This window comes from Ochotona curzoniae, unplaced genomic scaffold (genome assembly GCF_017591425.1).
Source record: "Ochotona curzoniae isolate NIBS_2020 unplaced genomic scaffold, NIBS_Ocur_1.0 scaffold_4505, whole genome shotgun sequence".
NCBI lineage: Eukaryota > Metazoa > Chordata > Mammalia > Lagomorpha > Ochotonidae > Ochotona > Ochotona curzoniae.
The window spans coordinates 27,593,923-27,738,101 of record NW_024467118.1 but is presented as its reverse complement, the minus strand read 5'-3'; the positions used below and the strand labels follow the sequence as shown (position 1 = coordinate 27,738,101).

The window sequence follows — 144,179 nt, the reverse complement described above, 5'->3', positions numbered from 1 at the left end:
TGTCGCATGTGTGACCACCATTTAGATGAATTCTAGTTTTATTATTGGAATCTTTCAAGAATTACATGGTAAATTCATATGTAATACATTGAACTCAATTGAAAGGCACGTTACTAATCATATGATAGAGCTAATATTCATTTCATGTCCAGGATTGTTTAGAGTATGCCAAAAATTTAGAAGCTTAATTAATGTATACTCTACCTTATGAAAAATTCTGATGATCAAAGAAATAGCTTTACTTACTCGGAATTAAATCATATGTCACAAATGCAGACTAAACGCATTGCTTAAGAGACACTATACTTCTGGTGTACTAGAATATACCCTGATCATATGTTTTTTTTTTTAATTTAAAATGAAAACATAAATTGAAAGTATTGTTAGTCAGCCACAGGAACGAACAAAAATGATAGCGTTCATCCAAAAATCACCCAGAATGAACCATCAGAAGACCCAACTCCTCAGTATTAACAAGTCTGCTCTCGTTGCCAAATGGATGCACCTAGCCAAGTAAACACCATTTCAACTAATGTACAATTGGCCATATTCCTTTGTCCTTGTTATTGACGTGCTGAGAAAACTTCCCACTGGGATTCGACTTGCACTTTGTTCAGCTTACAGAGATTGTGCATGCTGGGACTGAGCATGAGGAGTGCTCTGGTTCTTTGTAGTAGAGATGATTTTTTAACTCATTTTCATATTTTGACTAACAGGAGTCTGTCACCAATAGAAGGAATTGACACTGGTGCGTTTTGGTGTGCATCTGAGTGAGGCATTGAGTAGGAGCCAACTCACAGAAGCCACAGAGAGACTTCTTGGTTTCTGTGTTGATTGATCAATTGATATTAATTGATTTTTGTTGATACTTTATCTCCTTTGATTTTTATAAAAGAAATGACTATCAATTCATCATACTGCTCCTAAACATAAGCACATATTCACCTGTCAAAGCAGAGTACAGCAATGGTACAGGTTTAACAGAAGGAAAACTTGGGGCCCGGCGTGGTGGCGCAGTGGTTAAGGTCCTCACCTTGCACGCCCGGGATCCCATATGGGTGTCGGTTCTAATCCCGGCAGCCCCGCTTCCCTTCCAGCTCCCTGCCTGTGGCCCAGGAAAGCAGTCGAGGATGGCCCAAAGCTTTGGGACCCTGCACCCGCGTGGGAGACCCGGAAGAGGCTCCTGGCTTCGGATCGGCATAGCATTGGCCGTTGCGCTCACTTGGGGAGTGAATCATCAGACAGAACATTTTCCTCTGTGTCTCTCCTCTCTGCATATCTGCCTTTCCAATAAAAAAAATAATAAAAAAAAAGAAGGAAAACTTGGAATGTTACTTAAAGGAAAAGATACTTCTACATTTTATTTATTTAATTAATTTTGCTGCTTGGTTTATTTATATCCACAAATGTAGTACAGCAGCCTTATGAAGCCTCTCAAGTGCAGAACTTATTTAACTGTAACTTAGGCCCTGCTGCTTTGAAGAGAACAGTGAGCTTTACTGAGTAGGCTGCTAGACAAAGAGTGCTCACATCCACCTAGAGAATGAAATCTGGGGACCAAAAGAGAAGGCAGGTGTCTTCATGCAAATCCACCGATCTGAAATATAGAATCTCTGAAACCCAAGGGCAGGAGAAGACAGAAATCCCAGCTCAGGAAGAGAGAGATGACAAATCAGCCTTTATCTATGTGTTGTTCAACTGAAGTTCTCAAACTATCAGTATATGTCCTGACACAACCTTGGTGAAATAAATCTTTCCTCAGTCTCCTGATTCAAATTCTAGTCTCTTTGGCAACAACCTTACAGAAACATTGAGTAATAATGCTTTACAAGCTGTCTGAACATCTTTTTCCAGGTAAGATGATGCATAAAACTGACCCTTACCAATCTACCCTTTGAAAAATTATCATCCATAGATGTTTTCTTGACTCATACTTTATCTTTGAATAAAGATAATCCATCTACCTAACATTGGAAATCATCCTGAAGGTCACCAAGATATTGTTTTTTTAAGTGTCTCACAGTTTTCAGATGCAAGTCTTCTTGGATAATATGTTTTATTCTTATTTTATTTTACATGCTGTTACAGTTAGGGGTGTTTTCTTAATTCCCTTATCTCATTTGCAGGCAGTACATTATCAAATTAAAAATTAGCTTGCTATAGACTTAATTATTGTCAAGTCCCACCTGCAGGTACCTTTGCAGAGCTGGATCAAATGGTTTTGCAGATCTTCTCTGACCTGTGACCTGAGGATCACAACCCCTGCATAGAATTAAGAATTGTTAAGAGTTACTAACTTTTCTTTCACATCCTGTAAAGGGCATTTTCTTTTTCTTAATATTTATTTATTTTTACTGGAAAAATCAGAGTTCAAGAGAAAAGGAGAGATGGAGAGAAAGGTCTTGCGTCCAGTGGTTCTCTCCCCAAGTGACTGCAATGGCCGGAGATGAGCTGATCTAAAGCCAGAAGTGAGGAGTTTCTTCCAGGTCTCCCACATGGGTGCAGGGTTCCAAGGCATTGGACCATCCTCTACTGCTGTCCCAGGCCACAAGCAGGGCGCTGGATGGGAAGTGGAGCAGCCAGAACACCAATCGGTGCCAATATGGGATCCTGGACATGCAAGGCAAGGACTTTGGCCACTAGGATACTACTGTGCTGGGCCAGTTAGGCCATTTTCAAACCATTTTTTTTTACTAAGTACTAATGGTGATCTTTATAGCTCCAGCAAAGTTGTTTTTTGTTTTGTTATGTTTGTTTTTCTCCTTCAGCTACTTAACATTGTCAAGTAAACTTACATAATTCCAGTGGGTTCCAATATACAGATACACATATTCTGAATTCATATCCAATTACATTTTGGTCTTCTTCGCTGCACAAGTATATAGCTAATAGATTTTACCTTCTAAATCTTTCAATAAATGTTTATATACTTTGGCCTTAATATACGGCAGTGACATAGAGTTAAAATGTCAACTCATCACAGACACTCAAAACAAAACATACTGGGGCCCGGCGCGGTGGCGCAAGTGGTTAAGTCCTCGCCTTGCAACCCCGGGATCCCATATGGGCGCCGGTTCTAATCCCGGCAGCCCCGCTTCCCTTCCAGCTCCCTGCTTGTGGCCTGGGAAAGCAGTCGAGGACGGCCCAAAGCTTTGGGAACCTGCACCCGCGTGGGAGACCCGGAAGAGGCTCCTGGCTTCGGATCGGCATAGTATCGGCCCGTTGCGCTCACTTGGGGAGTGAATCATCGGACGGAAGATCTTCCTCTCTCTCTCTCCTCTCTCTCTGTACATCTGCCTTTCCAATGAAAAAATAAAAAAAAAAAAATACTGTTATGAGTCCTGTGATTTTTTTTTACTAAAGATTTATTATTTTTTTAAGTTGTAAAGTCAGATATAGAAAGAGGAAGAGAGACAGAGAAGATTTTCTGCCTGCTAATTCACTCCTAAGTGACCTATGGCCAGAGCTGTGCCGATCAGAGAAGCCAGAAGCCAGGAACTTCTTCAGGGTCTCCTGCACGGGTACACGATCCCATGGCTTTGGGCCGTCCTTGATTAGTTTCTTAAGTCACAAGCAGGGAGCTGGATCGGAAGCAGAGCTGCCAGGATTAGAACCAGTGCCCATCTGGGATCCTGGCATGTTTAAGGTAGGGACTTTAGCTGCTAGGCTCCTGCACAGGGCCCAGAGTCACGTGATTTTGAGTAACTGATATAACCTGTGTGGTTCTACTTTTGTCATCATTAACAAAAGAGTGCCTTGCTATATCCAAATCAGTATCTAATTCACAGAACTGGGAGGTAACTAAATGTGTGACATGTAGTACCTGGTATATTCAGTAAGGGCTGAATCACTGCTTGAAATCATTGATTTTCTTGTAGTTGTTACTATTATTTCCCATTAAATCTAGTCATCAGTGTCTATTGTTACTACAGGCGTCGTCTATTCAAAGCACTTACTTTTGAGGAATTAATCTTTTAAAAGTGCAATGTGCAAACAAGCATCATTTCCATTTCTCAGGTCTCATTCAACTTTCTGGGGGAGTTGCTGCTAAGAAATAAAAAAAATAATGGTATAAACTTTCCAATTACATTTCGCAGGAAATATTAGAGGCAGAAAAAATGCCTTCTAGATGTGCAGACTTACTTTGAAAGGTTCCTGTTTGTAAATAGGGACCCATTTTTCTTGAAATTAACGAAACTACAAAACTAGCAACAAACTGTTACACATTTAACGGTGGTAGTTTGATTTTTGACTGTTTATAATTGTGTTGATAGTTAAATATAAGAATAGAAAGTTGTTCCAAAGTGTTAAAATCAGGGCCAAATATGTAGTGATAATCTTGCATTAGACTTTTAGCGATCTTTAATGAAGTATTATAAACTTGATGTCTTATAAAAGCCAGAGATTTATGTCTCAGTTTTTGCATGTCAGCATTGTTAAATATTGCTGAGGAGTATGATAATCTTCTTGGAGTATGATAATCCTCTCTCTGTTTCCACATAGAGAAAATGGGAGGAGACCTCTCTGCAGCCTCTTGTATAAAGCAATGATCACATTCACAAAGGCTCTTCCCTCTCTTAATCATTCCTTAGAAGTCTTACTTGAAGGAGCCCGTTGTAATGTCCTACTGGCTAAATCCTTGCATTACAGTTGCTGGGATCCTGTATGGATGCCAATTTGTGTCCCACCTGCTCCACTTCTCATCTAGCTTCCTGCTTGTGTGCTGGCCAAACAGTAGAGAACAGCTCAAGGCCTTGGGACCCTGTATCCATGTGGGAGTTGCAGAAGAGGCTCTGGGCTCCTGGCTTTGGATTGACTTAGCTCCTGCTGTTGTGACCACTTAGGGAGAGAATCCGCAGATGGATCTCCTTCTCTTTCTAAATCTGAGTTTCCAATAAAAAATAAACAAATCTAAACAAAAATCTCACTTGCAAAGCTCATTGCATCGATTGTTCGAATTCAGCACAGTAATTTTGGAGGAGCATTAAAAGGTTTCCTATGAGGAACTCTTTCTCTGATCATCTCCATCTCATTTTGATTATTAGGGGAAGCTCATCCAGTGCGTTTGAATCACCTACTGGCTTTTCACATGTTCATGTTGATGGTGTTTGGGAATCTAGGCTTTGGCTTCTGTGTTAAAGTTTGTGAATGAAGTTCCTTGAACAACTATGCCCTGACTCAGCCTACCGCATTGTCTTTTCGAGTGCCCTAATGAACACCTCCATCACCTCCCTCTTCAGTCTGCATCCTCTTGGTTTCTTTTAAAGGTTTTCCATTTTCATTTCTTTGCTCCATAGTTTCTTCTCTAAAATAGCTAACATTTATAGAACTAGCTCTATTTTGGCAGTCATGGCAGCAAAAAAAATTTACACGAATCTACACATTTAATTATCACACATAAGACATTCATTAGTATTATTATGAGAAAATGGAGGCAAAATGTATTGAAGTAACTTTCTCTGAGTCACTAATCAGGAATGAAGAAGAATATGCAACAGAAATTATCTTTTAAAAAAAGATTATGTGTTTGAAAATAGTGTTTGAAAGTAGTGTTCCAGAGTGAGAGACATGCAAGGGAGAATGATCTTCCACGTCTTTGCTCACTCCCCAGATGGCTGGAAGAGTCATGGTTGAGTCATTTCAAAGGCAGAAGCCAGAAGCTTCATCTCGGTCTCCCACACTGGCGCAGGGGCTCCAGGTGTGTTAATGCAGAACTGGATCAGAAGTGGAGTAGCCAGGATTCACACTGTTGCCCAAAGGGAATGCTGGATTCTCAGAAACTTAACATGCTGTGCCATGATGCCAGCCCCATCAATGACCTTCTAAAGGTGTAAAATTCTGTTTGTGTACATCTATGATATTTTTGCTTATTTATATCTTTGAAGTTTCTTCTGAAGTCTCTATAGTAATATGTACTAGCAGGGAAAATATCTGGAACAGGTATACAAAAATAGCTAGATGAATGCTTCTGGGTGAGACGTAAAGCCACTTATCAGCATTCCTACAGACGGCACTAGGTTCTTCATAAAGCCTTCATGATCTGAAAATAGCTCAAGTTTTACTATTTGTGATGAAGATGTACTCTTTGCTACATCTTTGACTTTAACAAAAGTCTGATATTGCCCTATTTCAGTACCGCCAAATGCATTTAGCTGAATGATTGGAAATAGTTTTAAGTACAGCGGTATTGTTTAAATGTTTCATTCTTACAAATAGCATTGTATAGACTTTCATGATTTAATTATGTAGATATACACAGATCACAGAAAGCTGAGAACAAATACTCATGTGATGATCTAATGTTGTGTTTTAGAATCATTCCTATCATCTTGGAGTATAATGAACAAACAATTTATGGTGAACAACAGTAAGAATCGCTTTTTCCAAGATGAAGTTGCTTATAAAGCAATGACTGATAAGAGAGGAGCATCTGTGCTGCCCTTGAGGAATGTGATTCACCCAAAAACATCTTCTCAGGGGAAATTTGCAGAATTCTATAGCATCATCATTCCCAGAGCCAGTGTGATGGATGAAGTTTATGACATAATGAACTGATCAGTGCTTCTTCTTTTTTTTAATGAAAACAGTGTCCATAATTGGTCTATTATTCTTACTTCAGATCAGTAAATGGAGAGGGGTTACTTGAGGCTGCTGGTTCACAAAGCAACACCAAAATGTTCATCCTCAAGGTAAACGGCACTAAACGCCAGTCAACATGGCCAGATTCACATGGAGAAATGTGCAAGGAGGTGGTTTGGTCCTTTCATAACGTCTTACACATTTTGGCCTCTCGAAGATATGGTCTTTGAAAATTGAGTGGTCAATATCCAGAATCTGTTATCAGATAAGTGCAAAAGAAATATTTTATTTTTAAAATAACATCAGCAATTTATGCAAAGTTTTTTCTTTCTCTCTGTGTCTCTCCCTTTCTTTCTCCTACCCCTCCACAAAAATAGAGGTATATTTGTAAATATATTCATATATCCATATTTATGATGGATTCCTCATTTTAGCAAAAATGAATTTGTCTTTCAGATGTCTTTCCGAATTGTCAGAATCCCTCAATATGGGTGAAACCTTTTGTGCTCATTTCATCTGCCAAATTATCATGATTGGTTTCTTCGGTTTCGTTGTTTCCTGGGAGGAATCCCTTTTCAAAGGAATGACATCTGGAAGTTTCTGTGAGATATGCACTATAACATCTTCACGTTCATGAAAATTCTCAGATCACCACCATAAAAATGTGTGAGCAGCAAAACCACCCCCTCAGAAAGGTATCTTAAGCACTGACCACCTGGAATCCCACGCCCACTCTCACGGAAGCTTGAAGTCCCTGTTGTTCTTTGCTTTTTTTTCAATTTCACATTTAGTCCCCCATCAATTCCTGTTAAAAAGCAAACTCTATGTGCAGCTAGGAAAATAGGCTTCTTTTTCTGAAGTGTTCCTTGGAAGTGTCCACTTTTACTTGCCCCATGATTCTGTAGTAGTCAAGCTTAGGTCCCTGTCTCATTTCATTTGTCTGTTGAGTGAACCCCTGTCCTTCACTCTCCTGTCCTATTAATGCTTCATTTTCAGCTCAGCATTCTTTCTGAAACTTTTTTCTTTATTTGAATGGCAGAGTTACATAATAGAGGAGAGACAGAAAAAGATCTCCCATCCACTGACATGCTCCCCAAATGGCTGCAACAGGTGGGTTTGGGAAGATCTGAAGCTGGGAGCCAGAAGCCTCTTCCAGATCTCCCACGTGAGTACAGAGACCCAAGTGTTTGGACCATTCTGTACTGCTTTTCTAGGACAGAAGCAGGGACCTGGATTTGAAGTAGAGACTCCAGGGTACAAATTAATATCCATGTGGGAATCTGACACCACAGCTGGAGGCTTAGCATACTTCACCATGGTGCCCGCTCTAATAACTAATCATTTTCCAAGGACGAACTTCAAACTGAACATAGATGTCTTGCATTTGACCATGTAAACTATAGGTCCTCCTTAATTGCCATTTTAGTTTTGCTCTTTCTTTTGAAGCTTCATTTACTGTCTTCAGGAATCCTTTTTTTTTTCCCCTCCAAAAGGTTTTATGTACTCCTTTCTTGTAGGCTTCTGACTTTCCTTTGGCTGGCTTTTCCCTTCCATTTCATATATCCCTGCTCCAAGTCCTTTCATCTTTCAGTGTATAATTAAAACTATATCCTCTTCTGAGAACTCACTGTAGTTTCTCCTAGAGTTAGTGTTTGTCTCCCAGACTACATAGAAATTTAAGTTAAATAAATTATGTTTAAAGTATATAGAGCGATGCCTCCTAAAGTAGAATATATTCAGTTTGGATCTGACTACAGTGTCGTTTTTAGCTTTGTGCAATATTTCTGAGGCTAATAGCCCATGAATGCCTGTGAATTCTGAAACTACTTTTAAATGAGTCTTCTAATTCTTAAAGTCCAGAATTCTTCAAGGCTTGTAGATGATACTTATGAGGTAATTTTTCTACTTCTCTCTTGGTTGATTAGAATAAGGAAACTAAAACTTATGTTTGTTCCAAGCATCTCAATTTCTCTTGAAATGAAATTAACTCCCACGATCATATTGCAATTTATGGATTTCCTTTGTCTGCAGACTTTCAAGCATATGAAATTGTGGTTGAATTTAAATCAGTTGGCAGTGCTAATGAAGCCCACCTGGAAAACACAGAAAGAGACACAGACACCCACTAATACTCACAATAGCAGCCGAGGCTGGCCACTCTGCACGTTAAGTACTATTCTGAAAATGATTTCTGACAGATGTGACTATTTGAGATCCGGGAGGCCGTTTTGCATGAGAAAAAAATTCTGAAAGTTAGATTTTCTATGGTTTTGTCAAGATTGCCTTTAAAAAAATAGCCAGACAAAGAATCAAAGTGCAATGCTATAAAATGCTTGAAAATTCAGAAACTTGTGTAACTGAAGCTTGTAGGATACCACTGAAGAGATCAAATATATTGAAGAGAGAATTGGAGAAACATAAATGCAACATATAATGGGGGGATTTCCTTCTTATATAGCTGTATTGTTTATTTCTGATATCAAAGAGAATTCAGAATTTAGATAGTAAAGTCCAAAATTATCTCTAAATATCCATGAATAATTATGTTTATTATTAAACATATAAACAAAAGTTGAATGTACATATCAAGAATTTGGATAATGAGGAATGCCTATATTTTATTAGCATGTGCATGTTTATACAAATTACTAGAGTAAACGTTTGGGCAATACATTCCAAATTAGCTCAAGAAGAATTTATGTATAATAATTCAGAACATTCTTTCTGAACACATGTTTATTTGGAATGCTTACACATGTTGTATGATATGGGTTTTATTTATAACCACCTGAGGTCTTTTGTACCAACTTTTTGCGCAGTCTGGTTCTTACCAAAGACAGAGAGTACAGTGACAATCTTCAGGCTCAACACCAAGTTCTTGAGAAAAAGGTGGCAAACCTTGGAATTCAGTCTACCACAGTCAGACACTAATCTTCAGATTTTCCAAATTTGTTCCCAGTTACTTCCATCCAACTTTTGAATTTCCTTAAGTTCCACAGTATACTGAGCTTATCATTCCTCACGTACCACGTATCTTACTCTTTACATTAATCTGCTCTAATTTTTGTATAATAAACCTCTGGCATGTGTTGCTATTATTATTACCATTATTTTGTTACACCACCTACATTGCTACTCTCCTGAAAGAACCCACATCTGATGGTGCTTTGCTCCCTTCCGTCTTCGTGGACCAAACGTCTGAGAAAAGTTACAGCACCTGGGAAAGTACTGCAACTTTAAATCACTGTCACCATGAACAGGATTCAGCTCAAATTCTCTGTCGGTGACAGCTTGTTCCTTACCAAGCTTATTTTCTTTTTTTTGAAGTGGCTATTTAATTTCTTTTCTCTGATCAAAGACTCATGAGCATCTTTCCCCCAGTTCTCAAGTGATGACTCACCTTGTTTGTAACTGAAAAAAAACATAGAATTTATATCTTGGTGCATTGTCTTCCCCACAAAATACCTCTGTTAGAAGTTAGCTTTGTCTGTTGTAAGGTAACAGAAACTGAAGGTTGACAAAGGCTTAAATGAGCCAGCAATATATCGATATACTTGTGTTCACTTTGGAAGATAGGCAGTCCAGAGCTGCTACAAGAGCTTTGCTTCTTCACAGATACACGGAGATTCATGCTGCCGTAACTTACTGATACGCTTTTCAAAAATTCAATCATGTAGTTCAGTTGTTTTGAACAAGATGTATTTCCTAAATATATGCTAGCCACAGTTATAGAGAGGATGAGAGAAAGTTATTTTGTTTTTTGGTAAAGCTTATCACTTAAAGCATTTAAAAAATATTTTTATTATTATTTTTTATTGCAAAGTCAGATATACAGAGAGGAAGATCTTCCGTCCGATCATTCACTCCTCAAAGGGCTGCAATAGCTGTTGCTGAGCCAATCCGAAGCCAGAAGCTTCTTTCAGGTCTCCCAAGCCAGGAGCTTCTTCTTCCAGGGTCGCAAGGCTTTGGGCCATGCTTGACTGCTTTTCCGAGCCACAAACAGGGAGCTGGATGAAAGCGGTGCTGCCGGGGTTAGAACGGGCATCCATATGGGATCCTGGTGCATGCAAGGCAAGAACTTCAGCCACTAGCCTCTGTACCGGGTCCCACTTAACATTTCTAAATATTTAACATGATATGTAATGTGCAGTATGAGAAAATTTTCAATTTTTTAATTAAATTAAGCAGAATATGGAAATTCTGAATGTCAGTATCAATTGTTCTTTAATGTTCACTGATATGAAAATGATGTTTGAATATCCACAGGTGAAAAGGAGCTTCCTCCTCACTTTTGAAACTTAAGTTAAAACTCAGTCCTTCCCTGAGAAGGTAGCCTTGCAGGCTCAGTTTGTCTTAGTTCATCTGGTAGATGACATGATCAATATTGAATTAGTTAATGATGTGAGGCGATTATATAATGAATGTGCTTGTGTAAAACTATGCCATATGCATTATGCCATTTAATTTTCACACGAAGTGTATAGCTATAGATTAATGTTGCCATATTAGAAATGCTCGAAGAGCTTAAATTATTTTCTTAAATACAAACTGAGTCTAAATTTGCACTGACATCTTCAGTTGACTGGCATTCTCACTGAATCATCACAAAGTGGATTCATTTTTCAGTTCGTAAATATTAACTTTGTCTTAGCCACACCAAGTAAAATGGATCATCAATATTTTGGAATTGTTTATACTGCCTGTACTTGTTCAGCTGTTTGTAATTTGGCAGACAAGATTACATAAAAATAAAAAAATTACTTAAAGTCAGTTTTGATTTCTTTCTGAGTCAATAACCTGACAAATGAGAGAAGGCATGGCCGTTCTATTGCTGATAGAAATTGAATCATCCATTCTCGTATTTGTCCATATTGGTGTCAGCTGGAACTTTGCAAAATAATTTAAACAGGTCATGATTTTGGTAAATGACTCAAGTGTTATTCAATATTAATTATCAAGACTAGATGCACACAGTTCTGTACTGTATTGTAATTTTGATGCAAATCAAATTATCTCACAAGCTATTTCCATTTAAATGTCTCAGCTTATAAAAAATCATCTACTTTCTGCCTCTCCCTAAAGATCAAATGGGAATGTGGTATCTAATGAATGTAAGAAAATTTAATGATCTTTATTTTTTAATTTACTTTGATTTATTGTATGAAGAGAAACATTATTGATATATATTAGCTGAAATTAAATAACAAACAATGTGAAGAGTAAAAATAAAATTGTAGTTACATAAAAAGAATTAGTTTAAAGAAAAAAATATGTCAATGTAGAATTGAGACACACATATATGAGCTATTTAACCAAATGTGAAAATATTATCTCACTCTTTTATTTTCTGCATTTCCAGGGGATAAAAAAGTGGTGCAAGCTTTATTTCTGTTCAAACTGAAGTTACAGGGAGGAGGTTTGGCCCCACTGACGAAAGGGCCCTCTTATTCACTCAAATCCGAGAAAATGCATGAACATGCCTTTTATTGAGAGAGTAGATGTCGTACAATAGAGAAATAACTGAAAAAAAAAACAAAAAACAAATGCAGTACCATTTTGAGAGATTCTCCAGGATGTAGTGTAGGGAGAAACAACCGAGTCAGAGGCTAAGGAATTCTAAAGCTTTTCAAAGCCAACTGTGGCCCTTGGGAAAACAAGAGCTGCAGCCCATGACAAGCATTGAAGTCTTCAGGCTCTCTCAAGAGTTCCAAAAGCAATAAGAAGTGCAAATGTGTGAGATGAAAGCATTCAAGTATGGAGGAGGTAGGTCCTAAGTAGATGGTGGAAATACTAGCCAATCTGAATGCATAGCCTTCCCCTGGCAGGCTATGCCAATAAGGTACAAAATGTTGGGTATAGAATTCAAGGAGCTTTTGCTTCAATAATGGAAAATGGTTAGGCATTTAGTTCTGCTCAAGATAAAAATGAAAAATTGAAGAAATAAGTCCTGCAATAACTTTCCCCCCAAGTAACCTACCTATGTCCCAGGAAAGAAACTGGAGAAGCCATTTAGAAACACAAGTGTATCTAGTACTGAACATGGTAAAATTTGCAATTACTGCCAATCAATCCAAAAAGATTGGCAGAATAAGAAGATATTTTATGGACATTCACATTCCACATGAAATAGCAAGTAAAAAGTGGGGAAAAAGTTCTGGGTGTAAAACTGGTGGGTGGACAGGGGAGAACCACAGTACTTGAACAGGAGTGGTTTGGCAGAAGTTATAATAAGGGAAGCAAGTCCTAGACAGAATTGTAGAAGTGATTACAATTATAGGCTCTGACAAATACTTACACAAAAAGGCAGCTATACTATTGAGCACTTGAAATTTGTATTTTATAATCAAATTGGCTTTTGTGAATTGTTGTTAAAGCTTGACTGGCTTTTTGAAAATCATTTTTATATTAAACAAAATGGTATTTTGATTTCATAACTAGTCCATTTGAAGCTAATGTTTCCCAGAAGTCATAGTGGTAGAAAGCATCTTTAAAATCTAATGTCATACATTCTGTAGAATAAAATCAAGGTGGATTTTGGACATTGTATATGATTCTGTCCCAAATGTAGGCTGAATGGATTATGCATATTTTTTAAGGAATTCGCTATAAGAAATAAAAGCTCAGAACAATGCAAATCGGTTTCCTGTTTAGCATTAAAAGGTTATTTGAAGATTACTTCACATTTTTTCATCTTACTTCAAAAAAATACTTATACAAAGATGTTGTGTTTTTTAAATGATTTATAAAAGAAATTAGGCAAAGCTAGTGCTGCAGTGTAGTCGGTAAAACTGCCTGTGATGGTGGCTCTGTAGCGTTGAATTCTGACTGCTCCAGTGCAACCCAAATCCCTGGCTAACACTTGGGAAAGCAGCAGAAAATGCCACAAGTGCCTGGGACCCTGCACTCACATGGGAGGCTGGGAAGAAGCTCTTAGCCCTTCACCTTTTTGACAGTTGCAGCATTTATGTAGTAAACCAGCAAGTGGAAGATCTCTTTCTCTCTCTCTCTCTCCCTTTCCATGTTAAACTCATAAAATGAATCTTAAAAAAAAAAGACACTAGGGAATGATGGAATGACATCAGAGCACATAGGATTAAGCTGCCACTTGTGTCACAAACATCCCATCTCAGATTGCAGATTAGAGTCCTGACTACTATGCATCCAACACAGCCTTCTGCGAATGCACCTGTAAAGGCAATGGGAAATGGTCCAAGAGCTTGGGCATCTGCCGCCCAGGGGAAAAACTCAGATAATTTTTGGCTCCTGGATTTGGATTGGTCAGACTTGATTGCTGTAACTATTTGAGGAATATATAGGCTGATGGAAGATCTCTCTCTTTTTGTCTTTCTCACTCGTTTGTGCACATGTGCATACTTGCTCTGCATTTCAAATAAATAAATTAATCTTTTAGACACTAGAACTTCCAACACAGTCTTATTTTCAATGATTTACTTACCAACCCTACTATCAAACAGTAAGATTTTTTGGAAGAGTAGTAAATATACTGGGCAATGTTACAAGAACTTGAGTGTGTTTACTTATCATAAAATTCCTACCAAATAGGTATTATTTTTTATCATTTTTTCCAAATAGGGATGTTGAAATACAGCCAAATTATATCCAGGCCTTCCTAAAGCTGGTAAATACTGAAGTTGGTATTTAAATCTATTCAAATAACTTGTCATCTCTGTTATAATCCATTTTTATGTAATTTTTCATTTCTTTTAACGCAACCTTGATGATACTTTATTCACTTTACTTGTATGAAAGCATTGTTATCAAATTGAAACAAAAGGCGACTGTTACTTATTAGAATATTAGAATATTTCCTTATGATAAATCAAATTAATTTGCAGAAAGTTGAAAAAACTCTCTTCATGTACATCAATAGTCACTTTGGGAAGTCATTTAATCACTTTTAAGGGAGAGCGTAACTAGACCTTTCTACCTGCCCTTCTCACACTGGCCTTAAAGGCATCGGAGGGAATGATGTTCAGAAAAGGACTTCCCAAGCCACAAATGTCTTGATAAAGAGAGGGATCATAAACAGAAATCCATCAGGAGAAAAATACGCTACAGAAACATAATGTGCAATGCAAATGTGGTAAAAGCCACAACCATGTTGCTAGAGCACAATCTGTAAAATGATAGGATGTTTACATTTAAGAGAGAAGGAAGGACCTTACAGAATCTTGTAAATTAAAGAGTGTGAGCTTTCCCGCTAAGTACTTTGGGAGACAGTGAAGACCTACGCATATTACCATATATCCCTGTTTCATGGAAGAACTACAAAATTTTCATTTTGACTACAGTATAAGATGGGAATAGCCGGAGAATGTCCCAGATGTCTGGCAAGCCATGGTACCTCAACTTTGTTGCATAAAATGTGGGTGGGTATACACAGATTTGAGATCCTTGAAAAAACCTAAGTGGGGAAAACTCAACAGCCAATTAGATCTTGATCATAAGTGGACACACAAGATTCTAATAACTGTCATGTTTCTCACTTTATGAATGGGATGGGTAATAAATGGCATCACATGAATTTGAGTGCAATGAGGAGGGGAAGAAATGATTGAACCTATTAAGTTTAAAGCAGGTTTCTTAGGACTTGAAAAATTTCACAAAAATGTGAGTTAGTCTAAAGATTTTAGAAGAGTCCATTAGTGGTGTTTCATAAAGCAAGGCGGGAGGACGCTTTTGAGAATGCAAAAAATGAAAGATTTGATTTATACATGAAGGGACTTTATGGCTTATTAAATATATTAATGTCCCCAAATAATACCAAGAAGGATCATGAGGCATCACTGTATTTATTACAAATTAGCTGCTCTGGCCTGGTGCTGTAGCCTAGTGGCTAAAGTCCTCACCTTAAATGTGCCAGGACACCAATTGGCCCTGGTTCTAATCCCAGCAGCCCCACTTCCCATCCAACTCCCTTCTTGTGGCCTGGGAAAGCAATGGAGGATGGCCCAAATTCATGGGACCCTGCAAAAAGCGTGGGAGACCCGGAAGAGGCTCTGACTCCTGGCTTTGAATTGGCTCAGTTCCTGCCATTACAGCTCTTTGGTGAGTGAATCATCAGATAGACGTTCTTCCTCTGTTTCTCTCCTCCTCTCCGGTTATCTGACTTTCCAATTAAAAAAGAAAACAACAAAAAACAAAATTAGCTGTTCTCAGGAAACCAAAATCTGAGTTTATCCATAGCTGTTTGGAATGCCACCAAGGATTATAATATTCAAACATGTTAATTTTCATGGTCTCAAAAAGGTGGAGAGAAGTGGAACAAAAACATGCTTCATTCAAGCACAAGGACCCTAGATACTGGACAAGTTAAAGCTCCATCAGTCTAAAATTGAAGTTTGGTTTATGTCATTGTTACCGAAGTATCAAGAAATTGAAATTCCTACATTTTGTTCTCAATTGAATGTCAACCTTCAGATTGCTGAATAGCTGTGATATTCGACAGAACATATTTTTTTTAAAGATTTATTTTTATTATTTATTTATTGGAAAGGCGGATATACAGAGAGGAGAGACAGAGAGGAAGATCTTCCGTCCGATGATTCACTCCCCAAGTGAGCCGCAACGGGCCGATACTATGCCAATCCGAAGCCAGGAGCCTCTTCAGGGTCTCCCACGTGGGTGCAGGGTCCCAAAGCTTTGGGCCGTCCTCAACTGCTTTCCCGGGCCACAGGCAGGGAGCGACAGAACATATTTGAAGGAAAATTATTTATTATACAAATGGAAAGACTGCTACTATACAAAAACTTTGGAAACTTGAGAGCTCAAAAAATTTTCCTATTCTCTTTTCACTGCAGCAACAATTCAACCCATAGTCTTGTGAGAGACAAAAAAAAAAAATTCTGTTCCAAATTTTTTGTACTTTTGTACTCACTCATTTATTACCTTTTTTTCGTACTAAAACATTCTGATTTTCACTTGTTATTTCACTGACACATGAGCAATATACATAGGACAGATGGAACTGTGTGCATTCAGGGTGGAACAGCCATAGACAACAATGTGTACACGTAATATGTGGTTATCTTCTTCATTCTCTGCTAAACAACAAATTAGAGGTTGTTGTCTTTATATATAATTCACCAGTATCATTATCTGTACTTCTCTTCCATTGTTGCAGCTAACATACAAATAACTATAGGTATGGATTTTGTAGCAATGTATTGTTTTTTTTTTTTTTTTAAAGATTTATTTTTTTTTTTTTTTATTGGAAAGGTGGATATACAGAGAGGAGAGACAGAGAGGAAGATCTTCCGTCCGATGATTCACTCCCCAAGTGAGCACAACGGGCCGATACTATGCCGATCCGAAGCCAGGAGCCTCTTCCGGGTCTCCCACGCGGGTGCAGGTTCCCAAAGCTTTGGGCCGTCCTCGACTGCTTTCCCAGGCCACAAGCAGGGAGCTGGAAGGGAAGCGGGGCTGCCGGGATTAGAACCGGCGCCCATATGGGATCCCGGGCGTGCAAGGCGAGGACCTTTAACCACTTGCGCCACCGCGCCGGGCCCGCAATGTATTGTTTTTAATCAGCAGCCCATTGTACAAAAATTAAATACTGTGCTTCTCAGAATTTTGAACATTTTTTGATTCTCCCCAAACCATCGATTCTACAACAATGGCAAAAATCAACAAAGAAAATAATTGGAAGATTCCCCGATATCTATAACTATGTTTTTAAATAGAAATTTAAATCTATAATGATATATGGCTGTTTGAATTGTATTTTGATTCAGTTTCCTATTGTAAATTTTTCCAGCCTGAGACACATTCATCCTTTTGGCTGACATGAAGGAACTTGCATCGATTTCACACCTATCAGGAACAAAAGGTGTTATGCTGTATTTGTACACTCATTTCTTTCTTTTAACAGCCTCGCAGTGTATGTGACTGTATTAGTCGGTGAGGCAGGAATGCAGAATGAAGCATGACGTGGTTAGGTGTGATGATTCATTTTGTCTTTCCAGCTCTAATCTACTAACAGCTTGAAGACTGAATATTTTACCCCTGCTGAGTCATTATTGGCTACAGAAAAAAAAAAATCTCATTCAGGAATTAAATGAATGGAACAAAGAAAAGATCCCTATTTATGGATATTTAATATGCACTTGCTACAATGTATCCTCTTTTATGTAACTGAATTTCTGAAATAACTTTTTATATAGGAACAACTGTGACTCTTCGCAAATTAGGATATTGCTCATAAAAGAGTTACAGAATCACTTAATGTCTCTTAGCAATATAATTCCTTCAAGGCCCATAGCTGTAGGAGGCTGGAGCAAATTATCAAGCCATTGTATTTAAGTAGCACACTGTGTTGATGTTTTCAGATTAGCATGTGACAGATAATGTTCATAGGCATGCTTCAGAAGCATTTAATAATAACGTTAACAGCAACAACCAACACATACATGGTCCAGACTGCGAGCCAGACACTTAGGACTTGACAAATCAACTTATAGCTCCTGTGTTTTTATTTTATTATTGCTGTTATTATATAGCATTATTATTTTCCTATTTAATTTTATGAGTGAGAATGAGAGTCTAAATGATTTCTCAAGTCCCATTAGCTGCAAGTGGTACAATTGAGATCCATTGTTTGTGAGTTATTCCATCTCTTGGCCACCATCAAGGAAACATTCGCTGTAGTTGATGTGTGGTACCCATTGGGTTGTCTACAACCCATATCAGAGTGCATGGCTATTGTGAGAATTTGAGGAGTGAACCAGAAGATGGAGGACTCTATTTCCAACTCATTCTGTGTGTGTGTGTGTGTGTGTCTTTCCCTGACTCTGAAAGAAAATAAAAAGATGTGTTTATTTTTACAAAGGAGGACATATGTTTGTAGAATACATACGCATTTTGCTTATGATGATATGACATGAATTTTTGACTCCATGAAGATGAGAAACAATTCCATTAACAGAAACTACACAAAATTTTCCATTTCTGTATTTCCCTGGGTTAGAGACACATTGTACAATATTCTCCTTGGGAAGCACGGGAGCCACAACTCCCACTCAGTCACATGACCATGTCCGGGGCAAACCACAGACTACATGATGCTGTGTTGTTCAGCTGAGATGTTCAATAGGTACCATCTATTAGGCAAAAACGTTCACCTTATATTTTCTGAAAATTACGGATTCACCGATATACATAATGCCTTTGTAAGTTAAGAAGCATTTGCATGTGAATAAAATTCTAGCAGTTGTTGGACCCTTCAAATTTCTTATTGCCTAACTTATTTACTTTCTTCATTTAAAAGGCGGACTAACAGAAACAGAATTGCCATCCGATGGTTTGCTCCCTAAATGTTGACAGGAGCCATCACCCAAGGAAAACACTCAAGGAAAACTGGAAGCAGAAATGGAGCTGCACCTCAAACCACGTGCTCTGACAGGTCACAGCCATCTCAAGTGACAAGTTAACCACTGCACCGCTCACACACTGACCAATGATGTTTGTCCAGTGCTGTATCCCCACATAAGATGGAAAAATGGATCTTAAAACTGCGGGGAAACCAACAGTACATCCAAGCAGAATATAAACTTGACTAGAATGTTTTTTCAGCATAGAGGATTACGAAGAAGAAATGTAATGGTGAAAAGAAGCAGGATTTTAAAAGTGTAAATCTGTAACTGATGCAATTGGTTTGCAGTGCTAATGGGATGTGTCAGTTTGAAAAGAAAAGTAAAATGTACTTTCATTTAAACAACGTGCTTTTATAGACCCAATTTAGCCTAAGAGCAGAAATAAGTGAGACCAGAAGTGATTAAAAAAAAAGTCCTCACCTCTGCTACATATCAGGCAATCAACTCTGCAAAACAAACAAACAAAAAACCAGAAAGTTTTGGATGTCTAACTGAGTGGATGAAGAGATAACAGCTTTGTCTGTATTATAGAGAAAATGTAATCACATCAGGCTGAAAGAGTCAGACTATCTCACCTGGCATCTGTGTTTTCATCAGGAGTTATAATGTGGACATTCTAATTCAAGAACAGCACATCTTGTCAGAAGTCTCTATCTGACTGAACATCATTGGCAGCCGGCCAAAGAGCCCAGATAATGTAGCAGAACAGTTTTATTCCTTGTCACATGTACTTAAGAATTTAACTGTTCAATTTCTCTTTAATCATGACGCACGGTCTTGGATTCTTTACAACTCCTTAAGGCAAAGAAAACTAATTCAACACATATCATGAATAATCTAACAACTCTGAATAGAATGTCAGAACAAGCCCTTTAACAGTCAAGCAATTTCTAATTTGAATACCTTAGGGAGAGAAGTTTTACAATTATTTGTTAAGATCTTGAAGCACTCTAAAGTGGTAATTTTTACATGGCAAAGTACTGATTCTTCAAATTTCATCCCACTGTTTAGAATAGACTTGATTGTATTACATGCAGTTATAACCATACAAGAAACTGTCTATAGTTTCTTTATAATTCTCAGAAATTCTAAAGGAAATATTTATTTATTTTTATTAGAGAAGTGGAGATAAGAGAGAGAGAGACCCCTAATTGCTTATTCACTGCTCAAATGTCCACAACAGCACAGGGCAAAGTCAGAAACTGGCTACTCCTACATGAGTAAACATGATCCAATGACTTGAGTTATCATCCTCTGCCTTCCAAAGCTCACATTAGCAGGAATCTGGAGTTAGAAGCCTGAAGAAGCCAAGATTCAAACTTAGGTAATTCAATAAGGGATGCAAGCTTAACTAAATACACTAACTTTTACTTTTAATTCCTCTTGAAATTTATCTCATTACCTTAATCAATTCATTTTACCTTTTTGAGTATCCATTATATTTTTGATGAAAAATGGATATTAAGTGAAACAGAACTTCAAGGAGTTCATGAAAATAGAAGTAAAAGGCAAATGGTGCACAATAGTTTGAAATTCAGGAATACTTTTTTTTTTTCATTATACGTATATTTCATGAGCTTGTTGAAAAACCATGCATTTTTACAACATAACTTTTAAAGAGCAAGTGAGTTAAATGTGAGAAATTATATAGAAAAGTTCTGGTAAGCTGTTAAAGATGCCAATTTTCATGCCCACATCTCATAATGGAGTAACTGGGTTGTGTCCTGGCTCCTCTCTTGCTAATGCAAACCCTGAGAAGCAGCAAGGAATGATGTCAATACTTCCATCCCTGCCATCCATATACGAGACTCAGACTGAGTTTCGACCTCCTGCCTTTGCCTGGTCCAGACGGAACTGTCATGCAGCTTGCAAAACAGACCAGTGGATGGAATTTGTTTTTACCCCTCAAATAAAATAAATAAATAAAAGGTCTAGGAATTTGAAAGCACTCAACAAGAAATTATTACTCTTGCTTTATTGTGTTTTCTCTAGACTTCTGTCTTTAAGGAAGTATCATGTATCATCCTTACAAGAAGAAGAAAAAAAGAATGATACCGAACATTTAGGAAATATACATAATGTTAGTAAGGGCTTGTCTTGTCTAAAACACCTGATAAGTATCATGCATTAATGATCTCATTTTAATGTCACATGTTCATTACATTTGAGAATTGTGAGGTTCAATGATAGGAAATAAATTCTTCAGATAGTAGCAACTAATGAAGGGCAGAAAAGGTTTAGGCATTTAAATACTGAATTTAACAAAAATACTGTAAATCAATATTATATATCACCTCTGGTATCCCTTCATCAATTCCTCCATATCACTATGTAATAAAATCTGAGTCATGGGATTGTATTCATGTGTAAGGAATGTCAATGTTCTGAAAATATATTTGAATGGTTTGTTAGACTTTTGTTTGAACTTTTATTTTGAGTTTTTGAATTTTATGACATAATTCCGGAGAGTCTCACCCCCCACCAAATTCCCACCCCTGACTCCTTCACAAGGAGTCCTGATTCCATCAGTCTGTTATTTAAGTGTGTCCTGATGTTGCCGGTACAGACAATGTTAGACTATCCAGCATCCCATTGTCTACACATGTCCAACAGTTTCACTGGGAGTCCATCTTTGATTTGGAAGCAGGGATGCATATTGCATTGTATCTCCAAATTATTTTTCTTGGATAGGCAGATAAGATTTATGCAGAGAGGACTAATACAGAGAAAGATCTTCCATCTGCTGGTTTACTCCATAAATGGCCTTAATGACCAGGGCTGAGCCAATCCAAAGCCATGACCCAGGAGCTTCTTCTGGGTCTCCCCCACAGTGCAGAGTCCCAAGGCTTTAGGTCATCCTCAACTGCTTTCCCAGGCTACAAGCATGGAGCTGGATGGGAAGTGAAGCAACCAGGATGCAAACAGGTGCTCTCATGGGATCCCAGGGCTTACACTAAAACAACCATGTTGGGTCCAGTTTATTGTTCTTTAAAACTGTGAAAATCAAGTTAGAAAGGAAAAACTATGTAATTTCTACTTGTTCATGAGAAATTTTAATTTGGAGTTCAGTGTTTGAAACTCGTATATTAATTTCTTATATCATTTCAATGCCTTTGTAAGCTACTACCCTCAACATAGGATTGTATATTGGTCAAAATTCAGCTAAATTTATATTTAAAACCCAATTTAGAAAAGCATATTACTTCCCCCATTAAATACCAACACCATTACAATACCTAATTTCAAAATTGCATACATTGTTTTTATTGCATATAAGATAACTTTAATCTGCCTTATTGTCTGATATGCTCTTTTGAAAATTTTTCTAATTCTTGCCTCGTATTGAACACCGGAGAAGGAAATCGTGTTCACTATTAATGTATTTGATGATCCTTGGAATCTTGTTCAGTATTGATGCATTTCCAGATTCAAGAAAAAGGTTCGACTTAAAATGTGGACATATTTACCATTTCTTCAGTTGAGAGGTCAGTAGTGTAATTCAAAGCAGAGAAACTGAATCTGGTCCCTCTTACTATTTGGTATGAGTTTATGATTGACAGAAACATTGAAAATTTCCACTGAAATATGCTTTGGGTGGAAATACTCTCTTTCTATGTTGGGCAATGAAATGACCTTTTCTCTCATGTTTGACCCAGCTGATTCTGGCAGAATTATGTTAATATCTGAGACACTGCTGAATTATATTTTAATGCTTGTATTCATGTTAAGAGAGTCAGTTGATTAGTATAATATACAAAATATTTAATTGTAAATGCCATTGTGTCACATAGAATAGCACAATAAGAGCAAAAGAACTAATCATTCATAATAATCAAAAAGCTAATTTATTATAAATTATAACATCATTGAATCAAAAAATTTTGTAAACCAAGTGTCACATTTATCTTTTACCCATAAGAATAGAGGCCACTGAACTTATCTGGACAATAAGACGCTGAACTTTATGCTAGGCATGTGTTTGCAAGCAATGAATCTCAACTGAACTTGAACTATGGTTATGCAACAAGGTGGAGGAATCCACCATGGGGGGAGGGGTATGGGAGGGGTGGGGGGAATCCCCAGCGCCTATAAAACTGTACTACATAACACAATGTAAGCAACAATAAAAAAAAAAAGAATACAAAAATGCATACATAGAGATAAAGGACTTCACAAAAGATCTTTTTTTAAAAAAATACATATTTTTTGATACTGTTTGGTTAGCACTGGGGTCTCCCTTCTGCCTCCCTTAAGTTCCTTCCCCTGCCATCTGTTCTCCCCTCCAATCACGAAAGGTATTACGTATTCATTTAACAATGGCAAAGCCAGTTTTCTACAAGCTTTCCTGCTGTGTATATCTGTGTTCAATTTCTGCTATCAGAGTGCAGACAGCAAGTGTTGGTTGCCTCTGTTGGATCACACAGTTCTGGAATATGAACTCAGAACTCTAGTTACACGATCCATGTTCAAAATCTCTACTGTAAGCTACTTTCCATCTTGTTTTGAGTGTTTACTCAAGTCCTCAGGAGATACACATCATTCTTTAAAACAGATATTTATCTTTAATTCTATGAGTTGAAGGGAAGGTTTGTCAGGAAGTCTTTGGAAACACATTCAGAATTTGTTTTAAATATGTATAAGGCCCCACATTGTGGTCTAGTGGCTAAAGTCCTCACTTTGCATGTGCCGGGATCCCATATGGGCACCAGTTGTAATCCCAACAGCCCCACTTCCCATCCAGCCCCCTACTTGTGGCCTGGGAAAGCAGTTGAGGACGGTCCAAAGCCCCGGGATCCTGTACATCCGGGGGGAGACTCAGAAGAAGTTCCTGGCTCTTGGCTTTGGATTCGCTCAGCTCTGGCTGTTGTAGCCAATTGGGGAGTGAATCAACAGATGGAACATCTTCCTCTCTGTCACTCCTCTCTGTATATCTGACTTTCCAATAAAAATAAATAAATCTTTAAAAAATGTATAACAGTTACAGACTGGATATTGAAACCCTAATATGTACTAGTTTTGGTAAAGGGAAAAGAGGAAAGTAAAAAATCACCATCAACCCTTCCTTTCAGAAATAACCAGTCAAGGAAGCTTTAGATCAGAAAACCAAAGTACAATTCAAAGTAAGAGAAATAAATTTTAGAGTCTAAAATGTTTTCAGCTCTCAGAAACAATTGAGTTTTAATAACCACAAAAACAACGAACCCCCCTGATTTCTCATGGTGTTTCAGAAAGAAATCTCTGAATTAGGTGTAGAAATCATCGTATCACTACAACATGCGAGCTTCTTGCTCCTAACACACTCCTTTGAGATACAGAAATATGAATCCCTAATGATCTATCTCAGAGGGCAAGTATGACAGCTCTGTGAAAGCTCTTCTCTCTGAGTGTGTCTTACAACTCTGCTCTGTTTTTTCTGATATCTGACCTTTGAACTCACTCGAGAATCACCATGTCAAAGTTACAGACCTGTTGGCCTTCAGCTTAGTGTGGAAACATCCGTGGATAATGTTCTCTCTAAAATATTTGACGGTTCAGTGCTCTGATCCTTGGAAAGAAATGACAAAGCATTCAAAGAAGTGTTGGAAAGTAATTTTAAAGTGTCATTTTTCCAATGGATCAATATGTGCTTCTAAAATTGTAATTTTTGTTATAAAGGCAACAAACTTCATAAATTTCATAGATCTAACTCTGAAATCACCATATCCCCTGCTTCCCTGCTGTATTTGACCTCCCTCTTTTCTTTATTTTCATCTTTTTTTGCAATAACATGCTTTCTTCTTTCTTACGTTTTGGTTATTTGAGAAAATTATGTAGAGCAGAAGAGACAAAAAGAGGAGAGCGAGAACGCTTGAACCAGAGTTGAAGAAAGGGTAACCAATGATGAGGGAAAAAAAAAAAGGTGACACAAGAAGTTTTTTAGAGCGAGCAGCCAAGGTGGGGTGGGGGGTTGGGGGGAGGGCTCCTCTTCAAGAGAGACGAGCAGCGTAGTGCCTGTCCTGGCAGTTTTTATTCCCTTGGGGAATAAACTTACATGTGGACTTCACCAGTGGGACTTCCTAACAGATACTGGCTGCGGGAGAGGAGCAGAACACGTGATCCATTATTTTAGGGGACTGCCTGAGACTCTGGGCTTGCCAACCACTGGCCTTGTCAATGCCGTAACTTGCCCACAGCTTTGATTCCCAGACAGCTGACACTGTCCCTGTACTTTTTTGGCTGCAGATGTCTCTGACATCTGAACTTGTTATCTTAAAAACAACATCTGTGGGCCCAGCATCCAGCCTACACTGAAATTTGTCTTGCATCCACGGGGATCCCATGGGGGCACTGGTGTGTGTTTGCCGGCTGCTCTACTTCCATCCAGCTCCCAGCTTGTGGCCTAGGGAGACAGCAGAGGATGATCCAAAGCTGTGGGACCCTGCCCCCGTGTGGGAGCCCAAGAGGAAGCTCCAGGCTCCTGGCATCAGTGCAGCTCAGCTTCTGACACTGAGTCTAGTTGGGGAGTGAACCAGCAAAGGGAAGATCTGTTTCTCCTTCTCTCTGTAAATCAGTCTTTTCCAAGAAAAATAAATAAATCTTTAAAAAAACTGCAATTGAGGGCTTCCATCTTATGTACTTTTCTTCTTTTTTTTTTTAAGATTTATTTATTTTATTGGAAAGTCAGATGTACAGAGAGGAGGAGAGACAGAGAGGAAGATCTGGCTGATGGTCCACTCCCCAAGCAGCCGCAACAGCTGGAGCTGAGTCAATCTGAAGCCAGAAGCCAGGAACTTCTTTCTGGGTTTCCTACGCGGGTGCAGAGTCCCAAGGCTTTGGGCTGTCCTGGACCGCTTTCCCAGGTCACAAGCAGAGAGCTGGATGGGAAGTGGAGCTGTCAGGATTAGAACCAGCACCCATATGGGATCCTGGTGCATTGAAGGCGAGGACCTTCACCATTACACTATCGCACTGGACCCTCCATCTTATGTACTTCTCTTGTTTACATTAAATCTTTCACATTATTATTATTTTTTTAATATGTTTATTTAAAAGGAAGAGTTACTGGAAAACATGGAGAGAACTTCCACTTGCTGTTTACCCTCCAAATGACCTCAAAAGCCACCTGACATTCTTCCCTTTAACCGAGAGCTCCATTAGCTGGAATTTTCCATAAGTTTGACTTCTATTGCGCCATAGTGGATTCCTTACATGTTTGTTTTTCTTTGATCTGAAAAATATGCTGATGAATTTGTAACAAGAAAAAAATAAATACGTAAGTTCTTTTGTCTACATAGGGAGTTTTCCAAAAAAAAAAAAAAATGTAGACACAGAATTGACATTGTGGTAGAGCAAGTTAAGGTGCTATTGCATGCCAGCATCCCAATGGGGCGCCAGTCCAAGTTACAGCAGCTGCACATCAAATCCATTTTCCTGTTAGTTTGCCTGGGAAAGCAGCAGATGTGCCAAGGATGGGGCCCCTGCCACATACATGTCAGACATGTAACAAGTTTCAGGATCTTGATTTCAGCCTAGCCCAGCCCAGGTGATTGTGCACATTTGAGGAGAGAACCAGTGAACAAACGATACCTCTTCCTCTCTAAAATTCTGCTTTTCAAATAAATAAGTACATCTATTTTTAAAATGCAGAATTGATAAATATTGGAGTCCTGTTGTCAGGACCACGGGAGATGAACACATCATTCATTCCATCATCTGTTTAGGAATTTTATGAGATGGTATAAAATGCAAACTGCAACTTCGAATGAGGTTGAGATTAAAATTTATTAGAAAATCTTTAGTGGGAAATAATACAGTAGATATTTTTACGAGAAGAAAAATAAAAATAAGATAAAATCTAAATCTCTTGAGTAATCCTCAGACTTTTTTGTTTCTCTAATCACAGACTATATTACTTCATCCAGGATATAGATACTTGAAAATATCAAAGGCATAAGGGCTTTGAACTGAGGCAGAGGAAATCAGTCATCAGTTTAGGAATTGGCACTGGGCTCTATTGTAACTTAAGGCTTCAGACTGCTGTTCTTGAATTAGAGGCCTCTGGTTCATTATTTGATAAGCTTGTATTTCAAAGATGCGGTTTGTTTTTCTAGAGTGTTTGAAAATGCAATTTATTTTTAAACATAGCAATAAATTTTGCTTTCCTACTTGACTCCTAGGCATAAGGCTGAATTTATGTTTTAAAAAGAGCCAAAAAATCAGACATTGTGCCTGTTGGACACCATTAGTAATGAAATCCGAACTAGCTATAATGAACTATAGTAAAACAAATTGGACAAAAGCAGATAATTTCCTCTGCTGTACTTTCTATAAGAGTTTCTCAAATGGTTAGGAATTATTTAATACTAAAGTAAAGTTGTAAATGTCAAATTATGCAAGATAAAAAGGAACTTACATCATTGAAACATGCATCCTTTATTTATGTATTTTCTTCAAAGAAGTACGTGTCAAAAGTGTGAGGTTAAAATATATGGAATCTAAACTTTCACAATATTCTTTTGAAGATTTTTTTTGTGGAGTCACAACATTTTCTAAGCTCCAGATTGGTGTTTATTTTGTATATGCTATTACACAAGGAATTCCCAGGGCCTTAATTTTATATGTACTAAAAAAAAAATCTATTGACTAAAGAAAGTATGATGAAATGGGACTTCTTGGATCTCTGTTATGGCACAGCAGGTAAAGCCAACGCCTGCGATACCTCCAACTCTAAAGCACCGGGTTAAGTTGAAACTGTTGTCCTTCTCCGACTCCCCGCTACTAACCTGGAAAAGCAGTTGAGCGTGATCCGACAGCTTGGGCTGCAAATGCACATGGCAGACCTGGAAGAAGCTCCTGACTTACAGCATTGGCTTGATGCAGCCTGGCCATTGTGGCAATCCGCAAAGTGAACCAATAAATGAAAGACTTTCTCTCTCTCTTCTTTACCTTACAAATAAATAAAATATATTTAAAATGAAGTGAAATGGGACTTTTGATAAGCAAAAATACATATTTAAATCCATAGCAAATTAGGAAGGGAGGTTGATATTGTTACTTTGGTTTAGCAGATGAGAATGTTGAAGTAGAAGTAAGACATATATCAATAATACATGCATCTGTTGGTGTATATGGTAAATCTCCCTCTGTCTCTCTGTTTCTTTCTCTCTCTCTCCATCCAACCAATTATCTATCTGTCTTACTATCTTCTGCCTGTCTAATCTGCCTGTACTATGACTCAATCTCTTCTTTTTTCTTTTTTTTTAAGATTTATTTTTGTTGCAAAGTCAGATATACAGAGATGAGTAGAGACAGAGAGGAAGATCTTCCATCTGACGAATCACTCCCCAAGTGACCACAATGGCTGGTGCTGTACCAATCCGAAACCAGGAGCCAGGAGCTATTCCAGGTCTCCCACGCAGGTGCAGGGTCCCGAGGCTTTGGGCCGTCCTCGACTGCTTTCACAGGCCACAAGCAGGGAGCTGGAAGGGAAGCAGAGCTGCTGGGATTAGAACCAGCGCTCATATGGGATTCCAACGTGTTCAAGGCAAAAACTTTAGCCACTAGTCCACGGCACAAGGCCCTCCTTTCTTCTTTCATTGAGTTCCATATTTATTGTACATAACAAATAAAATATTTTGAAAGGATTTATTTAAAATGTGAAATGATATGGGGAAGAGAGGAAAGACAAAGAGCTCTTCCCATTCATTGCTTCACTCTCCAGTGGGCAAAGCACCCGTGGTTAGCCCTGTTAGAAGCCAACAGATAGAAATGCCAATTAGTTTCATCATATGGGAGACAAGAACCCAACTACTTGGTCTATAATCGAATGCCTCTTGAGAACATTAGCTGAAGGCTGGATTGGGAATGTGGAGTAGCTGGGATTTAAGTAAGGAATTCTAATGGGGGAGGTGGGGCATCCCAAACAGCAATTTTAAACTGCTGTGTCCCAGAGCACTTTCATAGGACAGAGTGAGATGCTGCAGGCCATGGGCTCACGGTGCCATCAATGCTCCTACCACCTAGCCGCGGACCGGCCTTCCACCTCCTTGCCCTCCGTGCGGCTGTCAATCTGAGTGCAGTCTGCTCCTGCAGCATGAGATTTGGGAAGCTCTTTCCATGGCCGCCACCCCGGGAAAGAACTGCCAGCTCTTAGTCCTCAGATACCAGGGTACAGTCAAGTAGCCATGTGGCAGGCATCCCCACTTCCCGGTGGTGGCCAGTCCCACAGCGGCAGGCCCTGAGGTGCGGAGCTCCGCTCAGTGCAGCCATGCACGGAGCCTCTAAACCCTGCTGAGCCACAGGGTGCTGCTGCCCGCTGGCCATGGGCTGGAGCAGGCCTGGGCCCACGTTGGTACCTTTTCCACAGTTAGGTGCCACCCTAGAGATCTGTTCATGGCACCCACTGCCGGCTACCCAGGGCTCTGGGGATGTTCAGCTTCTGCACTCCTGTTGTCTGCATCGCTCAGACTCTGTTAGCTGGGAGAACAAAGCTGTCGGGGAGGGCCGCACAGACAGATCATGGAGCGCACCCGCAATAGCAGATCTCAGCATTCTGGGAACACACCGGTGGGATGGGGGTTTCTCGGCCACCTGGGGTGCAGGCATAAAGCCTGGACTGTCTCCATGAGCCCAAGGCCGTCAGCCAATCCTCTGAGTTGCTGCTGTCCAGGGTTTGCCCTTAGTGCCACAAACAAACAAGAATCAAATCAGAAAAAAAAAAAATCTTCTTGTGGTGAATAAACATTTAACATTCTAGAACCAACTATTCCCATAAGGTGACTAAAAAGGTAAATTTCTCCCCACCTTCCACCTCCATCTCACACAATTTGATTTTAGTGGCTTTGTTTCCTAATGACTTTGAGAAAGATTTGTTTTCATCGCAAAGATTATAGCCACCTGACTCGTTAAAACATATTCATTTCCATTAAAGAAGAAGCACTTGACATATCTCTGTATTTCGTACCAATTACACTGTAATTTATTTTTCACATTATTTGAATTTGTGTCTGGGGATGTCTAAAATCTAAGAGTTTAAAAGATGCATGCAGTGACGCAGGGAGCTAAGGATATACAGAATTATAGTAACCCAGTGGCTTAGACTGCGTCCGCCTTTCCCCACAGATTCGAAGGGAAATTGCTGCTGGGGAGCAGTGAGTATTCGGAGGCATTAGGCGTTGTTGAGAAAATGAAGTCAATTCATAAACCGTGGTTAAATATCTCCAGAAAAATGATGACTTCCAATTCAAGTGTACTCAGAAGAAACATTTGTCAAGATTATAGAACCTTGTAGCATGTAGGCATCTCAATATTATTCAGGTGGGGATTATTTAGTTAGGCCTATTGAAATATCTTGTCATGCCATTTTCAGAATTTATCCTTACTTAATTATTCAATGACTGCACTCTGAGTTGTGGCTAGTTTAAAACTATTTCAGGTCGTTTTTGCTAAATTATCAGTCAAAAAATTGGGACACGGATTCTGATTCTTCTTTATTTTCCCGGCAGTCAAAATATTCTCGGGTGAGTCTTTGTTTCATCACAACACGTTACATTTCTGCCCTTTCAGCTTCTCTTTCTGCTCACCCCTCTTGGACTCCCAGCAACCCACTAGACTCCTAAACTTAGCTTGCTTTGTCTTCCGGTTCAACTATAAATGCTCTCCACGACATGTCACCAATCAGCTTTCTAGTCGAGTATCAAATCATGTCATAAGACTAATGAAACACTCAGTGTGCTGATTGCTCAAGTAACACTTTGCAGTGAGCTTGCTAACAACAGTCTTTTGCTTCTTTTAATGGAAAGAACATTGTGTCATTATGAAAGATGTCCACATTTCCCGCATTCACAATTTATTTTTGATTTCACAAAAATTAGAATTTAATGGTAGCAGTGGCAGGATTATTATGATAAGGTGTAAACATTAGTGAGAAAATGTGTCTTTAAATAGTTTCCAATCATGTTAAAAACAGAGATAATGGTTACTAAGTCTCTGTGAACAATGGCTGGAAAAAGTTTATTGCACTTTCTGTGATGGCGAGTGGCTTGTCAGTTGTTGAGAATGGATATTAAACACCAGGAAGAGTACAGAACTGACTACTGTCACTTTGATATACACGATTGTGGCTCTTGTAACACTAATATTTGTATTTTTGTTTGAATCTTATTCCTTGAAAATCTCTCTTGTTAATTTTATAAATTAGATCTTTGATGGTAAAATTTTCATGTTATGAAGTAAGTTTATGGAGATGAGAGACATATATCTGTTTTACAACATAAAACATTACTACTTTTATATATCGTCATATAGTTCCTAGTTTCCAGGCTAAGCATTGTATAATTTCTATATATTTTCTTTGGAGATGAGTCTCAGGCTTTGGTCTAAGTAGTTCTCGATCCTTAGATTGCTTCTATTCGCCCATGTAAACTACACACCTGGTGCTTTTTGTCTGTGCTTACCCTTAGATTCTCCCATTCGGTTCTAGTTCATTTCCACCAATGTTATATGTATGAATTCTGTTTTCTATGGTATATTATCTTTTTTTTTTTCTTCAAACTGTGTTAGCTACACAAAAAGTTTCCTTGAAATATACCAGGTATTCTCAGGACAAAGACAGAGTGAGAGCAAGAAAGAGTAAGTTGAGAGACGAGTATACACTTGAGCTTCATGAGTCAAACCATCCTTGGATGTGGACATTGCCTGAGAGCACGTGTTGGTCTTGCTTCCTGCTCCCACACCTGGGAGGCATCAGGTAACTGCGCAAGTACCTTAACTCCTGCCACCTAGGAGAGAGACCCAGATGAATTTTTTTGCCAGATGTTTCTGCCTGCTCCATCCTAGCATACCAAGGGCATTTGAACAGTGAACTAGCAGGTGGAAATCTTTCTTTTTCTCTCTCTCTTTCTCTCAATTTTTGGCTCACTCAATTTATCTTTCTTTCCACCTGCTGCACCACAACATCGACTCCAACAAGTGTGTTTTACTCTATGGAGATGAGTTCAGTTCTTTTAAGACTAAGGCTTAATTTTTGTTTACACAAATAATGCTTCATTTCCAGTGTTCATCTGTTGTTATCTTTACTGTGTCTATTGGTACACCTGATAAGCTCTTCATTCTAAACCTGCAATAATTATTCAAACTTGTCTTTAGGTAATTCTATGATCTCTTTAATGAGAAGCTATGATAAAGACACTTGAGCTTATATTTGTAAAATTAAACTCTTCACTAATAAGATCTGATACCTTGAGTTCAATCTATAATCATAAACTCTCACTAATGAATCTGTGAACCTAATAAATTACTCAGAAAGAAGAGAGAAAAAAAGTTGAGAGCTACCTTGGAATTCAGGTGAGAAACATAGTATTCGTTATTTAAGTCTGCTAGTCTCAAGTTTCCTTTATGATTAAAGAAATCAATGTCCTTTTGCCATTGCTATCCAATTTTCAATTTCCTTCTTTGATGTTTTGCTGCCATCATGTTAGCTAAATGAAGCAAATGTGCTCTTAGCTTTAAGCGGCTACTTATATGCTTTTGAAGTACAGCAGAAAGCAGGGCATTCAAGTCAGGATGGCCTGAGATTTAAATATCTGTTCTGCCATTTAGTAATTGTGTAACCTTGGGCAAGTTAACTTCTCTGAGTGTCCATTACTCTATATGTAACATAGACATAATAATATTAATCTGGAAGATTTCTTCTAGGGATTAGAGAAATGGATGCAAAAAGACAGCATAAATCCTGCTAAAGAGTGTTTTTGATGTGATGACAGCTAACATTAGTTATAATTATATGTACTGATATACCTGAGTCTTAACTTTATATATGCAAACATGATAAATATGATTTGATACGGATTATTTTTGATTTGGAATACTCCAGGAATATCAGTTTTGTGGTTGATTGATAACCTTTATCCTGTGTCTCAGTCCTAGGTTAATTGTGAAGGCTATTTCTTCATCTCCACAAGGAAATATATTCAACTAGAAAGTCAAACCATGAATTTGTTCATGTCTTTCTTGTTTACCAACTTTGAATTCGCATAGAATATAGCAACAAAAGAGAGAGCAGCAATGTAGATTATAAAGACATTGAAACCATGACCTTCTACCATGCTTGTCAGCAGAAAGTTCTAGCCGTGTGGCCAATTAAGCTACAAACAGCACTAACCTGATTATTCTCAAGACAACAATCTCTATCCTGAATTTCATTATTTATGTGGAAAATTAATGTGGAAAAATGACAATGACTTTGTTCCTAGATCACACAGCATCCTTTTAATCTAAGGATACATAATTTCATAGTATTTGCACTGAGATTTCAAATATAAATGATGGTAGCAAGTGTCAAGCAAAGATTAGGATTCAATGATTACATGAAAACAGAATATTATTTCTTAAAAAAGACTTTCTGGGCCCGGCGAGATGGCGCAGTGGTTAAGGTTCTCGCCTTGCACACCCCGGATCCCATATGGGCTCCAGTTCTGGTCCCAGTGGCCCCACTTCCCATCCAGCTCCCTGCCTGTGGCTCGGGAAAGCAGTCAAGGACGGCCCAAAGCTTTGGGACCCTGAACCCGTGTGGGAGACCCGGAAGAGGCTCCTGGCTTCGGATCTGCATAGTATCGCCCGTTGCGCTCACTCAGGGAGTGAATCATCGGACAGAAGATCTTCCTCTCTGTCTCTCCTCTCTGTATATCCGCCTTTCCAATAAAAATAAAATAAATCTTAAAAAAAAAAAGACTTTTTAAATTGTATGTAAAAGTTAGAGGTATACAGAGAGAGAGAGACAGGGAGAGAGAGAGAGAGAGAGAGATTTTCCACCTGTTGATTTATTTTACAGGCTGGGCCAGGCCAAGCCTCTGGGAGAATCATCTGGGTCTCTATCTGAATGTCAGGTCACCTAAACACTTGGGCTACCGTTTACTCCTTTCCGAGGCTATTGGCAAGAAGTTGTTTTGGAAATGGAGCAACTGGAATATAAACAGGTTCCCATATGGGCTGTCCAATGTCACAGGCAGTGGCTTTATCCCCTACACCGGATCACTACCTGAGGATTTAGCTCTTAATCTTCAAGAGAACTCTTCATAGTTAATCAAATATTTGCTGAATAAATAAATACGAGATGGAAACTCTTGTAAAAATAAAATTCATGCATTTTATTTGTATAAACATCAATTTGAATATTATTAATTTAATCTGTTTTTACTGAGCGTCAATAAATCCTGTAATAAAGGTAACTAAATATGAATGATTATGTTGGCTTTTAAATATGTATATTTGTTAAGTTGAAGAAAAGGTTGTAGCATTCATGGAAGTGGTAACCTTGTCAGTAATTGGCTCCCGTATATTACCTGATACAGTGTAGACTGAGCGCTAACACTGCTTGGTGTCAGCAGTTTCAGTGTAGGCTCTACATAACCTAAGCAAAGGAATTCTTAGGAAGTTCAACATGTGGATATGGTCATTTTGTATCTGAAACTCTAAATTTGATTGCAGAGGTTGGTGGTATTTGTATTTTCTCAGGCTTTACTTTTAAATATCCGAGCTTGTAAATATAAATAAAAAAATAATAATAGGTACATTTTCAATGTAAAGATAGGCATGAAATTACGCATTACGTTCCTTTGAGATATTATCAGTGAAAACATACGCATGATAACTTGTTTCCTAAAGAACAAGCCAGCTGATTTATTTCCTTTGTAAACATTTTAAGCAATTGTTTTGAGAAACATACGAGTATTTTTAGCAATGATGAAGGAACTATCACTAAATGAGCTACTGACTTCAAAGAAAGAATACTGGCTTGCTAAAATCAAATTCAGTTCTCAGAGAAGGACACGCTCATCTAAACATTGCTTATAATAAGGGGGAAGCATGACTGAAACTGACTAGTTATAAGGATCTCTAAATATCAGCACTCTTGATAAAATATATATTGTCTTGGATAAATCCTTTAGTATGCACTGTGTTCTATGAGCCTGCAGATAATTTCTCCTCTAAGTATTTAAACTTACTTAACATGCATTTCACTTTATTTGATTCTGTACTCCTATTTGTGTGCATCATGCTGTCCTCAGGATTAATTGCCAATACTCCTCTCCTTTTTTACTATGGTAAATAATAATAAAAAAACATATTCCTCTGTTATACCTGAGCTATAGCACAATTTAACTGATTAACTTTCAAGCCTATTATGACCCAAAGTACTGCAGCTTACCACAGTTCTGAAGGGCTCAACCTACAAAAACTCTTGAATCATCTAAATTTCAAATGAATACTTCCTACTGCACTTTAGTTTTTTTGTAGCCCATCATGTGCAGTTAAATCTTTCTTCAAGTTTCTAGTTTTTTACATGCTTTCATGACCTAAGTTTTTTTTTTTAAATCATTCTCAAAGGTAAAGTATATATTTAGATGAATAAAAGTATTACTAGTTCATTTTTTCTATTCAACAATTGCAATGTACTCAATGTTGCTAGGTGTTATGGGGAAAAAGACAATGAGAGCCTGTGCCTCTTAGAGAGTTTACCATTTAGTGGCAAATGCTATACCAGGTGCTTGTAAGTGGATGACATATGCAATGTGGTAGACTACAGAAAAGTGGAAACAGGTATTTGTGGTGACTACTTCACATAAGTGGGATATACACACAAAGCCTTAATGTAAAAATAGTTCCTACACTGTGAATTATCACATGGACGTTTGGTCTCAGATATTTAAACAATATTTACTGAAACATGGCAATTTGAATTTTTCTTTAAGTTGTCTTCTTTCAGATTCTTACCTCTGGAACTCTGTAGCTGGTGGTGGGTCCACCTTTATCGTAAGTCATCCCAGATCATTACCTGGGGGAGAAACGTGGATCTTGAAAGTTATAGTGAATGAAGAAACACTTAAACTTTCAATATTTCTCATAATGTCCCACCTTAACAACTTTGACAGCCTGCAGAAAAATACAGAGTTGTTATAAGTTTTTACCCCATGGATTTTGCTGTCAAGTGGTTAATTAATCAAAGCATTACACTTGGGGAATAAAGTAATAGTCTCTGCCAAGAACAGATTGTGAGTACTCACCATGTTCAATTGCACCTTTTGAGTAGAACCCGTGTGCCTGAACCACACATACAATTTATCCCTGCTCCAGTGACATTACAGCAGGATGGGTTGGCTGGAGAAAGAGGTTGACCAATACGCAAGGAAAGTATCATTTTATTTACCTCATTGTGAATATCTAACTCTGATGAGAATACTCCTTGGTGAAAATTCATGCATAGAGCAACATCTATCCTGACACTTTGTGTCTGCATTTATGGAAATCTCTCTAAATTCTATCTTTGTCACTGATTTTCTAATTGAATCTTTCCAAATGCCTGATCTTAGCCATCGCATGTAGCAATATAGAGACTGTTTCTATTTCTCAATTGTGAAAAAGATGAAAGAGAGAGAGAGAGAAAGAGAGAGAGAGAGAGAGAGAGAGAGAGAGAGAGAGAGAGAGAGAGAATTTTATTAGAAAAATAAGGCAGGTGTAGAAAAGGCCACATGCAACTGGAACACTTGCGCATGTTACTTGCTCATATCTTTGGGCATCACTCAAGGCTGATGCTACATGTATCACTTTAAGTTGATGATGGACTTCTATTCAGGCATGTGTGAGTCAAACAACCTCATTTCATATCAGGAAATTCACCTTGTAGGTTTACTTGCTCTATCCTGGAAGGTGTGAAATCTTTGAGGGTCCAGCATCAAGACAGATACAATTTATTAGAAGAAAAACATATCTGAAAAGTATACATAAGTTTGCCTAAAGTGTTGAAATTTTAATTTGTGATTCATCAATTGAAACCTGTCCAGTAAGGATGCAGCTTGGCTAGGTGCATCTGGAGATGTTGGAGCACAAGTGGTCAAGTATCTTGTACAGCAGATTAAGCCTATTAGAGCATTTTCTCTTTTCCTGAGTTCTAGTAAAAATAATAAAAGGCTAATAAAAATGAACTTTAATAATACTCAATAATAAGCATGAATAAAATGTACTAGGTCCACAAACTGTAGAGACACAATGTCCCTTTCTTAATAATAGTAGAACCTGACGGAACAAACTGATATAACCTCCACAGGCATACATGGACACACCCAGAACATTGAACCTGTGGCAATTTATGAAAATTCTCCATGGTCTTACAGGATGCTTCCTTCCAATTTCTTATTAAGTGGCTATAATAACATGTTTTATTCTTTTAACCAAGACTGATCAGCAAGACAATGTGAACGTAATGAAATAGAACCTGGTATAGTATGAAATATGATGAGAGACTGAAATTATCAAGATCCCCTTTGACAAAATTATGTTCCAAGGCTGTACATTTTTAGCTTCAAAGTAAGTCAGTAGAAGTGTTTGATGACCGTCTTAGCTGAAATTGAACTTCCTCTAGTGGGTATTGCATGAAAATGTTCGTTCTGCACCAGGTAACAGAGAATTTGTTGCACATGAACTTCAGTAATCAAAACCCATGTATGTTAGTGACCAGAGTTAGAATCCTTATCTAACTACATAAATCACAAGGAGATTAGGAAGTAGACCTCAGTATAAATTTGCTATTCCTCAAAGGAATTTGGCCACTAAATATTTGGGAGACCCCAAGCCTAGGAATAGTATTGTGACTAGGTGTTGGCTGAAGCATCTGGATTCTGTTATAATGATTTAATTTGTATTTCTCTTTATCAGATCTAGTGTTTTTTTTTGCCTGCAGACATCAATGAAAATCTATATACTGATTATTGACTGCAGCACTAAGCACACCACAGTCAATCAGCAAATTGTCTTATTCAGCTCAGGTTATTGAAAACACAGTAGCAAATACTGGCTGGGTTGAACAACAGATATCTCTTTCTCGTGGTTCTGGAAGCAGAGATGTCCAATAACAAACAAAGCACAACTGGGTGTCTAATGAAGGCACTCTTTCTCACTTGAAGACAATGATCAACTACTTGTATCCTATGCTGACAACAGTAATTATTTCTCTCATGTCTCTTCTAAGGGCACCAATCCAACTCATTAAGGATCTAATTTCATAATTATAACCCAAGAGACCAATATCCTTATACCATCAAATTGGGGTTAAACTTTCAACATATCCATCATGGGAGGGCACACAATTTGACACTAATACGTTGGGTTTCTGTAGGTTGATAATTACTTGGTGGGCTATCACATCCTTTACTGCAACTATAGCCACATTAATTCCCATGAGTAGGCACCACCCCTTGGCCTCTTTCAATAAACTACGTTGTTGTCTGTTGGATACAGGAAATCTCTTGGAACCTACTATCCACCTTGATTTCAAGAATGCAGTTTGATGGCAGCATTTCCCAATGTCATCATCAGCCCTCAACATTGCCCTGACAAAGCTTGATGGACTTCCATTGTGAAGGTGTGATGCTTAAGATAATACACTTAGACATATCCAGAGCATAGACTTAGCTTATTCAACAGGTGCTAGAAAACTAATACACTTCTTCTTAAACCTTCAGATGAACACTTTATAGTTCTAAAACTGCCTTAGTTTTATTACTACAAGTTACCTTTAGGTGAAGACTTAGTCAACGAGCAAACAAATTATTAGAAACATTGCTAATTCCTTAATGAATTGTCACCCAGCATCTTGGCTAAGTGCACCTACCTATTTCAACACATTTTGCTAATTAAATATCACACTCCTCCCGACACAGCTAAATAGTCTTAGAACATGTTCCTATACAGAATCGTCAGCATTCTGTCAATGAAGACTAATACTTTTTGTGGTGTGCCTGGAATCAACACACAGATCTAAGGAAAGACTCGAAGACTTTAAATGGTGTTCATTCACTTACATTTAGTTACTACTACATTGTTTTGTGGATCAAAAGCTACAGTGAGACAAGTGAGAAAGGAAGTAGACTCATTAAAGGAGCCTGTATCTGGATAATCACATTATCCTGTGCCTCCTTGTCAAAGTTGTATAAGTAGATACATCACAGACTATAAACTGGATGAGTAGGGAGTTTGGTACTGGATGAGACCCTTTCAAAGATGCCCTGGGGGCTATTATTTCAATGCCAGTTCCCTGCTAGCAAGGCATTTTTAAAATAAAATATATTAGGTTATATATGAAGTGAGTGAGTAATTGATATAATAAAGTTTCATCAAAACCTTGAGGGTTTTCATTAAATGTCAGCCTACAATAAATCTCCAAGTGCTGGGTCTCTTTCCTGTAAGTGTCTCATAGCTTAAACAGGAGTGCACTCCTTTGAAACATGCCTGCATAAGGATCATTTCTCAAAAACTCTTTCCTACTTTTGACATTTTTAGAGGAAGGCCCTTTAAAGTGAAATATGAAAGGTTTTAATGACAATGATGCTGTGGTATGTAGTCATGGTAATAACCGTGGTGGTTAACCCAAGAGGAGAAAGATGACTGGGAAGAAATATTAATAATTTCCTTTGAGCATATATCATGATTCATTGACCATTTGGAAGATTCTAAGACAGAGAAAGTCAAAACCTCTGGATTGAGATTTCTGCTTTGCCCCTGGCTTACCATTTAACTAGGTGAAGTTGCTTGGCTTGTGTTCTTCAGTTTCCTCATCTGCAGAATAAACGAATGGGTAGAAAATACTTGACAGGTGTCCAAATCAATTAAGAAACCAAAAGCTTAGGTTTTGGGTATTTTATATTCTTTCATCATAAATTTTAAGTGAAAAAAGATTGTCAAAAACCAATAAATCAAAAGCTAATATTTCTCCATAGTTTCCGAAGAGAAACACCAAAGTTATTTTATTTAATCTTCATATTCACCCAGGAATAACTGGCATCTCCATTACATAATTTAAAAATTTGAGATTCAGAGAGGTGTTGTCTAGAGGCACATATCAGAAAAGCAATTAGCATAGCATTTCTTCGCCATTGCAATGTAACTGAGTTACAAGTTTTGTGATGCTTGTGTTTGTCCTTCTGATACTCTATTCTTAGAATTTACTGTGATTCATTTATGTTTTATTTATATTACCTAGTAATATTAACTCTGATAATTACACATTATTAGTCTGTTCCTAATTATTGAGGAAAGGTTTAGATTTGGAAAAATGAGATGTGATGGACAAAATGATCAAGATAGCAATAGAGAAAAGTTGCAGTGCCTTCCTTCCTTAATTTTTCTCTGAAGAAATGTCTACCATGCATGCTTTGCAAGACCTTTGGGTATAGTGCAGCAAAAGAAAAGAATATTATGGCAATTTCATTCAAATGCATATTTTGTTTGTGGTGGCATTATATGTATATTGAAAAGTGCTTAAAGCCCAGGTGCTGAGGAACTCTTTCTTGACTCAATGAATCAATAAATTATAAAATACAGCACTGTCAGAAGTGAAAAGTGATGCCAATAGATGTTATTGTGTCAGTTAATCTGAGTTGAAAAATAAGTGTTCCTTCCAGTATTTTCCAGAAATAAAAGAAACACACACAGAGAGAAAACAGCCAAATAAATGATATAAGGCAAGGTGGAGTGATGCAAGAGTGGAGAAATATTAGAAAAAAATATTAAAAAAAAAAGAGGCAGGGCCATGGAGAAGATGAATTTAGGGTATTCTTCCTGGAACATGAATAAAGAAAGAGTTGTAACGATAAAGCAGGGAAGGAAGACAGAGACTAGAAACTGCACGGTCTCAAAAGCTTCTGTAATAATGTTATATTTTGTTCTAAGTACAATAATATATAATTGAATAGTGAGCAGAAAAAAGTCAAAGGTCATTCTGAAAAATATATGAAGAATAAATAAATGCCAGGGTAGCCTGGAAATGATTATTGCAGTCATTTGAGTAAATGTGAGGATCACTTGGATAAGCTGTCAGTAGAAATAGATAATGATACTGACAATAACAAAAATTGTTTAGGTGATCTTGAGTACTCACTCTACACCAAGTATAATTCTAAGTTCCTAATGTAACTAACTAGAATAATTGCCAGAGCAATCGTGTGGAAGCTAAGGTAGTGGAAATGCAAAAAGCTCTCTGGATTGGTATTTGCTGCAATAGTAAAGACGGCGTTGGAAACCTATATCCCATATCCCAGTGCCTGATTTTGAATTCGGCCTCAGCTTATAATCTTGCTTGTTGCTAATACACATTCTTAAATGCAGTAAATAATGGCTTAAGTAATTAGATCCCTGCCAGCCATGTAAAAGCCTGAACTGAGTGCCTCACTGCCAGCTTACACTTGACCTATACTTGATTGCTGCAGGTTTTGGAAAAGTGAGCTAGCAAATGAGAGACCTCTGTCCATCTTTGTCTCTTTCCCTCTTAACACTTTTTCTTGAAATAACAAAAAGAAAAAAAAAGACAAAGAAGCTTTCCATGCTTAAAAAAATTTATAAGTAGAAGATCTTGGTTTTGACCCTTATCTTTCTGTCATATTTATGCAGGATAGACTGAAAGTAAGATTTTGGAATATTAAATAGAATTGGTGATGGGCTAGCAGATATGTATTTTATGTAAGCACAATATATAGTGCCTCAGGCTTGACAGTCAAACCCAACAGAAATTTCCTGGTTTGCAATTCAAGTGCAGGAAGTAATTTTAAAGTTTTACAATGTCTTGTACACAGTTGATTATAAATAAGCTTGTTAAATGAAAAGAGATCAAACATATAATTGAGGAACTCCAAACTACTGAATTTAGGTAGAATAAACATGTAAAACTTAAAACAAATTAGAGGAAACACAGGAAAGCATGATATCAAACTGACCAGAAATATTCTGAAAAAAAGAAAAAAAAGAAAGAAACATGAAATGGCCAAGTGGTTCAAAGGTGGGTGAGAGATCATAGAAACTGCATTCTGGAAATTTCTCAGAGCCTAAGTAAGACTGTAGAGTCATAAACATGAAAGTCACAACCACATTTAGTGAATGAAGAATCAGTCAGACAAGGATGGCCATCTATTATTTAAATCCAGTCATTCACTCTAAAAGTAGATTAACTCAACATTAGGGAGACACAGAGATTTTCCTCACACTTGTTCACTCCCCAGATAACCGGAACAGCCAGGGATGGGCTGGGCTGAAGAACAGAACCCGGAACTCCTTCTGGATCTTAGCAGGGCCCAGATTATTGTGCTATTTTCTCCTTCTCGCCTACGTCTTTTATCAGGGAGCTGAGTCATAAATGTAAGAGAATACGTCTAAATCAGCACTCTGACATTAAATGCCAGTGTTACAAACAGCAGCTCAGCCTGACACACTACAACATACTGCCACGCCGGACTCTAGGAAATAGAAATAACCAATGAAAGAAGTTGAGACTCAAAAAAAAAATAAATAAATAAAAAAATAAGCCAAAAAAAAAAAAAAAAGCAAAATTGTCTTATTAGAAGCAATAGTTCCACACTAAAAGCCAGCTTTTGGATTCCTTCTCTTGGCTGCATGTGGGGATCAACTGGCATAGAAAGGGTATGTATCTGTAGTATCTTGCATTGGTTTTAACTCTAACTTTTGCTTCATTTAAATACTAAATTGATTGCACATATTGAGTGGCTACATTTGTTTATTTTGATCTTGCGATCTTGAATATCAAGAAAATAATTAATTCCTGTGGTTTAGTATAAAAAATAAGTCAAGAATCAAAATTTGGAATTTGCCACTATGATGAGGGATTTATCAGATAATGATGAGTCTGTAGGCTAAAAGAATATCATGAGAAAAGACAAAACGTGTACTGTTGTATGCAATGTCTAGGAACCTGAAATTGAAGTCTTGATTGAAGCAGATGGAGTTTATGATGATCAGAAGAGTAAATACAAAGAGGTACAATGTGAGAACAACTGCCCTTTGGCTCTGAAGTACAATCATCCCATCCTAATTCCTTATTGAACTTTTCAGAAGGTAACTAGGTTGTGCCGGCTACCATTCATTGGACATCATTAGTTGTGTAGTATTGGGTGGCAGGAGAGGTTTAACACTGTGCATTTTAGGATATAGAGTAGCAACCCTAGCCTCTGTCTGCTAAGTCTTAGTAGATCACTCCACCCTTCCCCAACTGAAAGTATCTTCATTCACTGAACACGGTTACAAAGGGTAACAGTCTCTGTAAACTACTGATGTAACACAGGCAGAAAGTTCTCTCTGTCCCAGTCCTTATAGCAACTTTACCTCTAAACTTAAAGGTCTGTAATACAGCTGATAGCCCCAAGTGTGTCCTGAGAGACAAGCAGTCTCCGGAAGCCAAAATGTACCTTGTTTGTTTAGGACATGCCTTCCCAATTGCTATGTCCAAAATATGTGACTGAGCTGTTTGATTAAGTCAAAAACAAAGGGTCCAGATGTGGCTGATATTCAGAATCTTCATCTTTTTCTTTTCTTTTAGGTTCTAGAGGACTCAGTGTTTTTTTATGCAGTGTTTAGGAAATTATAATAAATTGTGACAACAGAATAGGCTGTTTCCCAGAAGATACATATTATACAAAAACGGAGCAAAGAAAGCAATGAATCAAAGGTGGTATCAGAAGTGAAGCATCAGCTCAAAGTACTTGAAGAAAGGAATAAAACATACTGGAAATACGTTCTTATAAAATTAGAAACAACACATTATGAGAAAGACATGGGTGTTCCCTTACTAAACTTATTCATCTCTCATTAAAATAAACAGTAAGCATGTTACTATCCAAGAGTATATCCTTCATTTTTTCCTCCAATTTAATTGAGCTCTATGCCTTTTAGTTACAGGATAAAAAGGAGTAAAAGCATGTTAAGAATTATTGGTGGGAGAATTATTAACCATGGTTTTATGATTTGGGTATATCCTGTTCCCATTAAATCTTACCTAATCTTAGCCAAATGCAAAGTAGTAGCTGGACAAGTGTCTGCTATTCACAATCTACTTCTAGCGAATTCCCTCTCTTGTTGGTTAATCAGTCCACTGAACTAATAGGTGCATCTAATGAAACTGTAGAATAACTATCCAAAGCATAATGTTAACTGAAACATTAAAAATAAGAAAAAACCAGCAGCTCTGATTTATATTGGTATTATTTTTATCTGAATGTACTAGGTAAAAAGTCTATTACATTGTGACCTTATCATTATATTAATTGTTCTGTACAGGCTACTTTGATGAATATGGCTTTTGGAAGATCAAAACGCTGCCCAATTAATACGTGCTGGCTAAGAAAAGCAAGCAGAATCTATAGGTGTCATTGAAGGAGGCTGGAAGGATGGAGAATCAGTCAGAAGGGAGAAACGCCCAGCACTGCACTGTTATTCCAGGCAAGAAAAAGAAAGGGTGAAAAAAGTGAGCTGCGACCTTGTTACCTATATCCAGTTCCAAATAGTGATTTGGAAGGGTAGCGTGGCAACAGTTCCCTGGCTGCCCGTTACTTCTGGTTTGCCCTGTGTGCTGACAGACAAACACTCGCAAGTAATGAGGTGGTAAATTGCAGATCATCCCTGCATCTGGCCCATTCCAGGTGGTTGTGGGGCTTGATTAATGAGACAGCCAAAGACCCCCACTGCAGGCGGCTTCCGTGGGAAACAGGGATTTGGGAAGGCGGAAGGCAGAAGATGGCTGGGCAGAGCGAGCCTGCTTCTCCACCACGGTCCTTGTCTGTACAGTTGTTCCAGCTGCCAGAGGCTTTCTGGTTGCCATAGCGACTCTCTGGCTCCGCTGCCAACTCGGAGCAGAACCTCTGAAGTTAGGTAGGCTGCACTGGTGCTCAAAGGCGACTGGGGAGGGAGAGCCAAAGCAGGTTCACGCCTGTTCAGGGTTTAAAAATCCTGCCGCTAAGAGAACCTTTTCAAAATCCGTCCCTGTTGTTCTTTCCTGTATTTGTACAGTGTGACAGTTCTTGCACACTGTTCCTTAGTCAATGTTAATCTTTTGGTGCCTGGCGCGAGAAGCAGACTGCAAATTGTCTCCTGATTAAACCTGCGAGAGAAGGAAACGTGATCACCAGGCAGGCACGGAGCAAGAGGCTCATTCATTCATTCAGTTCCACACCTCGCATTTCCGAGAGCTCCTCAGTGCGGGGCAGGGTGCCAGCTGCTGGGGCTGCAGGGAAATGAGAAGCCGCCCCACCCCCAGACCAACAAAGATGAGGCAACACTGAGTGGGCGCTTTTTACTTCCCCTGGGTCTAAACGCGGGAATGGGAAGAGACCGTGGCCCCAAACCAGACCTTGGGGACTGCAGGGTAGTAGCAATGCCACCTTTTCCCTCGTGGAGGGCCTCTGTCAAGGCTACTCAAACGTTTCCCCCAGGCGGCCAGGGAGAAGAGGTTTGTTTTTCTTTTAGAAACCCGGAGCCCTTTTGCCTACTGGGCTCAATTTCTAGTAGGGGAAGCTCCGCCCCCGAAAGTCACCGATTGGTGCAGATCTTTTTAAGATAATATATACCAGCATCCTCTCCCTCTGATTGGCTGTCCCTCTCAGTTCCTGCGGGAGTCGCATCCTACCTGGCTAGGAGGTGTACCACTGCTCCCTACTCTCCCTGCTTGGATCCCGCGGGCTGCTAGGAAGTGGGAGCCGAAAGACCTGGCATGCAAGCTTGAGCGAGTGCGGCTCCTTGAAAGCTATCTAGATGGGGTTCTGGAAAGCTTTCCTCCTCACCCCTTTTCTTCTGCGGAATCAAAGTAGAGGGGTGAGGTTGATGTTCTTGCTACTGACCCTTCATCTGGGAAATTGGTGAGTAAATTCAGGGACGGAAAACTCTTCCTGCTTCCCTCCTCCCTTTATTTCTCTTTTGAAAATCTCATTCCAAGTTCAGTAATTTACATTTCCCAGCAACATGTGTGATATTTACCAGCATTTTATTTTCTGATCAGATATTTTACTCAGAAGGAAATTGGCATATTTTGGAAGCATCCAGGTTACTTTGGTTGTTTTTTAACTTTACTCTTAAAGACTCGGTTACCAGAAGGGATGAAGAGAGTGCAAATGACTTTGCTACTACATTTAGTAAAGGAATGTCATTGATGAACTTTCTGGATGGTTCTGAATTCAGAAACTTGATGTCTCTCTCTCTCACACACAATGATACAAATGATTCTTTTCTGTATTCTAAAGTGTCCTTTTCTCTTCTTGTTTGTGTTGTGACTTGAGGGAACTGATCAATGCTTGACACCAAGAAAGATCTGGTTTAAGCAATCTACCAGAGAAACAGGTTTCAATTATTTCTTTAAATTTGAATTGTCTATTCACAAGTAATCAGGAAATGTTATGGTGATATGAGTGTGTGTGTGTGTGTGTGTGTGTGTGTGTGTGTGCTCACGGGACTTAAGCTCATACACATGGAAAATAAGAGTAAACCGTTATCCCATGCCTCCAATTAAACAGGAGCAAAACTAGGATCTAACACTTCTCAATGAAACTTTGGAGTCATTCTTACACCAAATTAATTGATCAGACGTTATACTTGGATTGTGTGTAGTAGTGGGTGAGAGAAATTAATGCATGTTGAATTGTATATTATGTAATCCTGCTTAGAACTCCAGTGAAACACAACCACTGTGAAGATGAAACTATGACTTTCTCACAGTTTGCATCAATCCTAAAATAAATTATTATAATTTGAGTTGGTAACTACATTGGATTTTTTTGCCACAGCCAGCAGATGGAACAAGTACATATTCTTTCATAAAACAGAGATTGAAGTATATTAAATAAAAGGCAACGTTTGAAAATTTTTGATGTTGTGTTTTGCTTTTTAAGTTTTACATTTAGAGTTTGTTATTATCGTTTTTACTTCAAATGCTCTGTATATAATACCAACATTCTTCTGATTGGGTTATTCCATATACAGTTATACATATATGCCTGCATACATAGTTGTATGCCTCATGTTAATGACTTAGGCTTTGAATATATTATAAAACCTTGCAGAAGATACATACAGTGCATACATACCTTGATGATAGTACGAAAGCAGAAACTGCTTTATCAAATGGTTTTCTGAAATAACAACCTGTATGCTATTTTATCTTTTCATTACAAGTTTTCCTTTCAACGAACAAGGAAGAGCATAATGTCTAGGTTTATGCAAAGACACATTTATTTCACTTAAAAGGTGTTTTGTCTTTAAGAATATTTAGATGATGACCATTGTCCCTGGCTCCAAAACTCTCATCTTGCTACTGAAATAGAACAACTGTGTGGTGCAGTACCTGGAGCTGAGGTTGAACTGTCTGGACACACGAGTTCACGTGTCAGAATCCTTAACCTCTCTGAACCCAGTTTCTCCACTTAAGAAATAAAAAGTTATAGTAAATCATTTATGACATGTTACAGATTCACAACAAATATATCTGTGGTTTGTACTGAAACGTAAAATAATTCAAATGGTTTCTTTCCTGGTCTGTCTTAGTGGTTTTCATAAAGAGAATTTTATTTGTGAATGCTGTGTATTTCTTTTTGCCATGTTGTAATCATGAATGAGATGCTATACAGTTAAAGATGATAAGTAATACATTTTTTTATTATAGAAATGTAGCTAATATTGATTATTCTGCATTGAAACAGTATATATTGAAAAACACATCTGTATATTGCTCTTTTAATGGGTTTTGGGCCTCACTAATAGAGATCATGTCTTCATTTTTTTAAAACAGCTACAGTTATGAAATCATCTTTTTAATATTTATTTGAGATAATTTATGTCAATACTTCTGGCTATATAATCATAGTTTTCTGTCCATTTCTCCTTTGGAGATGGCCATGTAAAACTGATAATGGTTGGTCTGGTTGTGAAATTCTTACAAGCAGAACCACATACAAAACCACATACAGAACCATACTACTGACTTTCAGAATGAAGCTTCAAAGTCATGTCTTGGGACTTACCAAATTGAAAGCTGATGTTTCTTATATTGAATCAGAGGGAATGTCTTGTTTCCTTGTTAGTTCCCATCAAGAGAAACAGTGCATTGATTTTTTTTTTATTGTTGAACTAAAAAAAAAAGTTTGTCCTGTTGTAGCTGAAAGCTGTAACCATGGTTTCCGTGTTTCATCCTCCAAGAGACTAACATCTCCTCAAGTTGGTTAAAATATCTTCAAGTTGATTTGCCTAACTTTAATGTTGAAAACATCTAATTATAATTAGCTTTTTCAAAAAGAGTTGCAAAGATGCCTTGATATTTTAGTTGTTTTAAAAATAACTAACTTATTACAAGCTCTGAGAAACTTTTTTTGAGAAATCTCACATAAAATAACTTACTCTAATTTTTTAAACAACGATGATTATATAAGATAGCATTGAGATGCCTGTGGAGAAATATTCAATGACATTGCTTTTCAAAATATATTATTTTCAAGATATTTCAGTACTGGATTTTATAGAGAAGTGAATGAATGATGTTTATTTACATATTCAGGTATTTTGGCTTAATTTTTATATAAAGTGCTGATGATCATCTTGAAACCATGAGAAAAAAATAACGCAGAATTGGTGCGATGTAATTAGATATTCAAAAAGAGGGGCAAAATTATTTTGAAGCTAACATGCAACTATCATATTTGCTAAATCCCCCTTGTATAGAGTCTCCTAGGTAATGCAAACAAGAAATACCAAGTTTCAATTTCATTCCGTCTGTGCTCTGTAGCACATATTTGTCTTAACTACAAAAGGAAATGTTTGTCATCTCATTTAAACATTGAATCTATTTAATATTTTATACTTACACACAAGTATTTACAACACGTCCAATAATATGATAAGGAAAATGGGAAAGGGTAAGAAACTGTAAAATGGCTCTCAGTTACTGAGAAAATGAGTATCAACATATAATAAATAGCATGAGAGAAAAGGGTATGGGAGCATAAATGGAATGAACAGGCTGTAGAGACGTAATTCACCTATGCGAGGAAATCAAATGAGAATTCTGGAATGTCCCATCATGTCCAATTACACTTTCAGTTCCACCATTTCCAAGTAGAGTGACTTTAGGCACGATTTTTTGGGTAGGGTGGGGGGCAGGGAATAAGCACCTCATTTTTGGAAAGTAGAGATGTCATTAGCATTTCCAACTGTTTTCAAAATCAGTTCTTTGGTCTTGTGCAAAGAATGCAGTAGTTATTATTTTTTTTATCTGAAAAGAATGTCAAAATAACAAGTATTTTATGGAGTCACAGTGAGCCTAGTATTACTTATGCTTTCCAAGTGATTTTACATATGGCAAGACCTCTGTGTATTACCAAGTTTATTTTGCATTTGAGAGAGATTATTGATATATTTAATAAATACTTAATGAGCTTCTATTCTGTACCACACCTTGTACAATACATTGGGTTTACTATGGTGAATACAATAGATGCAAGCATTAGCCATATGAGGTTATACCTGCTGCTTAAAATCAGATTTATCATGTTGTTCAAAGTGATACATCTTTAATTAAAATAAATAAATATACCTTTGGAATGTCTAATGTAAAAGTTATCTACGTTTTTGAAGGCAAAAGATTTGATGGAATGAACAGAAATGAAGAGAAAGAACTACAGAGGCACTACGTTTCTTTCTAGTTACACCATAAAACTAGGGAGGCAAGTATCAACAAAATTCTGATAAAAAATATTGAGCCCAGGTGACTGTATTTAGACAAATTGCCAACTGAGCCTTCATTATAAATAAGGTCTAAATACCTGGACTTTCTCCATTTCACAGATGGAAAAATCGAGGCACAAAAATGTCCCCTTGAACTTACTCTAGGTCATGCTGTTTGTAAGAGTTCAACATTCAAATCCACATGTTTTTATGCTAAAAAGCCCTGAAGTTTCACTACCAGTTCACTCAGATTATAGATGCAATACAGAACAATACAAGTAGCATGACTGAGTATGAAGGGAAAATGAAAGAATAGGAGCAGCAAAGGAGCAATGGAGACAACAGAGAAGGAAGGGCAGGACAGAGAAATAAAGATGATAAAATAGGGGCTCATTGATAAAAGAGGTACGCAGCAAAATCTGTACCTGTTACGCACTTTTAGCAGTGTGTGCCAGAGATCAGAGAAATCTCCGATTTACTGCTTATCTCAGAACAACATCATTAGGAAAAAAATGAAATTTTTAGAATGGTTTTATTAAGGAATTAGATGGTTACCTTATTTTTAATAATGCTACACAAAATCATGATTCAACCATTGCATATTTATGTAGCAGATAAACAATATCAAGTAATGAAGGCTGTATGAAGGCAGATTTTCTTCCATTATAAAAGCTCTTAAACAATATAATAGACTCATCATCAATAAACCTACCCAAGCAGAAGCTTGTGGAAATGTTCTAGTGCTCAGTAGGAGGCAGATGAAAGCGACGCATTTTTCCTTGTTTTTACTTATCTTAAAATCCAAAGTGTAAGAATTGAAATAATTCATCCAAATGAAACTTCACGTTAGATTTAGTTATTTTTTCTTAAAAGATGCATTTCTGTTTTTGAGCGACAGAGTCAGATGAAGAGGGAGAGACAGAAAGGAAGAGAATTATTCCATCTGCTGCTTCTCTCCTCAAATGTTGGCAATGACTGGGACTTGGGCAGTCCAAGCACCAATCCGGGAATTCTGGGCAACATTCCCTAAAGTGTCTTATAGGTCCAGGTGCTAAGGCTGCTTCCTGCTGCCGTCCCAGGTACCTCAACAGCAAGCGGAAATTAAAGTGAGATAGACAGATTCAAACTAGTTTTATGTACGATACAGGTTAACTTTCTCCACCACAATTTTGGCTCCTAACACTAATTTATGTAGTAAACATTTATTTATTCATTTAGTCAACAAATATTTGTTGACAGTCAACTGTGTGTTACACAAGATTCTCAGAAATGCATATGCAGTGATAGAAAGGCAAGTCCTTGCCCCGGTTGTATTTGTGTAGTTTATAGCTGACATGTATATCACAGCATATGGGATGCTTTTATTTTTAATTTAAAAAATTGTAGATATTTATGTGCTATTATGTGACAACTCAGTCTGTTTGCTCAAAACAAAATAATGACTATTTCCACATTCATGTTACTTTAGGATTGAGATCATGTAACTTCTTTCTTCTATTTGTACATACAATATCAAATTTGGTGCTCGTTCTCCAAGCTCCCTCTCTTGCCTCTGCATTTGGCTAGCCTCTAGTGTTATAATTCTGAATGCGCAATTATAGTGCTGTTGTCTAGTTTCCACGTAATAGTAAACTTTTAAACAAAAGTTCATGGAAATACAGAATTAAAAATTTTAAATGAATTTTCTCCTTCAATATAAACTTCATTAAGTTCAAGAAATGTTTGTCAGTTATGATACCAACCATTTTGTCCAGCTTTAAGGGACGGAATGCTTTGGGTATTCAACTATGTCAATTATTAGGTGAAGTAAAATCAATGCCTTTCAAAGATTTTTTTTTTTCTTATGATGAAGAAACGAAAAGAAATAAGTCAGAGGGAGCCAACTTGGTAATGAAAAGTGAACGCTTAATAATTTCCCCTCAGATTGGCCTTTTTTTCTACCAGAGTAATGAGCGTGGTCATTGTCATGGTGTAAAAAAGATTGTTTGGTGAAGCATCAGAACAGCATTTTCCTGCTGGCACTTTGGCTTCAAACATGCGTCTTCCTTGGCCTTGGAGAAAGTCACTAAGTATAACCCTTTGAGCATCTCCATAAAGTGTTGTTTTGAACTTGGGTTTCATCACTCGTTTTCTGCTTTGGCGGAATCACTTTTACCTCTGGGCAACCACTGCTGTGACAGTGGTTTATTTTCAGTATCCTACTGGTAAAGCTTTGTGTCATCTCCACTTACAATTCCATGAAACACTTCAGGGATATTTGCAGCAGATATGTGTGCAAGAATCTAGGTATCCATTGAGCAGTGTTTGTTTCACTCTAATTTTTTGATCAAAGGTGTTGTAAGTTGAACTAACTGATATGTCTGTTTATGCATTATTGTTGCTGCTATTTTTGTCAGTCTATTGACAACAGAATATGAAAAAAAATTAAATGCTCTCCCCGCAAGTGGAGGTGGATTGTTGACCATTGCAAAGCTTCATCTTCAACAGACTCTTGTCTCTTCTGAAAATGATTTGTTAAGGGTTTGGCCTTGGGCCATAAAAGTTAAATCCAATGTCCATGATGCCTGCTTCTTGTACAGGTGGAGCTTTGTTTTTCAGCAACTCTACTTCTGAATCAGGTCTCTGTTAATGGCCTGGGAAAAGCAGAAGAAGGTGGGACAATTGTTTAGGCCCCTGTGTCCATCTGGGAAACCCAGATGAAATTCCTGCCTTCTGGTTCTGACCTGGCCCAGCACTGGCCATACTGGCCATTGGGTGAAAGAATGAGCAGATGGAAGAGTCTCTGTTTCTACACCCCTCACTATTGCTGTAACTCTGACTCTCAAAACAAAAAATAAATCTGACAAAGTTTATCAAAACTGTATTTATAGAAACGCTGAAACCAACATTTCCTTTCTTCTTAAAAAAAATAAAATGAATTTCCATTTCTCCACATGCCGATCGGCATTTGCAAAATTTGTTACTACCTGTCCTTTTGATAATAGTCCCTCTTCACCCTAATAAACTTCATAAAGCATCAAACATTTTATTGTTCTTTCAAACAGTTTTATCATCCATTTTATGTGTTCTTCCTTCAATTTTAACAGAATTCATGTCCTTGTTGGCACTCTTCAAACTAATGCCTTGTTCTTAATGCTTCAAAACAGATGAACGCACAATTTGGGACTCCAACATCCTATATTTATCCCTGGTTCATGTCCCAGCTCCATCACTCATGGCCCATCATCCTGCCACTGTGCGTACTGGGAAGCAGAAGGTGATACCTCCAGTGCCTGAATCCGTGTCGACCATGTGAGAGGCATGGGCTGTATTGTAGCCTACTGACTTCAGCCTAGCCCAGTCACAGCTACTGTAGACATTGGAGAAGTGTATCAGCAGGTGGAAGATACCCCCTAACTTTTAACTGTTCTTGTGTGACTTTTAAATAAAATGAAAATAACTAAACATTTGAAAAATAGGTGTCCCTCAGACATGTTATATCCATTTGTTAGGAGCTTATTTTTGTGGAAAAGGATTGAAGCAGCATATTTGTCATAATATGTATTTTCCATGAATTGTGTAAGGATCTCTTCTTTATGCTGATTGCATTCCTAGTGAACTTTTTCTGACACATTGTGTTGAGATGGTTTATTAATATAAATAAATAATGATAAGAAATTACCAAAATTCTCAGGTGAGGTGTATTACAGGGACCAGGGAGGCTGCTATCCACACAGCTATGACTAATGGTCATGTTCTGTCAGCTGTCATAGCTAAGTTTAGTTCAGTGTGAATGAAGGATAGAGAGATGGATTGCATCAATGAGATCAGATGTATTGTTTCATAGCTTGGTAGACCATTTGAAAACTTGCTTTATCCCAATCTTTTAGCAAGTGCCATTAGAATTCAAGTAAGGAAAATATCCTATATATTTTATTTGAAAAGCAAAATTCTGAATTATGGGTATCCTTTCCTTCCATAAAGAGTGAATTCTAAAATGTAACACTGCTCCTTTGTTTAGACATGTTCTAAAGGACAAGAAAGTCATGGAAATGGGGGTGAAAAAGCAGGGATATGGAAGTAACTGAACGTAGACCCTGATCTCCATTTTATAGCTGGGATGGGAAAAGCAGAAGACAGAAACTAGAGAATATTGGGCTTAATATAAATGCTGTAGTTGGTATGATTAGACTTACTGTTTTTCTTCAGTTAGCTTTAACACTGCTAATGCTGACTATTTGGGACTATCGCTTTATGCTTGTACAAAATAGGAATTCCTTAAATATTGAAACATCATGCATCTCTTAGTAATCATAAGTGAGTACAATTATCGAGAAAGTATATTTTTCTAGCACTTGTTGTAGAGTATATTGAGTGAGGAGCATTCTTTCCACAAAACAACCATATTGATTGGCACAACAAAACCATATAGATCAGATTAAATTTAAACATAGCTCAGATATCCACATTGTAAAAGCAATTTTCACTCTAGTCAGTTGTGCAATGAGTACACTTTTTTTTTTCCTGGAGTTTTCTTAGCAAAAATTCTTTTTGATAAACTTGAAACAGGCATAAGTGGAACTGACTGGAAAAAATTTTTGGCTGTTTTGTGGTGCTCATTTATATTCTCTCCCATTTGAAGTGAATGGTTCAAGACAATTCTATGTCATTGAAAGTATTTCACTCTTACTTTAAGATACCAAGACTCAGTAATTATTTTTAGTAAGAAAACTATGTGCTTCTAAGTTCAGCATTAAATCCTATTTTATTCCACTTTTAAATTCTTCTAATACGTTTAACTACGATGCTTCCACATTGCCTACATGTTTAGCAACCTGGAAGAACTTACTTGATGCATAACAACATCAAAGACTTAATTTGTCATGAAGGGTTGTATTGTTTCTAAATCTAATTTATGTTCTGTCAGTCTCCATCATTACACAGTGGAGCACAGACAACTTGGTGTTTGTTTTAACATACTCTCTAAACAGTAGCCATTTTCTTAGTAGATATAATGAAAATCATGGTGTTTTTTTCTGTTCCTACATAGAAGCACTCACATGGAAATGGTTTCAAAGGAACACTTATTATCTCTGGGTACTCACATCATCTGAAGATGACACTTTCAATGAATGGCTATCAGTTTTCTAAATTTTGTTTTACGAAGATAATTGACCTGCCATATAAAGCCATTAACAAAAATCCAAACTTTGATACAATATGTGGCATGATTGGTAAAATTATCTATCTTTTAAAGAATTATAGTAGTTAAAACATGCATTTATTTTTCGTCTAGTTGAAAGAGTAGCAGAGACAGGGACAGAGATGGAGAATAATCTTGCAATAGCTATTTCTCTTCCTAAACATCCTTGACCGCGGGAACCACTTCTCTTCTAAAGATGAATACTTGGACTCCAACCAAATATCTAAAATGGAAGGCAGGAACCCTAGGATTGGAATTGTTATTTGCTTCTTCTCAGAATGCATCAGAAAGAGATCAAAGGTGGCAATGCTAGGATACAGACTGCCAGCCCCATGTGGGATGTGGGCAGCCAAAAGCATGAACTGTCCCCCTGTGCCTGAACATCCTTCCCATACGGTGGTCTCAAACGTACAATTAAAACTGTTAGTACACTTTTTTGTTTTATGATTTGTTTAATCTTTCTAAAGATATGATATTACTCAATTCAAAAGTCAATTTTAATATCTCTGTCTCTTCTCATTCCTGGAAGAATTTCACAGTTTTGTGTACTACATTACCTAAGCGAGAGAGGTTTGGGAACAGCCACCACTGTAACAGTAAGACACTCTGTGCAAAAATAGTGTTTATCACCATTTATTTCTGAATCTTGAAGTAATTTGAAGCACTTGTATTTGCTCAGTTTTAACGTTCAATTTTATAAAGTAGATAAAAACATATGCCATATTTTGTATTTTCTCATAAATTCCCAGTATTTATTTACCTTGGCAGACACATGATAAAGAACAGGGATTACACTCTTAGCTTCTATTTGACCTATGCATGCTTGGACCTTGTTAAGTAAAGCAACTATGAGAAAGAATTCAGCAAAACTGTTTCTTTTTATTAAAGTAACTGAGCAAATCATTACTCCTCATGAAAAGATTGGAAGAACTATTCAATCTGATTTTATATAACAAGAACTTCCTACATTTAAAGTTAAAAATTAGCTGATCATTGTAAGGTGCAGTGTGCTTTTAGCAGCTTCAGAAATGCATATAAAAATACAAAATCTTATTTTCTCCTAATATTGAGCAATTTTCCAAGCTTATGTTTCTTGGTTCTTTTCTCCAGATATTTCCACTTAACTGATCCTTTTTTATTGTTCTAACACTACTTCTGATAAGTATTTAAATATTTTATGAATTCTCACATAGTGCAGCAATCTTTTGATCTACTTTTCCAACTTTGTAAGGATTGTATCCTTCATAGTCTGAACTTTTCTTATACTTTATTATGAATTTTTTCATTCCTAATGAAATTATTCATATATTTAGAATTCCACTCTCCTTGTTTATTGTGTGAAGTATAGGCCATAATGCCTCTAAAACGTAGATACTTCCAATAGTCTACATTCCTAAAATACTTAATATGCAACTGACAATTTAAATGACATAGAATCTTTGGAGAAGTCACATAGATTTTTGGAAATAAAGTTAAAGAAGCAGAGCTTAGCACTTATTTACTTATTTGAGAGCCAGAGAAACAGAATGACAGGCAGTGTTCAAGCCCTCCAACACCCAGCTCTCCCATTGGGGTTGTAGAAGCTCAGTTACTTGAGCCAGCATCACCATGTCACGAAGTCTACATTCTCAGGGAGCTCTAGTCTGGAGCTGCAGCAGGGACTCCAACTCAGGAACTCTGTCATGGAAAGTCAGCGCACTGACCACTAGACTGAAACCTGGTACTTGAATTTATCTCTTAAGTCATAAGTAAGGTTATGTAAAATATAGGTTTTGAGTATGAAATGATGGTTTGTTCAATCTTAACGGTTGGTTTTTCTCAATTGATTACATGAATGCTAACAAGGATACCCAAATAATTCTCATGATAGTGATTAATATTAAAATGATAACAATAAAAATGTTCCAATTAACAAAAGAACAAGTTATGATTTCTAGACATAATTATGTCCTTATTTTCCGAGTGTAAAAGGCAAGAGATCAGATTCCTTGATCCAATGTGCTTACATATCATTTAGGGCAACCTGATTAATTGATTCCCTTATTACAAATGTCACTCGCCATATTTATTTCTAGAAGAGAAGGTTGTGCTAACCCCAAGTGACAAATGTAAGATAACTTTGATGTTTACTTCTAAAGAAACAGTTTGGACATTTTCTCCATGAGTATATAATCACCATGAGATAAATGCATGGAAGTAGAAGTAGCAGCCAAAAACACTTATTGCATTTACTACCAAATTATTTACACATAATAATCTGAATACAGCTGAATAGTAGTGAATATGAAGTATATGAATAATATGGGTATAGACAATATATTCACTGCAACTAACTGCACCTGTCCTTTTGCCGCAATGAGGTTTACAACCGGCCTTAGCAGTGTATTTCACCTGCAATCAAAACAATTTTCTAGGGCCTGCGCTGCAGTATACTGGTTAAAGCAATTGATGCCACCATCCCATATTGATGCTAATTTGAGTTAATGTACCTTGGAAAGCAACAGAGGATGGCCCAATTACTCAGGCTCCTGCAACACCAAAAGAGACCCAGAAGAAGCTTCTAGCTCCCACCTTCAGAGTAGCATAACTCTCTCTCTCTCTCTCTGAAACTAAAACACTTAAATAGAAAATGGTTTATCATTGAAGAATGTAAAAAGCAGAAGATTATATACATAAGGTGTGTTTGAAAGAAATGCCTGGGAAATGGGAGGCAAAGGTTGTATCCGGACAGGAGAGGTCTCCAGTTCTCATGGGTTACTGACATCTAGAAAGCAGAGGTGGAGAAAGGAAGCTACTATCAGAAAGTCTGAGGCAGAGCCCTTAGTGAGAAAGTTTCGGTGAGGACAGAGGGCACACTGTGTTCCTGCTTCATTCACTTGCTGCCTGGGACAGCTTGGATCTGCTGTGTTCTGATGCCCCAAATGGGCATCTGGCTGGCAAGGAAGTGATGTTAGCATGGCTGGGGAACAAAGTAGCATATTTTCAGGGATGCTGCAGTAGTTCTCTCAACTGTGACTTAAATTATAACAGTTGAATGGAATGGGACACAGGCTCTTGAAACACGGTAAACTCCTGTGATGCATTATAGGTATTTTCAATCCCTGAAGATAAGAAGGAAAACATTTATCATTGTAATAAACAAAAAACTTCATGTAATCAGGTTCTAAATGTATGTTCTCAAAGGTTAGAATGCAAGTTAATAAAATTATGTAAAAAAAAAATCCTTGAGCACAAATCTAGAAATTCATGGAAAATTATTTGAGAAAATCATGCCTGTTTCTCAAAATATATAGTGATCTAAAAAAGACAGAAGCTACAAGAATCTCATAGATTTAAAAGACCTGAAGGTGGCAGGCACACTATCACTTTATAATAAAAAGTCCCAATATTTAAAGTAATAAATGAATATTCTGAAGTCAATTTAGAGAGCTTAGAGGGAAGATGTAGATAAATTAACTATAATGCAAATCCATTCTGTTATTGGCAAAAGAGGAAGTATATCATCATATTATTACTGAAGTTTACTGTCATATTACTTCTGTGCTACTGGGAAAAGAACGTAGCGATTAAATGAGCCTGTGACTTTAAATTCCCAAATGCTTCTTCCAGCAAAAAAAGATAAGTCATTATTTTTCATAGAAATTTCATTTATTATACTCCTGCTTCAAGGAAAGGTCTAATGCTTAAATGTATCAAGCCTGTCTGTATGCTACCGATGTTCCATGCTAGGCAGATGTAACCTAAAATTTCAGTGGTTGGCTACATCTTAGCAAGTCTAATTAGGTAAGAAAAATTTCAAGAAACTCACAGTGGCAGGAAATCTTAAGACTTCAGGATTATAGTACAGTAGTTAAACAATAAATATATGTTATAAATTTAGAAAAGCAATAGGAATTTATTTGGAAAAATGTGCAGTAATATTTCAGCAGTGTATACACCACATGTTAAATATTGCAGGATAATTACTTTAATAGCTAACTAAAGACATTAAAGCTTCTTGTTTAAGAGTGTTTCAACAGAAGCACAACATTCATTCATATCCATCTATGAATTTCTGTCGTGTTGGAATCAGCATGATACTGCCTATGTCGAGTACTGGTGTTAGCATCAGAAGTTAATGATATTGCCTTGGTCATGTTGACGTCTCAGATGTTATTCTTCCTTGTGTGAAGTAATGGAATGCAAGGATAAGAATTATCCTCTGTTAAGGATGTTGCAAAACAAGCACCTGCTCTTTATTCAATTTATGCCTCATATGGGGAAGCTAGATTTTTTTTTTTTTTGAGGAAGAACTTTCTAAGACTGTGTGATGAGTTGGCATTCATGAGAAGAACTGATGAGATTTTTGAGTTGAAAACTGAGGTACATGTTATCCAACATCTTTCAATTTGTTTTCTCAAACACTAAATGAAAATACTGTGAGAGCTGCAGAGCAGCTATCAGTTGGAGTAGATTAGGTTAGGGTGTTACAACAAATTCTCCCAAATCTCTGATTCACAATCCGGAATATTTACTTCTGGCTCATTCTTAGTGTCCATTGTATTGTAGCTGTGGTTCTCTCCATGTCACCTTCACTCCAGCAGGGAAGAAATTAAACACTCTGAATATGGTGTATCTTCTGGTGGAAGGACAAGAGACATGAAAACGGTTATTGACACTAAACCTTCCACTCAGTAATGATACAGCTCAATTTTATATGTCGTTAGGCAAATAAGTCATAGGGACATGTCTAAGGTCAATAGAAGAGAGGTGTGAAATTCTCGGGCATGAAGAAGTTACAGGTCACGTGCCTAAGTTAGACAAAAACAGCAAGAGGGGAGGAAAAGCATTGAAGATAACAATAAATTCAACTTCTGTTAATAATAACAATAGGGCTTTGTGAAGATGGATTGAGGCAGTATAATTTGAAAGTTCACTATAGATCGAGGGGAGGCTGCATTTGCCAAGATGTTTGGTTCCAAAGCAAAAGATACCTAAATGGATAATTTACAAAGGTTAGCTAAAGATATTGAGACAAAACCTTAGATATTTACTCCTGGAAAAGAGCCCGACTCTGAAGTATATGTAAATAACTTAACAGGCTGTACATTTACTTGTTTTTTCCAACATTAGTGTTTACTGTTTGCTGTTCACTGGAACTTTAGAGTGTTTGTTGTTGTTTTAACTAGCTACTAAACTAGTGACTAAGACTAGAATGATCTTACTCAAAGGAAGATGGGGTTATAATGGTTAACCATGCGAAGCTTGTTATTTCCTATGAGTCGTAAGATGGAAATCTATACTACTGCACATTTCTAAGGCAATCTGGGCTGATTCTTTATGCTTGTTAAGACTTGGATGCAGGAAACAGCTAGAGAGACAGAGGTCACCTGAATTATGATTACAAATGGGTTGATGCTTTGGCTAGTTACCCAGGCTTTCTCATTTACAAAATAAAGCCAGGGTTGTTGTGATCATTCAAGTCTTACTTCTTGAAAATCTGATACTTATGCTCCCAGTGCTACTTGTGTATGGATCAATGAGTCACCCATTCATGATTTCCTGAATCACTTAAAAGGAGCGAGTATAGGAGTATAAATTACCTTTCTTTGAAACATTTCCCATTCATCTTTCCTTAAGTGCTCTTCTCTATGTATATAGTTTCATAAATTTTTCTATGCATATATTTTCATGAATATTATAGGATTGTCAAATGCACCTTGACCTGTTAATTTTTATTCTTGGACTTGGTGGTTTGTGGTCATTAAACATGATTGTAGAGAAGGTGTTCAAATCTGTTCACTTATACAATCCATTATTTGTATGTTTCCTTTTGTATGGTTGTGAGGCGAGTCAAAATCTATCTTGTTTTTCTTTCATTGTATGCATTTTTTGCAGCTAATATTTAAATTTTGAGCATTTTAATATTGGGAAAAAATACAAGATGATGGAAGTGTTAGTCTTACTAATTAGTGCTATTGAGTTTGTCACTGTTACCACTCTCTTTGCCATTATGCTTATCTTAAAATATTTCTAAATGTATGGATAAAATATTTATATATATTATACATATGTATTAGTTCAACTCTCTGACATCAGTTTTTTCTTTGAATTGTTTAGTGTTGATAAAACAGATGATGAAGATGATGAGGATTTGACGGTGAATAAAACTTGGGTCTTGGCACCAAAAATCCATGAAGGAGATATCACACAAATTCTCAACTCATTGCTTCAAGGATATGACAACAAACTGCGTCCAGATATAGGTGGTGAGTTTGTGTTATCAGCCTGAGGTTTTGCTTGCTATGAAAAATCTTACTAATGGTCATTAATCATATTACTTGAGCATCTGAAGTAGGTCAGAGAGCCTTCTGGATTTGAACATTATTCGTAGGAATGGTCAGTTTGCGGCGTTCATAGTTTGAAGAAAAAAAAAAACAACCTATAAAGATATTTAATATAATTATTTTGTAACTTCTACAGTAAGAGTTGCAATAGGAGGATTTTGTTAAAGTACCGAAAAGGTTGAGAAATATGATCTAATATTTAAAAAGTAAGAATTCCAGTAGTGTGTCTATTATGTACTGTTTGAAAAATAATAGTATGATTCATGTAGAAAACAAGCTTTGTTCTTCAAAGCAATCAATTGTTATCCTTTGCATTTATGTGTAAAACTTATGAAATAGCAAAATCTTCCTTATGACTCTTTAAAACAAGGAAACATTAATAAGCAAAGAATTTCACTGAACTTGGCTTTAAATCCATAATCAACATACAAAAGTTGAACTCTTTATCAAGTGGAACTTTTCCCACACCAAATTAATGAACATTATATGTTGCTTAGTTTGTATTAGTGTTTTCTATAAAGAAAAATTTGCATGTGTCTTTTAAATAGACTTCCAAATTAAGGAGTTTAAATATATTTCTCTATTAGAGAACTATCTGATGTAATTTTATGTGAAGTTTTAAAAGTTCTATTCAAAGGTTGAAGGAATGGATAAGCTATGGAATTCTGTTTAGCACTGTATGGTGACTATACAAAAATAAACGTATAAAATACTTATTTATTAGACATTTTAAAATTTAGATTAAATTGTAAATTTTAAACAAGTGGACATTAATGGAAGAGAAAGCTTGTACTTACACATCAATACGTATAACTAGTACAGCTTCCTTCCATAAAACAAGTCAATAAGACATAATAATTAATAATGTCTTAATTATTAAATTTTAGGTATCCTAAATTATTTAAGTAAAAAGTAGTATACATCAGAAATCAGAGATGAGAAGAGAGGAAAATGTAATATATTGGTGTTTGTTAGCATAGCATTGATTTCAAAAACTGAAAAAATCATTACAGAAAATCAAATAGTTGGTCAGTATTTTTTCTGACCAGAAGATAAATAAATGCTGCAAAATAAATTTTGAAACTTCCAAGGACTTTGAATTAGAGTTCTGACTTGAGTGCTAATACAGTGGGTTTATGCATTTTAACTAGGAATACCACAGCAGTGATGTTGTGCCATTTATGTGTATTATAGCAGAAAGTGCCGGATGCTGTATCTTTTTTATTACTGGTGTTTTTAATTTTGTATTTTCCCTCCATGACATTTCCAGTTCTGCATTTTCAATGAGTTGCTGTGTTGCTGTGTTGCGAGCACATGCCGTGAGACTGCGTACATGTGTGTCGCCTCACTCTGGCTTGTTTCTCTAGGATTGTTAACGTTCTTTACCTGTGGCAGTTATTGCTTTTCTACTTGCCAGGTGATGACGCATTCCTTTGATGGATTTAATTGTAATTATAGCATAAGGAATAACTGTAAGAGGGTATTTTAAAAGTTTGCATAAAACAGGATTAAAACCTGAGTTTATTTTGGTGGAAAAGATATCTAACATCCCTGCAGGCTTTTATAATATTAAGTTTTTCATAAAGTTTCTGAAAACTGCTCATCATATTGTGACCCTACAATTCTCTGTTTGAGCAATTTGGTGTATCTCTATTGATCAATTATGAACCTATGAAAATAAATGAACACTTGCACCATTCATGTTCTTTTATTGCTCCCCCAATTCACTGAAGTTAGCTCTACATTCCCTCTTCTCTCCAGCGTGACTTTATTCTTCACTTTGCACAGTATTTTTCAAGTATTTGTGCTTATGCTTTCCTTATTTTTAATATTTTTTTTGTAGAAGTGAGATTATTACCAGCAAATATCTGATTATTGAAATATTTCATTTCTAACTTGCCTTCTATTTGTTCCCATTCTCATGACAAACAGGTCATTGACTTATGCTTAATTCTTTACATATTTATTTGCAGAGCTGAGAAGATAAGAAAGATGGTCTACTTTAAATGCTAATTTCTATTTTGCTTCATTTCAATTAGATCTTCCATAGTCTACTTAACATTTTAGTATAGTCCACTGTAGAATTATATTATAATTTAGGCAATATATGGTTGATTCTTGTATCTTGCAAATAACCAACAGTAAAGCAATTAATGGTTTAGGACATTTATATCTCTCTCTCTATATATACATATACATAAATATATATAAATAAATAATCATGTTAGTGAATGATTAATTCAGAATTAATTGTCACATATTCCATTTCGGGATTAAAACAGATTCGTATATGTACTTCAGAATTGATTGAGGAATGTTCCCTCCAGAAAGATTACTATTTTCAATTCCTAAAAATAGTGTGTAAGAGTTCTAATTTTCCTGTAGTCTGAATATTGAGATATATATTCTCAGAACTTTTAGTTTGGCCATCCTGTTAGCTCAGAAATGATTTATCTTTATTGATTATTTTTTGTCTACTAAATGTTTCATAATGTCATTAGTTCAGGGTTCATTTAATTAATATCATGCTGTAGAATTTTATGTTCATATTTATTTCTCATTTAATAATGGATTTCAGGGTCTTTATCCCTCTTTTTTTTTTTTAATTGGAAAGTCAGATACACAGAGAGGAGGAGAAACAAAGAGTAAGATCTTCCATCCAATGATTCACTACTGAAATGGCTGCAGTGGCTGGAGCTGAGCCGAATCAAAGCCAGGAGCCAGGAGCCTCTTCTGGGTCTTCTAACCAAGTGTAGGATCCCAGGGTCTTGGGTCATCTTGACTGCTTTTCCAGGCCACAAGCAGGGAACAGGATGGAAAGCAGAGCCACCAGGACACAAATAGGCACCCATAGGGGATCCTGGTGCTTGCAAGGCAAGTACTTTAGCCTCTAGGCTACTGCGCTGGGCCCTATACCTCTGTTTTATGACTTCTTTTTAATTTTTATATGAGAAGGTGGCAATTAGAGGTGGAAGCTAGGGCAGGAGTGTTAGAGTTGTTTCTGGCTGAAGCCAGGAGTTTGAAACTCAATCCAGGTGTCCCTGATGGGAACCAAGAGCCCATTTTTTTAGTCATCCTGGTTTTTCCCCAGGGGCTGCATCTATAGGAACCTGAAGTCAGAACATGGCATCAAAAATTAAACACAGGCTCTCAGATACGAGATACAGGATGCAGTTGTCTTAATCCCTCATCTTGACACCTGTACCAAGAGAATTCTAATCCATGAAAGACTCTATAGCAGGCTACATATCAGCTTCCACAAATCCAGGTACATATCCCAATCCCAGAATCACTGCATGTGAACATAATTGAAAAGATGGTCACTTTGGAATTTCCCTGTGGATCTAAATCCAATGACACATATTCTGGTAGGAAGAAGGAACAGATGAGTACAGATAAAAAAGACTGAAGTGATTTGAAAAACCCCGAGAGAAGGCCCATTAGCATGAGGGATATTATAGTTACCATCAGCTGTAATGGACAAAAAACAGAATCTTAGCTGGCGTTGCCTAAGGAAGTATAACCTGTTGAAACTTTAATTTTGGATTTCTGGTAGCCAGAAGAGAAAGAAGAAACCACTGTTGTTTTAAGCCAATTTATGGTAATTTTATGGCCCCAGTAAAGTTTACTTCTGGTACTTGTGCAATTTTATTTTTTCATCTTTAGTCTCAGACCCTTTTGGAAATTATTGCTATCTGCAATGTAAAGTGTAAATCCAACTTCACCTTTTGCAGAGTTATTCTGTAGAGCCAGGATTATTTACTTAAAATGGCAATATTTCTTTTTCTTGCTTGAAACATCAACTTTGACTTACATTACATTTTCTTGTGTATTTTAGTTATTTTTAGCTCTTCTATTTCATTCTCTGCTCTACTTCTATATTTATGTATAACTACATTATATCATTGTGTGGTACAATAGTCCCCTGAGACTACATCACTCATATTAATGTCCTATAGGTCTAGTCTCATCTCATATTTTACTTTGTTCTATCTTTTTCTTTACCCATTTTTTTGTGGTTACTCTTGTGTTTTTAAATGGGCTTTTTCTTCAGCAAGTTTAGCTTGTGGAAAAATATTTTATTGGTATTTATATTGTAGTTGTTTAAAATACACAAATTAATTTGGGGAGAACTAATATTGAAAAGCTTAACACAAGGATAGGGATGCTAGTATCAATTTCTACATTGATTATGTGTCATCCAAAGTATTTTAAAGACACGTATATACATTTTTACACTTATTAAGTTTAATTCTAATTAGTTTTGCTTTTTCTGTTGAAGGTTATGATTTCTTGAACATGGTATTGATAAATAATATTGTTTATTTTATATTGCTATGTTACTTTGTAAAATTATCTGTGTAAATTTGTAGTACTTAAATCATTAAGACATCGCATCTCATAAACATAAATAATTACACTTTTTCTTACTAACTCATGTACCTAATTGATATATCATAGCTGATAGCATTCAATGATGGTCTTCTTTAGTATCAAAAATATTGGAGCTGGTGGTCAACATTCATATTTTGAATCTTAGAGGAAATGTCTTTAGTGTGTATATATCTCAAAAAAAAAAAACCCAGCTATCCATCTTAATTTTTAATTTAGGAAGTGGTATTGAAATTTGATAAGTATCTTTTCAACATTTTTGGAAATAATCTCATTTTTTTTTCCTATTTGGATTTAGTAGAACACAACTTGCATTCTTGGAAAGACCTCTTGGTCATGAAACTTTATGTATTTTATGTGGGGTTAGAGTCTATTTAATGATCATTATTTATCATTTTGCAGCTGTATTTATGAGTGACATAAATGTTATTCATTTTAAAAAGATGTATTTATTTAAAAGGCAGACTGACGCAGAAAGAAGAAGAGATAGAAAAAGAGAGGAAAAAGAGAGAGAAGAAAGATCTTCCCACCACTTCTTAAATACCAGCAAAACCGTGACTATCGCCCGTTGACTAGCAGACAGAACACACCACCTGCCACCCTTGCGGGTCTGCTTTGTGGATGTTCCTCACCTGGTGCCCTCGCAAGTGTGATAACAGGAAAATGACCCAAAGCCTGACAGCATAGGCCAAATATTGCATCTTTATCTTTAATTTAGGTATTTTTATACTTGACTCATGAAAGGGAGTACAGTTTGGTTCAAGTCAACACCAGGAGCCAGAAATTCCATCTCCGTAGGGTTCACAGGGACTCAAGACTTGGGCTATCATCCATTGCATTCCCAAACTCATCACTGGGAAGCCGGACTGGAAGGGGAGTGGCTGGGAATCCAAGCAGCTCTTGGATATGGCTGTTGGCATCCCGAGCTGCAACTTAACTGCCTACAGCTCCTGCTGACCTCTGCCCAACATGCAGACTCTATATTCTGATTCATTTATATTCTGTTGATTTTCTATAAGATGCATAAGACAACATGCAAACCTACACAATATCTTTCAGAAAATAAAAGAAAGGGAACTTCCAACTTATTTTACTGACCTAGCATAATGTCCAAATTGTATTATGCTTGGAGACCACCAAAAAATAAGACTATTGACTAACATCTCTCCTATTTTATCAGCTGAGTGTCAGAGATAATACTTCAGAGGGAACATTTTCAGACAAACTTGACTCTTCAAAGGAACTTTCAGAAATGTTTCATAAAGTTTTGAGCACTGCTTTATAATTAATATTATTTGAAATGCAAGGAGATGGGAAGAGAGACAAAATCTGGTTCACTCCAGACACGTCAGCAACAGCCAGTTGGGCAAAAACTGCAGCCAGGAGCCCCAAATCCAACCACATCCTTCCACATGAGAAGCAGACACCCAGGTACATAAACCCGTCACCCACCACCCCTCCAGGGTACACATTACCTGGAAGCTGGAATGTGCAGTAGATCTAGGACCTGAACCTGTACACTGCCACACAAGAGCCTCTCAGCAGCACAGGTTTACAAAAGGAGATCTGCATGTGACCAAGGACTGGAAGAGAAGCACATTAACCAGTGTTTAAAAGCCCATGAACTTAGATCCTACCGGTGTCCCAGACAAGGATATACCTGTTTTGATGAATTTCTGAGTAAATAAAATTCATTGATATATTGATACAAATAAAATGAAGTCTGTGTGTGCTGCAGTATCTACATTAAGGAATCTATTTCATCTTCTCTAAGATATTCTTATCCTGGAAAAAACAAGAGAAGTGTTTAAAAAATTCTTTGAAATTAAAATTATTAACTGTGCAATTAATTTTAAGTACAGATGAACAGAAAGATACATACAATGCTATGCTAATCTTAGAACGAGTATCCAAGAAAGCATGGTTAGATCAATTATGAAAAAAAATTTAAAATCAATTTTTCTTTGTGTTTTCTGACTCAGACATTAATTACTTACCTCTGGAGTTAGTTTTCCCTAGCCTCCCTGAAACGATGTGGAAATCTTAATGGATTTCAGTGCTTTATTCTTTCAACATTTTTCCTTCGTCTGCATCTTTGCTGCTTTTCCTTGAAGCTGCCCTGAGCATCTTTTCTTTCTCTCTGCCCACTCCCCACTGAGCGTGTATATACTTCTCTTCTGTGGAAGTACTTAGACCAAATTACTTTGAATCACAGCACAGAAAGAATCCTTGCAAAAATAATACCATGTCATTTTTTCCTGCCTTCTGTATGTAAAAATGCAATTTGCTGTGGCAGGACATGGTTTTCTCATTCAGTGCTACACAACTGCAAAGAAAGGAATTTTTGATCTCTGTATGTATTAGTGAGTTAAACATAATCTGTGTCCACTTACAAGACATCATTTAATGAGCCTGCAATGACAATTCCATTTTAGCTCAAATTTTCAGCTTTGAATTGAAATAATCTGTTTTTATTTTTGCACATTATTGCTGTCACAAGAGTGAATAAACTTTGGATTCTAAAAATCACAATGATATGAAAGAGACTAATTCCAGCAAACCTTTATTTTAAGTAATTTTCCACATTTACTGCGTGCAACATGAATCAATAGAAGAGGCAATGAGTTATTATCAAGCTCCATTTACAGATTTCTGTTATTTTCCTCTAGTGATTATGTGTGTGTCTATTGCTAACTGTAGTTCCAAGATATGGTTTGTTTTAGTTTATTGTCAGGTTTAGTCTCTCTACTGATTTAGGGCTTTAGAAGAAAAGGCAAGATCAAACACTGGCACTTCAAAGTTACAAAATGGGATATAAAAATCTTTACAGATTGTAAATACATGTTTCATAATCATTTAGTGTATTCTTTATCTAAGTACTTTTCTACATTGAACTTACTGATAGGATTTTTCATTTTTTCATTTCAGGCACACTTGTTTTATGTTGATCACAAATACATGTGCTTGACATGTATTTTATAATCCACTTTCAGAGTTATTGCTTTAACATTTTAAGTTTCATCTCATAATTGATTTTAACATTTTTTTTTGAGAGACGACCAAATGTCCTGTTCATTCTTTCTTTAAACCCTCCTTGTCCGCTTACATACCTTTTCCTCAATAATAGTTCCTGAATATATATAGTCAGTGTCTATGTATTTTCTATCGGCATTTTATATATTTGTTTATAAAGGTTATGTTTAAATACATATGTATACTATATATATATTTCTTTATATATATGAAGGAAACATTTGCATCTTACGTGACATTGAGAGGAATTAGGGTTGGTTTGAGAAGCTAAATATGCATATAGGAAAAAAAGGTACATTATGTGATTTAATTCTTACGACTATGATTCAATTTCTAGTGTGTGCCCCTGAATTATCTCGGACTTGCTTACAATTGTTATTTTATGCTATATTGTTTCCACTCTGCTTTCAATTGATTTCTCTTTGTTATCTTTAAATCAATCATGGTGGGAATATTTGTAATGTGAAATCAACAAAAGCTGTGAGTCAGGGCTTCATTCCACCCCCTCTGAAAGCAGACTTGTTAAATATTTACCAGCACACACTACTGATAAACAGTAAGCAGATTAGATATTATTTAAGATCCAAAATGAGCTTCACTCCTAAAACTCTCTATAACTATTTCAGAACCAACAATTTAACATATTTTTGGATAAACTAAGCTTAGTGGATGATGTTGTTCTGTTTTGCTTTATGACATAGTTGAATAGGCATTGGGATTTCCCGTGTTCCTCCCCAAATTCCCTCCCCTCCGCACTGATTTCCCCTCTAGTTTTACAATGGGTGCCTTTCAGGAACAGTTGCATGTCCTTCATGCTGTCATTGACGTTATCTCCCAACAATACAGGCACAGACAACGTCAGGAGTCCAGCAGTCTACTGTCAGGGCCTCTTCAGCCACTTCACCGGCAGTCCATTCTTGCTCTGTGTGCATCTATGTTCCTTCGCAGATCATCAGTACGCTTCGCTTGCATTGACGTTTTCAGCTAAAATATCAACGTTTACATATTGACTCTTTTATAAACTGAAAAATTCTTGGTGGTTTTATGAGTAATACATTTACATTTCACAATGGGAAATGTTTTATGGTTGAAATGACAAAATAGTGTGCGCTAATAAAAATTATTTAGAACTGATGTTTACTCAGAACTATCTCTATTCTAATCCTTGAAAATTCATTGTGTTGCTATTTTACAGTGAGGCCCACAGTAATTGAAACTGACGTTTATGTAAACAGCATTGGACCAGTTGATCCCATAAACATGGTAAGTAAGGAATGTAAAAAATATGGAGATCTCAAACACGCATGTTTAGAATAGAGAGAATTTGACTCAACTTGCTGATAGTTGTTTTTTACAGCTGATTTTTCATGAATCCAGACCAACATGGGGAGTTGTTATGTTTCCGTTAGTGGCAACTGGAAACAAAGTATTTTATCTAAGAATTGTTACCGTGTTTTTGGCTCATGTTTACAATGAGCTGTGTTTGGAAGTGTTATGTCAGAGGATTAAAACTTGAGCCTTTCAGAGTGTGTCCATGAAAATATCTGGAAAAAGGACATCAAAAGGTGAGGGGCGGGGAACAGGCAGAGAAGGAAAGAGTTTCTGGCTGAGAAAGCAGTATGAATGAAACCACAGAGCAATGAAACACCTGGTAAGTTTAGGGCATTCAGCAAATTGATATCCCTGGCATATAAAGTGTGGGATAAACAACCATGGAGCAAGATATGTTTAAAGGCTTTTCAAGGCTGTTCTTATAAACAACTATAAAAGGAAGCTTAAATGCTGCTTTATGAATTGTAACCCTCTGCGTAACAGAAATTACTGGAAGCTTTTCAACAAGAGAGTCTCTAATTCTGATTTTTACTTTCAGAACATTCCTCTTAACAGCATAGAAAATGAATGCAAGAAGCTAAGGTCAGGGTTTGAGAGATCAATTAAGAAGTTGGTTTATTGTTGTGGGAAGTAGATATCTAAGGTTTTACACAGTATGTAGCAATTAACCTGGCTAAGACAACAGCAGCCTTAAAAGTATTAGAGAGATTTTTTGGGGGGGGATGGGGAATTTGATAACTCATTATTTATACATTGTGTCACTTTAAGATATAAAGAGATATGTTGCAGCTAGTATGGTCTTTATTAAAGATGAGGTTAAGCACAGTATGTGCTGCCAGTACTAATGATGCATTCAGAAGAAGCTATTTGGTCCTACTTCGTGTGATTTGCCTGCTTTTCTGGGAAGATGTCTGAATTGATAACAGATTATTGTTAAAACAGTAAAATCATCTCTTTACTACAATGCTTCACTCACTTAAATCCCCATATCAATGCATTGTATCTGACAATTGCTGTGTCTGCTAATTCTTACAGTATTACCTTAAATCCAAGTTTTCCTGCCCCACCTTGCTGTATGCATGATTGTGGTTCGCTTTCACAGCTGTCTGCGTTGATTAGTGCCAGGAAAGCACTCTGGCTGGACTATGCCTGACATCACTGTTACCTTAATGAAAATGGATATACTCTGGTTTTGGATAAATTGAATGTGAGAGAGTAAGGAATGTCTTCCAAGAATGTCAAAGATGCCAATCTTAAATATTGGGCTGGGGAAATCTGGGCTAAAGAATAAATTCTCTAAAATTGGAAAATATTTAAAAGGCTTAAAAATGCTGACTGAAGAATTGAAAGGTGGGAAAGCTAAGGGAGCACCTGCCTTCATGGACTTGAAGGGGATTCTGAGTTGGTCAAGGAGGCAGCAGGTTTGACGAGGAGTAGAAAGGCAATGACACAGAAACAAAAGCCAAGATTTCAATGAGGTTTCAGGTATTATCTGTGACCAAAACAACGTACTGTAAAATCCACTGTCGTTCTGTAAGTAGAACATATTCCGCATACCTGTGAACAAAAATGTTGAAGTTTTTATCATTCAAATAGGAGAACTTATATAGTAATGCTTCACTAAAATGTTCATTTTTCTTCTCAGGAAAATCGTTCATTGTTCATTAAAAAAAAAAAAAAACAGGAGTAGTAGGAATAGAAGGGGGTTTGAGAGTCAAGGGAAGATAATTTTATTTATTTGTGAGGTAGAGAAAAATATTCAAATACTCACTGTACCTGGTGCTAGGGCAGGTCAAGAGGCAAGCCCTGGGAACTTTAGTGATCTCCTTGAGCTCTCATTGTTGCCTGCAAGGATTCGAGTTAGTAGGAAGCTGCGATAGGAACGGAGCCAGGGTCTGAACTCAGGGACTGGTGTGGGTATGTTGGTCCTAATTCCTGAGCTGTAAATCCATTTTAATGTTCAGTCTCTAAGCAGGCAGTGCCTCTAGTAGCGAGGCCTGTCTAACAGTATGAAAAAGTCTGTGCTTTCCTCAACTGTGTGTTTTTGCTGTCATTATTGTTGTTTCAAACTTGGTTCTTGTTTTGCATGAATTCTTGAAATGTAAAATATGGTCATTAAAATAATGAGAGAGGATTCAAGGCTGAATTAGTATTCTAGAAACACATTCACATGATGGTTACCAAGAGATTTCTGTGATATCTTCCTATTTAAAAGATTCATGGTACTAAAGATTTAGTTTTCCCAGTGGAGTAATTACATAATGGTAACCTTGGACAGTGGTCGTTTGAAAAACTGCTAATTAAATGAAATTGCTACTGATAATAAGAACATTAAAACGCTCTGTGGAACATGCGATATTGTTTATTAAAGGAAAGCATTGTCATACCAGGGATTAATGAAAACTAGGTTTTGTAGAAGAGTTTAACTAAACAATGAAGGGAAATTAGAATTCGCTTTTCGTAAGATGAGAAAAATTGCCTGGAATATGAATGTAATCAAGGAAGCCAACTTGGGTGTAATTAAGCAAGCAGGAGCACAGTGTCCCCTATTTCCTCTTAACTACAAATGCAATATGAGTTATCAAAGGAACACACCTAAATGAATTGACTTCACTGGTTTTTCTAAAGTTAGCTAGAGTGTGCTTTGCCAAAAATCGATGTTTCTTTTTCAGCTTGGTTATGTAAAATTCCACCTCTACAGATCATTGGTAACCTATATAAACAAAATTATTCTACCTTAGGATATATACATATATGTATATGTGTGTGTGTTTATTTACTTTTTCCAGGATTAGACTGGTGATTTCAATGTTGTTTTCATAAAAATGGAGTATCTGATAATTGAATATAAATGGAGTAAGTATACAGGTCAATAAATAGTTATTTCCATAGTTTCCATTTTGAGGACTTCAAATAGAAACGACAGGCAAATGCACTAATAAAGGAAGGAATAAAAAACAGAATATTGGTGACTGATCAATTTATGAGTGTTCTGATTAAAAGCATCTTAAATGTAAGCAGAAAACCACTAATAGTTGTTACTAGATTGGAATTAAATTTTTCTTTCTCTCTTAAGTTTCATGTTTTAGAAAGATTTTTGTGTGCGTATTTTAAATATGTCTCTCAATAATAATGTCTTACCCTTAACTAATGGGCATAATATTCAGTCTCATAGCAAATCTCCAAACCAAGCTAAGCTCACTGATTTCTGTGGGGGATTCAAGATGATATTATGGGTATGTGACGGTAACCTACAGCACAAGATTATTAAGCAAACACATTGCTTATATTACCTAAGTAATAGATCTAGTTGTGTTATTGAAGAGGAAAATGAGGATTTTAATCTCCCTACTTTTTGATTCACTTTCTGATTCCATGAGGTCTATTCCTGCCATTATCACTCGATGATGTTTTATTTATTTATTTATCTATTTATTTATTTATTGTCAAATTGAGTAGGTTGCCAAATTGCCTAGTCATTTGGCCAATTGCAAGTCTAGATGTCTTATTAATTTCCTATTTATTAAGTGTACATACAGAAAATGAATCTCTATTTTAATCAATATAAACAGAGTATAATACAGAAGTAACAGAAACAATACATATGTGTGCAAAAAAAGCTAATTTGTTAATTTTATGTTCCTTTTGCCATATACACCCTTCTTATAGGAAGCTGAATCAGGCTTGCTGAATATGCTTTAAACCTCTGTCAGTGTATTGATGGATGCCTTGAATAATTCACTAACAGTTGTTGTTATAACCTCTTTATTCTTTATTTCTTTTATTTCCTTTATCCCTTGAAAAATAGAATAAAATCAGTTCTTTTCCTTGGTAATACAAGGAAATACACTGGTGCTGTTACAATGATTGAGAAAAGACAGATGATACTGTTACCTTTTAATTAAGTGTAAAGCCTTTTGTGCTATGGATTGGCTAGATGAGTACTTATTCTCTGCAAATCATAACTCTATAACCAGATCCACTGCTAACCATGATTTGGCTCATCACTCTGTCTTGACCAAAATGAGATCATTTGGGAGGGGATGACAGATAAGGATTTCATCATCAGCCAAACTTCATGACCAAATTAGGCGTATACTTTAATTCCCATGTGGGCCTTGTATTTTGCGTGAAGTTCTCATGCTTTTCAACAGATGGTAATGCTGAGCTAACCAATACTTATAATACATAATAGATTTACTGTAATAAAAGTTAACAACTTGAGTCATGTAGTATTTTCATATGTGAGATTAAAGTATGTAGTTGGAAAACTGGCATTGTGATAGTGAGACCATACTACAAACTTTAATCGACACAGTTTGATCAGGATGGATAGCGTGCACTCATTATGCTATTTAGTCAGCTAACATGGGAGGAGATACAATAAATCTCATTATATTGATTGGGTCTCAACTGCTAATGATCTATTTGTTATCTCAGCATGTTTATCTTAAAAGCTGAAGTACTTCTTATTCTGAGTGAAAGGAAGTTCCATTTCGTATCTGCATTGCTTATTTAATATTCAGGTAATTATAATTCTAAATAGAAACATCAACAAGAACACAGTTTGAGCATTTTCTGGGAATGATAGTAATACAAATAAGTTAATGAAACTAGATTCTTCAGTTAACATCAAGTGGAACAGACTTTAATGATCTTTCTATCTTACTGCAGGATATTTTGAGGCTTAGCCACTTAAAAGGGCTTGAGAGAAACAAAACAAAGTATGTAGCAAGGATGAACTTTCAAGACCCCCCAAACTCTACAGCTTCTCCTTTTACGTCTTAGAATGAGAGAACAATTGTGAATTTCAGATATCCTAAATAAAACTTTCCAGCTAAGAAGTATCTAAAGCTATTTGCAAAGTTCCATGGTAGATAAAACAGATCTCAATGACGACCAGTGTATTTTGATTAGGAATACTGGCAGCTGAGCATATGTCTACTGGTGCTGGCTTCCAGACAAGCACTTCGTGGCTGATATCTTCAGCAGTTTCTGTTGCCTGATCCCACAAAGCAAGTGCGGAATCATGGCAAATAAAATCAACTCAGTGTTCTTTCCAGCAATTGCTATAGAATGCGTTATGAGCTTGCTCTGTGTTAAAATGCAAATAATTAAATCAGAATATGTCATTAATGCAGGATGTACTGCTAGATTCTGAAAGTATAAACATTTGTGCAAGGTGAAAAGGGTGGTTGGATTCATTATAGTTGATTAGAAAATAAAGTGTCAGGACTGAGAACAAGTTTACAAAGCTATAAGATGTTCTTAGTGAGTCTGCCCAGTAATTTTCCATATGGTTCAAGGAACAAATACACCAATGATGTCATATGTAATGGTCTATTTGCTCTTTAAAATGTGTCCCTTGTTGTGTACCACCAAATAAATATTATTTTTTTGTAGTTAATCACTGCAAAGTATTATAAAATTGGAACTCAGGTTTTTTTTTTTTAACACTTAATTAGTTTTCTTTTGTGTTTTACTTACATTTAATGTCTTCATTTACTAAAAATCCTTGAATAAAAATTTCAAAAAAAAAAAAAAGAAAATCACTCTGGGTGATCCCACTTATGGATTCTATTTTATATGACTTATATAAACTTAAAAAAATGTTTATTAAAAAAGTTAATTGTATGGTATTTTTCTCCACAAGTACTTGTTCAAGTGATATTGACTTTCAGAAATTTCACAATATAAATGTTTTGACTTCTGAGGAAATCATCTAAGATAGTAGATTTACTAATATGTTAATATTCTTTTACATTTTAGGAATACACAATAGATATAATTTTTGCCCAAACTTGGTTTGACAGTCGTTTGAAGTTCAATAGTACAATGAAAGTACTAATGCTTAACAGTAATATGGTAGGGAAAATTTGGATTCCGGACACATTCTTTAGAAATTCCAGAAAATCGGATGCTCATTGGATAACAACTCCTAATCGTCTGCTAAGAATTTGGAATGACGGTCGAGTTCTATACACATTAAGGTAATAGTTTTTAAAAATTTTAGTTGCTCTAATTTACTTTGACGCTAATATTTTATCAGTTCCTGAGCTGTCCCTTTCTAAACTTGCAAAGTATGTGGACCTCCTTTCATTAACTAAGATCTAAAGTCGAGAAATGCTGTGAAAATTGTTCTGCAAGCTCAGAGTTAGTTTTATGTAGAAAAACCACGAAACAACCAGAAGCAATTCTGGTTTCCTTTACTCAAACCAGAAAAGGTTATAGTATAAGCATTCGGTATTGAAAGCTATATGCAAATATTTGAGCCTATCAAGCTATTGTATTTTGACGCTCTGATTTCAAAAGTGTTGTAAAATAATCTAACAAGGGATCAATACATAAGGGTGATGTGTGAGGTTGTACTTTATTAACTCATTTCCTGAGGTGTATCTATTTCAGAGAATCATTCAAAATGAAAAAATATAATGATAAGAAAAAATTACCACATGTAACCATCCGTTATTGCTAATCTTGTCTGCGCGTGCTCATTTGCATATGTGCATGGGTACGTTTGCTCAAATCCTGCAGTATAAACTTCGAAATGTATGTAACGGGATGAGTGTCCAGTATAGCAGTTACCTAGCACTTACCAAGCCCATAACTCACAGCTCAGCTCTTTGTATTGTGTACCCTGGGAGGCAGCAAGTGATGGATGAAGTAATTAGTTCCCTGTCACCTGTATGAGGGATTCAAGTTGAGTTCCCAGGTGCTGGAACATTAAAGGAGCGATTCAGTGTGCCCAAGATCTACCCCTTTCATTCATCTCTCTGCCTTTCAAATAAGTAAAAAAGTAATTTAATTAACAATTCACATGTAAATCACTGATAAAGAAAATGTTCAAATTTTTATACTCATTTGCGATTGATATGAATAGTACCAATTAAGACCTTGAGACTTTTAGATAATTGCTGTGTTCTAACACATCACAGTCCTTTATTGTAGCACAAAATCATGCTTTTGAATAAAATAAAAAGTTTGGGCGTTCTGACACAGTGGATTACACGCCTGCTTGGGACACTTGTATGCCAAATCAATGTCTGGTTCCACTTCTCACTACTGTATATTTTCAGTCAAACTTCTGATAACATACCTGGGAAAGCAGCCAATGATGGTCCAATTGTTTGAGTTCCTCTCACTTCCACAGGAGTCATGACAAGAGTGCATGGCTTACAGCTTTGGCTTTACATCACAGATTTAATGCTTATTTATTTTTCCTTTTACATAGGCTGACAATTAATGCAGAATGTTATCTTCAGCTTCATAATTTTCCTATGGATGAACATTCCTGTCCACTTGAGTTTTCCAGCTGTAAGTGATAAATAATTCATATTTTCACAGAGACTCAGCTTCAAACTGTTTTAAAACATAACATGAAATACAAAATCCGTTTTCAGATATTATGTATTATATGTAACTATCTTAGATAAAATAATTGTCAATAATGTGTTTGTTTCTTTACAAGAGAAAATAAAATTAAGTATGAATGTGTATATTTCATTAAATATGCTTATTAAGTGTTGTTTGATTCAAAGTTTCTTTTCTTCTTTTGATTAAAGATGAAGAAGAATTTATACTGAGTTATTTTCTATAAGCAAGAAAAAAACTTAACTCAGATATTATCCATCTTTCTGCAAACAAAACTTACCTTTATTATATATGATTTTTAAATACATCTCAAGAGAGTAAAGCATTTTTTGTACTGCAAATCCATAACTACTGCATGAATTTTTAAATATTAAATATTAAATAATAAATCAAGCAAATAGCAGCAAAATGTTAAAGAATATATTATATGAAAATATTTGATAATGTTGTGTTCTACTGTCTTTTGACTGCCACGTTAAGTCTCACGACATTGTTTTGGCTTTGAATGTCATTATGAGAGAAGTTATAATCTACCTTGTAAATATATATGGGTGTCAATGACGAATATAACTGCCAACTATTTTTTTTCTGGTACTCTGTAATAGTAAAATACAGAAGCAAGCCTAAGCGTGAAGGTCCATAAGCAATATATCTGCAAGATTTCATTGTCTTCTCATGTTTGTAAGCTAGTGTCATAGATTCACAATGGTTCCATGTCTAACTAGCTGTGTTTGTTCCCAAACTCTATAAACTACCACTACAGTCTCTATAATGGTAAGGAATAAGAACTACCAGCAAGCAAGATGGCTGGGTTCTTAGAGAGTAAAAGAAATAGGATGGAGAACATAAGAGAAGGGAAACAGATTCTTCCGAATTGGCTTGGTAGCTAGATAACATTTAATAGTGCTGTGAGTAAAATGGGGTCCTAATGCAACATGAAACATCATTTTACAAATTTCTAAAGTTGGATTGTGAGCGCTATTCTTGCAACATGATGGAATAATCTATATTTTATGTGGCTAAAATACTCCCAAAGAAAGATAAATGATCAGAAATATGCAGAGATTTTAGCCACAAAAATTCACACAAAAAATTGAAGCTTCAAGATGAGATTTGCAGTCAACTGTGATCTCAGAAGATTTACCAAATTGTAACTCCAAGCTGTGGTTTTACAGAGTTGCGAGGCAGATGCCTAATAAAACATGATATTCATGAGCCTGGGTTATAAACAGCTACACACTTAGGATTACAAGAAGAAATTCCTGCTGCCCCCAATACACATGGAAAACCTATAGACTTAAAGACAAACTTCCTCTAAAAGAGCATAATAGGATAAATTAGCTATTCAATGGTTAATCTTTATAGTATAGGCAGACATTTTATGTAGTTACTGTATTTCCTGTATCTTATAATAAACATTGAGGAAGACATTTGAGGAGTTTGTCTTTGGGTAATGTCTTTATTGCGCAGGTTGGTGGTTAAGGTGCTGCTCGGAACTCCAGCAGCCCATTTCAGAATGCTGATTCAAATTCTAGCCACTCCATTTCAGATCCTGCTTCTTGTTAATAACGGCCTGGAAAGGAGGGGTGGGGAGGGGCAGGTGGATGACCCCTGTTTGGTTCCCTGTGGTTCATCTTGGAGACCAAGAGGCTGTTTCTAGTTTTAGCCTGGCCCACTCCTGGTTGTTGTGTCCATTTGGGGAGTAAACCAGCATATTTTCGCCCTGTAGCTCATCCACTCCCTCATCCTGTCTTTGTCTCCTCTTTCTGTCAATATATATTTTAAGTACACATATATACATATTTTTAAAAAGTTGGCATTGCAATAACTCATTTGTTTCTTTGTAGCTGGACATTTTTTCATTTTATTTTTTCTCTAGATGGATATCCTAAAAATGAAATTGAATATAAATGGAAAAAGCCCTCTGTAGAAGTGGCTGATCCTAAATACTGGAGATTATATCAGTTTGCGTTTGTAGGCTTACGAAACTCAACTGAAATTTCCCACACAATCTCCGGTAAGGCAAAAAGAATGAAGCAATGAATCATGCTGGCATTAAAAGGCATTTTTATTGAAATATATGGATTGGAATCTATGTTTTTGTTATTTATCACTGACATAAAACACTTTTTTCTTCCAGGGGATTATGTGATTATGACCATTTTTTTTGATCTGAGCAGACGGATGGGGTATTTCACTATTCAGACCTACATTCCATGCATTCTGACTGTTGTTCTTTCTTGGGTGTCTTTTTGGATCAATAAAGATGCAGTACCTGCCAGAACATCACTTGGTAAGATACGCGATGTTATGCTGTAGTATTATAGGATCATTACATGCATACTATTGTGCTCAAAATTTATAGCTGCCTTAGACTACAATCAGAACAAAAATTGAGCCAGGACTCTAGTGCGATACCGTTTTGAAAGAAGTGTATGAAAGACAGAGATGATGACCTAGGGGCCAGAACGGGCTGACTAGGATCCAGGAACTCTATCCTTATCTGCACAACCCTATTGACTGAAAGGGCAATTTATAATTTATGTTTGATCAAACAGACTTTTCATCTATTTCTCTGGCAATCTATTGCAATACTCATATCAAATAAGAAAATAAGTGGCTAATTAATGCACACCTACTTGAAAGAAAATTATGACCTATGTACATATACTAATATACAAAGAGAACTTGCTGATCAATTGATTCACTATCAAAACCCAAGTAAAACCCAAGTCACACTCCTGATAATTGTTTCTAGAACACAAAGGAAGCCGAGATCTTTTCTATCTTCAATCATAATGAGGTTTTCTTGTGGCTTCTGTGGCAGATGCTACACAACTCCATTTAATAGATGTAGTAAAATCTAGAACACATAAATGCAGAGATAAAACTTGAAGCATCTGGCTCTGTTCTTGGGAGCTCTGTTCTTTGGGAGTTTAAATGGAGATATTGAGATAGCACACACACACACACACACACACAACTCATTCACACTTCAGGTTTCTTGAAATTAAACTTTTTCTGTTCAAGGTGTATGAGTTACTTTGGGCTCTTAGACAATCAAGAGCTTTAAAACCTATTTTAACAAACGTTTGTCAGGCATTTTCTTTGGAACAGGCCGCTTTAAAAAGTGAACCAACATTAAGAAATGATCATTGTGTTGACGCTTTAGTGAGGAAAACCAGAACTATGCAACTATAAAAGTATCTACTAAAATCTTAGAGTGATAAAACCAATGAAGATATAACAGTAGGGATGGTCAGAGAATTGCAGGAGGAGTGGGTATTTAGGAAGTTTGCTACTGCACAGACCTGATCTGTCTGAGGAGATGGCATTTGGGCAGTGGTCTGAAGATCCAAGAGACTGTTTTCAAGGTTATTTGAGTAGAAAAGAAATTCAGGCAGGGAGGGCCACAGTTTCTGAAGAGAAACTTTCTGCTAACCGTCCCTGCTGTTCAGGAAAATAACACTGAAAATAGCTGGAGGATGAGCTTGGATAAGTGGCCAATTGTCAGATCACATCAATCCTAGTGCTTCATCTTAAGGACTTTGCATTTTATTCCAAATGTGGAGGCAGACTATTGTAGAATTTTGAGCAGGGGAAGATACAGCAGAAAGAACAAAGATTTTGTAGATATGCTTTGTGGTCCTCTAAACAGCTCAAGTACTTTCCTGTTGTCTTGGAATCTCAGATACTTTCATGAAATCCGGGGTACTCTTTTACAACTAATCATGGTGACAGTAATTACTGAATTGAACAGGTAACCTAAAGCTAACTTCTGCTGTAGTTCTTGCTTCCTTATAAATCAGAAGTATAACAGCATTTTTCTGAAATAAAATGTAGCTCAATCATGATGAGCAAAATCAAACCACACATTAATATGATTATTAAGTAGGAGTGGGACATGATTGAAAAGAGAAATTAGAAAATATTTCAAATTGAATTTTGGTGAGAGCATAACATGGGAGGGTAGGTGAGAAAATGAACTTAAAATAAAAGCTAATTGTAAGGCAATTTGGGGAAAGTACATACCAATTTTTTCTTTGTAGATATTCCGTCAACTTTTTATAATATCCCTCTCATGAATATTTGTACGATGTAGCTAAGCTTTGAACAGAGCGGAAAGTGCAGCTTTAAAATTCCAGTGTGAAAAAATCTGGCAGTGGGATCCTAAGTAGCCACAGTAAGAACCCATAAATCAATGAAATACTTAATGTAGCTATTCCTAACAAGCACCGTGCAGAGTATTACTATGCCCGTTATTTTAATGAGAAGCAGAGAGTAGTTAAGAAAGTTCTATGGAAATGACAACATAGATTGGTGGTAGAGTTAGAGACAATTTCCAAGACTCATCCACATTAGTAACATCTCCAATTTTGCCAGTCTTTAAAGATGAGATGAACAAAAGGATGGACTTCTGATAGCAGGTGTCAGAGTGGGTTGCAGAAATGAAGATGCAGGAGCAAGAAATAGCTAAAGATTTACTGTGCTAGAAAGACCCTTACATGTTGCTGTAACCCTTATATTATTATTATTGTTATTATTTTTACCAACATGAATGTTAACATTGTGTAAATGTCAGAAGAAAAGCCTTTTTGAAAATTATTTTTTAAATTATTTATTATTTGAAACTCAGATATACAGAGAGGAGAACAGACAGAGAGGAAGCCATCACTGGAGCTGTGCCTATCCAAAGTCAGGAGCCAGGGGCTTCCTCCCTGTCTCCCACATGGGTGCGGGGACCCAAGGCTTTAGGTTGTCCTCAACTGCTTTCTCAGGCGACAGCCAGGGAGCTGCATGAGACGCAGGGTGGCTTAGTATAGAACCAGTGCCCATATGAGATCCTGACACGTGTAAGGCTAGGACTTAAGCCAGGAAGAGATATTGACATAACACAAGCACACACACACATATCCTGGGCCCCCAGAAGCTTTTTCCATTATGTTTAGTACATCTTTGAAAATAAACGATTTCATTCATGTGGTCACTTTAGTGGGAAAACAATTGATAAATAAAGTCATCTAGGCAAATAGGAATGCAGCTCGTGCAGCCAGGACTCAGAATACCTAAATGTAAAGTGCCAAGAATCACATGGTCAGTGGGTGAAGAGAAATAGGCATTTCCAAGGACACAAAGGAGTGTGGTTCAGAGGTACATCCCATTATAAATGCTGAATTATGAATAATAGATGTGCATCTGGTATGTCTGTGTATTCCTCTACTTAATTATGCTTATATTCTTCACCTAAATTGAGCTAAAAATAGCATGAACTCAACATGTCAAGTAAGAAATTACTTTCATAATTAATCAGTTGAATATGGCAGAAAATGGTAAATCACTATTGCTCCAGTTGGAGGAAGAATGCTCATTTCCAGGCCCAGCATGGTAGCCTAGCGGCTAAAGTCCTTGACTTGAATGCATCTGGATCCCATATGAGCGCCGGTTCTAATTCAGGCTGCCCTGCTTTCCATCCAGCTCCGTGCTTGTGGCCTTGGAAAGCAATCAAGGATGGGCCAAAGCCTTGGACCCTGCACCCACACGGGAGAATCTGAGGAGGCTCCAGGCTCCTAGCTTTGGATTGGCGCAGCTCTGGCTATTGAGGCCACTTGAGGAGTGAATCAACAGGTGGAGCTCTTCCTCTCTGTCTTCTCCTCTTTGTATATTTGACTTCGCAATAAAAATAAGTAATTCTTAAAAAAAAAATGCTCATTTCCCGAGTTGACATTCCAGAGACAGGCAGTCCAGTTGATAAGCTTTCGGCTTTCCTGGGGTGATTCTTAATGCCAACACTTCCTAAGGTCTGAGAGGCCGACTGGAGCTCTGGCTGTTGTATGCTAGCAGACAGTGGTAAAGAGGAGGAGGGGAAAGAAGGCTGTTGCCTCTGTGTAACATTATCTTTTTGATGCTGTTTATGCTGTTACTTTCACTTGAGTCACAGTTTATGGGCACAGGTGTCTGCCAGCAAAGTCACTCACTGCAGAGTAGGTGGCAAACAAAATTGTTCTTGCAGGCAACTGTGCTAGCTGGAAGTTGACTCTCCCATTCCTATGAAGGAAGGGAAGTGTTGTTATTGAAACCTGCAATCCGCAGGGTTTTAAATGATTAAAACTCACACAGAAGCAAACGCTACATGGAACATAACGTATCTATGGTAACCAGTGATTTTTTTCTGAAATAAATTTAGTAAATATTTCATTTGCCTCTCTTGTCTATGTATGACTACAGTATCGCCAAATCCGATGGATGAACAAGAGTAGCTTGCTATTTTCCATTTTCACTTTTTTTTCTCTCTCTCTCCACAGGTATCACAACAGTTCTGACCATGACAACCTTGAGTACAATTGCCCGCAAGTCTTTACCCAAGGTTTCCTATGTAACTGCGATGGATCTCTTTGTTTCTGTTTGTTTCATTTTTGTTTTTGCAGCCTTGATGGAGTATGGAACCTTGCATTACTTTACCAGCAACAGAAAAGCAAAGACAAATAGAGAGAAAAAGCTAAAAAACAGGGCCTCGGTATGTATTTCATATAAATGTGTGTGTGTGTGTGTGTGTGTGTGTGTGTGTGTGTATAGATATATATTTCATAAACCAGTTTACTAAGAGATACTATTTTGAATATTATGCTGTGTTTGCTTAGAATAATAGGAATCCTTGAGGCAACATGACTAATACTAACCATAGTTACAAAGAAACTGGTGAATCAAGGCTTGACCAACAGAAACAGTGCGTTTTTATCTCCCAAATTTCTGTATTCAATGTTTGTTGTAAAGAGTAGTTTCTTTTGCTAAGACCATTTTCACAAATAGTAGATTTATTGTACTTAAAATATTGATTTTGATTCTATTTTGTGTGTGAATGTTAAGATATGTAACCATCTGGAGCCCACACAATTAACCACTTTAAGAAATAAACATAGCTCTCTAATGTTAGAATTCAGCTGTGTTTGGACCTCACAGCTGTAAAATTATTTTTGCATTTTTTGGTATACATATTTCCTTACACCATCTTCAAAGTCATTTGTATTGCTACCATAATTTGTATCACATTAAAATAACATAAAAATAACATGTATTTTGCAGATTCTATTCATTACCTAAATAATTAATATTTAATATTGGATGATTGCTAATACATATTGCATTTTAAGGTATTTGAAGGTATTATTTTGGACTTACTGAATGAGCCAAAGTTCTTGTGTTTTTATGAGTGTTTTGCAAGCATGATTATAAGTAAAGTTCAGAATGATGCTATATATGCAAGCGCAGATTTCATAAGTAAAAGATTCAAGAGTTGGACCTGTGTCATCTTGGTGGAAGAAAGCCAGGGTAAAAATAGAATGAGAGAGAAAGAGAAAGAGTATGCTTAGGTTTGAAATTTAGCATCAAGCCCAGAAAGAAAAATACTAAAGGTAGAAAATAACAAGTGAAAATTAAATGATAGCATTCAACTACTATGTGAGAAAAAATCCAAGTTAATTTGCATACCATACATTGACTACTTAAGTGACAAATGCATATTTTTTTGCAAATTTACAAAACCAAGTTTGCTATGTAATTTTTACTTGTTCAATTATATGATTTATAAGGTACTGATATTTTAAGATTTATTTATTTTTATTTGAAAGAAAGATCAGATTTACAGAGAGAAAGAGAGATTAAAAGGTCTTCCATCTTTTGGTTCACTCCCCAAATGGCCACAATGACTGGAGCTGAGCTGATCCACAGCCAGGAGCCAGGAGATTCTTCTAGGTCTCCCATGAGGGTGCATGTTTCCAGTGCTTTGAGCCATCCTCTACTGCTTTCACAGGCAATAAGCAGGGAATTGCATGGGAAGTGGAGCAGCTGGGATATGAACTGGTGCCCATATGGGATCTCAATGGTTACAAGATGAGGATTTAGCCATTGAGCCATTGTACCAGGCACAGTACTAACATTATATATATATATATATATGTATATATATGCATATATACATATATATATATAAAATCAAATCTGGTTCTGTAATTGACTCAGTGTTCAGTAACAGCATCTTATACTGAGGTAAATCAGAATATATAAGAATCGTAGAATGTCTTCTATTTTTTTAGGGAGAATTCATATTTAACACAATAGACTTTTTAGCTTCAATGAACCCATTAAGTAAATTATAAATTTAAAAACATATTTATAATTTTCACATTAAATAAAATATTGGGTCAGCTTGTACTCTCTCCCTACCCCATGCTTTCATCTTTCACGTCCACCTTCCAGGCTTTTTCCATTGTTTGGTTCTTGTATCCTGTCTCCCTACTGCTTTTCTTGCCTTCCTTCCTTCCTTCTCCCTGTATTTTCATATTCTTTCTTCTTTCTCTCTAATTTGAGTGTCAATGATATTTTGGTCTATATTTTCATCCAATATATTTTTTAAATTATCACTAAGAATATGATTCAATTATATTAGTGTCAACTATTTTCAACAATAGCTGAGAATATGGAGTAACTGTATGGAATTATGGAATCAAAGCCCTTTATGAAAAAAGTAAAAGCCACGAAGAGCCAGCAGTAGTGTACCAGCTGAAGAATGAATGAGGTTGAAATTGGATATTCAACATGTGCTGTGAGAAACCCTGGAAATCTCAGTGCATCAAGAGTCTGATACATCCACTGGAGAAGTCCATCTTACTCATGTTGGACTTTAAATATAATGAAAATGTAAAAGGAATGGATGCATTTTATCTACTATGAACAAAAAATTTAAGAATAAAAAAATTTCACCTTGACACTCAGCAATTGTTAAATGTAAATGTTGAAAAGTGCATTAGAGATGTACAGGGAAGATAATCAAATAAAATGTAAATAACATTCTAAAACAAACATAAGCAAGGAGCATATGAGGGAAGCAACCATCCCATGGAGAGTTTTGATACTATCTCAGAAATAGAATATTTTTCTGCAAGGAATATAAATAAAATATAAAATATTATGTTTTTATGAAATGGATCTATATCTAAAAGAAATGTTCTTCTTGAAATAGTCTTATTGAAATAGACAGATCCTGGTTTCTGTGACCTACCAATGTTATTTGAGTCAGTTTTAAGCTACCTTATAATATTGCCTACAAAAATTGTCTCAATCCCACAATCTCAATGAGATTCACAACAGGGTGAAACACTTATTTTCATTTTATTTATTTTAATATATTCAGAAAATTTCTTTTTTCCAAAGAAAGTTTGGCTGAGAAAATCTCACAGAAAATGTAATATTATTTAAATAGTTATTTGAATAAGTTGCAGCTTTCAGACCAGCACATTTGGAAGAACTTATAAGACCAAGAAAATCATGTGAGCCCAGTTGAGACTTACATGTGAGAATAAAAATGTAGACTAATATAAGAACCAACTTTGCTCCATAGCGGTTTAAACAACCGTGTGCAAAGCCAGAATCCCATATGTGGTGGGCTGAGCCCTTGATTCCCCCTTTTCCTCCCAGCTTCCTGTTATGCACCTGGGAATGCAGTTGAAGATGCCCCTTTGCACACGGCTCCTTTTACCAATGTGAGTGATGGCTAGAGTTATGACCTCTGATTTTGTCAGTTCCAATCTGGCTGCTGTGACCGTTTGTGGGGTGGGTGATCCAGTGGATGCTTTCTCTTCCTCCCTCTCCTTTCCTGCCTAAAACCACCTCCGTGTCTGTCTTGCCCTCACACTTTGTCACTTTGCCTTTCAAGTAAAAGTTTTTAAATGAAGATTGCCCCATGTCCCATCCATTATCCATGTATAACCGGGTTGATTATGATTCATCGAAAAAATGTTTTAAATCTTAATTTCAGGATTTTAGTTGAAATAACCACGTTTCAAATGCTCAGCGGGTACATATCAATGGTGGCACAGGGACAACACAAATATAGGACAGTTTCATAAGTTTAGAAGTTTCTCTAGGGTATTGGTTTTCTGGAATATAGGAACCTGGTGATGGAGAAGGAGACTTTGGCACAGCGGGTTAAGCCACTATTTCTGATGGTTGTATCTGAGTGCCAGGGATACAGTGTGATCTCCACTTCTGGTCCAGCTTGCTGCTTAAGTGTATTCCAGAAGGCAGAGACTACGGTTTAAGGACTTGTATCTCTACACCCATGTGGACAATGCTGAAGGATGATGCCCCTGGCTATAGCCAGCTCAGCTCTCGTTATTACCACCATTTGAGGGGTGAACCAGTAGGTGCAAGATTCTCTCTCTCTCTCTTTCTCACTCCCCACCTCTCACCCCCTCTCTGTCATCTTTCTAGTGAATAAAACTAAATATATTTTTTAAATGTTGACTTAATTAAAAAATAAGGTAGGAACATTAAGGAAGTCATCCATTTTGAGTACAGAAAAGTTGTGCAATGCCCTACTAAGAATTCCAATTTTGTCTTGATGACACTGGCAAGTGAGACAAGCTTTTAAACATGATGGCATATTTACATATTTGTTTTTAAATATTAGAAATAGTATAAATATGTGAATTGATGTCATTAGAGATAGGGGGATAAACTTGGAAAGACTCATAATGATTCAAAATGTAAATACCAGCATTGTACAACAGTGGCTAGGTTACCACTTACAAAGCCAATATCAGAGTGCAAGTTCAAGTTAATGTTGCATCATTGCAGAAATAGCATCCAGATAATGCTTTTGGAAAAGTAGTAGATAATGGCCATATACCGAAGTGAGAAACTGCAACTCAAGTGAGAAACCCTAATGGAATTCCTGGCTAAGAGCTTTCACCTGGTCCAAAAGGGGCAATTTGCATAGTAAAATAGTGGATAAAAGATCTCTGTCTTCTCTCTCTGCCTTTCAAAAAATAAATAAATCCTTATAATATATATCATTAAATAAGATATTACTAATGGTTGGAACCCTGATAATGAAATGGAAATAGTGGATGGGAAGTGTTTTCACATTCTGTTGTAGTTTTCGTTTCTTTTATCCCAACATTCACTCCACAACCCCTTTTCTGCAAAGAAAATCTCCCTTTTCAGTATATGCATAAACATTCACTGACCTTGAACAGTAGTAGAATAATGAAAACCTGCATCAATATATCATTTTTACAAATTAGAAAAATTCTTTTGTGTACTGGTACCTGGCAGTGTTCCCAGGCAGGATTATGGGATGTTCGTGAAATGTGGAGTTCAGAAAGAAGGTTATTTGAATATTTGCTAAGATTTTGCGAATGATGGGATGCTTTCAATAGATTGCACAGTCGTTTCATGTCAGTTGGGAAAATGGCTATGGGATATTCTTCTGCTTCCAGCTAACACACACCTTCAGGCTTTTCTTCTCACTGAAAGATCCATAGACTGTTCCAACTGGAAGGGTCTTCATGACTGAGTAAAACTCTTGTCTGAATAAAATACTTTTAATGGTCAGAAGATGTATGGCTTCAGCAAAGAAGGAGGAAAATTGAATGTGCAGATAAAGAATACAGTTCTCTAAGTGGAACTCTTCATTCCATGTTTCAAGAATTAAACTAATTTTAAACATTTCTACATTTATACTCCCCGCTGTTCCTCTAATTCTAAATGCATCACATTTCAAGGCGGCTACCCCTTGGAATAAAGAGATAGAGAAAACAGCTTTCTTATTTTCTCCGTTCTTATGATTTCATCTTACTATTAAGAGTGTTGCATTGGTTAATTTTTAAACTTTAAATAACACTTAAAATTCATCTTCTAGATTCATTTTTGCAAGAAATTCTAATGCCAATCTAGACATTTTTCTTTGTAGATTTTTTTTTCTATTGCTGGCTGAATTTTTTCATTATCTTAATTATCTGAGTGCAAAATTTTTCTTGAGGAGCAGTGTGCGTTGAAGCTTTAAATCTCATGAATCGTGTGTTTCTGAAAAATTGTATGATTCATTGTTGCAGTTGATATCTATTCTCTCTTTTAAAACAATTATGTATGAGATGTATTTTACCCTTCTTGTATTAACCATATATTCCAGATTTTCTTTTTATCCTATTTTTATTCCAATTTTTTCCAGCTCTATGCTGTAAGAAAAGTTTTTTCCTAGATTTTCTTTCAGAAAATTTCAAATGTTTTAAACTTCACCATAACATCTTGAATTTGTAAGAGGCTTTAATACTGACTATGCTCCTTCTGTTTTTCCTCAGCTGGGCATATCAGCTACTCAAAAATTTTCATATGTTCTATCTATTTAGGTTTAATCCTCCACTCTGATTCTTGAATTTTTAAGATTTAGTTGCTTTGAATTTTGCTCTTCACTTTTTCCTTTTGTATTATCAGTTTATCTCAAAAGTTCTTCATGATTGATCACCAGTGGGTCCAATATGCTTGGCATGCAAACTTTATGATTCTAAAACTCAGGTTTTGCTGTCATGTCTGCATGGTAAGCACAGAATCACATCACTTCTATATATGTGCAAATACACTTGAGAGTACAAATTATAGGTGGATGAGACAATTAGTGTGATAGTTTTTTGCTAACATAAGGGATTTTTCTATGTTTTGAGGAGAGAATGAACAAACAGCCAGTCAGCATGTTTCTTTTCTCTTTGCTTGGTTCATGACTAGCATTTCAAAGACTCACAATTGATCTGCAGAGGACATTTAATTAATGCAATTGTCCATTCTTCTTTATCATAATTATTTTTTCTACCAACCAGTGAGCAGCATCTCTAGATCTGTGTTTGTTTTTAATATTTAATTTTATTTACCTGAAAGGCAAAGCTGCCAGCCCTGCATTCAATGTCTAAATCCTGACCATGCACATTCTGGGTCTCATAGTGGCACTGGTTCCTGTCCCTGCTACTCCACTTCTTTTCCAGCACCCTGCTTATGACCTGGGAAAGCAGTGGAAAAAGGTCCAAAACCTTGGGAAACCACACCTTCTTGGGAAACCCAGGGGAAGCTCCTTGCCCCTGACTGGGGATCTGCTTGGATCTGGCCATTGAAGATATCTGGGGAGTGAACCAAACAGATGGGAGAATTTTCTGTCTCTCCTTCTCTCTGTAAATCTGCTTTTCAAAAAAAAAATCAGTAAATCTTAAAAAAAAAAAAGAAAAAATATATACATGGCAAAGTCACAAAGGAAGAGAGCCATCTTCTGTTTCCTTCCCTAATTGGTTGCAATGACTAGGGATGGATCAGACTAAGTTAGGAGCCCAGGAACTTTTTCTGGGTCTCCTACACAGGTTTGGAGCCCAAACACTTCGGCCATTTTCTATTTGTTTCCCAGGAGCATCAACAGGAACCTGGATCTGAAGTAGAGCAACCAGGACTAGAGCCAGCACCCACAGGATGTCAGCATCTCTGGTTATGGCTTTATGCACTATAACTCATCTGTAGAACTTCCATGAGAAAAAGAATAGCTTCCACATTTAGACTTCCATTTCCTGTGCCTTTCTGAGATCCATTATTCATGGGTACACTTTTCCACGTGTCTGTGTTCATCCATGCTTTGACTTTCAGGAAGTCATCAGAGATTCTGAGAAGACGAGTGACATTTCCCCTATGCTAAGATCTACTTTCTCTCTTCAGATTAATACTAAAGTGGGTTTTGTACTTTTTGAACACTGCAACTGATACTTGAGTGACATTATGTGAAAGAAGAGTGAAGAAAATTTGTGCTTAGAATGGCATTCTCATGTGCAACAATTTAGAAAGCAAGGGAGGAGGAAATGGAGAAACAGAAGCAGGGAGGAGGGACATTTAATTTGTCCTATTGTATTAATAACACATTAACATAAATTTTTGTAACTATCATGCATTAACTTTGGTCCTGAAAATCTAATGTATTTAAACATTTCTTAAGCTAAAAAGGGGAGATTAGCAATAATATCAGTCATAATTTCAGATTTTTTTTAAAGATTTATTTGCTTTTATTGAAAAGGAAACACACACACGTAGAAGAACATACAGAGAGAAAGGTCCTCCATCTACTTGTCCACTCCCCGAGTGGCCGCAATGGCCAAAACTGAGTTGATCCAAAGTCAGGAGCCAAGAGTTTCCTCTGGGTCTCCCACTTGGAAGCAGAATCCCAAGGCTTCAGATCACACTCTGTTGTTTTCCCAGCTCCCAAGCAAGGAGCTGCATGGGAAGTGGAACATCTGGAACATGAACCTGCACCTCTATGGGATTCTGGCAGTTGAAAGGTGGGAGTTTAACCAGTAGGTTTTCACACAAAGCCCCTGCCATAATTTCATAGCATTAGGAAAATAATATATCGATGTTTTACAGACAGTTTAATGCATTTTAATAATTACATTCTTTGCAACATGGAAAACATGTTACATTTAATTCTGATGTGTTTCCCACTTAAATTATTTGCATTATTTCATTCACATACAAAAAATGATTTTATTTATTGAGCTATATCGATAATATAGAAGCACTATAATAAATAACTAGACAAATACTTATCTTTACCAGTAAGAATGACTATGGTCAGTGGCTTTTAAACTGAAACAATTGTAGTCTCAGAATCATGTGATTAAAATGAAAATATTCTTTTCAGTCATGTTGTTTCCTTGCATATATCCTTAACCAATTTATTTTAATTATTCAATATTTGCTATTTGAGAGGGCAGCAGGGTGAACACTTGTCAAATTATGACAAATAATTTAGTTGTAGTTGGAATATTGTATATAGGTAGAAATATAGAAATTTCAAATTTGCATGTGTTATACATATGCATAGAAATGTATATGAATATATATGTATACATAGATACATATAGAAATATGTAAATCAGATTTCTTTCAGTTTTCCCACGTGGATGCAGGGTCCCAAGGCTTTGGGTCGTCCTAAACTGCTTTCCCAGGCCACAGACAGGGAGCTGGATGGTAAGCAGTGCTGCTGGGATTAGAACCGGCGCCCATATGGGATCCCGGGAGTGCAAGGCAAGGACCTTAACCACTGCGCCACCGCGCCGGGCCCCTAATTATTTTTAAAAAGAATTTTTTATGATTAGTGACTTTGATCTTATACTACCTCATAGAATAATACTGATTTCCAAATTTCAAGAAATTCTTATTGTGTATTATTTTCCTTATTTTTAAGAAATCGCTTAATCTCATGACTGCAGATTTATTTTTTCCAAAATATAGGGTGAAACAATTTATAAGATTACAGTTAGGAAGAATTGGATACCAGGTTAAAAGTATAGCTAGCATTTAAATAATACCTACTGATTACAGTTAATCCTAACAGTTAAATGTGAATGTGGCCCTTCTATGGTGCAACTGTTGTGAAGAATAAAAGACTACCGAAGCTGTAATGTTCACTCAAATTTACTTGGCTTTTTATTCAAATTCATTCATTTTGTAGCAATACGCTTCAGAAAATCTTGGCGTGTGTTTGTGGTTATTGTATTTGCTTGTTTGCCTGTTTGTTTTGGTATGTCTTTTATAATTAATTGTGTTATATCCTAAAAGGCTCAATAATACTGATAAACAGTATCAGTGACAATAAACATTACACATTGATAGGCGCATATATGCTTGTCAAATATTTTATTCAGTAAGCTGTATGCATCACCTGTTTCATCAGTCACTGGGTCTCCAAGCATCGTTACTGTGATTTTTGTAAGCAGGAGGTAAGCTGAAGAGAAGCCAGATTCCCGCTCTAGCTGACGCCAGCCAAGTTGGCAGAGCTACGAGTTGGTCTGACTACGAAGTGCTTGCCTTGATCTACCATATTTTCTGGCCCAGAATGATAAAAAATGTTTTTCCATAATTATATTACTTAAATATTATTTAAAGCCCAGTTTTGTAAAAAGTTTAATCTGTTTTTCCAATGATCTGGAAAATTACATTATCTGACAATATGAAACATTAAAAGTAATCATTTGCCATTAAGTTATAAAATTTCCTCCATACAGTTGTCACACCAAAAATGTCTGATCAGTCCAGCACTGTGTAGTGATGAGTTGGAGGAATGAGCAGAATCCTCAGCCAGTTGTTTCTGATTCTTTGCTTTAACAACCGTGAATCCTCCATCTCCAATATGGCACCTTGCATTTATTCACTCCTGTGAATGCCATACTGTTTCTGTTTTCTCAGTTCCTCAAACTCTGCACTATTAACATGTCTACTTTTCCAACCGTTGTTATTAGTACTAAATAAACAAATATCTTATTACTGTAAATGTTTCAGTGTAAAATATCATAAAAACAACGCTACTTTAAAAATTTTAAGAAAATGCAATTACAAAGTAAGTTAATTTCACCTACATTTTTGATCTGCTGTGGTTTCTTCATAATACATGCTTTCTGTGAAATTTTTTGGAAGACTGTATAAAATATGTTTTACATTTTAAAGTTAGCTATTGGTCAACAATACATTGATGGGTCAATTTTCTAAAGGTATAAAACATATTGTAGATTTTCAAGACTTTATTTTCTAAATCAGCCTTTGAATTCATACAAAAATGTAATGTGTTACAAAGTAAATTATGTTCTAAAAACATACTTTTGTTGAAGATACTTGATATATGTAAATCAATGTCATGTTTGTTTCTTAGTAATATCCTAGAGTTTGCCTTGAGGAGTAACACTGATCTTTGCCTGCGAAGCTACTTATATTCAAAACCTCTTATTATCGTGCTCAGATGTCCCCAGGTCTCCACCCTGGATCTACTCTGATTCCAATGAGCAGCATCTCTCTGCCCCAAGGAGAGGATGAATACGGCTATCAGTGTTTGGAGGGCAAAGATTGCGCCAGCTTCTTCTGCTGCTTTGAGGACTGCAGAGCCGGCTCCTGGCGGGAAGGCAGGATCCACATCCGCATTGCCAAGATTGACTCCTATTCTCGAATATTTTTCCCAACAGCTTTTGCCCTGTTCAATCTTGTCTATTGGGTGGGCTATCTTTACTTATGAGTTACACTTACTCGGCAAAACTCAGATTTCTGACTAAAATCCATTGTGATCTGTAGCAATTCAGTAAAAGGAAGATTAAATTGAAAGCACAGGGAAACCAATGGGAACCATGTGGATAGTATCATAGCTGACTTACAGCTGGTGCTGGTAAATAAAGGAGTAGCTTTTAAATGAATTAAAATTACATGACCCCAATTGATTTTACAATTCATAACATTAAAACACCATATAGGACCATGATTATTACTTTATTTTTTAAAAATTTTACTTATATTTTACTAGTGTTTTGGAGGAGCGTAATTTTTACTTTAATTTTTCTTTAATTTACTTATATTTTGTTAAAATTCTGAAATTACAAGTTTTGTGGCTCATATTTATTGATCGGTTTATACATATTTTATTTAGATATGTTTTGTTTATGATTTTAAGTGGAACTAATATCTAATATTTGTGTAATAATTCTTATCCTTGAAGTAACTGCTGATTTTTCCTGTTGCTTTTTATTTCTTGTAGTCTTTGGAAAGTAACTAGCTTCAAGCTTAAAATTGTGATTTCCTTAATTTTATGTTCAAAATGTTTTAACTCCATGAAAAATTGATTTGAATTTCTGAACTCAATTTTTCTTGAAACCTTATCAATTTTTGGCTACCAAGCAATATTATGATTTATGAATACAATGTGGAATAATTATATGAACTCTGTTAAGGACGGTTAAAAACAAATGAAACAGCAAAGTTTTATCTTTGGTCCAGTTTCACATCCTAATAACAAATTACGCAAATCTCTAGCTACATTTAGAATTTTACAATCTTAGGATTTTCCAATCTTACACGGAAACTTAACAAGCCAATTGTTTTCAAGGTAAAATGAATAAAATTAGAGAAACATTAAATTTAGCCAGTTTATAAATATTTACAGACCACAAGTATTTAGGAAATATTTTTAGTTCTGCCTCTTCCAGCTTCCAAGTGTTGGACTGAGTCAGTTAAAAAATGTATTATAAATTTTTTTGGCATTTTCTTTACTTGGAAATTTTAGCGCCCCAATCATACCAGGAGTGAATTTTAATGGCAGTCATCTTTGTTTTGTGTATGAAATGGCATTCTAAATTCCTAGTGACAGGAACAGATAGCAAGCAAGTCTCACTGGAGATGAAGTTTATCAGTTAATAATTGGAGTTTCTGAAGTGTTTTGTTGTTAGAAGGAGATTTGGATTTAGTCTCCTGTCATTACATTCCTGTGAGTACCTTGGCCTGTCAGCTATTCATTCACCATCACCTGATCTAGAGAAGGTGCCAGAAAGGTAGATCTTTAACACCTGCTCTACAGACAGGACCAATGATTTCAATGAGGAGTTTCATGATTTAGCATTTATAATACATCTTAAGGTTTGAGGCAACCTGTGAATTTAACATCTCAGTTTTCAATGTGCAAGTTCTCCCATATGACTGATGAATATCTGAGTGATGTTTTGGAATGGTTATACTTATTTTTGCAGAGTATAAAAATTTTATTTTCTTAAAATATACATATGTCTCATGATGTGTTCCAAGCATGAATGGGAAATTTTTTTTGCTTTGTACCTTTAAATATAAAACTAGTAATTGAATAATAGTGTCCACATCAATCAACATTATTCTTTTGGATGGAAATTAAAGTTTGCCTTGTACATACTTCCTTGCAGATTTGTATTATGTATTAGAGATCAATGGAATTGAAATATCATGAAAAATAAAACACTTTAATAAGATGCATTATGAATATTTCCATGTTTTAAGCTATAACTTGTTCATTGTCACAGGGAAGTTTTGAGTTTTGGACTCTTTCAAGTATTTTTAAGCATGACTGTAATTTAAAATACTGGAGATTGCTTGATGTAATCTTGATTTTACTTGCTGATGTTTCATGAACTACTTGCCTTGCAAGTGTTGAAAATCTTTATGAGTGAAAACAAAATTGACAAAAAATGAAAGATGATTTTCTATGTATATATGAAATATATATTCCTTATAAATACCATCAAGACAACACTTTGTCTTCAAAGCCAATGATGTTTTGAACAATTTAAATATGTAGAAAATGAAGTGTACAATCATGTTTCTAAAAATAGTAATGGGAAGATAAAAAGATATTCAGACTGCTTTACAAGAAACCAAACAAAAATTATTGCCGAAGGGAATGTTGTCCAATTCCTATATTTTCTTTATTCATACACTGGTCTGCCCTCCTGAACCTCTTCCTTTTCCACTTGAACCATTATGTTTTCTTGGCTTTGCTAGGACTTTTCTTTTCCTGGACATTTTAAATATTTTTAATACAAAGGGTGGATATAAAACGGAGGAAACATAAGTACTCAGCATCATTTGCAAAAATTACCCATTTTTGCATTTGTACATTTGTATTGACCCATCGTGTAAATATATAATCAGGATCTACAAAGATTATATGGATGTGAAATGTCACCTGACATGACTTTTTCTTTTGTGTTAACAATGATATAGTAATACCCAGTTTTGATTGTATAAAAACTATTGAGCTCACAGAAAATTCCCATAATGTCAAACATTTTCTTAAAAAGAAAATGAAGTCACTTATATTATCAGGGAATTCAGAAGGTAAATGGAAAAGTTTTCCCAGGAGATATAACTAAATGCAAAGTTTACATTTCATTATAAACCAGTAACAGATTTCATTTAGGAGCGTTTTTTCACAGATCAATTTTAAGTCCAAACATAGTTTATGGATATAAAGGATCCCATTATGATTTTCTTCTACCCTGCCTCTTTGGTGTATTCTCAAGTCTGACATCAACATAGAGCCCTATGACAGATTGTTTTTCCTGAAGAAGAAGGACAAACTTGAAGATGTCATTCTTGCTGATGTTTCAGCAGTATAAATAATGGCTTACAGTACTCTCAAATTAAAGGACTCATATGTATGTGTGAAATTGTATTTTGAGTCAATATATTGTGACAAAATGCAGCTTGTGCTTTGACTACATGAAAGTCAAGTTTCATACACAATTTGTTTGACTAAAATTGAAATTAGCAGCCAAAAATTGAATAAACACAATCTGTGGATAAAATCATACCTCAAAATTTTTGAAGTTCTATACCAGTGCCTATTTTGCACGTTTCTATCTGGAGAAAGATACCACATTTACATGATTTCTTAACATGGGTTTGGATGACACATAGAATGAAGAATTTAGCATTTGACCCACAAGAGATGTTTTAAAGTAATTACTGACAGACTAAGCTATTCTCTTTCCATTGTGAGATTTTTTGGGGGAGCTTGATAATGTTCTTTTATTAATATGAGACCAGGTGTTCTTGGCAAATTACTTTCCTATTGTCATCTTTTGTTTTAGTTTGATTTGATTGTTTTACCGCTATAGTCCACAGGAAAGTTCTGAGACCATTACCAAATCTTTATCAAAGACTTTCCAAATGGAGTTTCTAAAAATTAATGACCTCATTGGTCTAAAAAATTAAAGCCAGTTTTATCTTCTTTTGTTTGCACTTTGAAAGTAGAGTATCCAGATTCGAATAGTTATATGTATTTTTTTTCACATAATAAGTATCGTACTAAATGCAATTGGATGGTGCACTCTCAAGGAATATGAATATAACAATAGAGATAAAAGGGTTGACTTTACAATTCAAGTCCAGAGGATGACTTGGCAAGGTTTCATTAGAGGTCGGAGCTTAAGGATGCAATGCATTGAATCTGAGTGGAAAGATCAAAATTTCCAGGCAAACAAGAGGCCTGCATGAAAAAAATAAGTGTGGGTTCTGTTTCAAGTGGAGGTTAACATTCATATAGACTCAATAGGAGTTGAGCCTAAAAAGACAGTGGCAAAAATACCAATTTCAGCAGGCAGGCTGACATCACATACTTAAGAAGCGTTCATGGAGATTCCTGGGGTCAAAGGGACCATTATTGAAACTAAAAGTTTCCTCTCTCTTGCGTGTGATGCTTGGTCTAAGCAAAGCTAACCGGGAAGCTATTTTATATAGAAGGTGATTGTGACTGAGAATCTGATGTACACTGATGACCCAAGTCTGCAGTCAGGAAGCAGGAAGGCTAGACCTGAATAAGAAGGAAAACAACAAACATGGAAGTTGAATCCACAGGCAACAGGAACCCAGAGACTAGGCGTGACTGGTGTCAACCAGGGGAATGGCATTGTGTGTGAATAGATATTAAAACACTGCAAGGAAGTGTTTTAAGTGCAAACATTGTATAATTTTGTTTAATATTAAATTTAATCACATGTTTTTTTTCTTTGCTGATCTAAACCTTTGTTGTATTAAGGCTGAACAAAAAAATAACAGCCCCATTAAAAAAAAAAAAAGATTTTGCGTCAAATAGCCTCTGCTATCTTTTCAAAAGAGAAACAAACCTTCTGTAGTATTTCTTGAATGGGAGAAAGAGATTAGAATTTTGAAGAGGAATAGATGCTTTGTGAGCTAATAAATATTGGAAGCTAATATTTGATCTTAGACAATTTCTAAAATATCTGTCTTAAGATAAGGAAAAAAAGTAATTGTTGGTTGATAAAATGTGCTTGGACTTTGTGTCTGAATAGTGAAGGCCATGATATCTAGAACGCAATATAACATAAAATTAAAAGACATGGCTTAACTAAATGGAAACAATTTGGATCTTCATAAAGCACTATAGTGGCAATTATTTGCATCCATTAAGTGTATGTAGTCACATTTTTTTTTCTTTTATGGCTTGTAATTATAATGCCTTCTATTATATTTCTGATTAATTGTTTTGATGAATATTTACAAATGTTTGGCAAAATTATCTGAAGTTTCAAGCTATTCTGTACTACTATGATACTGAGTGCAAAATAAACCCAATAACTTGTTACAAAATAAGGATTACCATGTTTTTTGGTGGTTTTCCTAAAGATAACTCATTTTACTGATTCTCCATATGTCAACATGACTTTGGAACTGATGTTTCCAATCTATATTACTACAATGTAAGTAAAAATAATTGATGAGGGTCTCCAGTCAATACAGAGACATTTGAAAGTATGTGGAATTGTAAAACATTAGGGAATAATTACTAGTATTTATACATGATATTTCACTGCCAAAACTATGACTGTATAGTTTATTCTAAAAATGAAACTTAAGTGTTCCCAACTCTAAAGACCTTCATCATTCAATAACATAGAACTACTCTTATGGCAAACTGATTGCTTGCATTCCAACTTCAGAATATGACTTCTCCCTAAAAGAGAAATAGACCTGAAGAAGAATTCTATTTAAAGTACAAAAACACACTGCTGCATTATCCCTTATTAGCATTATAGTAGCATCATCTATGTTATCTCTTATTTTAAAAGTGAATGGTTTGGCCAGCATTGGAGTACAGTGGGTTAACAGCCATTTGCAATGTTGGCATCACTTATCTAAATGCTGGTTCGATCCCACTGCCCTGCTTCTGATTCACCGTCTTGCTCATACACCTGGAAGGTAGCAAGGTATGGCTCATGTACTTGGGCTCCTGCTATGCATAGGAAAAACCCACATGGAAATCTTGGCTCCTGGTGCCCACTTGATCCAGCTGTGGCTATTGTGGCAATTTGGAGAGTGAAGCATTGCACAGAAGATCATGCTCTCTCACTGTCTCTCCCTCTCTCCCTTTCACTTACAAAATAAAATACAAATCTTAAAAACATGGATCACATTTCAGCTGCAATATTGTTGTCATATACTAAAAGCATATAAAACTTGCTTCTGATATCCAATCAAACTATTAAGCAATGTTCACATATATCAAAGCAACACATGGTGCCTTGAAATAAGTAAAAGTTTTATGTCAGGATATATTCATGATTGGAAACAGATTTGAATAACTTATACCTACGATTAAAGAACACCGTCCTTAATTAGAATGTCTCAACTCTTTTGTATTATCTGTTCAATTGTTGTTCCTAAATGAACTTTATATTATTTCTTATTATTTGACTCCTAGAGTAAAAAGTGAAAATTCTCTCGATTCAAGTGTATAGTACATCAAGTTTCAGATAAAGGTTATCAATACGGAAATAAGCAACACTAGGGAGAAACGAGGGTGTTTCACCAGCAGTTCAGATACCCGTGTTCAACATTCCAGTGTCTTGGTTTGATTTCTGTCGCTGGTTGCTGATTCCAACTGCCTGCCAAAGCAGTGAGAGGCAGCAGTGTTGGCTTACACAACTGATTCCTGCTGTCCACTAGGGCGATGAACTTCCCTCCTACAAAACAAAACAACAACAACAACAAAAACAAATTAAAGAAAATAGAGTGTTGCCCACTTTGAAAAGGTATTGCCTAATTATGCCAAAAGCAGTCATTTTTCAGACAAAATCATTCACATATATCTCCCATGACGAAATCTGGTTTCTAATAGAAACACAGGGTTTCGTAACTGCAAGAGAAATCAAACAGCCTGTAAAACCTAAAAAATTACTGCCAGACATTTTTCAGAAAAAAAGATGGATAATTCCTATTTGAGAATACATTAACTGCTCTAATTAAAAACCACCACATTCTCAAAAAGTTTTTGCTTAATTTAAGAAATTTTAAATAGAAAAATATTTGAGTAGAAGAATGTTTTAAGTGAATTATAGTAGTTAATTTCCCTTGCACTGTACTTTATGCTCCTAACTTTTCCCAAAAGAAATTAATTAAAGCTAGGTTTCTCATTTTAGAATATGTGGAAAATTATTTTTATGTCTGTTTAATTAACAAAAATCCATGCATCTTCATAATTATTTTAATATTACTTGAAGTGGAAAAGTAGGCTAGTCTACAGAGAAGTTGCTGCTACCACTAAAAATGACATATAATATTTTAAGTAATAAAAAGTGACAAATGCAAATATTAAAATCATTTTAATGATTTTCCTTTGAGATATCAACAAATGTGTTTTCTCATTAAACTTGTTTCTGTTAATATAGAATCTTGTTTTTACCAGTATCTCACAGCATTAAAACTAAACAACCCCTTTTGAATAAATTGATAATTCGCCTTGCATATTACTCATGTAATTTCTTTTTGCATTTCAATATGTGCCTTTCAATTATTAAAATTTATATTTCAAATAATAACAGAGCAGTTTGCTAAACCTTGCAACTTAATAAAACATATCTGTAAAATAGTCACATACAATGGAAAGTTTTAGAAATAACATGCCCCAGGCATATCATCTATCGTGTATCTGATGTTGATGGAAGTATCTACTAAAATTTTCTCGTATTTACATTATGACTCAAGGTTTTTAGTTTCCATTTAGTTTTTTTTTCCTTCAAATCATTGTGTGGCACAATTATTTCTGACATCATTCTTTCAAAGATTATTATCATAATAAAATTGGAATATTTGATGACTACTCTTTGCCTCAATATTAATAAAAGACATACCTATAATTTTGCTAGGTGGACATTTTATGTTACTGATTTCAACGGATTACTGACGGAATCTACGGAATAAGAGGGAAGAGTTGATTAGCACTGCATCTGCTGAAGAAGAAAACACTGAGCCAGAGATTTTGCATCCACTGCACCTGACACAATACCACACTCCAACTTTGTTTATAAATTCTGTGTTTGCAATGGAAACCCTGGGCTTTAAGGCTTATTACAAAATAGTCACACTGTTTTATGCTAATCCTTCCTGTTTTCCTGACGTTATCTTCCCAAGACAGAGTAAGGAAGGTCAGAAAACATGTTCTTGCTCTAAGGTATTTTTAGTACATTTCTCAATCACAAATTTAGAAGAAAAGTATGATATACAAGTGCAATTTGAGAGTTTAATGAACTCAGAGCAAAATGACAGTCTCCTACATGGTTGGGAGACACACCAGCAGGAGCCGGTGGACTTGGGAAAATTCAGGAAAGATACACATTGTGAGGCTGGAGGGGAGAGCAGAGGCGAAGGGAGGGAGCTTGCAGAGGGGAAGCGAGACCCCAGCAACAGCTACACTGTTATCAAAGAACAATAAAAAAAGAAAGCTAATGTTTTTTTGTTTTTGTTTTTGTTTTTTTTTTTTTTAAAGAAAGCTTTAAAGATAGAGTTGTAAAAACCTCCAGGGATCTTCTAGAATCTTATAGCTAATTACAAAAGGAGATGAGGCAAAAGGATGAACAAGGCTAGAGAAGTTGCAGGAAGCTATGCAGACAACACCCACAGGATCTTGTGACACACGCAGCCCGCATCAATTGAAGAACACACAGTTGCTGGCTACTGGGGATCGCCCTGTTGGAGGAAGTTTGTGGGTCACACACCCCAAGGCCACTTTTTACTGCTCTTCCATCTATTTTACGCCTCCTTTCCTCTGGAGGTTCTTCTGCTCCCCGTCTGATTGTGAATGAGTTTCATGGATGTAATCTAGACACATCGCGTTTCTGAGACACAGAAAAGAGGGCAAATGGAACGGGTGGTGTCCTGATTTGCAAAGGAAAGTGAAAATTTCTATAGTCAAGGACACTTTGCGGGTTCAGGATCAACTGAAATGATTACAGTTTATGATTATATAGACTTTTTGTTCCTAGCTTAAAACACAAAACAATAACGCCCTACCTCATGTTGTGGAGTGGAAAGCCAGAGCTGGGCTTTGGTAAAGCTTCACTAGTGCATCCCAGAAGTTTATTGTTGGTGTCTGTGGATCTGTCCTCAGCGCTACTGTCAAGTAAACATTTCGGCACATTGAGTGAAAGTAAAATTATAAGTTGGAGGAAGACGTGGTGGGTCTAGACACACAGAGACTTCCTGGATCTTACTTTCTTGATAGAATTATAGCCGTAATAGGCACAGTGTATCACCTCAACTGATTTAGAATATAATGAAAAATTATAACCACAAATTGATTAAATATTTTATATGCTGATTATATAATTAATAATTATGTGTAAGTATTAAAATCACAAAGCAATCTGAAGTTTATGGAGAGAACAAATTAATAAATTAAATCAATTTAAATTATACATTGAATTCAGGAGAAGCTGATAAGAAACTAATCTGTGGCAAAAAGATGATTAGGAGTCAAAAATTTGTGTTTGGGTTCAAGTCCCGACTCTTATTCCAATTTCTTAAAAGGAATCGTGCAATGACTTGAACGGTTAGATCACTGCTACCCATGTGGCAAACTGAGTTCAACCTACCCCTAGCTGCTGTAGGCTTCTGGGGGAATGAATCGGTAGAAAGAAAATCCCTACTTTCTGCCTTTCAATAAATACTTACATGATTATTAAAAATTGGCCACCCTAGACAATGTTGTAGAATGCAATCGAACAGAGTATAAATTGTTGATGATTATTTTAATATTCCATTTCCCTCTTACTTCCATGTGTCAAAGTCAGTCTCCATCACTTTGGAATGCATGTTCAAACAATCTGCAATGTGTTACACAGAAAAGCATTTTAAAATTGAATTTTCCTTGGCAAAAGATTCTGACAATGCGTAGTTTAGTTATCTTTAATCTTGATGCTATGATCACCCAGAATTGTTAAATCACTACACCCTCTTCTAGACTTTTCAGTGCGCATCTGTTGGCTGAGGCTTAACAAGGGAAACAAGGCATTAAAAAAAAAAAAGACGTGATTTTAATGACGTTTTTCAATTTTCTTGTCTGTATATAAAAGGAAAGCAACTGAATTCATTTGAAATTATACCAACTATTTGAAACCATTACTTATCTAATACCTATTTTTGTGTGTGTATTTAATCAAAGTGAAAGCAGTTACTCTTTTTTAAGTCAACCAGTTTATTTGAAAGGCAAATACACAGAAACCCCGAAATGGAGTGAATCATTCACAACTTCAGGAAACTGAGTAAGAAACAAAATGGCCAGGTCTTGAACCTGCGCCCTCATAGGATGTGGTGTAAACAATGGCAGCTTAACTTCTTGTCCCCCAGCACTGACGATAACCCTCTTTCTCAAAACTTGACCTGATGAATATTATTTTAAGCCTGACATATGATAAAAAATAATTGCACAATCTCTTCTAGTTTGTATGTGCAACTTGACATTGAAGTAGAAAATCTGGTGCATTTTATAAGTTTATAGGTAGTTCTACAATTACTAATGTGGATATGCCTTTTACCTCAAATGTGACACAACTTGGTATTGGCTTTGTGGCAAAGTGAGTTAAACAACTACCTGTGATGCTGGAATTCTAAATAGGTGCTGTTTCATTTCCTGACTGCTCAACTTCAACCCAGTTACCTGCAAATGGTCTGGGAAATCAACAGAAGGTGATACAAATGTTTGAGCCCCTGCTGTACATGTTGGAGGCCTGGATGAAGCTGCTGGCTCCTTGCCGTCTGCTTTCCTCTACTCCTGCTTTGTGGTTATTTGGGGAGCAAATAAACTTCTGGGGGATACTGCCCACCCTCATCTGGTGTAATTCTTCCTTTCAAACATATAAATATTTAAAAATAATGTGTGCTGCAACTAAACTCTCTCTTGGGATGTATTGGTCCACTTTTTTCTCTCGGAGTCATAAATACACAGACAACCCATAATGGGAAGAGCCATTGATAATTATAAAAGCATGCAGAGAAAGAAGCACAACCTGGATTTTTACCGAATTATCGGAGTTATTAACAACAGCATTATTTTTAGAATATGCTGGTAGTATTCACTGGTTATGTGAATGAACATCTGTGATGCTAACCAAACACAAATGTTTAATTGTAATTTGTTCACTTTTTTGTAAAGTAGGACAAGAAAGATGAGCCACTAAAGTACATATGTACATATAAGAGACATGCTTTTCCAGGAGAATTATGTACATATAAGAGACATGCTTTTCCAGGAGAATTTGTGAGATCATGTCTGGGAATGAAAAATGAGAGATACAAATAATATAATAAGAAAAATTAATAATAAAACATTGAATCTGGCATTGTTTTAGCAACTTTATTCGTGAAATATGGTTGAATTCTTAGAACATTGTGAAGGAGTTGATATTACAATTTCAAATTTATACCTGAGGAAGCTGAAGCACAAGCTAGTTGATAGTAACTTAAGGTCCCAGCGAAAGCCAGTAGTTGCACTTGCTTTAAACTCATTCACGCCTGTGCCTGGGACCCTGCTCTTGGGACTACACTACAAAACTGTATCCTTCTACATGCCCAAGCTCTACATAGATAACACAAGATTTAAACGCTATTGTGTTGTATTTCTTGAAGTTGTTGGCATTAGAGGATTGGCTCGGCAGAACACATGAGTCCAGTACTGGATTAAAAATAGATGATTTGATTAAATATCTAATAAACTGGAGCAATAAAATGTTTTACTTTTCAAAAACAGAAAGCCAAAGACAATAAATCAAATTAAATGTTCTTACAACATTTCAGAACAGGAGAGGGAAGAAAAACCAGGAAATACTCAAATGATATTTTAAGTTTTTATGTATTAATATCACTTTTAAAATACTTATATTCAAAGTTTTCTATCCTTTCTCTACTGCTGAGGCAAAGAAATTAGTGGCACTATTTTGCCCAAAATTTCTTATAATATTAAGGCCCCCTAATTAATTGTGAACACATTTAATCAGTCTTTTATTTTTATCAAGGTCTTATTATTTTTCTTAAGAAAAATACTAGGATAATATAGGGAGAGTTTTGACTTCATTTTCTTCCTTTCTGGAATCCAGACACAAGATTAGAGGCACAAAGTTTAATGCAAAAGAAAATGTGAATCATTTATACTACTGCCTATTTGACATGAGTTTTCATTCCCAGATGGATGAGGGAAAAAACACTCTATTTGCTTATTACTGCTATAAGATTAAAGGAATCTAATGGAAAAGCTAATATAGTTAGCAACTTGTCTTCAATATATTATTCTTGTTAACAGTCAAACATAGCCATTTGAATATACCTCACATGACCTTTCTTCCATAATCTATTGGGCTGAGTGCATGCTAGAAGAATGATGCATTGGTAGCAATCTACTTACGGGCCAAAAGCCAGCATGTTTTATTATTCTTTCAACTTTTTTTGCCAATACAAATATTATCACAAAGAGCCAATTGTATTACAGGCTTTCCTTAGTTTCTCTAGCTCCAGTTCCAATATATTGTGAATGGTTGGACATATAGGGAAAGCAGTCAGGCAAAAACTCAAGTGTGTATATTTGTAAGAATTTAACAAAAATCTTTTCTCTTATATGGATTTCAGCATTGTATTAAAAAGATTGGTTACACATCTGGTTAAGAATATTTTGATGAGGCTTAAAATATCTTGGGGGGAGTAGATATGTTTACCATATGCTCCAGCCTTAGTTCATTGATCAGTTTATTGAGCCATGGTGACTTCCTAGTGTAAAGCTGACTCGTTGTATGATTCATCACAGGAAAAGCTAATAGGGAGCTAAAATGATTTTTCTGCTATTCTGGAAAATGTATGTCTCCTAATGGTCTTTAAATGACATAGTTTTCATCCATGACCTGCACTGCTTAAACTATCAAGATGAAAATTAAAATAGCATTTAAACTGAAATGAAAAGTTCAATGGAGTAAAGATGTTCTGGTTCTTTGAAAGATGTATGAATCCTATTACAATTCCAGAGTCCCATTAATTTACTAAACTGATGCTTGGTGGGTTATGTTTTCTGTAAATGGTTTCTACAATATTTTTAATTCATATATTCTTCCGAGATCAGACGAGATCGGGCGCGTTCAGGATGGTATGGCCGTAGACTAATTCATATATTCTTAAAATATGACTTTGACCTTCCTCCCATTAAGGGGTCAGAGCTTTGTTATTACTTTATAGTTCGGATAGCATTAGGAGTCCAGTGAAAGTAATATTATAAGCTGTCCAAAAGTAAATCATATAAGGAAACATGACTGCTCACAAATTTTTGTGTGGTAATTCATCATTTGGCTTAGCCAGTATGCTTTGAGAAGCCCAATACAGTCCATATAAGAAAATCTCTCAATATGAAAGCCTTTAGTTATTAGAACAACTAGGGTCCCAGTTGACATCTGTAATCAACAACTGAACACAGCAGTGAATGTTGGTTAGAGAAGTGCTGCCTATAGGCATTGAACTGCTCCCCAGCCTCCCTGTCTGCTCAGGTGAGGCCCCAGACGTGAGGACAGCAAGACAAAGCATCCTTACGGTGCCATCTCTGAGCACCATCTCTGAATTCTTGACCTAAATAAAACAGCCTAGTAATGATATTATATGACACATTTTTAAACAGGAATGGTAACTTTTTTTCTTTACAAGTTAAGGGGTTCTGGGTGATAGAACCCAGGATTTTCTACATAATGTCACAACCTATGTATTTACATTATGCTTCTCATTAGGATGAATAAATACACGCTTCAATGAGTTCTGTGAGCTGCTCAGCAAATTCATTGGGACTCAAATAGAAGGATCTCTGATGAACAGGTGACAGGTCAGAGCTATAGATGACAACCTGCTCTTTGTGGTTGCTTTCTAAAGTGTAAGGTGGTCTTTTAACCTGTGACATCTGATACTGCCTCCAGAGGGAACTGGAATAATTGAGAATAGAGGAGGCTTATATCATCATGAAATGAGAAAAACTTGAGACAGCAGCACAACAGAAACATGACAGTGAAAAGTATTCCACATTCATACAAAACTATTAGCCAAAACAAACAAACAAAACAAAAAAATCAGGGGCAAAAAGCAATGGACTGGGAGGAATTTAACAATGATTATTTTAATGTTTAAAGAAACCAGGTAGGAATAAATTTTAGAAGCATTATAAGCAGAGCTAAGATTATAGACTTGCATCAATATATATGGACACTACATACTTATACACAATAGTAACAAAATTGAACAAACATGCATTCATGCCTGACAAAGTATGTTACTGCTACATACTACCACGATCTTCTGAAATAAAAATCCAAGAAGTTTACAATCAGCAATATTTCCCAGATTTCAGAAAAGAAATGTAATTTCAAAGAACCTTTTCCTAAGGTTAGTTTGTCATTTCCACTCATTGAGTACTTAAGGGTGATAGTTCATACATGTAGTAATGGAAAGTAAAAGTACTTACACAATGTCTTAGAAAATATTACAGTAATAAATGTGCTCATGTATAAATAAACTTTTAATATTTGAAGAAAAACAAAGGTTTCAACACAAATGATGAATTTCAGAAAATCGTACTATTATTAAAGAAAAATTCAAATAAAATAATGCAAGAAATGAATATGTGCTAGCATCTAAACTTACATGGAATTCATCTTAAAATTTTTTTCCATTAGAAAATTTCATACAACACATATTTTTTCCAGTCAGATTCAAAATGTGAACTGTTTTCATGGATTGGACACGCCTTCGTTACTTTCATTTCTTTGTTACTTTTTTAGCTGGTATCTGGAGGATCAGAAATGGTCTCTCCTCAGCCACTTTTCTGAAGATCACATGAAAACTCAATGATAATCTGCATGTAATATTTTCTATTAACATTTTTTTTTCAGTTTTAGAGTATGTTTAGAGCTTACCTTCATAAAATTTTAACTTCTATGTTGAAGGTGAAATTCTTGTTGAAAATTCAAACAAATCATCAGTGTCTGTAAACGTTTTGTGTACAGCATCAATCTCTTCTCTGTGTTCTCATAATGTCTCTTTTCGTGCTATAAGCATCTTGATGTCAAGGCCTGTGTGGTTTTCATTATGCGTCCCAAACATCTAATGTCATAGCTAGCAAACAGTCTCAGTTGAATGAATATTTGCAGAGTAAACATATAGTTTATTATTTACTGGATGGAGTCACCTTTACTAAATAGAAGCAGTATCAAGAAATGGAAGTCAGTGTTACAAAATACATTTAATTTTGGAGAAATTAATAAGTTGTGAAACCTTGTGAAGAATTTTTCTGATAGGATTTCTATCCTTTCTTATATATTTTCCAATAATTTTTAGGCATAATTGTCATATATAATCATTAGTAACAATTCTGTGTAACAGGAAATTGGCAATGGTATATTAACACAAAACAACTTTAGGGTCTGGCATGGTGGCTCAGTGGCTAAATCCTTGCCTTGCACATACCGGGATGCCATATGGATGCTACCTTCAGTCCTGAATGCTCTGCTTCCCATCCAGCTCCCTGCTTGGGCCCTGGAAAAGCGGTAGACGATGGCCCAAAGCCTTGGGACCCAGCACGTGTTTGGGAGACCTGGCTGCATGTCAGCTCTGCTCCAATCATTGTGGCCACATAGAGAGTGAACCAGCATATGGGATATCTTTGTCTTTCTTCTCTATAAATCTACCATTCCATAAAAAAATAAATGAATTTTTTAAAAAGCTACATAAATAAATAAATAAAACCTCAAAAGATACAAAAACAAAACAACTGTGGAAACTAAGAAAATCATAGAATGTGTGTGAATAGTTGTCAGCTTTTTACTTTGATCCCAGCAACAGTTTACCAAACTAATTCAAAAAGGAAATTTGAATGGAACATATGGTACATCAAATTTCATCAAGAAAAGAGTAAATGAGTCAAGATTAGAGTTAGCACTGAAACTAAGCTACCCACTTTAAATAATTGGCTTAAATGCTGCTAGGAATTCTAAGTCATATCATTAGGTTTAGAATATTTTGTGCTAAGAGTGGAAACATAAAAATTGAATCTAGAAATTTAAATGACTTTTTAAAAATTCATCTCCAATCTCACTTCCTAAGTGTCTATAATAGTCATAAATGCATTAGGCCTGATGTCAGAAGCCAGATACTCAATCCAAGCTTCCTTAATTGTGGAAGTCACATGACAGAGAAACAATGACACCTGCTGCCTCCTAGGGCTGGTTTTGGGAAGAAGCTGTTTTAGGGAGCAGGAATTGAAAATGGAGCCCAGATACTTTGACAGAGCACACTGCATCTCAACCAGTATGCCAAATGCCTTCAACATCACATTATTTCTTGATACTGCTTTCATGTAGTAAAGGTGACCCCATCCAGTTAAAAAAGTAAATAATAAACTATATGTTTACTCTGCAAATATTCATTCAACTGAGACTGTTTGCTAGCTATGACATTAGATGTTTGGGACGCATAATGAAAACCACACAGGCCTTGACATCAAGATGCTTATAGCACGAAAAGAGACATTATGAGAACACAGGGAGTGAAGAGATTGATGCTGTACACAAAATGTTTACAGACACTGATGATTTGTTTGAATTTTCAACAAGAATTTCACCTTCAACATAGAAGTTAAAATTTTATGAAGGTAAGCTCTAAGCATACTCTAAAACTGAAAAAAAATGTTAATAGAAAATATTACATGCAGATTGTCATTGAGTTTTCATGTGATCTTCAGAAAAGTGGCTGAGGAGAGACCTCCACTGTTTCAGAGGAACTGTCATGGGGTACTCCTTTCTTTAGACCTTTTTCTGTCCTGGATCAAGAACCAGGTTGACAAGGCAGGGAATGTCCTGCTTAGATGCTTTGCCACTGAGTTGAATGTGTTAGTTACTTAATTTTTAAAGAGGTTTGGAGGGTTATGATTTTATGCATCTAGTTGTAATTCTATTAAGTGTGAGTAAGGCAGACTGAGAAGCATATCTGAGCAGGAGGAGGGTGGGCTACCGTGGGCCGTTGGAATAAAGAAATGTTTTAAAGTGTTATATTTACTGTATGCTATTTCTAACAGAGATAGATTACATCAGTTTCTTTGTTCTCCAAATAATTGCAGAAGCAAGAGAGGTGGAGCAGCTGCTGGCATCCAAGCGATCAGTTCATATCCTCCACGTGACTGGCAAGGACTCATCTAGAACCAAAGCACGCAGTAACAGGAAGCTGGAAGGGAAAATTGAGGTGGTACTCCAACCCAGCGCTCCCGTATGGGATGCATGTAGAATTAAGTTGTATTCTCCCTTTGTGGGAAAAGAACATTCGTACATGCAAGGGTCAATGGAGTTAAGGAGTCCTCTCAAAAATGAGAGGAACAAATGGGTCTTAGGCTTCTCTCCACTGGTACTAGAAATGGCAGGGACTTGGGTAATCTTACGGATGCAAGAAAAAACTTGTCCTGATTTCCTAAGCACCTGTGCTGTTCCCTTTATCTCGTTAAACTCTACACACATGGAACAAAGAGCCGTAAAATCAATCTTGAGAAAGGCACCCTCTCTAGCCAGGCTGACAGGCCTCTCATTTTGTTTTGATGAAGGATTCCTGGACCAAAGGGGAAACATCCACAAATGTGAATGAAATCCCTTTGGTATAAAATGTGTGCACAAAGCTGGAAGAGGCCATTTTCATGAGGTTTGGGTTTTTCTGATGAAAATTTCACACTGTTCTAGTTTGTTCCTTTCCCCCAGGAACTGTCAGAAATGAGCCTGTGTGAAGCAGATCCCAGCAGACATTTCAGTTTATTAGCTTTCCTTTCTTTCTGTTGTGGCTGCTTTTTAATCTTTCTCTTTCAAATTCACACAGCCTGGTCCCGCCTAACTACGTGCTATGTCAAAATTTTATTGCTTTTCTCATTGAATGCCCATGGTAAAGAGGGGATGTTCCTTTTATTAGAATAAATCTACCCAATATACTGGAGTGATTTTTTTTTTTGCAGTCAAAAGCTAACATGTATCTATAGAGTCAACATTTTTATTTACTTGAAGACTGAAGTGAGGATCAGAAACCCCTCCTCTAAGTGTCCCTCCTGAGTTGAAGTTGCCATGATTTCTTTCCTGTCTTGCAACATCTACCTAACTGTTATCACTGCCTTCAGGCTCAGTTTCTTGAGTCCTCTCACCACATCCACAGGCTCCTATTCATCCAAAAAGACACACCTAGGTGACTTCCACAGCTTGTTTCCCTTTGGAGGTTGTATCCACCTGGCCACTTCTAACCACCCATTTTAAACTCTTACCTTTGCTTCTTTTGTGTTATCCGCTAACCTTATTGTCTTCGTGTTCTTGCAAGCTTCTGAGTTTCCCAAATGTCCATCTCTTCCCGGACATGGAGCTTGCCCTGCCTTTAAAATGTACATCCTACAAACTAACAAGTTAGAACTCAAGACAACAAAAACATCTCCTGTACAAGAATATTTTGTCTTAGTTCTCTGTACTTACTCCTCCTAAAATACTAATTGGTGAGTCTGACCATGTAGTATAGTTTGAGTAATGTGTATTTTTTTTCCCGGTAGACTGTTAGCAACAATGAGGCTGGGTCTCATCTGTGCTTGCTAAGTTCCACAAACTTTACAGAAGGCCTAGCATGTAATGGACTCACAGCATTTGTTTATAAAATAAAACCAAACCAGGAAACACGTTTCCCTTCGTCTTAGCTCAAAAACGTTACCAACAGCCTGTATATTAAAATCTCATTTGAATTGGCTGTAGCTCCACAAAGACTATCTGAGCATTTTGATGTTTCCCAGCTGTGTTTATTGACTCACTCTAGCACACCATGATTCTAGTTTGGGAGGTGCCGGCTTCATCCTTGACATTCTTTCTGTTCCTGTCCCCCAATCCAGTCAAACCCTGTCTGTGGGGAACAGCCTCCACAAGCCGTCTCTCACTCTTCCTCCCCTTCTGCTGCACTTTTATTGTACTTGCTAACATGCTTCTAAGGTGAATTTTCCTACATGTATTCGACAAACACTTAACATTATTTTCTATGTTGGTCTGTATGCCTCTTGCCCTTATGACTTAAAACTTCTCAGAATTAGAGTTGTGAATGCTTGGGGAATACAAAACAAAGCTGCATGCTTGTCCAGTCGGTTAGTCAACATTTTGCCTTCTCTAGCATTACTTTAGTAATGAACCCTGGAACGCTTTTGTTCCATTTTCTCCTAAAATACATGATAGGTTATTATAAATTCTGGTTAATCTGCTATGCTGTGTAACACAAGCAAATCTGATGTAACTTTGATTTGGCACCGTTACCCAAATCGCTCCTAGCTCTCCCAGCCTCCTAGCCTCCAGGAATCCTTTTTCTGTTTCTGGATCATTTTTCGCTCCCACTTATGAGGGAGAATATATATTATATTTTTCTTTTTGTGTCACATTTATTTCACACATCATGTCCCCCAGCTTTATTCATTTTGTTGTAAATAACTGCATTTCAGGGTTTTTGTTTTGCAGCTGAATAATATTTTGTTCATCCGTTTATGTGATGATGAATACCATGCTGCTTCCCCTATCTTAGTTACTGTGAACAATGAGAGCTTCAGTAAACAGTAGAACGTTTGTGGATGTATATCTATATATTCAGTTGTGTTATTAGTGAGTCATATGAAGTTTTTATTTCTAGTTTTTTTAAGACATGGCATACATCCTTCCATAGTGGCTGCAGGAAATCACTGACGTGTGTAAAGATTCCTGATTTTCTACATCCTTTCCAGTATTTGCTACTTTTGTTTTTCTCACTAGGATATAGCTGTTCTAATGGGGGAGAGGTGATACTGTGTTTTGAATTTGCAGTGCCCTGATGGTCAGTCGTACCGAGCACTGTTTTCATTATTTATTGGCTATTTGTACTTCTTCATATAATAAATGCCTACACAGCTCCTTTGCTTCTTTCATAACTGGATTTTGTTGTTTGGTTTGGGGATTCCTTATACATTCTGCACATTGATCCAGATAAGTAGCTTGCAAATAATTTCTTCAATTATTTTAACTTTCTCTTCACTCTGCTGGTGGTTTCCATAGCTTTACAGTAGCTTCTGAATCTGACATAATGTGGTCTACTGAGTTTGTTGCTGTTGACTGTACTTTTAGTATCTTAAAAAAATATTTCTTAGCATCACATCTTGATACACGCCTCTTGGCCTTTGGTTTATGTGTGTCTTTAATTTTCTTGCTTCTCCAAGTATCATCTTCTTGCATGGTCCACATTATGCTTTTCTAAAATATCAATCCATGACAGCAATAGTTCATGTTTGCTTCAAAAATACATTTAGCAATACAAATTAATATATTTAATACTTTTTTTTGCAATTTAGAATTAACAACTTAATTTATAAACTTATATTATGTTACCACAGTATATAACATAAGCTTAATAAGCTTAATAAGCATTTTTAACAAAACACCAATAATTATACAAATTTATTATTAAGCAAAAATATTTTTAAAAAATTATATCCCATGTTAAATATTGCCAAACTGATTTCCAAACGGTTATTAGAAATTTATGTTTCCTGGAGAATTATTTAAAAATTTCCATTTCAGTTTAAACTCTCTGTGTAATGCAGTCTTGAATTATTCTATATCTATGCTAATCTGAATAATAAATCTTAGTTTTCATGATTTTGCATACTGATTAGATTTTTTCAATGATATTTGCTCTTTTTTGAAATATATATTTGCATTTTCTCCACTCACCTGTTTTAAGTATTTCAAATAGATTTGTGAAGAAAAAAAAATGTATGCTTAAACACTGCTATATTGGTTGCAAATATCTAACTTATTTTGTTCTTCCTATTAACTTTTGATATTATTAATTATTTGGGGGCACTTAATGCAGTTTTCATTGTTCCGAACTGCCTTAATATATTTAACTCTCAGAACATAATTATCCAGGTATGTACTATTATCCTTACTCTAAATGTAAGGAAACCAATACACAGGTAATTCAATGGTTTTCAGAAGCAGAGTGAGGATTCTAATCCAGGTGCCTGCTGTCAGAGCTCTTCCTGAGTAAAACATACCATCTCAGTATTTAAATTAATTAGGAAATCTGATTATTTGAATGGAAAGTTTACTCTGTTAGCACTCTCAATAATCTTCAGGAAAACTTTTATTCTTTTCAAGAAGTAACTAAAATAATGCCACAAAGCTAGAGTGTTATACAACAGGATAAAAGACAAAATACAGTGAAGTTCCAGTTCCAATATCTCCTTATTGATCCCAAGGGCCATTTACAATTGATGGGAATTCAATCTGCCTGTTTTAATGACTATAGAAAAGCAAGAATCTTTCTTCAGTTATTGAAAATACAAGTATACTCTTCTATATTCAGTATGCGCTCCAGTTTAATAAACACATCTAACTTTGGGAAGAGAAAACAAGCTTTTGACCTGTTGAAATGTCATTTGACTTTTGTTCTGTCAGAAACAGATTTCAAAAATGTCAGCTAGGTACATTTTTGAAATGCCATTATTCATAAATATTGTTGTACGATTCTCTGAGTTCCCATGAGTTGTCTGAAAAATGATTTGCCATCTTGAGATAGAAAATCCTCTGTAAACCCAAACACTGTGATTTATAGGTGATGTGATAGCAGCATAATTTAAAATGTGCATTTAATAAACAAGAATGCATAAAACATACATGAGGCAAAGGCTCTGTAACTATTGTTATATTAAGAGATATTATTTTAAAAACCCATCCCAATTAGAAAAAAAGTTGACCTTAAATGTAAGAGGAATCTACATTAGATAATCCACCAGGAAATCAAGGTGTCATTTGCTTTTATTTGTAGACTCATCTTATGGATATTGTGTTATGTGAACAGGGAAGGAGTAATAAGGAGACCTTATTCTTAAATTTCCACTCCACGGCCCTGATTACAGTTTTCACAGAGTGAACACTTAGGCCAATGTCACGGAATGTCCGCAGGAAGCTGCAAACATCTTCATTTTTATTAAAAATGGCATTCCAGTAAGTACCATTGCCATCACCTCAAACCAATGCTTTCATATTTTAACTGAAGCCATAACTGTTTTGTCTCAGATATGGTACATGAATATGTCTTAGTAATAATAGATAACACATACTGAGCATTTGCATACAGAGTAGCTCTTCAATTGGACTTGGACCCCATCCTTCCTTCTTTCTTAACATTCTCCAGGACAGTTACAGAATGTTCTGGGAGCGCAGCATGTTTGTTAAAGGGAAGTGGTCAGAACAGCAGTGGTGCCATCCCTGCTGTATCCTGAAACATGGTTTCCTCTCACACTGTGTCACAACACTTCACATCACCTTGAGAAATAACACCCAGAAGTAGCAGAGTTTTTGTGAGTTTGAATCTCAGAAAGTTCATGGGAAAATGGAATTAAAACACAAATTTGAGTTCAAGCAAATCTGAAATCAATGTGTAACCTTTTCCTTATTGAAAATTGCTTGTGTTTGTTGGTAAATTGGAGAAGCACTGAATTTTGATGAAGTGACTTTATATGATATCCTACTTTTAAGGTCTCATTCTCTTGACTCATTTATGCCTTGGCTCCTGCAGGGGTTTGATTCCAGGATCCCTCCAGAGATCAAATTCCATGGAAGCTTATTCTGGGGGGGATTTCCTGATGGGCATGCACCAGTGGACACTAAGGGTATGAGTTGATGGTGTTCAACAGCATGAAACACTGGAGACAGTCTGATCAAGCACGTCCATTTATTGTAAAGCAAGCACAAATATATGTACACTAAGAAAGGGCTAGGGAAGGGCAGAAGGGCTTCTCTCAACAATCCTCTCACCCAGCAAAGACACTGTAATTGGCCAAAAGCATGTCTATCACTCCGGACTCTCCAATCAGGTAACGGGTCATGTATAATACACATGGTTGGCAGAATGCTAGGTCAATTTCACAAGGTGTGGGTGGCAGGCAATATGGGACCACACTGACTTATGAGATTCTCTTATCAAGGAGGTCCCAGTACAGCTCATCCAAGGACAGAGACAAGAGAATGGGATGCAGCCTACCACTCACACCTGAATGGCCAGTGATCAGGCCATTTTGAGGGCTTGGTGAGATAGACCACTGTCTGGGGGCTCCCCCAGGGACATGGTGTGCCACGTGCCTGTGATCTTCCACATAGGCCAAGCAAGCAGAGATCCAGGAGTGATCTGCCCCAGCTATGTCCATGGTATCACATAGGGAAGTGATTATGTAAAATTCATGTACTTTCTGCTATATATTGTAAATCCTATCTACCTATCTATCTATCTGGCACCTAATATAATGTCAATTTTATATAACTGCTGGATACAGTCTTATTTCAATAATAATGACAAGAATGACATCTATACATGTTTAGTAACAATGTGTTCTTCCTTCTGAATACTTTTTCCTCTGCAGTTAGCGTATTTTCTGAAGATTTATTTATTTTTATTTGGAAGGCAGATTTACACAGAGAATGGGCAGAGGATCAGAGAGAAAAAGGGCTTCCATTCACTTGTTCACTCTCTAAATGGTTGCAACAGCTGGACCTGAGCCGCTTCAAAGCCAGCAGTCTGGAACCAGGAGCCTGGAGCCTTTTCCAAGTTTTCCACCTTAGTGCAGAGACCCAAGAACTTGAACCATCCAGCCATCCTGCTTTGCTTTCCCAGGCCATAAACAGAGATTTGGATCAGAACTGGAGAAGCCAGGGCTCAAACTGGAGCCCATATGAGATGCCAGCACTTGTGCTGGAAGATTAACCTGTTGTGCCACCATAACAGTCCCAGCTAGTTGCATTTAAAGATGCAGAATCCATGAATGTGACTGTTTGATACAAACTTGTTATTAAAGATTTAGACAAAAATTGTATTCTAACTAAACTGTGACAACTTTCATAGAGAAGATATATGCATGTTAAAATGAATTAATTTTGCTCTTTATTTTTTTTAAAGAATTTGTTCTGTTTATTTGAAATACAGAGTTACAGAAGAAGATGCGGAGGGGTTGCAGAGAAAAATTCCTAACCCATGTCTTTTACTGCGATGGCCAGGACTGGGTCAGGCCACAGCCAGGATTCAGGAAGTGCATCCAGGTCTCTCAGAGTCAGGAACCCAAGCACATGGGGCACACTTTGTTTCCCTGGCATAATATGGGGAAGCTAGAATGAAGTAGATCTGCCAATATTTCAACCAACGCTATTATGGAATACGGTGTTACAGGTTAAATTCACTATACTACAATGCCATCCTCATAGTCTTGCTTATATTTCAGTTGTAGACAGTTTAATTCATCTTATATTCCACTCATGTAACTTTAATAATATTATCCATCTTTATAATTATCACACTTGCATTGTCTTTATTTCTCTACTATGTGCCTTTTACTCTATTCCACCCACTCGTGGATTCTTACTTTAAAATATTATGAAGAAAATACAATTTCTTTAGAAAATATATAATATTATTGAGTGTATGTATAGGTCCAAATGCATATTAACACAAATAACACTTACTAAAATTATTCAGCTACAAATATGTGCCAGTCAGTCCTCAAAGTGTTGTTGATGTTTTAACCCACTTAAGCATTGTAAAATTTTCTTAGTGTTAGTACTATTATTGTTTGTATTTAGAGATGAAAATATTGAGGCCTAGAGAGATTATATGGTATTTCCAAAATTACACAGCTAGTGAGAAGTCACAAATAGAAAATCTGAATCCAGATTCTACAGATTTGACCTGAATATTTCTACATCCATGTTTTTGGGGTTCTGCTATAGAACTACTCCCAAATCCCCTTTCATTTGAAGTCATATTTTTAAAATCTGTCCAGGTTCATGTATAAATGTTATTCTCTGCTTCTGATTGCTACTGTTGTATGTCATCTATAATGTATACACACAACAGTTTTCTTAACTGTTAATTAGAGACACAAAGTGCAAGAAAGTTCTTCGTGAGTGGTTCTCAACTAACCCAGCACGCCACTCCTGCTCATCGTCAGCTACCAAGACTGAACAATCACTGTAGTGAGAACATAACATGCTCAGATAAAGCTGAACAAGGCAGAGCAATCCTGGTTGTAGTCCTGTTGGTGAGAATGCCCTTCCGTGCGTAGCCCACTGTGTCGTTCCCCTGGGGTGTAAGTTTCTCAGTTGCTGGAGATGAGGCACATGTGAATGAGAATCCATACACCTTGAACAAGTGTGTTTTAACCTTGTAAGATTAGCTCATCATGAATTTGAGCTGCTGTGGTTTGGTGCTGCCTATCTGTGCATAACTAACTCCTTTCATGAAATTCGTCTGTGTCAGTGTTCTTGACACATAAAGGGAAAGTATTTCCTATGCAGTCCAAGAGGCAGGAAACTGACATAATAGCCAGTACACAATTAATCTGCTTCACTAAATTTTGACTGTTTCAACTCTGTCTTTCAAATAAGCATTCTGCAAAATCTGTTTTGAGTCTATTTGTATGTTTGGATGAGGGAGAAATTTCAAAATAAGCACATTGAATTTTACTGTATCTCGATGAAGTACTCTTCCAAACACCTGCGCTTGTTTTCATTTGCACTAAGAATCCATTAGAGGTACTACTTTGTCGAAAAATGCTCAGTATTTGATGTCTAATGTTTGCCATCCTATTAAAAAGTATACTGCTGTGGTCTGATTTTTCCTTCTTATAACCACTAGTGGACTTGCTTTCTCTTTATTCAGTTTTAACCATTGGAGTTAATTTTCTGTAAATTTGCTATTTATAATTTGTTTTTTTTTCTAATGTGTGTAATATATTTTAATAGTGATTTGAAGTAGTTTCTTGGTCATTTTTCATATTAAGGTATAATCTTTAAAGAAGTATTGAAATTACTTTTTATCTTCTTTGAAGTTAACAATTTTAGTCTATTCAAATTCACAGTCAAATTACAGTTAAATTTGGGGGAACCAAAAATTGTGCAAATTTTAATAAACATAGATGATCAAAACAGAAGCAAAATGAATAATGACACAACAGCTAATTCATAATAAATTATTGGTGAAACTAGATTTAATGCTATATCATGAAGTACATTTAACTATATCAACTGAACAAAGTGAGCAATTTTTAAAAGATTAATTTATTTGGAAGGCAGAGTTATAGACTGGGAGGAGATGGTAGTTGGCTTCCATCCAATGGTTCATTTTCCAAATGATTGAAATGATTGTGGTTGGGCCAGGGCAAAAACAGTTGCCATTAGCTTCTTCCTTATCCTCCCACATGAGTGCAGGAGCCCAAACACTTAGGCATATTAGCAAGGAGCTGGACGGGAATTGAAGTAGCTGGGACTCAAGTCTGTGCTTTTACGGGATGCTGGCACTGCAAATAGGAGAGTAAGCTGATATGTCACAGCTCAGGCCTGAAGTAAGCATTTTTATTCTCATTTCATTGACGACTGTCCTATAAAATAACTGAAGGCGATATTACACAGGCAAGCAGTGGTGCGTGAGAGACACATCTTCGTTTTTATCGGAGTAGGTGATTCTGCACTGATAAACTCATTGCAAAACTGCTTGCAGACATTCCAAGAAAGAATATCTAAACCCTTTATCATAACTCATTACTACTGCGCTATTGGTAGAGAGGAAAAACATATTTACCAAAGCCTAAGTAGGAAGGAAATAATAAGATGTTTGAGTTAGTATTTATAATCTGGATTTTAATCATCAACAATTTTTTATTTTTATTCTGCTGCTTTTCTTCCTCTGTTGGCTACTTTGCAGTCAAAAAGCTTTTTGATACAATGCCATTTGTTTATTTTTATTTTGGTGGTTTTTAAGGAGTGAGTCAATGATTAGAAGATTTTTGCCTCTCCCCTTCTCTCTGTAACACTTTACTTTTAAATAAACAAATGCGCATGTTTCCTTTTCCTTTTTTAAGGAACATGGAAATGAATGGTACTCAAGTCCCACCCAAATATTATCCCATTGCTATATTCAATGAGAGCATTTCTCTCAAACTTACAGAAAGACAGGGCCACCTTGATGGGGACAGCAGCCTTTCCCCTTCCTCGTGAAGACAGGTACAGACACCCAGGTCTAAGTGTATAACACCCATTTACAATCTGCTCTCACCTACATCTTCATGCCTTTTGCTTAGCGTCATGTGTGAGAACCTGAAACAATATTAGGCAGTGGCCCCATTGTCTGTGATACTCTAATGCCAAGTGTCTTTCTTTCTCTCTCTTTGTAATTCCTTCTTTCTTTCTTTTTTCTATTCTTTCCTTCCTTCCTCCCTTCCTTTCTTCCTTTTTTTTTTTAAAGATTTCTTTATTTTTATTGGAAAGACAGATATACAGAGAAGAAGAGACGGAGAGGAAGATCTTCCATCTGTTGGTTTTGTTCCCCAAGTGGCCACAACAGACACATCCAGAGCTGAGCTTATCCAAAGCCAGAGGCCAGGAGCTTCTTCCAAACCTTTCATGTGAGTGCAAAGCCCCAAAGCTTTGGGCCATCCACCACTGCTTCTCCAGGTTATAAGGAGGGAGTTGGATGGGAAGTTGAAGCGCAGGGACTCAAAACAGTTCCCATAGGCGATTTCAGGAAGTGCAAGGCTAGCATTTAGCCACTGAGGCAATGTGCCAGGTCCAAGTGTCTACCTTTGGTGCGGGGAATCCATGCCCAGTTAATTCCTGCTCAGTAAAGCACTAATTCTTAAAAACATAAAATGTGATGACACAGCCTTGAAATCCGGGTTGAACGTTTTCATTTATGCTCATTATGAACACATAAAATCATGTTTAAAGTCTGAAAAATTATGTAATACTAACAAATGAAAAATTCGGTATAAACAATTATGCTTTTGATCACATAGCCACCAGAGCAGAACTCTTGTCTGCCAACTATATTTTCTTATTAACTCTCCAAGGAGTGCAAATTAAGTGTGAGTATTATGTTAAACACACAGACTCTTTAAGGAAGAAAAGGTCCTGGCCTTCAGAAATTTACACTCTAATGGGAAAGGTGGATTCATTAACATTCCAAACATTGTTATACTTGGAAAATTTCTTGCATTCTCTATCTATTTGATCTCCACTGTTTCTAGTGAAGGAACCCTTAAGCTTAATTTTCACTATGCAGGTAAGGAAATTAAGGTTCAGAGAGGTTAATTAATTTATTCAAATTTGCCTTCTCAGTGAGAGGCTGAAACAAGAACTTCGTTCCAAATCTGAGTGTGGGCGCAGTTCATACAAAACGTTTAGTTCAATGATTGGATCACTATTGTTAAGCAGATAAAACTGATATTTCTATTATCTGTCTGTCAGTATGTTGTGGGTGAGATGGGTTCTAAATTCCTATTTGTGGTCCTTGACTTTTACCTAGAGAAGCATTTTAAGTACAGGCACAAATAATGGTGCACAAAGTGATGAACTTTATTATACCAAAATCGGTAGGTGCTCAAATCACTTATATTGATAACCTATCTGGATATATAAATCATTTATATATAACCTATATTTATCAACCATGAATATGCTGATTATTGCTATATACATTTATATAATTGACCTCTATAGTTTATAATAAACTATACATAAATCATTGTTATGCTATATTATTTAGGGAACAGCAAGACAAAATCTGAATGTGTGTGATAAAAATGCAGTTATCGCATTTCTGAATGTCTTCTTTTTGCAGTTGGTTAAACACAGAATGTGGGACCCATATACAGTGCTGACACTTAAAAGAAAATGAGACCCAAATCAATAAAACAGGTTAGAGTTTATTAGGGCTTATGTATGGCCCAGAAAACATACATCGTAGTGTTAAATTTATGCTCTGAGCTGTTACACAGTTCAAAGAGGTTCTAAAGGTAAAGGCTGTAATAACATCAATTCTGAGAATGCAGAATGGTGCAAGCAAGATGGTGTGCCATCTTGTTACAAGGAAGTTCTTAGTGCTGTGGTAAAGTAGGCCTCTGTCATGTCTGCATCCCATATTAGAGTGCCAGCTCGGAGGATGAGCTCCTCTGCTTTCCAGCAAGCTTCCTGCTGGTGAGCAGCCTAGCAGGCCACACACATGGCTCAGGTACCAGCTAGGAAATACTGAGTTCTCATCTCCTGATTCCGGTTCATCCAGCCCCATCTGTCATAGTCAAATGGAAAATCTTTCTTTGTCTTTCAAATAAGATGAAACAAGCAAAAAGGGATAAAACACAATTCCCAGTAAGTAAAATTCACGGATAAAGGACAAGAACAAAGAAATCCCTGAAAAGTACCAAGGAGATCCTGGTTGTTATCCGTATGAGAGAACACTCAGTTTGAATGAAGCAGTAGTTGTCAGTAGGTGACAAGTATGAGAGAGAGAGCTGGGGGCTTGGTGGTGTCAGAACACGTGTTGAGAAGGGAATATACATCTGCCCTGATGTGTATGCGAGCAGTGCCAGGCCTTGCAGACCTCACTCTCCTAAAGTTCTGAGGTGCCTCAATGTGTTTTGGTTTTTAAAGATTTTTGCAGTAGAGAGAGCTAATTGTTTTAACACATTGGCCAATATTTTATTAGAAGGTGTTTTGATTCATTTACAAAATTTGGTTAGGAGAACACATTAGACAACACTTATTTAGTCTGTTTTGGTGAAGATGCACACTTCCCTTTCTGTAAGGCTCTCTATGACTTCAGGGTTTGTAGTAGATTCTGTGAATCAGTTGCCAGATGATTCTGTGTGCCCCCTTTCCAACTTCTACTGGTACCTGCTTGCACTGGTCTGCAGCTACAAGTAATCTTCCCAAGGTAGCCCTTGGGCTTGTAAAGCTTTTTTTGTCTACAACTACTCAAATATAGAGTTTGTGTTTTCCTATAGCTAATAATATACTGCAGGAGTAAATTACACACCAAATTTTCTGCAGGAAAATCTTTTCCTATTCTTTGCTAAAATCATAGCCTTGCTCTGTTTCCTTTTATTCCTGTCCTTTTTTTATTTCCTTCTGCTTTCTCCCAGAAACATTGCTCTAATCACTTACATAGAATTTTTTTCTCAGGGTGTGCTTCTGGGGACTACGAAAGGGGTAGGTGAGCTAAGCCAGTAACAGATGCATGCTCTTCTGCAATAATTTTGTATTCAGAATTGGTATATAAGGAAACTAGTGCAACAATGAGCTCTCTCTGAGAATCCTGTGGGAGAGAATGTGGTCCCTTCGCAAGGGAAATGAAGATGAGGGAATGAAAACAGTTGAATTCCTATAGCTAGGTTTTTTTTTTTTTTTGATTGTTTGTTTGGGTTTTTTTTTTTTACTGCCTGTTGGGTAACAGAGACAAAGCCTGCAGAAAAATTAGAGTCAAGTGTTTAGGAGAAAATAGATGCTAAGATTGTCATTTAAGCCTGTAGATCAGTCTGTGCCTAAAGGCTGAACTCTGAGTTCATCACCACAAGAGCCAAAAACAGTTTGTTTTTTATTCAAGGCAGTTTGGCTAAGTTCTCCCAAGGAGTGAAAAAAAAAAATAAAAAAGATAGTAACTGCTGATGAATAGAGAAAGCTGTGAGTCATACATCATTGAAGAGAAGATAAAGAAATATTGAGTCCTCATTCAATGTACTCATATTTCAGAAATATATACTTATACCTAGGAAACACTGATAGATTACAGCTAACTTCTGTCATTTTGTTGATTTGCTACTGATTATACCTGCTCTGCTAGTGAATTTTGGCGTGCCCAAAATAATAAGGGTAAATGACAGAACAGAGGAAGAGTCAAAAAGAGGACTGCATTTCTCACCTGGCTACACCCACAAACAAGCACAGCGATGGTTCCATATGGAATGTTTTCTGAGACTGCTGCAGTGTTCTTTCTGTTCTCTCCCACTGGTTTTGTTCACTCAGCAAAGCTCTGTAAGCCCAGACTTCATGTTTGTGTCATCTAGTGTGCCTGGGTGTGGTCCTTCTACCAAATCTGACCTACAGGCAGGGAAGGTGACATCCACAGGGTGCACGCGTGGCTTGCAGCTCAGTCAGTAGGTAAAGCCATGTTAGAAGGCAACCAAGTAGCTGCAAGTTTTAAATGAATCGTTACCTATCAAGACAATGAAGCAGGAGCCCTAGCCCTAACTCTGTGTGTGTGTGTGTGTGTGTGTGTGTGTGTGTGTGTGTAGCTGGACAAGAAGGTAGATGTACCACTAGGACATGCGTATCGTCACTAGGTCCCTGTGACCAAAAAGCTTTTTTGACAAAAAAAAAACAAAAAGAGCAAGCCTACCAGAATGAAGACGCTATCCTGGAATCTTCTTGGAAGATTCCATCCTCAAGGGTCAACACAAACAGCAGTAATTTTACAATTACATATTCTGCGTTAGAACTATAATGACATTTGACACATCTGTTAACTAGTACATACTAGTACATATTCTTTTTCTTAAAGATTTTTAAAAATTTTTTATTGGCAAGGCGGATATACAGAGAGGAGAGACAGAGAGGAAGATTTTCCATCTGATGGTTCACTCCCCAAGGGACCGCAATGGCTGGAGCTGAGCCAATCCAAAGCCAGGAGCCAGGAGCTTCTTCCGGATCCCCCACGTGGGTGCAGGGTCTCAAAGACTTGGGCCGACCTCTACTGCATTCCTAGGCCACAAGCAGGGAGCTGGATGGGAAGTGGGGCTAACAGGATTAGAACTGGCACCCATATGGGATCCCGGCGCATTCAAGGCGAGGACTTTAGCCGTTAGGCTGTAGCACCGGACCCAACTAGTACCTATTCTAATGAAGGCATTTGGCAACAATGACATTCTCTGAAGGAAACCATCACTACAAAGCAGTCTGAAAAGAGACTACGTATAACTGAGAAGGAAACATTTTGTTATGTGGATATATTTATTGCAGAAAAATAATTACTTGGATAATCTTTCAGTTTCTGAGTTCATACGATGATATAATTTCTACCAATTATCATTTATGTTATTCTTAGGGAGACAATGAAGAACACTGAAAAGTGATCTGAAACTGAATTTCAAGCAAGCAAAGGAGTTTTGACAATGGTTGTCTATTCTTTAAAAAAAAAAAAAAACAACATTAAGAATAAGGAAAAAGAAGCTAACAACCACTTCCTTAAATCAACCTTAATATTACACGCTTGGACCATCAGTTCTTGGAAGTGTCACACCTTCTGCCTCAAAGGATGCAGGCCTTTCTTGAGAGAGAAAACAAGCCATCAAAACTCCACTGAGCAATGCTGAAGGATTAACTTACTTTTCCTGTGAAACTGCGAAGAAAGATAACCCACGAACCATGAATCTGCATATCTGGCTTCAGTGTTAATTGAATGATATCCTGTAGATATCTTATTATTAAAACTCTGCAGGTTGCCTGGGCAATTCAGAAGAAATTCCTTCTGAGTAGAAGGAAAGGTAATATTTCAGTAGATTCCTGGATTAATCCCTAATTTTAAAGAAATCATTTTGCTAACCTACACATTGGAAGTGTTTCAGGATTGTTATCAATTCTGAGTTTTGATGTGTGTCAGAATCTGCAATGGAAATGTTTTTTAAATCAAGTGGAATCTAACTGACATATAATCCATCAACAAATTCTGCAGCTCAGGCTGCAATTTGTCTTCCAGTATTCATTCTCTCCTCTCATTAGCCTTAACACCTTTAAATGTTAAGAAAGCAGATGGTTATAAGAATACGGATGATATTCTCTAATCATCTTTATAGGAACACCTAGCCACTTTACAAGGTTCAGCTCATGGAATCGTAACAAAAATGTATGTGTACATTTTCCAAAATTTATCATTGAAGAGAGAAGGGAAGCATACTTGTCACTTTCCGTCTTTACTTTTTCCTTGTAGTGGAAGTGAAACTACAGTGGTAAAACACTTTGGGAAACACAGGCTCTAGAAGGGACAGAAAAACTCATCCAATATTCCATGTATTTTCAACATATTCAAGACCTGAGTAGTTAGCTAAGGCCAAATAACTACTTTGCCCAAATAAATTGAATAGAAGTGATTTCCTAGCTTGGCAGTGTAACGAGCAGAGGCCAATCTACAGTTTTGCTCATCCTCTACAATGGTGACCACGGGGAGGTTCATACTCAGTTTAATATATTATGAGATGGTAAAGTCATTATCAACCTATGTTCCATAGGGATTTTGTGGAGCAAGTTCCCTTCTGATGATAGGTTAAAAGTAATTGCACAATTTACATTCTTTCATGAACTTTTTGAATATAAGGTTTAATTTGTTAGTATGAAATAATTTATATTGGTGACAGATATTTGTAGCAATGTTTGTTACCATTTTTGGTGCCCACATCCTGACCAGGGTTTCAGTGCTAGGCCGTCTGCCTGTTCAGTTTGCTAGTAAAGCATATCTTGGGAGGCAGTCAGTGATAGCTGAAGTAGCTGGGTCCCTACCTTCCAAGTGGGAGACCTGGAGCAAGCTCCGTGCTCCTTATTCCCTCCTGCTCCATCATGAAGATTCTGTTCCTCTCTTTGCATTGCTCTGCTTTTCAAATTCGTTTTTTAAACATTCTTTTTTTTTAATTTTCACTTAGTCAAAAAAAGTCTATTTTTCTTATTAATATCCTCACTGATTCATAGGTCACTCAATAGCATCGTTTGCTTTAGGAAAGTCTTTGATTTTCATTGCAGTGGAATGTTATTTAACTTTATTTTGATGTAAATTTTCTACGTTTCTCTCTGACACCAATTTTGTTTTTTGGCTTTTCATTTGGTATGTATAGTAACTGTTTAGTAGAGATTATCACATAAGGATGTGAAGATGCAACACAGTGTGCATCTCTACTTCCAAATCAAAGCTAAACTTCCAATGAAAGTGTTGAATGTATCTTGACAATAAGATATTGGGGTCTCTGTCATTGTCCATGTCTACAATGTCAAGCTCCACTTAGATATCAGAATAACGGACTTATGACTGGTTGTGAAGTATGATCCTATTGGAAAGTATATGGGGAAACCAAACAGGGGAGCAGGGATTTGTGAAAGGCGGGAGGGAGCATTTAGAACTGTATCATGGAATCATAAAATAAATACATGAACAAAACCCTGTTAACATTCAAATTAGAAAGCAACACTTCAAAGAATTATTTACCTTCACACATGAATGAATGGCAGTAACATATTACACCAAGAGAACACAAAGATTGAAGTAACCTCAACTTCCACATTGTTTCAAGGGCATCTGATATGATTATGTCGGTGAAAAGATAAAGGTCTTTCTTGTTTAAGTTCATCTGTGGCTTTCTATTTGAGAATCAAGCTTAACCGAACTACACTCATTCATTTAATTTGAATTTAAATTATTTGATTATAGATAAAAATACATGAAAGGACTATGTTAAATATTTCAAAAAGTATCACTTTAAATCCTCAGATAACAGGCTGTGAAAATACCCTGCTTCAAGACTATTTTATTTTTGAAATGGCATCACACGTGGGTCTTTGTGTGTATATATATGTAACTGATAATAGAGAATTCATGGTAATGTGAAACTGTCAGGCATACTAGTATCAAATGATTTAATACCAGAACTTCTGTACAACCAAACTTAATATTTTTATTATCTCCTCAGCGAATAACTACCACTTCCTCCCTGGGCCTTCTTAAATCCCTTATCTCTTGGTCTCTGTACTAAATTCATTTCTACATATCTTTTTTTGTTATCATAGTAAATTGTATATCTAGCTGCTAAACCTTTATCATATGCATTCTGCTTCTCAATCTTTAATCAACATTTTTATGATTGTGCCTTTAATTCAACAGTTCTAGCTTTTTCATACATAATAAGCTTTTATAGAGCTTCAGGAATTACATTAAGAAATTTATGCACGCTACTTCTTTAATTTTTACAACTGTATTAGGTAGATGATTTGTAGATGAATAAAGAAACTGAATTATGGAGAGAAAAGTAATTTGGCAAAAAAGTGCAGAGGCAGTAAATAGCCAAGGTAAGAATCTGAACAAGTTCTTAGTTTTAGAGCTCAGATTGTGGCCCCCACGCTATATTTGCATAGCATTTAAAAATTGACACACAATTACATCAAATTTCTTCCACTGCTAGTTTTGTGTTTAATTCTCTCTTTCACTCTTTCCTCCGTTTTCTTTCCTGCTATCCTTAGTTGCTTCCCTTTCTTTGTCTTTCCGTCTTTCTCACCCCTTTTTCCTCTTTCCTCGACTCTTCCTTGTGTTTTTATTGTTTCTCTCATATTTCTTCTTCTTTAGGAAAGAAGGCATGCTGTATTAGAAGTCTGTAGGATTGCTGCGTTTCTCTTTCACTTTATGACAGTTGATCTCTACAAGAAATCATGAGCTCCCTGTACTTGCATGAAATCTCCCATTACTGCTGTAGCCATAATTTCATATCTAGGAAATTACTTTCTGAAAACAACACATTCGTTCTGGAGGATTGTTGCGCAGACAGGTCTAAGGGTAGGATCAATTTCCTGTTTATTGCCCCTTTCTCTTCATTTAGTGCAGGTGTCTGAGCTGCACTTTGCCATGTCCCTGAATTCCAAGTAGCTTGACAGACAGTTCCTTTGTGAAAGTTTGTAACTGGATAGGGGTTTTCTTTCTGGATATCTTCATGCAGTAGCTATGAAATACGGCAAGGCGAGAAGAAAAATTCTGCTCTAGTATTGCTACCGCCACCTCTAATATAATTTTGATATGTGAGCCTAATTAAACAAGCAATAAATACTGGAGTTACAGGAATAAAAAGCATCATTTTGGGAAAAGTGGTGCATGACTGAGAAGTAAATGGAATGAATATGATAAAGGTTTAGTAGAGGAAGGTACTGTTTACAATGATACCAGAAAAGAGATATGCCAAAATGAATTTAGTCACAGAGAGGAACAGCTAAGGAATTTGGAAAGGCCCTGGGAGGAAACAATATTTGCTGTGAATTTTAAATAAAAATGACTTTCAGCTAGGGAGATAATTATATAAATATTATGTTGGGATGTGTTGCAGCACTGATATTCAATCAAGTTCCAATTGTAAAAATGGCATCTTTACATTATTTAACCTCACCTATGCTTAACAGTGATGCTGAATAATTACTAATTTATTTGATTTTTTCATCATCATAGTAGCTGAATAAGTGCTGTTTTATAGGAACAAATAGGCACAGCAAGGTTAAGCATATTCTCCAGGGTAAAACTACTGAATAGAAAATCCGAGATTCAAAGCTAGGCAATTTGACTCCAGCAAACATTCTCTTAGCAACAGCACCAATTTGTAGTCAAGACAGAAAGGCATTCTTTTCCTCTGTAAGAACAGATGATTCTATTTACATATACATCTAAATCTTGCAAATGCCTAGCATTCATGCTAGCTCAGAGCCCATTGGATGTAAAAGCATAAAGCTAATTCACAACATTCATTCCCAAAGGTCTGTGTCTTATTGACCTCTAAGTTATAACAGCAACAAGTATTGTCAGTATGTTTAAAATTTTTAAGTGACAAAGCAAATTGTTCCAAATGTTTCAGTACATTTTCTAGAGCAACTACCTGTTTTAAAGACGTAAAAATGTGTCATCCATTTAAATAGTCAATTTCACACAAATCGCCATCAGAACACCAGTAAGATTATTTTAAAATTATGTATTAGCCCATTTACAGAAAGAAAAATGTTTTCTTACAATTACATGAAAAATTTCAAAGGAAAATACAATCCAATGTACTGCCTTATAACTTAAACACCTTTGTAATAGATACAGAAAGCGATAGTTTTACTAGGAGTGATTCGAACATCCTGTTCTGGACCCTGTATCACTTCCTGCTTCCTTTCCCAGGGCTCACAAAAATTGCACCCTTTTTGTCATCCACCAATGAGACCTATGGCACTTTACCTGACAGTCTCACCCATCTTTCACAGTCCCTGCCCTTAGTTCCCACCCACCTACCTGTGGCTTAGATCATCTCATTCACCAATATTTTAGGGCCTGTCCACAGCCCCTCCCAAACAATTCCTCACACCCACCATGCCGTTCAGGCTCACCTGGATATTATAAAATGAGCCTCCATGTGTGCCTCCTTCCCTTTCCTGGCTCTCTCCCATTCTCCTCCATCTTTCCTCTTCCCATGCATGCCCTGGCAACTCCCCCATCCTGTCACCGTGGCAAGAGACCTTTCCCTTCTTGTTCTCTACCCCACCACTCCTACCCCCATTCCTACCCCGTTAGAATAAAGGATCCCCTAAGAACATCACAGCATCTAGCATTTGGCCTGCAGTAAACTTATCATGAAAAGAAGACAGGACTGCAGGAACTAGCTGCAAGCAAGAACTTAAGTGCACCTAAAAACTAACAGGAAATTTTTTGGTATCAGGATTTTACAGGTATTCAATATAATTCCTACTCTTATATTCATATCTAGAAATGGACTATGACTAATAATAAGATTTTAACTATTTACTCTCAATCTTGTTTCATGATCATTAATTTTCTGAGAAAAAAAAGGCTTATTTATTTGATCTGGAACAAACACAACAAATAGTAGATGTGCTCCTAAAACTTTTTTAGTGTATATGACTTGAAAATGCTTACTGGAAGCTCCTTCATTTAGTACTTTCCCAAATCACGTAATTTTTATGGTGTGTGTACATGTTTGTTTATCTTAACATCAGCTTGGTATAAACCTGCCGCACACCCAGACTCTCCCAGGGCTGTTCATTCCCAATACGCCTGTTTGGAAAGATGAGTGATGATCAGATTTCAACAGTGCTAAGTGGGAGACACATCCCAACATTTTGCCTCCTCGCGGTTTGTTATCATTTCTGCAGTGACCACTTCCAAGTAGAAAAGTAAGAATGTGTTCTCTAAGTCAGAAGTAGTTTCCCATGCTCTTCGTATGGTGGGGTTCCTTTTCTCAGAAAAATCCCTCTTGGGAATATGGCCAACAAGGACAGTGTAGCCAAAGCGATGAGTTTTCCAGGCGAAATTTTGAGCCTGCAATCTTACAGAATTCTTCTGAGAAAATAACACCTATTGGGAATCAACAGTAAAGCCTTCTTGTGTAAAATGATGAATAAAATGAGCTTCATTCACCACTGAATTAAGTGGATGGAATTCATTCAAGTTCATGCTTCAGCCTGGTCGCAACACTGTCATCAATTCTGCTATTCAGTACTGAGCTAGTCAACATATCAGCACGTATTTATGAAGTTGCTGCTTAAGGACCTGTGCCAGGAAATGTGTGTATAATACTAAATCATCATGTTCTGACTACATCCTGATCGGTGTGGTCACCTATTCATAGGCCCTTTTGGATTAGGTTGAATGACCAGGTCATTCCTCCCACTGCAAAACCTGACTCTTACAGAGCTAGACGGTGTTCCAGGAGATGCCCCCTTAGGCTGAGGGTCAAGCAGCCCTTAAGCCTTGCTTCTAAGGACATGTTTTTCTTTTTCCCTTCTCTTAACATACTCCCTTATTTTTAAGGTACTCTTAATGATTTAAAAGATATGCAGAGTAATCAAGGATATTATTGTCTAAAAGAAAAGGAAAATCTGTAATAACTTTGTGCATAAAAACATTGATTATTTTATGCCCATGGTAATATGACTGACTTTTGAGACAACTTGAATGTTTTGCCACACAGCATACAAAAATTGATAATAACGTGGAAGAAACAAGCTTAGATATTCAGACAAAATGTAGAAAGTGTGGATGTTGAAAACATACCCTTCTTGACCCTACAGTTCTGCCTCTAGGAACTTATCCTGTAGATGGACTTTCATGTGTACACAATGATTTTTGTTCAAGATTTTGGTTGCAACATTTCTTTAACACAAAGGGACCAAAACAAGATATACATATCTGACCTCACAGAACTGGCTGAAACAGTTATGACAATTTCATTGAAGTGTCCTGTAACCTTGGAGAAACATGAGTTAGAGTCATATGTAATGGCAAGAGGTAATAGTGTAACACTATTAACAATATGACAAAACAATACTGTGGTATATATTTTTAAAATGCCTTTTTGTTGATGTACTAAGTTAGCTTATATGTACAGTGAATGATATCCATTATCAACACCTCTTTTGGGCATTAGGAGTACATGAGAAATTACCTTTTTTACTTCATATACATTGTTTCAATATTTAACAAAATGATTCTGCATATTCAAAAGAGAGACTGCTTCTGTGTACAAGAGGATTTGCTTATTATTGCTCCTAGAAATGGCTCAAAAACATGAAAGACTGTCTTCTGGGTTAAAATCTTTGTGCCTTAAAGACTGCTTGTAGATTGAAGGGCTTACTTCTAACCAAAATGTACATACGCTATGCTAAATAAAAATGCTATTAATAAAAATTTGTTTTAGAACACAAGGGTTATATCTACATTTTACTACCTAATAAATTGTGTAATTTTTATAGTATGTATACTTTATCACTGTAAAATTTTATTTGCATAAGATAGGAATAAAAATCTACTCTTCAAACTAACTTGCTTTTTAATTTTTTTCATCCAATAAAAGGTAGGAAGATGGAGAGACCCACAAAAGCCAGGGCTGTCCTAAACTAAGGAACTGAGAACCCAAGGATGTTTCCATGTCGGTGCAGCGACCCAAGTATGGAGCCCTTGTCTCCTACCTCCTTTGTGTGCATTAGCAGGAAGCTGAAGTGCAAGTGGACGAGCTGAGACTGAAATGAAAAGCTCCTGCACAGGATACAGTGTCCTGACTGATGACCTTACTGCAGCACCAAATGCTCTCCCCGAAGCTCATGTAATTTATTTGGAAATTAGGTAAGATAATTCTGTTTTCAATGTTTTTCTGTTGCTTTAACATATCTCCTAAAAGAATATAATTCACTTAGTTACAATGGCTCAGAACCAAAATGAGCAGAAATCCGATGAAGGCTCTCTCACAGCATCTTAACAGCCCGGTAGAGGATGTCACCCGGCAAGAACAAGAGAGTACCTGTGGTCAGGTGTGTCTTCCTCTAATAACACTACAGATCACATCATACACACCTTTGCCCATGATGCGATGCAACCATGATTGCTTCCCAAAAACTCCACCTTCAATATCACCAACATGATGATTTGGGGATTAAACTTCTAACACTTGAACTTGGGGAAGTACATTCAAATCGTAACAGATGGTGAACTGAAAAGTTGTTTGAAAACAAAAACCCACAAAATTCATTTCAAATACTTCGGGGTTCAGTAATTAAGGAGTATGTAGGTAGATCGAAAGTTAAATGTAGCACCTTTAACATCAGAAAAGGCCTGATACTTTTCAACTCTGTGAAATCCTGCAGTTTTCTTAGCCTATCAAAATGTGCCATCCACGTGAAGAAAATGGTAACAATCATTCTTAATCAGTTTGGTGATGTTTCCATGAAATTTTGCATGTAACATGCTCAGCTAGAATTTTGGGATATGGCATAGACAGCAATGAGAGCTGTGATTTTTATTCTTCTAGGAAAACATATATATATATATTCCAAATTTATATAAATAATTTTTAATATCAGCAAATTACATATAGTTCAAATATTACACCAAAATGAAGGCAGAAATCCTTTCATGTGTGAAAGAATGCCATGTTTTTTTTATTTTGTATTACTATAATAGAATATCATGGACTAAGTAATGTATAATGAACAGAAAGAAATGTGTTTGGATCATGACTATGGGATGAGAAGTCCAAGGTTGGAATCCTACTTCTTACTTCATTTACATAATGTAAGGCATTAAATATGTGGGAAGTTGTACACGAGAAACAGCAAAACGGGGTTGAGCAAACTTTGATAAAAAAAATCCATGCTCTGCACAACAAATCTACTTCTACAATAACAGCATTAATGAAGGCTCTGCTCTCATGGCTCAGTCACTCTTAAAGCTTTTATTTCTGCCCTTTGCTTATTACGAATTAAACTTCCAACACATGAACTTACAGGGCAACACTGAAACCATACCATTCTGCCCATGTTGCACAAAATTTATTCTTTTAACTTGCAAAATTGCACTTCGTCTTAACAGACCTGGAAGTCTTAACTTACTCCAGCATCAACTCAAAGTTCAATGTCTGAAATCTGTAATCTAAATCAGATATGAGACGTAACACTATTTTCTTCATTATATTGGCTTTTGATGTCTCCATTTCTACCTGCATGCTGATATCAGCCTTGTAGACCATCACAGGTCCAGAATCTCTCTCCATTTCTAACCATCCTCTGAGCCTTGGTCAGAATCATGCTTAACACTATACTCACAGTAACCTACATGATTTTTTTTTAGTTTTATTTCCTAGATTCTTCCATGCTCTACTATTACTCAATCACTAAGCTTATTCTTTACTTACACATTTTACAAAATCTGCCTAACTCTTGACACTATTTATCTGTCCCAGTCACTTCTGGCATATGATCATAAAATTTATACAAATGGATTCATTCGCTATGCATGTAATTATATCTAACAGTGGTAGAACTTGAGAAATTCAAGATCAAGGAGATGTTGAGGAGGGATCCAGGGTTTTTGTTTTCTTTTGCCTCTCATGCACAAAAGAATTTGAAGCTGAGAGTTGGTAAAGGTGAGCAAAGTAACAATATTTATTAGCAAAGAGTAAAAATAAGAGGCTCACCTGTCACAGGTGTTTTGGGATCACTCTTTTATTTGACTTGGAATCCAAGGAAATGGCACTTTTGGCACAGTTTTCCAAGAAAGGACAGAAATTTTCAGGAATTTGCTGGTTGTTTATCTGCTAAACTTTTTAGGAGGTAACAAGGTGTCATCGTATTGGATGCCAAATGTCATTCATGGTAATTTTATTATAATTATACTACAATAGGTTATAGGTCATCATGGGGACACAGTTAGCAGCCATGCTGAGTACCAACACTGATTCTAACCATTGGCTTCACTGTAATAGCAGTTTCAGCTTGTCAGGCATGCAAGGGGTTTTAAAAGCAACTGTGGAGGAAGGTGTGATAACACACATCCTCCAACCTTTTTCTGATCCCCAGCTGCTCCCTTATCTGTAGCAGAATCACATCTGGTGAGGCAACTTCTTCCTGCATCACAACACAAGATAAAATAACAGGACAAAAGAGCATGTGCACCATAGCCAGACAGGGCCATATTTGCTTCTAAAAAACACAATAGACACACCTATCACATGACATTACATCATTTGTGAGTCATTTGTGTTAGTCATTGTATTTGACTTTTTAATACACTGTCTCATCATATCTTCACTGTGTTCTTAGCAAATGATGATTCTATGAGTCTTTTACTGATGAAACAGGTAGCAGGAAACGTTAAGAAACCTGTGACCGATGCTTTGGCACAGTGATGATGCCTGTGGCACCAGCATTCCACATGTGTGCAGGTTCAAGTCCTGCTGTTGCTCCACGTCTGAACCAGCTTCCTACCATTGCACATGGTAATGCAGTGGAGGGTGGCCCAGGATGCTTGGGACCCTGCATTCATGTGAAAGACCTGGAAGAAACTCCTGGCTTCTAGCAGTGAGCTGGCATAACGCCAGCCATTGCATTCATCTGGGAGTAAACCAGTGGGTGGAATATCCTGAACTCTCTTTGCCTCTTACTCTCATAACCTCTTTCCAAAATAAATCAAAAAAGAATAAATCAAAAAAGAAATTACCCTAGCTAACAGAGCTATCCACTGTCAGAACTGAGTTGTAATCTGCGTTTGGTTGACTCTATGTGTTTAACCAGGCTCTAGTTCTAGGAATATATATGATGAGTTTAATATATCTCCTAATAAATGCACCATTATGGAATTGAGCAGACCAAGTCACAGAAAATCCTTGTGCAGCACAGTGTATTAAGTCCCTGCTTGGAAGCCAGAAATCCCCTGTCGGCGTGTTTATGATCAAGTTCCACCTTTCTATCCAATCCAGGTTTCTTCTCACATACCTGGAAGGCAGAAGATGATGATCCAAGTAGCTTGTCGCATGCCACCTACATGAGAGATGAAGGTAGAACTCCTGGCTTCTGGCCTCACCCTGGCCCAGACCCACTTACTGCAAGCATTTATGGCAATGAATGAACAGGTAGAAGATCTCTCTTCCTCCTCACTTGAATTTTTAAAAAAATAACAAACAAAACATTAAAATAAATTTTATAGAGTTAAAAAACAAACTAGCAGACTATTACCTGCCATGCTGATTATTTTTCAAAGGGACAAGAAACTTTCTGTAAGAGTGATTTTACTGAGACTTGGAGACAAACACTGACAGTTCTCTGAAACAAGCACAAGTCACGTGGTATCTCTTTTTCTCCTTAGATGATGAAGCATAAAGTCCCTTGAAAACACAGATGCTACAAGAAACATGCTTCTTCTTGGCTTTTTGTTTTCTTAAGCTTTTAGTTGCTAAAAATTAGTGAAGAGAACAGTGTTTGCTATTCATAATGAAGAATACGAAAGGCAGCACTAGAAAGTGAATAAACATTGACAAGGGACCATTGTCTACTGCTTCTTAGAGTATCTATTAACAGGAATCTCTGAATACAAGTACTCCAATAGGGTTCACAGGTGTCCAAGATAGCTTTTAACTGCTGTGCCCAGTTCTGGCCCATTTTATGTAGTTTTGCGTATATTATTATATATTTAAGGAAATTCTGGATACTGAACAGTGTGAGGTTGTTGATGGGATAAACTGCGTCAATAACCTTATCCTGATTTTTTGTGGGTGATGACAGGAAGTGCTGGCACCATTCTCAAACTTACAAGAAATTTAATTGCTAAAATCCTTACCTTGAGTTTAATGATATTCTTTAAATTCTTTGTCCACATAGGGTTCAAGGACGTGACTTTAGATTTCATTAAACATATTATTAAAATGCAGTATCCATACTAAGAAACGCATATGTGTATGGATGTACATGCTTTTTCGGGATCTGATTATACTCATAACAAATGCCCAGATTAACAACAGAGTCCTCACTATTCATCTTCTTTTGATTAATTTTTTAATGTCAGAAAGAAGAAAATATTGCCATTTACATGGCAAGATTAAGTGCAGCAATATTTATGAAGAATATCACTATGTAAGGAAATGTTTTTGCAGATATAAATAACAATCATAATGTAAATAAATTGGAGGAGTTCTTCATACAACAACTGGAATCTTGATGAGAAAATGAATCAGGTAGAGAGATAGGGAAGAATTTCATGTTACAAGGCAGATATTGGAGTTACGATTTATATGCCAAGGAACACCAAGAATTACTGCCAAGAGATCAAGGAACGGATTATTCCTCAGCGCTTCTGGAAGGAACAAACCCTGCTGACACTTCTGCCCTCTGGAACTAGGAGCAAATTAACATTTCTTGTGTTAAGCCGCATTGTGAGGTAGTTTCTCATAGCAGCTCAAGGAAATAAATGTAACGTGTTATCTCAAGGTGGGGAAACTTCTCTTTTCAAGTGCTAGTTCTTAAATATTTTAGATCTTGTGGGCTATACAAGATCTTGTTTTATATACTTCTATGTTTCAGTTTATGAATCTTCAAAAATGTGGAAAAGCCTTCTTAATTCCATGGACTATACATAAACAGATTCCAAGCCAAATTTGACACAGGGGTCATGATTTGTCTAGCTCTGCCTTATTCTCTATTCCTAATGCTTTAAAAGAAATGATATGGTTAAATTCAACAATATAATTGTGTATTTGTATTGGGAGATGGAGTATAGATGGACCAGTGAAAACAAATACGGATTTGGAATAGTCAATTTTTAGTGAACATTATGTTGTCTCTTTCTCTGTGTGTGTATCTTTGTCTCTCTCCTCTTTCTTGTTGGAAATTAATGTAGCACCGAATTCACAGTTAAAGCTCAAGAAATGAAAACTATTAATTTCATGTCTATGTTTAATAGCACATGGGATTATGTCACAGCAAGAGAAGTTTGGATTGTTTAAGTGGTCAAACTGTGGTAGTATTGGATATTTTTCTTCACTTTTTTGTGTTATTAGCTATCACACATTGTATATCTGATCGGTGTTTAATTAAATGGTTTGTGCACAAATTTCTGTGCATAATGGAATGGGTATGGTTCTGAGGGATTTTTTTTAGCCTAATGATATTAAATCAATTTAACCAATGTGTTGAGCAATTCAGTAAGCTTCTTTATTTTCCTTTCCTTTCTTTCCTTAGTTTGTTATTGTGTATTTCTTTTTATTGTTTTGTTTTATGCAGAACTTCAAGTAGACACCCTCAATGACTTGTGGCTCTAAAATTATATATATTTATCACTTCTTGACCATTTGGCTAACACCAAGTGTAAAATTATTCATATTTTACTATTTAAAGTGAAAATGTAAGAGCAACAAAGAAAAATTAAAAGTTCAAAAATGGTTCTGAATTATAAGGTCATTTTTAAGTCTCAAAGAGAGCATAAATGACATTATTGATGACATTATTGATCAGCAGTAATTATCATTTCTGTATATTTTGAGGAACTCAACAGTTTCTCCATTTTCTTCACTCTTATTTTTTTAAAGATTTATTTATTTACCTGTTTAATTATTTTAAAGGTAGAAAGAGAGTGAGAGAGAGAGTGTGAGAGAGAGAGAGAGAGAAATCTTTCATCAACTGGTTCATTCTTCAGACGACCACAATAGCTGGGCTTGAGCTATGTCAAAGTCAGGATTTAAGATCCTTACTACATTCTTGATGCAATTCTTGGGACCCCAAGTACTTGGACCAATATTTTCCACCTTCCTAGGTAGGAATCTAGAAAGTGAAATAAAAATCTGGAAAGTGAAATAGATGGTACTAAAACTAGCCCTGCATTATAGAGTGCTGGCATTGCTAACTAGCAGCACTACCACTTTGGTTCTCTCTCTCCTCAATATTGAAGAAGATACAATATCAGGGAATGTGGGCCCTTTTTCCATGAAGTGGAGCTTTTTCAGAAATAGGATTCAGCAAACATTTGGGAGCCAACTCTTCCATTGGGAAGTTTGGCTCTACTGAGTTTTATCATTCTTTAACACTTCTTGCCTTATTGTCATGTTACACTGCAGACCAGAGGAAGAGGCTTGCCAAGAATGATTCTCCTGCTTTGTGTAGTTTGCACCACACATCACCTTTGCAGGGACTGATGCATAGGTGCGGATGACACAGAGTGCAGAGCTTCATTTGTGATTAGAGTCCTCCCTTTGGACATCTTTCTAGATCCAGTCTCTCTCTCACTCTCTGTCTCTCTCTGTCTCTCTCTCTCTCTCATTTCCTATTTCCTATTAATTATGTCCTTTTGGCTGATAAAATTCAAAAGGTAGCAAAAGAGATTAAATCAACTCAAGCTACAGGGGAAAAAAATCACTTTTTGAAGCTAACAGATTTAATTCAAAACTTTATTCTTATCCTTTGCTTCTTCTTTGCTTCACAAGTTGCTTACCAATGAAAGGATTACATTCACTGAGTCAGGGAAACTACATTTCCTGTGAGAGTTATACAATAGCTGCTTTTCTCATCTTTAAAAATTTAAGTAATAAATGTTTGAGTCAATCATGCTTTTAAGATTTCAAATTTTCTTTTTTTCTACTAAATTTGATGTAGCCTGAAATGGTAATAACTATTGATCAGTTAATCATAGTTCAAAATTATGATAAATCACTACATTCAATTTATTTTAAGTATTTTTTCCACAACTATTTTTAATTTCAAAATTCTCCATGCAGAAGAATATCTAACACCAGCCAAAGTGGAACAAATTGGTCAAAGGCATCTTTTCATTTTTTTTTAAATAATGTGTTTATTGTCTATTATCTTTCAAACATTATTTAAAATTGCTCTACAGAGAACTTATCCTCTTAGCAGTGGAATACAACCATATATAAAATTCTTACCAAGTTTTGAGTACAAAGCCAATGCATAAAATGTAATATAAATATCAAAAGAGGATTCAACAGAGGCTACTTGCATATACCACATTTATTTAATTAAATATTAAGGCAAAATAAACACAACAGTTGAAATTAGAGAAAAGATAACCATCCATCATCTTGTCTCTGGAGATATTTTTTGTAAGTTGTTCTGTATATGGGTGTCTGCACCTTATATTTTTAAAGATGAAATGAGTTTCATACAAATCCTAAGTAATCCAACCTAATGCTTAAATATTTAAATGAATGTAAAAATGCTTCTGCTTCTTTCTCAGCTTAGTGCAGCAGGCAGGGCAAAAATATGGTATTCTACATTGAAGATTCTTGTGATGTTTCTGTATGCTGTTCATGAGACTGAATTCCAGCAATGTGTGGGCTCCGGGTTCATTGGAGGGACATAGTGATGGATGATTATCTTCCTGTATTGGGAAGAGAGATTTTCAGTAGCAGTATGAATGTAAACATTAAACATTACTCAAAAAGAACATAATGAAAGAATGATCAAGATCATTCTTAAATTCTCTTGTCAAATTCGTATACATTTTTGCAGTTCTGCAATGTCAACACTGTTTTTGATCTATCGCAATCATTTCCTCACTTGTATTTATGGGATTTCTTATTCTTACCACTTTTTATTTATCTCTGTAGGGACTTCAACGTTTGTAAGAAAATATTTGGTCAAGTCCACATACACAGAGATTTTCCCACAAATATGTATTAACTTCTGTGAAAGTTTGAACCATCTGAGAACTCTGTGAGACAATGCAAATGTAAGAAAAGGATTATTTAAATATTTAACTTTTGATCATATAAGCCTAAGGGACATGGGAATTCTGAAAAGTACATAAGTCAGTATAATGTTCTCGGTTTTCAGAACACCTTTTTGCTGACAAAGATTATAAGACTATCATCTGGTCAGTGAGTTAAAAGTGGGTAAGTGGATTCAAAACCTTGACTTAGGATGATTTTACCCGAGTATGGCTCACCAGGCATAACATGGCAGAGATCAAACCAAACTAAACAATTCAAGGACTTTAAAACTAAACAGACCTGATTTTAAAATATGACATCGACACAGACTAAATGGCTTTGCATAACTTAAGCACTTAGATCAGCTGAACTCATTATCTTTAACTGTAAATGAGAACGTTCTTGCTCAGGGGTTTGGCTTGCTTACCTTACTATGAACTTGTCACTCACATAGGAGTTACTCAGCATTTGTCAGTTATTAAAATTGGTTATAATCATTACTGATACCAGAAATTAATCATATCAACTAATATTTACCTAAATTTTACATGCAAATAAAAGCATTCTTTTCTTGGTTCATAAAGTTAGTGTAAATTTGGAAACATGCAGAACAGGCAAGTGTCATAGCTCTAACACTTTTTTGATTTATTCTCAACAATAAAATTTTTGAGAGAAGCCTAACAGATTCCATCACTCAGAGTATTATAACTAGAGTAAATTTTCTTCTAGATTTTTTTTTTTTTACAAGCGATGTAGAGTCTTAAAAAACAGCATCCTTTGGGACTTCTTGTATTACCCTAGGGCTGACCACAGCTGTTGCCTGCATCTGACTTTTTTTTTTTTCATGAAAAAAGCTAACTCTAAACTTAAAGAGCAGTTTGGTCTTGTATACTTCCCACCTCAGGTCACAGACTGAATGAGAGAGGGGTCATTCAGGGACAAAAATGCTGGATTGAATCCTTTCTGTGATCTGAGTTTCATTCAAAGAAACTGAATGAGTAAGAAATGGCATTGTACCACTGACTGAAAGTCAGCAATGCTGGTGTATCTACAGGATAAAATTTCTCTTAGAGGTGAACAGAGATACTGAGTTCTAAATCCCACCTACAACTTTAATGAACCTGCACAGAGATTCTATTTTCCTTCATTTTTAACAGACTGAAGGCATGATATGTGCTGGATCTGTTCCTAAGTCACCACGACTCCTAAGGATCTGTTATGATTGTCCACATTTTATATATGTAATTCTGAGGCAGGTTTTCCCTCAAATTTCAGCGTTACAGTCTATAAAACACAGCTTATTTCATGCCCCAGTGATTTCAATTAGATGAGCCTCCTTGTAGCTAGCCTTGTATGAGTGGCCCTTTTTCTCTGCTTGCTCTATCTGACAAGGCTGTGTACTCGTGTATTAGAACATCCCTGTTCTCTGTGAGAGTGAAGTTACTGGGGAATACATAGGCTAAAAGGTAAATCAAAACCCCAAATCAATACCCAAATCAATACCCAAATCAATACCCAAATCAATACCCAAACTGAGGCATCTGGATCTCCTTGTTTCTACTTTTTTTACAAACCTAAAGAACTTGCTGGAGGAGCTGAAAAGTGATTTCTAGACTGATGTATTCGTTACCTGGAAAAGCAGAAATTAGTGTTAAGTATTAGGTCAAATTTTAGAAGCCAGGGAAATTAAGACACACAGCTTCTGCAGATCCAAACATTCTCTTTTCCTGCAGAAAGGCTTGCCACCCACGAACCCCAGGCCAGTTCTGACTCAGCATTTGTATTTTTCAGATACAGAGCTTCTTTGGCAGACCTTTAAATGATTCCATCTCTCCTGTCCCTGTTTTTTTTCAGTCTCACTAGTCTATGTTTCTGTGAATATTGTTACTGAGAAGACAGGACATCTAGACTGCATCACATTCATGATAATCCCAGAGTACAGAAAATGGCAAACATGAGGAACACTTGATTGAGTTTCACTGAGAATGTGTAGATTTTGTTGAAAATCAAATTTCTTACACAATCTCATAAAACATGACCTTTTCCTCTTAAATAATTGCATTTTATAGTTGATATTTCTATTTAAACTTGGGGTCAAGGCAGGAGTTATTTGCAGGTCATTACATATAAAACCTGAAAAACCAAAGGCAAAATTGAAGAAAAAGCTTGTCCATTGTCTTGAGCCCAGAAACCAGTGTGCTATGGATTTATTCTGAGCCAAACCTACAATAGTAGCAATTTTTCAGATGGAATACAAGCTTAAAAGTCAGTAGCAGCTTGGATAGATTTCCCAAAAATCTCTGTCCAGGTAGTGTGTTGTATATATTGTGTATTATCCCAGGGGTTAAGCATTTCTTTAGTACTTCTGATCCCCATCCACTGTTCTACATAAGAAGGATAGCAATACCTTTCCTTCATGAAAGCAAGAAGCTAAGCACCCTCCTAACTTGAGATCTTTTTCTGATCTCAGAACATGGGAGTCATTCATGGAGAATGCAAGTGACTCCGAAGACCAGAATCAAAATGAGGAATCTACAAGTCCTGTCAAACCTCAGAATACTATCTGGCAGCTTTTGTTGCTACTTTAATAAGGGAAAACATACAAGTAGCCATAATTAAGTTTGCTGAAATGATTGATTATTTGTATGAAATTATCAGATGTTCTGATCTTAGTTCCCTGCGATACCAGTTGTAAGTGCCTTGGTGGTGTATAAGTTTGATAGGTTATCACGAAGAACTGTTCTGTTTGGTGGCCAGAAATATATTTAGCTAAGGCCTTTCAGCATCTCGCCTTTCTACATCACCTCAGGCCTCAAGCTACTGCCACACTTTTCTTGGGGAGTTCCCAGTCAGTTACCATGCAGGTGTTGGGAGTCCGCAGTGGTGGTTCAAATAATTGTGTTTGCATGTCATCCATATGGAAAACCTAGATTATGCTACTTTAGGCCCCGTTTAGCCCTTACTGCTTCAGGAATTTGGAAAACAATCCAGCA

At 36.4% G+C, this 144,179-nt stretch overlaps 1 protein-coding gene across 1 annotated transcript; it reads left to right on the top strand.

The window, feature by feature from the left end:
• Nucleotides 1-45,367: 45,367 nt before the first annotated feature.
• Nucleotides 45,368-93,987, top strand: GABRG1 (gamma-aminobutyric acid type A receptor subunit gamma1). Its single transcript, XM_040966012.1, has 9 exons — nt 45,368-45,637; nt 60,769-60,917; nt 69,616-69,683; nt 75,522-75,742; nt 76,984-77,066; nt 79,003-79,140; nt 79,264-79,416; nt 83,426-83,637; nt 93,718-93,987. Exons 1-9 carry the CDS (start codon nt 45,534-45,536, stop codon nt 93,985-93,987), a joined length of 1,398 nt encoding a protein of 465 aa, XP_040821946.1. The 5' UTR covers nt 45,368-45,533.
• Nucleotides 93,988-144,179: the final 50,192 nt, after the last annotated feature.

Bases quoted from the DNA above. Each gene is read 5' to 3' on its own strand.
- GABRG1 (XM_040966012.1), top strand. From the start codon at position 45,534: ATGGGGTTCTGGAAAGCTTTCCTCCTCACCCCTTTTCTTCTGCGGAAT. The intron at 45,638-60,768 runs GTGAGTAAATTC...TGAATTGTTTAG, and splicing joins ACCCTTCATCTGGGAAATTG to TGTTGATAAAACAGATGATG. The intron at 79,141-79,263 runs GTAAGGCAAAAA...TTTTTCTTCCAG, and splicing joins AATTTCCCACACAATCTCCG to GGGATTATGTGATTATGACC.